Source organism: Aulostomus chinensis, chromosome 5 (assembly GCF_037954235.1).
Source record: "Aulostomus chinensis isolate RoL2024-O1b breed Wild chromosome 5, RoL_Achi_v1.0, whole genome shotgun sequence".
In the NCBI taxonomy this organism is placed as follows: Eukaryota; Metazoa; Chordata; class Actinopteri; order Syngnathiformes; family Aulostomidae; genus Aulostomus; species Aulostomus chinensis.
The window spans coordinates 19533699-19655594 of record NC_141324.1 but is presented as its reverse complement, the minus strand read 5'-3'; the positions used below and the strand labels follow the sequence as shown (position 1 = coordinate 19655594).

Below are 121896 nucleotides of genomic sequence, written 5' to 3'. Positions count from 1 at the left end.
TGCCAAAGACTGAAGACCTTGGGCATCATCTTTACTGACTTTCTCCCACTTCAGGGTTTGTCACTGACACAAATGTATTGTGAATGCTGCATGTGCACCACTGTTACTGCATAAGCGTGTCACACACACAAGGTCCTCATGTCTGTGTTTGTTCAAGATCTTACCTACTGTGACTGAAATCCTTGAAATACAAATAACCCGTCACATGACGTAGGTGACTCACACCTTTTATGTAACACAGCCGTGAGAACCTGTTCATCGCCACTGTTATCAATGGCAAAGCAAAATTTAGCATTTGATTAACCGACCCAAGATTGTGGCGATACCAGAGAACTGACAGGAACAGATAAGTGGTATGGAAAATGGATGGACGGCTGTAAAGCTGCATGTTGTAGCACAAAATGGCCAGAGGGGTGAGGCATTGCACACACAAGTTGGAGAGGCAGTGGGAGTCTGGTGTCACATGGTCGGATAAATATAGTTTATCAGGCTCGGGTGTGAGTCCAACCTGATCCCGTTTATTCAGTTGTGCGTGGAGAGAATCTTCCTCTGGGGTAGCCCAAAGAGTCAGGGAGAGAGTGGAAAAACAAATATAATACATTTTAAACTGTTGGTTAAACGTGCAACCCAGCATTTGATGGAAAAAAATATTTTGTTATGGATGATGGGGCTACCTTTTAACAAATGGTTTAAGGTATGTCTTTATTCATGGATATATTTGTTATCTCGACATTACTGAGCTGTAATAACCCACAAATTATTTGCCAGATTCTCCACGACTACTTTGTCTCTTAACTTGATAAGATTCGAGGTTAAGTACATAGAAGCATTTAATTTGATTTACAACTCAAGATGATCTTGTCATTTATTTCCAACATTTACAACTCCTTGCACGGGTTTATTACTTAGAAAAGTCATCCAAATGTCATATCAATTGTAGTATCCACATAATAGCAATGCAACTGTTACATGTTTTATCATAGTACTCAAAGTACTTGAAAGAGGAACCTGAACAGTTTAATCAGGCCTCAATCTTTAATCTGAAGCTAAAATTGTGAATCTAATGAACACACTTACCAGAGGCCACGTTTAACAAACAAACAAACAAAGTAACAAACAAACAAAGCATGACTGTAAGTATAGATTATTCAAATGAAACCTAAATCTTATGCTTTTCTGCTGCAACCAGTTTGTTAGCAGAAGCTATTGTACGTATTACATCGTCCCAAAGCAACAAGAGTTTTCCTACTATTTCCCAAATCAGAAAGAGAATTATTACAAATTTCTTCCATATTTCATTTGTATTTATTCTTATCGTATACATTTCATTTTTCCATCCATCCATCCATTTTCTTCTGCTTATCCTGTTAAGGGTCACGGGGAAACGGCAGCCTATCCCAGCGGCTTTCGGGCGAGAGGTGGGGTTCACCCTGGACGGGTACATTTCATTTTGATTTATTCTCATCTATTCAGTTCTGCTGGCATCCTTTATCAGGAGACTTGTTTGACAGCTTTCCAAACCCCCCCAAAAAAAGAGTGAACTACTTTTCTTTTCTTCTTTGCAGTGAGAGGCCCTCAATGTTGAGCATTTTAAATGCATGTCATTTACTAAGACTTACAATATTTCGACTGTGTGAATAAATGAATACGTAAATAAACTTTAGAGGTTGAGATGTTGTTGTTTTTTCTATTTTTATTTAATATCATTCAAAACATTTTTCACTATTCATGGGCACTGATGGACACCGACAATCACAAATGTGACCTTTGACCTACAGAGCTGGAGCGACTTTTCTGATTGCTTCCATGGCCGCTTTACTAAACCACTGAGCGTACTCAGTGACTCATCAGTTCTTCATCATCCTCTTCAAATTGCATTTAGACAGACAGAACCAAGGCGTATTGCTGATAGGGATCGACTGATTATCGGGTCGGATGGCGTAGATATTTGTCATTTTTTTAATATTATTGTTATATTTTTTGAACCACCAGCTAGTTTGAAAAAAAAACACTTTGATTTAGAAATTGTATTTCTTAAAACAGATAAATGAAAGCCTGACAGGAAGTCCACACACTTATGTTACACTTACAAAAATCGATCTTTTTATTATTTCTATAGGCCAGTAGGGTGGTTAGCACTGATGCATCACTGCAAGGAGGTTCTGGGTTCAAATGCATCAGCCTGTCTGTGTGGAGTGTGCGTGTTCTCCTCGTGTCCGCGTGGGTTCTCTCACACGCCACGAATATGGCTAATTAGGTTAATTGGAGACTCTAGATTGTCATAGATGTGAGTGGTGAGGGACTGGAGACCTGTCCAGGCTGTACACGCCTCTGTTGACAGCTGGGATAGGCTCCAGCCCCCCACCCCAGCCCTGAAAACAGGATGAGCGGTTGACGATGGAAGGATGGATGACTTCAATATGTTCACAGTCGACAGCTGATAACTCTTCATAAAGAGGCTTTCCTTGTGTTGGGGTGTGTTTGCTTTGTATTTGGGCCTGGAAATATGAACATTCACTGCAGCTGGCAGACTTAATAATAATAATGGGTCGTTCTAATTGCTGCCCTCCACTGGTTACTTGTAGCTCTCCACCTACAGACTCAATCCATGAATGGGGTCAAGGGGCAAGTGGGTGATTAATAAGTAGGTTAATGTTTTTAGTGCATTATCACTCCATAATCAATGAAGAAAAATGAATATGCTATCACCAGTCCTAGTGCTGATTATTGCTTTACCTCGAGATGTAGAACTAAGCTCGTTTTCTTTCGGTAAAGAAACATTAACTCGTGATCTCGAGATAACGACATCAGCAAGCCGTTGGCCGTTCTCGGCTTCGCTAAGATTCACCATCACCATCACTTCAGTGGCAGACGCATTAAATATAACATGTGTTGTGGATTTATTAATGGAATTTGTTTTTGATTTTAAAGACAAAAGCTTTCTATTCCTCCTGTCTCGAGTGTTTACAGGTGGCCGTGCTGGCTTCAGCTCACAACACACAGCGTTTACATGCAGGTGTGTTACCTGTGTCTCTCACAGGAAACAGTTCCTGCCTCCTGGGGCTTCGCTGCCACGATTCACCGGCAGCCGCTCACGGTTTCATACGACGGGAAAGACAATGAAATAGTTTTCCTGGCTGAGTGCGACCGAGCGAGATCCTCGGTCTGTCGGTGCAGCTGACGGACGCACGGAGGAAGGACGAGCTTCCTGATAATCAAGAGGTGCGTCTTATTTCCATTCCCGTGAATGACTGCACACGGCTTCCACAGCCGGGGCTGGGGGCATTGACGCATTGTGGAGTCGACAGGGGGTAGCACTGCAACCCCTCCTTCTCTACACAACGGAGGCATCTATCGGCGAAACCGCGATGGCCGTGGTGCAGCTCGACACGGAGGACCATCAACCGGAGAACGGCTTCGTGTCCCCCGAAACCACATCGCAGGGGCTGCTGACACGCATCGACGGTGCCGTGCTGCCATTTCTCGGGGGATTTGGGAAGTACCAGAGACAGCTGATCGTGCTGACATGGATCCCGGCGTTATTTATTGGATTCAGTCAATACTCTGACAATTTCCTCCTTGCCCAGCCGAACAACACATGTATCCAGCCTCTGGGAAACCTCACCAACGTGACATCGAGTGATTCCCCTTTATCACTTAGTCCTAAAAACACGAGTGAGCGGCAGATGTATTCTAATGGAAGTTACAGCAACCACAATGCCACGACCAACACGCAGTGCAGGTGCAACGAGTGGACATTTGAGCTGCACACGGGACTTGTGCAGAATGTGGTTACCAAGGTAAGCTGAGTGTTGAGGCTGTCATCATCACAGGGTGTTCTGCTCTGTGATCGCACACCCCATAACCCTTATAGGATCGATACGTTTTAGTAAGAGAGAGAGAGAGAGAGAGGGGGGGGGGGGGACAGACAGAGAGAGAATGTGAAACGTGACACTTTCAGAGTATGTGCACACTTTGTGTTATTGCATGTCTCCACAACCGTGCAACGAGTCGTGTCTTTTCTGTAGGAGTTGACAGGGACGCTGCTGATATTAAAAGCAGAGGGATAGCCTGCGTGTGAGGGTGACCGTGAGTCACCGCAAAGCTGATAGAAAGTGTGACCTATAACAGAGAGGCGGGTACTGCCAGGGCTGGTGGAATTTGCCGGTTGCCCTAATGGACATAATAGACATGGAGCCTTTGATTTGGAGCAAAGGTCATTAGTGCACTCTAGAATAATGCAACCCCATCCCTGGCTAAACATCACCCGCCCTATCATTGCCTTAACCAAACACTGTACTCTCAGCCTTGGCAATTTCCGTGTGTGTGTCTCTCTCATTAGTGATGTCTTCACTCATATTTGTGCGTTATTGTAGTTCCTTAATGTTTACATGCCTTACAGGGGAGACAGTGACACCCGGTCTCTGTTAGGGCCTAACTGGAGTAGGGTTTTTTTTTTTTTTTTTGATGATGCTGGTGCCAGGACAAGGGAGTTTAAAACAAAAGAAAGAAGCTAAAATAATCAATATAATCATTGATATTCTTTTTGTTAGGATCCTCAAATATAGCATCAAAAACTAATAACAAATAAATGTAAAAGAGATATCTAACACTTAAAAATAAATGACAGGTCAGTGTAATAACTGAATGGAATTTTATGATTGTAAATTGTCTCTAATAGCATCTTTTTCGACATGTTTTACTCACATTGGGCAAAAGAGCTGTCAATTAATTAATTAACAAAATAGCATTTGAATGTTTCAAAATACATATAAATTCAAACATATTTGAATATTAATTTAAGCGCAATACGTTTATTATTTCAGTCTACATGCGAGTGATATTACATCTTTAATTAAATATTTACTAAATAAGTACACGACCTGCACACCACAGTACAAAAAAAAAAATCCAAACAAAAACTCTGAAACAATTGTAAAAACTTTGACCGTTGAGGACCGCCATCTTTAGCCCTCTTTATACTCCGCCTCTTTGACTGAGAAATAAAAACTTGATTAAACACTTTTGGCACTGAATTCAATCGAATGTATGATTTTTATTACAATTTGAATGTATATTTGAACTTCGGCGAGTCGTTGGCAGCCGTATCGGACACCGTCTCTTCCGATACCTTTATCGGCCACAGCGATAAATCAGGAGTAGAATCATCACCTCCCCTCTCCCAGTCATCAGCTCCACAGCTTTGAAACGAACTGATAGGATGATGGAATTAACCCGTCACTGTAGACACACCTGTATTTATCATTATGGGCTGGAGAGACTTGGGTGGGGGGTTTGGGTGGGATCAATAGGGATTTAAGTTCAACAGTCAGTTTCGGCTTTAAAAAAAAAAAGCCTCCAAAGTTGATTCTGATCACCTGACGGAGAATAGCCAGCTCCACATCAATCAGCTGAGTGGTTCGCTGTGAGGAGATTTGCAGGCGTGCCGTAATCAAAAGACTCATTTGATGTGAAGCCAGGCTTTGAAGCCTCTCAGTGCTGCTGGAGGGTTGAGGCACCCTGATGCCAGCAGCCCATAAACTGGGCTGACGATTCAGTTGTGATATGATTCCAATACTAGAAGGAATAATTATTATGGTGTTATTAATTATATTTCGAAGCAAAATGAAGTGATAACGGTGTGATATTGGAAGGTCTTCGTGTATAAACTATGGTCTTTTCTTAAGCCTGTAGAACATGATTGGCCGGCTGGGATTGACCCATCAGCTACGATAGCGAAACCTCTGACAGGTTCAAGTATAATACAACAATCAACTCCCCTTCGTGAGCATTAGAATGTTCCGTTTTAACTGAAGTTGACGGAGAGTTCTGTGAATGATTTCAGCTGTTGTGCTGGCAGCTGATCCTAACCACCTTGAGTCTTATAAATGGGACGGAGGAAGTATTGGATGCTTCTATCAGTAAAAGTCAATACAGATCAACAGCACCACAATCTGCTGCTGTACAAGGCCTTGTGCATATGGAAATTGTGATAAATATTCAATTAACTGTTCAGCCAGCTGTGTGTGTTTAAAGTGAGTCATGAACCGACACGCACCTTCCTCCTTTGGTCTGGACTTGATAGTGTAAAACCTCCTGGACTTTAAATCTGAGCCACTCTCCAGCTTTGGTTCAACTTAAGGAGGTGGTCTAGGTCTGGGTCACAATGAAGCATGGATTTGGTTCGTTCTAGAGACGGAGTATCAGACCAGAGATACAGGAATTCCATCCATGCATCCATCCATCCATCCATCCATCCATCCATCCATCCATCCATTTTCTATTCAGCTTATCCGTTAAGGATTTCGTGTGTGTGTGTGTGTGTGTGGGGGGGGGGGGGGGGGGGGACTGGAGCCGATCCCAGCTGACATTGGATGAGAGGCAGGGTTCACCCTGGATGGGTCGCCAGGCCATCGCAGGGCCATCAGGAGCAATTAGGGGCTCAGTACCTTGCTCAAGGACACTTGGACATGGTCACCAGGGGAAGTGAGGATCGAACCAGCGACCCTTCGGTTACTACACGGCCACTGTACCTCTGAGCCATGCCACCCCTTTATACAGGAATTAAGGGCCTTTTAAGTGATTCACAGATCGGATATCAGAATGATAGCGCCGATCCGTGATCTCATCCAGATTCCATACCATAGTTCACTGGACCATGAACCTGTCAAAACACGTGACACATCACTGATTCATAAATTCATATCATTCAAATATACACCTGGGGGAGATTTGCAAATTGAAAGCATTTGAGTTTTTTTTTTTTTTGCGCTTTTAAATACTGTGTAGTTTGTTCCAGGCTAATATTCTAACATAAAACAAAATATCTATATAACTGGCATACCATCAACATCAACAATAATAACATAATTAGCGTTATTGTATTAGAAAAACAAGCTCTGGTAGTAGAGTATCATTATAGGTAGATTTGTATCAGAATGAGATTTGGAATGAAATATTTGGAATTGGATCAGAAACAGAAAAAAAATGTGGATCAAAGCAACTCTAGATCAAAGACGGGAAGAATTTTTCTGATGTTTTTCTTTGATGGTTCAAAGTTTTGGACCATTTACAGGAAGTTGCAGTCGGTATAATATTAATAATGATATGATCGCAAGAACGTGAATTTGGAGTTTAAATTTGTCCTGACAGCAAGTTACCATCATGCTAGCTACAAGTTATCAGACACCCATCCACAATCCAACTGACTGTGAGTGCAGGGAGAACTGGCCCATGTAGATGGTGACGGCAGCACCTTTGACATGTAAAGTTCTTGGTCTACTTGCATAACTGCAATGTAAAACCCAATCTAATCTGGATCAAGTGTATACAGGGTCACAAACTTGATTCAGAGCTTGGTGCAGACCTTCAGTGATTTCACGGAGGGGCTTGCATGTAGGAGAGCCTTCTAAATTCTTCCAAGCTGCAGCTGAATGAAGTCACACTGCAGAGGTCAGGGAAGTGGAATGGGTGGATCCATATGCTATGACACACACTTGAAGTATCTCTCTACTCTCATGGGTTGAAAGATCTTTTCCAGTCAAAAGGCGAAAAACATAGTGGCTTTCCTCTGATGCTGGTGCAACCTGTAGATACTCATATTTGTGTTGTCTTTGCACACATACCAAGAATGTCATGTTGACACTACCACCACTTCATCAGTGACTGGTTGGAGCAGTTGGTAAAAGTGTCTGATGGTGCGTGCTCATGTTCCCTGACCTATGAGGTTCACTTTCATGCAAGGTCACCTCTGGGAGAAGAGGATTTGGGTGGCAGGCAGATCAAAATGGAGACAAATTAATGTGGATTTGCTTTTCTTTACTGACAGCCTGCCTCCTAATCTTTCAAAAGTCCCTTTTCCCTTCTACGACACAGACAAGAGAACATGACTGTACAGCAGGAAGTGCTGACTTGGCATTTCTCTGTGTTTGGATTGCATAGGCATAACTGCACATGACCACATTCAACTGAGTGCCAACCCTCTAAGCCCATGTGACTCAGATCCTTATGATCACACGCATACAACGAGATCTCACGGCATCGCAAACAGAGAGAAGTCTTTTACTGAGGCAGAGTTAAGTGTAGGTGGTGGTGGTGAAGGTAAATGAGTCAAAGCTCTCCTCAGGGTCCATCTTAATTAGACTGAGCTGTAGAAATGACAATGTATCATCACTCAGAGGCTCATCAACCTCCTGTCTCAGCTCCCATTCAGATAGACAACGCTGCCTCAAATAGTGGCCTGAGAAAGAACCGATTAACCTCTCAGCTAATCCCCCACGAGAGCGAGGGTCTTGTGTGTGAGAGGCAGGTTGTACGGTATGGAAGTGATAAGGAAGATATGTTATGTGAAAGCATATTGGTGGGTACACCCAGAGCCAGTATCACTGAGCTGTAGGCTGCACACCCATAGATCTGTAAGACGACATTAAATGAACACCCATGCAGGCCTCTCAGCACTGTGTCCCCTCATTCTGTTTACCCAGCTGGCTCTACAGACCCTGGATCAGTGTGAGACACTTAGAAGGTGTCAGCTGTTGAAAGGCAATGACCCCAGTGCAGCAGCACACAATGAACGCCGCTCACAGTGTCGGCCTGGAAAAAAGACGCTGGTGTGTGCAAAAGATAAAACTCATCGTGTTTGCAGCAGGAGTGTTTTGTGTGTGTGCGCGTGTGTGTGTGTGTTGTAGGTTTGTTTCAGATAAGTTTTGCAACAGGGAGGGGTGTGTGTGTGTGTATATGTGTTTTTGCTATGATCTTGTCATGTAAAGTTGTTTTAGAATTGTGTGATGGAATGAAGGGAGTGGTAAACTGATGACATATTTCATATGTCTTAGGTGAGTGGTTGTGTCCCTCACACACAACAAAAGATGGCAATTGATAATAGACTGGTGCACAAGGATTTCTCCATCTGTCACCTTTGGTTTCCATAAACTACAACAAAGACAAAGAACAATCTGAAGCCAGTATAATGCTTAGGCTCCATCTGCAATGCCAGATATCTCGGTATTTTTATTTTTCTCTACGACAAAACCACACAATCCCCCTCACCTACGCTCTCCACCTAGGATTCCAAACCCATGGGTGAGGCAGCGGTGCTAAAACTTGCACTTGGAAGCAGAGAGAGTGGGATAACCACGGTGATAGTCTGTTGCTAGGCAGTAACTATGCAGCAGTCTCACCACTGCTTTTAAGCAGCTCTATCCCTCATGCGTTAGCTCTTTATCCTCTTTCTCTGCACTTCTCTTCATCCCTCTTTATTTCCTATTCCTACATTTTTATCGTGATTTTTTTCTCCTCATTTTCTTCATTTATCCCTCATCTTATGCTTTTTCTCCCTCCTCTCCTCCCCGCCTGCAATATCATTGAATCTCCCCACCCACCACTCATGTAGTTCACGGGGTGCAGAAATGTGCAGCTGTAGTGTAGAGTGTCTTCATCTGAGCCAATGGGACCTGGTGATGTAGACTGGTCACTGCTGTCCAGCAGACACCCCGGGGACATTAACTGATTTGTGCCTCTCTCTCTCTCTTTCTCTCTCTCTCCCTCTCCCTCTCCCTGACTTCTATTCATTATTCCCAAATCAGCAAGACAATAGCGAGGCAGCGAGGGATGGAAGGTGCATAGCAGGCAAGAAGCATGATTTGACTTAGGGAGATTGTTGAGATTTTTTTCTGCTGCAGCTGAGAACACGGCCATATTTTCCCACTTGTGCCGTTAGCTGTGTGTATTCCCATTAAGGATTGGCCAGGAGAGGAACCTAGTAAATAATACATGCAGGTTGGCAAATGCTTTTAAATAAACCACTATAATCATATGTCCACAATCAAACAACTATGTTCTACATCTTTGGCTACACGCGTCAACGGCAGTTGCTGTGATGGTGCTTTATTGGTCATCGGTTGGTCTTTTCTGCACAGTCATCAAAGCAGGTCATTCAACTGTACAGCAATTCCATGTAACGATACGCACACAGAGTTTTATTACACTTTACGAGCGGGTTTGTCACAGCTGCAGAGGAGGGCAGCTTCAGGTTTTTATATATCCTCGTTCTAGAAGCGATTATGCAACAGTAACTTGTTTGCCTACCCTATGTCTTGCACTCTGCTGACATTGATACTGAAACCGTGAATGAGTGGCATTCCGGGATCATGTGATGACTGCGTGGCTCTGTGTAATCCTTGGACGTTCCATTCTGAGCAGGTCACTGTGGAAGAGGTTATGAGAGGTGAAAACCCTCTCAAGAAAAAGAAAATAGAACATGTAAGAACAAACCTCTCTTGGCTTCAGTGCAGGGTAGAGCTATACTAGGGGTGTTCCTGAACCTGGTTCATCGAGTCACACATTGCACATTGATCCATATTATGATTCAGTACAGATAATTGTAGATCATCACATGACTTTCATTTTTTCCCTGCACCAAACAAAAGAGCTGAACAAAACCAGTAAATGACAAATTGTAAAACTTAGCTACTTCCATTTGGAATCCCTCTCAGTCCGATCACCCCAGGTACCATATTTATTGAAGTGACTGATGTCGAGACATCCTGTGGCTGCCATGTTTGTTTACATCTTGAAACCTCACCACACCGATGTCAGAAACCCCAAGGAGACCAAAGCTGGCTTCACGGCAGCCTTTCTCAGATGATCTTTGACCTCGCGAGAAACTGTCAGGAACCCCTCGGTCGCGTATCTGCTTCGTCTCCACTCTCTCTCCCCTCCTCCTTCATTCTTGGACAATCCATCCTTGTGGACTATGGCCAACCGGCAGAAGCTAACATAGCTAACGAAGGTCACATGTCGTTCTTCACTACTTATGACACTGGTGTGACATTTCCCAGACTCTTTGGGAGCATTATTGAAGACTCACTTGAGTCTCACTTAATCAGAAAAATAACAGGCAGTGGGATGTTCTCCAGTCTGGGGAGCATCAGCTCAGCTACACACTACAAGTAAACTGGGTAGCTGGTGCCCCTCAGCCCCACCCCCACCTATACCAGTTATGCACGTCGACCTGCATAACAGACATTCCTGTGATGATCTAAAAAGCCACTGCAACACTTCGACTAGGAGATCGTGCTGTTGAGTCAGGCTCTTTCAAATGAATCATCAAATCTATGACTGTAGAGGGTCACCCCAGCACGGTTCCTCTGTGTTTACACTGATAAACCTTGGTGCACACATGGGCTAGAGTTGACGTTGCTCTACCCGCTATGGCCACCAAACAACTGTCTGCTTCTTCTATTTGACATTAAGTAGCTGAGAATTTTATGATGGCAAAATACTCCAAATATCCAAGGCCCATCTGAAATGTTTTTGTGTGACCATGTCAGGATGATCTATTGTAATATGATTTACATGTGATGCAACACAGGGGTTGTTCTACTTTTAAGACCTGAGGCAACATTTGCATATTTGTGCCTTCCAGATCAGAATGTACAGCTGGGCATACATACATAGAGGCCAATGGTCAAAGCTTTTTAAAGGAGTTTATTTCATATTTCTATCGGCTACAGCGGCTTAGAGACATGAGTGCTTTGTTTGAAATAAAACTGAAATTGGTACATTTAGTTTTCTATTTGATCCAGGTCACTTTCACGTGTGCACATTTGCTTCGGGGTGTGTTCGAGTAGAACCAGAAGTGGACTCACACAGGTTAGTCAGAAAAGGGCTGTAGGAGAAAAGCTAAAGTCTTTGGTCCAGATGTCTAGCAAGTAGCAAACATTTCTACGCAAGTCAGTCCTCCTTCTATTTTATTTACATCTGAACAAATGCCAACATGCAGAAAGCTCATTATTTTCTGCATGTTGGTTCACTTCCTTCAACTGGGTCAGATCAAGGTCGGACTGAGCTCTCGTTGTGTTTGAGCAGCTCTAGGTTTCACTTGGAAGCGGACCGAGAGAGACTGGAAGAGGTGGTGCCGTTTTGGTTGATTCAGAATACGATCACTGCTTTGAAAAAAAACCCAACAACCCTCAAATAAACCGTGCCATTAAATCGGGTTAAGAAAGCGCCCTCAGTGGATGTTGACAAGTCTTTAAGAAAACCCTCAGCATGTAGGAGCCTGTTCATAAAACAATGTATTTTCTGCATTTTAGATCTAAATGGGTTAAGTCATCAGCTGATTTTCAAACGGATCCTTGCCGTAATCACTGCTTGCTTGTGCTGTGCATATTTGTCACAATTTGACACAATTGGTGTGTTTGAATAGGGCAATAAAAAAGTAGACTCCCACTCCCTTGTTTCCAAAGTGGAAATTAATGTCAGAAAGTGGAATAATTAAATTCGTCATCATCTACAACGGATTGATACATTTGGTGATAAGAGGTAGTAAATTCATATCATCATTTGGCATTTTCTGTGAGTTTTCCTACTGTCCTCCTGTTTAGCATCTTTAAGCTCATTGTTTTGGTTCCATGCCACCACTCTCATAACTCTCATAATAATACTTAGCTCTGGCTGCACACCCCCCCTCCTTTCAAAATACACCCCTCTCATATTTCAGTAGTATTTGTTTAGAGTGGTAGTAGTGCCCTGTTTATTGAACAGATCCAAATTTTGACTGACAGGGAATCGATAAAAGTCTGTTAAAAAATACCATTGATCATTTTACTCTACGCGTATTGGTATGCTGCATACATTTCTTGGATGTAATGGCTGTGTTTATTTGTCTCTACAGTGGAGTCTGGTGTGTGACTCTGCATGGAAAGTCCACATTGCAAAATTCTCTCTCTTGGTGGGATCCATCTTCGGATACCTGGTGTTTGGAATCCTTGCAGACTGGTAAGATGTTTGTTGATAGTTGAGCGGGATAAAAAGCTGTTTCTCATTGCCTTTAAGCAAATATATATCTATGTATATTACCTCATTTTGTAGGTTTGGCCGCCACCCAGTGCTGATCATATCGGTGCTGTTCATGCTGGTGTTTGGTCTCACTGTGGCCTTCTCCGTGAACGTCCCCATGTTCAGCACCCTGCGCTTCTTTGAAGGCTTCTGCCTGGCAGGGATCATCCTGTCCCTCTACGTTCTCAGTAAGTGCTCTCAGGTTGAAATATGCAGGGCACGTCCACAGCTGCTGTAGCAGATCCCCTCTGTGGCGTGATACACAAACTATGAGGCAGATTTTTTTTACCAAACTGGGGGGTGGGGGAGGGGTAATATTTGCCAAAGTGAAGATTACTCATAGCGCCACCTGGTGACAACAGGAAATGATTTTACACTTGGATGTTCTCCTCCTTGCTAGTCACCAAGCTCCATATCACATTTGGTCAGAAACACCCTCAGACCTTGTCATTGCTTACTGTGAAGATCGTGACTTTTGATTAAATGGCATTACCGTGGTGAGGGGGCCATGTTGGATATTTCACCCTTGAACAGGAAGCTGTTGGAACTGGAATCCACAGGTCGAGATTTGCTCCAAAGTGCAACATTAGTTTGCTCCTTCATGCAAAATCCAAAGATTATCAGGTTCCTCCTCCCTCTTATAACGGAAAGCCCAACAGTCTGGATGTTTTTGCTGCTTGTGTTTAGTTTCGGCTCCTCTTGGCTGAGGTGTGATGCCATCTTGAACTTTCAAAAAGATTGGCCTTCGGTCTCCTACAGATGAAACAAAAGTATGATTCATAGGTTAGAATCGGGTGTGTTGGCTGAATGTGAGTACACATACAAGGAATTTGACTTCCTGTCTTGTTTCATTGCATGAACAAGCATGTTATACATAGTAGGTAAATGTTAAAAGACCAAAAGAAAATCCCTTACTAGTTGATGATTTCTTTAGCATGTAAATAGGGAACACCCTTGTTCTTGTTTGCAAGGTTGAGCTTGATTGCGCTTGTGCTTTAGCAGGGTAATAAAGGTGTGAAGTGTGATTTAAGCATATTTGTGCTAACAGTACCTTTGCTGCATGTTCACTGATAATTTAACACAGGCAAGTTCAACTGAAACTATACATCTCTTGTATCGTTTGCATTTTCAAGCAGTATGTTTCACCTCAACACAAGAAAAGGCTCTGAAAAGTTGGACTCGTTGCAAAGAGCTCTGGCAAGTGTTGCAAAGGTTTGGCTCAGCACCTGGAGGGAACGCTTCCTCAAAGCAAATAGGACAGAGCGTGCACATTAGCCCCGGTGCCAAGTTCCAACTACACAACCTGCTGACATTACACAACTGGACGTCACAAGTCTTTATTAAGGCGTTGAGGTATTAACTCTAATTGGGATGCTGTTGTTTACACAAGCGTCCAGTTCACAATATGGAGCCTCTTTCAAAAGGGTTCCGTCTTCACAGCTGCTGCCCTTTAGCAGTACAGCAGTGTGGGTCTGTTGTTGCAAAAGGACACACCTGAAAAACAGGTCTGATTTTTGCATACAGTATGAGCCCTGTCACAGATTCCCCCTCACGTCCCTCACCTCACACTGTCGTATGTTCTCCTGGCTGAATCTCATCACTAGCTGATTAATTTTTCGCCAGATATCAGAGAAGTATCGTGGTGTGGTTCAAAACAGGAAGCCATAAACTGATGAGTGATGTCAGGGTGGCAGCCACAGTATATAGTATGTATGTTCCATTTATATGTATCAAAATGTATCTTCTGAGAAGACACGTCTTATACAGTATCCAGTTCTTATACAGTAACTGCAAAAATAGGCTGCAGTGTTTTTAATGAATCCCCTCTGTTGGTTATGGTATGAATCATCTGTGAACGGTGCACTGCATCTAAAGAAAGAGGCCCTTAGTTCCAGTTTCTTTGAAGCTTCGGGGGGCAACTGTCGCTGACCAATGAGGGAGGAAGGATGGGTGAGATGATGAGGGAAGAAGCCCTCAGTGTCCTTGTCATTTTAATTTCCTCTCTGCTCTGCGTACCTTTGAACAGCTTCCCCAAGCTTCCTAAACAGAAGGACCGTTAAGTCCGTTCAAGGGACAAAGGGGAGAAGGTCAGCCAGGAGAAAGCAAAAGGGTGCAGTTAAACTGTACTTTATCAAATTGAAATGAGCTCAGCGTCCATTGTTTCCACGTCAGCCAAGAGTTAATGGTTCAGTAGCTCTGTGGATGGTGGTGGTGGTGGTGGTGGTGGTGAGGGGGGCTGCACAGTAGAATTTTCAGGTCAACATTCAATAAATGGGCTTGTTATGACTTTTTTTCCCAGCTCTCTGATGATATAAACAAAGATAGCAGTATAAATTTAAATTCTGAAGCAATAAATTGTGAAGGATTAAAAAAAGGAAGCAATATTTCAATTGGCGTTATTATTTCATCAGGGTGCATTCCAAGTAAACTACATTTGTGTCTGCAGAGTTCAATACTATGTCAAGGACAATTTATTTTTCTTTGTAAGTTATGTTACTATTCTTGCTGTAGTTTTAACCAATCTTATTTCCTACTTCTCAAGTGTTCCTGTCTAGACTGCATCTCCTCCTTTCTCACTTCTGACCTGATCTTTATTCTTTGCGAATGCAATTTTGCAATACAGCAACTGTTATTATTGTGTTTCTGCTGCATCTGTTGCAGGTTTATAGGCCTACTTTTCTTTTCCTAGTTACCTTATTAAAGCTAATTCAACACCTTACTCGAAATATTCAAGTACCTCAGGAACGACTTCAAGTGGTAGAAATTGCCCAAGAATATCGACTGACCTCGACCCAGACATTTCTGTTGCATCATACAAATGTGAGGCCTTGGCCAACCCTGCGTGTGTGTCACACACTCTTTAGCTTACAAGAGTTTGCCTTGAATGATGAGTTGCAATGATGGAATGTTTCATTTCATGACAAATTGGAGACTCAAAGTGGAGAGTTGTCACCAGAGAACAGTTATGTTTTTGTTTTTTTGGCGTCACGCCGAGAGAGAACACGTAGTTGTTCTGAGCTCATGAATATATGATTTACTTCCTGTATGACTTCTAGAATGCAGAAGGAGCCAGCCACTTATATTAGCTTCAAGCTAGCAGTGACTGACAGCTTACAACAGCAAAACTGTCAGTTTACAAACTCTGCAGTGCATCATCTGATATGGTCCCTTTTATCCAGCGGTTAACTGACATTTCTGGGTACCTTTGCTGCAGATGTTGCTTCATTAGCTGTGTCTGGCTCCTCCTACATTCTGAAGTCACAAAGATGTTATGTAGGAGTGTAAAGCATGTTCATGAGCTTAAGACACCTATGTGGGAGTAGTTGAAAGGCGCAAAAAACTTTTTGAGTGAAGCGTTACTTTGAAATATACATTTAACTGAAGTCAAAAGCAAGATGTTGCCAGTTTGTCATCAATATGACTCATAATATATGTGAACACAATTCACAAGAGTAAAAGTGATCAGGCAGCTCCAGACAAGTCATCCAATCAGACTAAAGTACTTCCTTCTTGCAGTTACAAATGGATTCCCACTTCATTTCCACACTTATTGTTGACAATAATCAAACGAATCCCATTATGCAACTTCATTGTCTTCTCTGAACAACCACGTCCTTGTGAAGAACCCTGCTGCAGTACTACACTACACTGGCTTTAGCTGGACAGTTGTTTGTTTGAGCTTTGCATATTTGTAAAGCTGATGTATTTTCATACTGCTGCCCGTATTTCAGCTCACGTGTGTCCTGTGTCACATGATATTTACCCCGCAGCCAGCCAGTATTGACAAAACTCCACCAGTGGTCCGAGAGCAGGAACACAGTCATCCAATAACACATTACCTGCCAGGATCAATCCTCTTACTTTGAGGAATTCTGTGTGGTGGATTTAATGCATGATAATTGGCTGTACGTGTAGAATTTAGCAAAGACTGATGTCCGTTCTTGTCTCGACGCTATGGTGGTCATGTGACATTACTAAACTAATGCCTTTCTCCTGTGACTTTTGCTTACCAAGAAAAACCCACGTTGTGGCAGTGCAACATTTAGTGTTTGCGGATCAATTTATGCTCACTGATTTGGACTTTAATTTAAATATAAACCCAGAATATGATGCTTTTCTACATGGCGTTCCAGCCAGTCTAGCTGAGGTAATGCACTAATTTAAAAAGTGTAAACCTCATGGACATTAACCCATTGTGCCCCGGTGTCAAAGAGCAGCTTTATGGAAATGGGTGAACCTTTTTTTCAAGGGTTCAGAGCAATTTGCACACAGCTATTATCCGTTCCGCCACAATGACCTGTCGGACTCAGGCCCACCGCGGGCCAACATGGCTGATCTGATGTGACACTTATACAGCTCCTGACGCTAACTGCCACACAAAGACAGAAATAAGGGAGGAAAAGGAGAATGAAACGGAAATGGAGAAAGGAGAGAGATGGGGAACGGCAACTAGCCTGAGGACAGGAACATAAAGACCGAGAGGAGACTTGATGAAGGAAACGTGTTTTGTACACCGCATTCTATATGTTAAAACTGCTGCATCTCTTTACTGCAATGATGTACAGGGATCAGCCAAAACATTAGAACCACTGAGAGGTTTGAGTATAAAACAACAGTCCTGTAATAAGTCGCCCTTTCATGAGGATTGTAATGTTCAGGTAATCAGTCTGAGATGTGTTAATTATTTCGCAGGCAGTCATTGGTGGTATTTGTTGCACCGCACTGGTTTATACTGGGATTCCTCAGTTCATGTTCATGGGATGAGCTAACTATTCATACTGCTATCATTAAAACTCATTAGAGTTTATGAGCACCAGAAAATACAGCCTCCAAAATGACCATTAAAACAGACACACGAAGAACAGGACATGGCTGATCCATGAGCAGTATAGTAGCTGCAAAAAGAACAGCTAAAACAGTAAAACCAACAGCTATAGAAGGTCATCTGCTGCTATTTATACTTGGTCTGTGTGTGTGTGTGTGTGTGTGTGTGTGTGTGTGTGTGTGTGTGTGTGTGTGTGTGTGTGTGTGTGTGTGTGTTCTAGCCATTTTAGCATGGAAGCACCAAGCGGGCCTAGCGATGCTAACAGTGCAGTACCTACAGCTCAGCTTTTTTTTTTAACGGTAAACACACTCCCAGTCTCCCATCTACACACTCAGCACACAAAGCTGAGTCATGCTAGCCGTGTATTTGTGTGAGAATTTTGAGATTAGCTCAAGATGAGTGGATTGTGTTCTGGGGCAGTGGGCCAAGCTTGCTCTTTGTGTACACATCTTCCATCTTGTTCTATCATCAGTTATTTGTGGCCTCCTTCTCTGGGAGGGATAAATATGTGCAGCAAATATCATATGGAGCGACATTATAAAGGTGCACAAATAAACAGAAAAAATATCCTGTGAATCAAAAAATGGATTAGAAATTGTAACAAGTTGATTCGTCGGGACGATGATGATCTCTGGTTTCCTCAAAGCTTGCATTTTTGATTTGACATGTGTGTATAATTACTTAATAATGGATAGCAGGCGTGTGTTCTTAAGAAAAGCACTCTTTCACTTTTCATGTCTGAGTTAGAGGTAACATGTCTATACATGGTTTGTGTGTGTGTGTGGGGGTGTGTGTGTGTGGGTGTGTGGGTGTGTGGAAGAGAGAGAGGCTTTGTTGTGCAGACAGGTGACGTTTAGAGCTCGTGATTCTGCCTTTAGTCGAGGGTCATTAAAACAAATGACTTTTCTGTCAGTGTCAAATGCTCATGACAGCTCTGTGTGGAATAATCTAGACAGGGAACAAAACTCCCCCGATATTCTCCACACTCCCCACCTTAATTTTTTCCTTAACCATACTATTTGATATATTTATATAAATTATTTAAATGATTTGATTGCATTTGTCACATTTTTTTTCCTTTTTTTTAGATGAAGGTCACCCCCTCCTCTCAAAAGAACACATTTGGATCTTTGACCTTCACTTTAGTCTGTATCATATTTTTTTACAACCGGTAATGTCCTCAAATGTACCATGAAGATTAAATGTATCAACAGATGTTTACAATCAGGATTTAGTCAGGATTTTTCCAGATAAACGGGAGGACGGTGGCATTCGGCACATAAATAATGTTTGTAGTCACCACAGCCCCACTAAAACACTTTGTAAAGTTGCAGTGGATGGACTTGTCATCGAGTAGTTAAATAAATGGTTAAAGGAGCGTGCCAGCTTTTGGGGAATATGCTTATTGCCATCATTTTTAGTGCTGATAAGCAGGTTGATACCCCTCTACGTGTTTTACAGAGCTCAGTCCCCCTACCGTACTGCGGACTGCTAGTTAGCAAATTCTCTGCATGATAAGAATGTTTCACATTGTCAATTTCAATATAGCGTTTTTCATTCCTGCACAAGAGGCACCTCAGAAAGCATTTGTGGGAGTATTTTGTATTTGTTAGTCTGACAGGCGGTAAGTTTCTTTGCTTGCCTCAGGAAAGTCCTGTCTTGTCTTAATCTCACAGTGTGTGCCTCTGATATGGACGTTTATCTGTCGGGCCTGATTGCTCAGATCTGGACTCTGAGTAGCTTTTCTTTCCCTTCATATGGCGATGCACCCTAGGGTACAGGGTTGGGAATCATTCACAGGTACCTGGAATTCATAGCTTTTAGATGTATTTTTTTTAGTTTGGACAGGTTTTTTTCCCTAAAAGTAGATGGGTTGCTGTGGCCATTTTTTAAATTCAGCATCCCAAATATTGCATAAAGCATTGTTTATGTGAGTTTTTAAATTGCGTAACCACATTTAAGACTGCTACGCATTTCCTCTGACTGTGGGGCTTGAAGACATTAGAGGGATAATATCTCATGCTTCTTTACTTTGTCACCAGATGTGCTCTCTGGTGCAAAAAAAAAAACCAACAACCAAAAAACCCCAAAACGTGGCATTCAGCATGAATTGTCACCCGGCGTATTTCACACCCCTGCAATGGCATCAGAAGGACTAACTGAGGAGACAGTTTATTCATTCCAAATGTGTTAAAAAAAACTAAAAAAAAACCTGAAGACAAAAACTGAGAGGTAAGCTTGGACCAAGACTTTGAATCAGGATACAAATGCTAAAGAAGGCTATTTTCAATGATACATAGGTTGACCTGTTCTCATCTTTCCCCACTATCTGCTCTAGCTGTGATAAATAGGTTAAGGTGAACACATTTCTCTCTGAGGAGGGTTAAAGTTCCTTTGTCCTGCTTGCTCAGCGAACTTCTTCCCCTAACACGCAGACATAAACTCCATGCTACGTCTGTGTTCCTTTCTATAGCCCAACTTCCCTCTTTCAAGCAGACTGGATAAGCTAATGGTCACGTTGTAATTGACCCTGTGGGAGTCATTTTTCAACCCTTGTTGTTTGTGAAAGACAGTCCATGACATAACCTCGAGCTATCTCACGCCACAAATTCCTGAGTGAAGTTCAGTCATCGGCTGAATCAGCGTGGGCAACATTTGCTGTTGTCTTTTGTGGAGTGTAAAAAAAAAGAAAGAAATGAATGCTGTTTCTGTTCTTGGGTCAGGGCTGATGCATCTGTTCTGTTTGGACAATCCGGGATTGTCTCTTGCTGTTTTGTGTCAGAGTGTAAGTCTTTTTTCCCATTTGGTGCCTCCTGGTGAGCTTGTTTTTGTGCTGATTTTGCTGTGTGTGTGTGCGTGCGTGCGTGTGTGAGAGAAAGAGAGCGAGAGAGAGGAGTGAGGTGGAGGTTGGAACATATGTTTACATGTAAACATCATCGAAAGACAATACTTAGTGGTGTTTTACTTGTGTTTTAATTGCAGAGATTCTTGGCATACAGATGCAAAGTGCATGTGGCTAGTTGGAACTAGTTGACAGTCTACATCGGAGACTAATCGATGAGTAGGACCTTCTTCATAGTCATAGTCTTGTCAAGTAGGGGGAAGCCCTGGGATATTTGTATGCTGATGCAGTCACACTATATCAAATCAAAGGAGAGTGAAAAACATGAAGTGATAACCTGTCTGAGTTCTTTTACAGTTATTGGCCACAACATTCCAGGCCAGAATCTCAATGACCGACCATTAGCAAGGTCTCCTTTTCTTTGGCCTTTAAAGGTACAGTTGATTAGATCAAGACATCCATCCATCCGTTTTCTATACTGCTTATCCCTTAAGGGTTGCAGAGTTCACCAGTCCATCAGGAGCCATTAGGGGTTCAGTGTCTTGCTCAAGGACACTTGGGCATGGTCACGGGGGGAAGTGAGGATTGAACCAGCGACCCTTTGGTTGCTAGACGGCCACGCTACCTCTGAGCCATGCATCCCCTAGATCATGACAGCACAGCATGTTTCAATCTCAAGATCATCATTTTACTAATGCACTATGAAACCAAGAGGTTGTTCACCCCAACTGTGAAAAACAAGGAAATGCTAACTTCCCCAGCAGGTTGATGTTTACCAGCTGATTTATAGTCCAGCATTCAATGATGTGCATTTCCCTTTTTAAAAAAAAAAAAAAAATTCCAAAGTTCCCTTAAAATTTACAGTTACAAGGAAAAAAGTCTTCTTTGCACAGATAAATATTCACAGACTTTGCCTTTCACCTGATTGCTCGTCTCATCTGAAAATGAGCCAGAACTCAAGGTTACGGCGCAAGTGATTCACTCGAGGAACAGAGAATTATTACGAGACACGCCGGGCGACCCGCTGTAGTTTTGCTTTCACACACACAAAAAAAGCTCTTCAATCTGTAGTGGTCTCTCACTAATACCAAGGTTCACTGGGTTCTGATCAGGGAAATGCTCTTTGCTGACGATGCTGCGCCGGCCTGTCAATCTCACTAAGCAACACGCATCAGCAGCTTCGCACATGGCTTCACTGATGGTGGTCAACATCAATGATAACAGCTTTTAAAGTGTTCTAGTCACCTATTTTGGTTCGGCTATACTGTAAATGAACTACTGGACAAAAGCGAGAAAAAAAAGATTACTCAATAAAGAGCTCTCGGGGTCAGTTTTAGAATCATTTCCTATTTTTCTTAACTCAAGTGTACACCAGTGAGAGCTCTTGGAAAGACATTTTTGACGCGGCGCTTATCACGACCATCAAAACATCCTATGAGGGGATTATTTATCTGTCGGCGAGGTTCTTTGTAGAGTTCATGTTAGGGAGCATTGAAGCTGTTCTCCCAGCTGAAAAATAATTATCACTTGATACAGAAGTGAGTCAAAAAATTACCCTGACTCAGAGGTCCAACTACAAACCACAAGGAATTCAAAGCAACGGTTCAGGTAAAAGACATGAGGGGAGGAGGGTACAGCACAAATGGCAATTCAGCTGATTTCATCTCTGATGCCTGCAGGATGGCCTGAAGCTTCAGATAAGGACCGTAGGCGCTGCAGTTATCTTGGCAAACATCTGTGCCAAAAACCTCCATTTCTTTCCACAATAGAGAAATGTCACAGAGTCTTGGTTTGATAAGATAAACCTGACAGGACCAGAGGCCAGGATCAGGCTGTGAAACCTTGGCACGAGGACCTCATACGACCAGTAAAAGGTGGTGACAATATCCTGTGGGTACAGGATGTAGCCGCACTGAGTGCCTGCATTGGTCAACCAATGTGTTATACTGTAAAACAATGGGCCTCCTTGACTGAGCTGTATTTGACAGAAGGCTAGTGAGCTACTGTGTACCACAGGGGTGTGATTTATTTTCTTGTTTTGCCAGTCAGCAAAACAAGCCAAAGCTTCTTTTGGGATTATTGTCATTGTTAATTGGCTGTAGGCTATTGTTGGTGACGTCATTATTACACAGGGTACAGTATGTGTCTGTCTGTAAGCAGCATTACACGAAACTACCCGCAGCATTTTCAGGAAACTCTTTGGAGGGGTGAAACACAGGCCAATGGAAGAATCCATTACATTTAGGGCAGATCTGGACATAAATATTACCAAGACCTTGACGGAGGTCTCGTTTATTAATGTGTTTGTTCCACTGGCTTTGTCACCTCGGAGACCTTGTGGTGGCATCTTTTGTACATTTCTTGTATGTGACAGATTAGTTAGAGGGAGATTTATGTCAGTTGGGCAGAGCTTGAAGCAGGGCATTGTGGGAATGCTGATCTAGTGGGTTGTGGAAGATTAGGGTCAACAAGTGTAAGGAGCTCAGCCCTCTGGTTTTCACAACCTCTCTGCTCCTCATTCCACTGTTATATTACATGTTTTTTTTTATTTTGTTTTCAACTAGCCTTACCATGATCGCAGTAAGTCAGACTATCTTACCTAGATTATGTGGTTGTACTGCATACACTTTAATCTGCGTCAATTTGGCCTCTGCATTCTGTGCATGTTTCGTGGGGCCGCTGTGCTGTGTAACCAAGAAGTCGAACAACGTAGTCAAGGTTATTGAGGTTGCTGGGGTGAAAACAACAAATTTCTTTCCAAACACGGAGACAATCTTCAAGCTCTGTCAGCTTCAGCGATTTTATCCTCAACAGCTTTTAAATTTAAATCTGATGTGACGTGAAAATCAAATCCAGAGGGAAGTCCGATTGCCACAAGCTGCATCAGAGAATACCGCCACCTAGAGGCCGACACACTTCTGTCAATAAATCACTTCTTGAAAACTATATCTCTAGCATAACTACAACTGTGCATGCAAGCACACTTTTCCGCCACGTCTGTGGTTTTGTCGGGGCCTTTTTTGGCAGTAGCTCACCACAATTTCAGAAACCCATTTACACATAGATGAAGAATTCAAATCCCATGCAGCTGATAACCAGTGAACCGTTACTTTTCTCCCAGCAGCATACAGAGACTCAAGTTGAGTTGGTTCAAACTCAGCAGGTCTCGCAGCCATCGCCCTGCTCTCCACTCATTGGCTTTGTCACTCCAGCTGTGATAGTGTCTGAGAACAGAGAGCATTATTCATGTCCTCAGGAGGGGGCAAGTCCTAATTGAAATTCCGGTCTTTTTCACTGGAATGAAGCGAGCCCCCTGATACCCACTGTATTATGCTTGCCCTGTCACCTTGAAAGGTCAGTTTGGAAATAGCGCACATTCCTGAGCAGCAGAAAAGACTTTTCAGGGTGGGTGGGTTCACGTAAAACAAAAATGTTTGAATGACGCCTGACAAATGATTGTGGCAGAATGAGAATAGCTGCATTACAGTGGCGTTCACTCTCTACGGCTGGATGTGGAGCTTTACACTGCAGTAACTAAAGGGCTTGCCTGTCTGCAGTTGCTGCCAGCCAGTGTGGAGTGCATGCTAATGACCGGGTGAATGAATCAGTGCCATTCTGATAGAGGAGAAATGAGAACAAGGAACCTCTTTCTAGGGGGCTTCACTCTCACAGCAGCCTACTGTCTTAAAGTGTGAGTACTGTCCCTGCAACTGTGAAAATATCTAATACCCTCAAGGTGTACATGTGCTGCTCTGAAAGTGAAGTAAAACCAAACGTGACATCCTCCAACAACAGATAGTCCACTCATAGTGATAGTAGAGCAGAAATACTCCCAGAAGACTGGAGGGAACTGGACAATTAACTGTTGATCTCAGTGATTCCTACAATAGCTGTGACACATTTACTTTGTCTCTTTTTTGGGGGGGTTTAAATATGGCGGCCAGAAAACGTTTATTTTCATAATTCAGTGCTAGATCAGTAAACCCTGGTGTGTCTGTGGTTTAGGGTTAGGTTTCTGTGGTTTAGAGAAACGTCTGTGTTACATCAGAAGAACAATGTCAGACTCATGACTCTTGTTTCAGACATGTTGTCTTGTTTTAAAGTCGGACATTTACTGTCAGAAGATTAGTGCTACAATCAAATGCTCTTCCCACTGACATATTCCTGGCGACATGTCGGTAACAAATGCCATCATTCCCCTGCACTCATGCAACACATGACGTTTGATGACTTCAGCCTTTGCAGGAAACCTACTAACACACACACTCTTTCTCACCTTTGCCAGGGATTGAGCTGTGCCTGCCAGGATGGCGTTTTTCCATGACCATGGTGGCCAGTTTTGTGGTGTTGGGTGGTCAGCTGCTGATGCCAGGTGTGGCATACCTTTGCCGTGACTGGCAGGTCCTCCAGGCCGTCATCATCTGCCCCCTGCTGCTGATGCTGTCGTACATCTGGTGAGGAACACACACAAGCGTTCATTGGAAGATTTGAACCGACACATCATCTGAAAAGACTATTTTGCCTTTCATGTAGTCACAAACAGACCTCTTAACTTTACAGAGATGTTTTTCCCTGCTCATCTCTTCATTGTGACTCCAGAATGCAGAAGGAGCCATCCAGTGCATTTAGCTTGAAGCTACTCACCCTTGTGGCTTACAACCGAGACACTGCCTGAAAAAACATCTGTATACAAACTCTTGACTGTCAACCTGCAAACTTTGGTTTGTTTTTATTTCAAAATCAAATTATTTGTTGATTACTGATCATACGGCTCGGTAAAGAAGACGTGGATCATTCGGGATAATGTGCTGGGGAGTTTGTAAAAGGATGTTTTGGGACAGTTTTACTGTTGTTAGCCACCAATAGCATCAAGCTAAATATGCGTGGCTGGCTCTTTCTGCCAGGGAGTAATAAAGATGTCATGCAGAAGGAAAAACACGTCTTTGTTAATTCAAGATACATATTTGTGGGCATTTGAAAGGCAAAAATACACATTTTTGGGTGTATCGTCTTAAGTGTTTAATTTTCAGTGCTGCAGTTTGCAGCGCCAATATGTTTCACTCCATTTAGTGATTTTATAGGCAATTTCAAATCAAGCAAAGCTGGAGCTGTTTTTGCAGATGTATGTGTTTTTACCACTGATACAGTTGGAAATTCTCCAGCAGTGAAATCTCAAGCTCAAGACTGTAAACGTTTTTCATTAAAACTCGATTCTTCTGACCTCTGCTGTGACTTAAGTCTCTTTTCCTCAACCTGGAGCAGTAAATACTCATGTGTTTGCAGCGCTAACAGCACTGCTGATATTTACAAAGTCAGCAGAAGAAATCCAGTTAAATAGATTGTGTCTCAGAGTCTCTGGCACTCTTCCAAGGCATTCCTGACGAACAAAGGAGGTTTACAGTGAAAATAGAAAAAAGACTAATCTGATCAAATATCTAATATTGTGAAATAATGCACTTTAATAAGTGAAGGACGGAGAGCTGAGTGATGGGGATTTCCACCGCAGGAGGAGGATGCTGTAGTGCAGAGGTCAGGCATACAGCTGCAGAGTCAGTGTTACGTGTGAGAGAAGGAAAACATGAACTGAGTGGAAAAAGACTTGAGCACACATGAAAATTGCATTTAAGGCAATAAAAAAAGCAGAAAGCAAAGATTAAATAGAGATTGCTTAAATAAATAGTTTGCATGGTAGAGATCAAGTGGATTGTGAAACTGACTTTGCTCTCATACATAACTGGACACTGGAGCTCAGTGAAGAGGTGTGTGTGACATATGTAATATCTCCACTGAAAACACACACCCCTGAGATACACTGTGATCCATTAGCAAACCTGCACAGGAGTTGTTTTTTTTCTTTTTTTTAGGGACATTTTCCTGATGAAGCCAGGCAGAGTTTACGGGCAGAAACTGCTGACTGTACAACTGTAGAAAAACAGCTGATAGAGAAGCATGCGGTGTAAAGTTTGCTGATTTGTAGAAAGAACTGAGCAAGATGACACGAGCCTGCGCTTTTGTTTTCTACTTGCGTTGACAACTAACTGGCCAAGTGTAGAGTGTGCTTTGGGTGGTTTTCTTCAGATAAACAAATATCTGCAAGCAGATTCCTCACTAGTGACCACAGGAATGTGTGACACACGGCAAGAGTTAAATGCGTTTAGCTAAGAGCTACTAGCCAGTGGTCGCAAACAACAACAAAAAAACTGCAGAAAAACATCTGTTTATATGCAGCTGAGTTTCAACCCCCAAAACCCTTTGACAAAAGAAAACCTAACCCCTCCTCATTTTCATTATAGTTTCATTTCTGGATGTCTGTAAAGCAAAATTAGCCAGCTTTTGAGCCAACAGACAGTCAGACATTGAGCCATCCTGCGCTATATTGCTATTTTATACCACATACATGAAAACTCTCTTTCTTGACTCTTTTTTTTTTTTATGTCTAACTCGGTAGTCAGCCCCCCCCCCCCCACACACACACACACCTCTACATTTTGCATGCTGGTTAGCAAAAGCAAGATGGAAGATTGTAATCTGATAAGTCCGTCAGTCATTTATAAGGTAGATTCAATTATGATTCATTTTTCATGTCTCATTAATGGTGTATATTTAAACCCCCCTCCCCCTTTTTTTTGTTTTTTGTTGTCAGGATCTTCCCCGAGTCACTGCGTTGGCTGCTGGCTACTCAGCAGTACTGCCGCTCCAAGTGGATCATGGGGCACATAGCAAAGAAAAACCGTGTGAACATGGAGCTGGACACCGACAACATCCTCACAGGTAACCTACACACTTGCCATTTACTCCACCGCAGTGATTCCTCTTCAAAGTATATTCTCCTTTTTTGAAAGCCTGACTTTGATGTCCTCAGCTGTGCTGTCCTGAATCAGGCAGATTGACAAGATATATCCTTTTCCTGCCCGGTAACCATAGTAACAGGACACTCCAGAGGTAGCAGTGGGTGTTGAACGTAATATTATGGCACTCTAGGACTTCATTAATTTCATTACAGTTCGGGTGGGTGGACATGAGTTGACAATGGACAGCAGATGGATGAGTGGGTAAGACCTTTGACCCCTGAGTTAACTGTTAGTATTTGCTCCCAGACGGGGAGGTGACGAGCAGTCGTGCTGTTTTCTAAGGTTACAGCAGATTGTGTTTACATCTAATAGTGCTGTTGGCTGAAGGTGTCACATTGTTAGTCTGACATTTCTTACCGTAGCTCTCAATATTTGGTAGAGGCACTTACACTTGAAGGGAAAATGCTGTGTGTAGTTGAGGGCTTTTTTTTTTTTTCCTTGTGTTTCTGTTTAGATGAGCATTTTGAAGTATCACATTGGAAAAAGTCAATGGAAATGTCAAATTCAACATATGTATCCCTCCTAAAGGTGTTTTTTTCTTTTTACCTTTTTCCAAAGAGTAAAAGTACTAGCTCATGGGATCACCTTTTTTTTTTTTTTTTTTAAAGAAGGTCTGATGTGAGTGAGCTCTAACTTTCAGCTTCCGGTATCTTCCTGGATTTTCCCAAACTTGTCTTCAAACTACATGCAGTATGTCTGATACTGGCTGGCATGAAAGAACAACCGCAAGTAATCCTCCAGACATATGTCCAGTTTTCACTGGTGTATGGGCAAGAATCTCTGGAATCTCTCTCCCAATTAGCTTTTGCCTCACATTCACTTGACAACAAAACAGAAACACAACTATTTTATATGAATTGATCTTATTTTTATAGTTATTGCTGGTTACGTACCTTCTTCTACCGTGTGGTAGTAATTCCCTACAATTGATTATGTTTTGCCTTCAATGTGTTACTGTATATTTATAACTGACAGTTAAGACTAGGAGGGCAGCCTATTTTGACGCTGAGGCATGACGGACGTGTGCAACGCCTCATGGTTATAAAGTCAGCTGAGTGCCACGCGGATCTTGGTGCCGATACTCCTGCTCAGATGTTTGTGGCTCAGCTCAGATGATCAGTGGAAAGCCTGAGAGATAATGGCGTCAGATCAACTTGAGGCACTGGTGTGGAATGCTGTCACACGCCTGAGTCAACAGGAACACAGACACTACCACAAAGTGGAGGTGTGTTTCTGTGGCAACCCATAGCCTGATACCAAAACATCCACTGCATGCTATTTCCCATTCCCTCAGCTGCTCATGGGTGTTGGCTTCTCCAAAACTGCTCTGGCTTGTGTCATTACCTGTGTGACAAAGCAACGGGAGGTTCGCCCTGCGACAGTAAACATACTGCGGCTATAATCGATACTTTTATAGTACTAACATATGCAGTTGCAGTGTGTGAGAGGTGCTGATCACAGCCATGAGCCCACAGTGAATCGTAACCACCTCCTCAGCTCGTCTCGGCTTGGTTGGTAGCGAGTTTCAGCTTGTTGTTTGGAGCCGCTCGGCCTGCAATGTTGGCTTCAGTCCTTCTGGACTCATCCTGTTATATTCAGAGAAGAAGAGGGAGGACACAGCTGTACACTAAAAACAGACACAGTGAACCACTCGCTGCTGAACGTAGTAAAGTATTTAGACGAGAAACAGCTAGTACCCCGAATAAAAGGAGAAAAGCAGAAGTGAATACTGAGTTATATTTACCATACGGGCATGACCTCGGAAAACATAAATTGCAACGGAAAGATCATTCAAATGTGAAATTCCGAGTCGGCAGTTCATGTGGGGTCAGCCAAGCTTGAGTTTGCTCACCTGACATCAGAGCAAATATGGCAGCGTGCTGAGAAGTTCAGCAGAAATAGTTACATTTCCATTCAGTTGATTCTAAAACATTCACAGCTTTCCTGTGTAGATGCAGGGTAATGCATTTTGATCAGAGGTGGGAAAATACCTCAGCGGAACTTCTAACCTGCAGCAAAGCACACCGTTGGCCATATTTTCGAGGCACTATCAATCGGGCTCAGATCCCAGATTCACTATGGCAACAGGTCAAAAAAATTCAGAGCCTCCATTTTATTCGATTTTATTAAATAATATCCTCACGTTCTTCATATGTGGGTGCTTTACGTTTGTCTTTGATTAAGAGCCTGAGTAGGTAAAAAGGACAAATAATGACTGCTACTTGCAAAAAAGGCATGCAGAGATTTGATTCTGAGCACCAGGCGCTGTGTTAGAATGCAGAGAAATGAGTGATGCACATAAAAGCAGTGACTTTAAATCGATTTTGAGAAACAAAGAGAAGCTGAACGAGGAGCTTTATTCTGACCGTCCTCTTCTCATTAATGTCCTCTGATGGGAGCGTTCATCTGCACGGATTGCATGAGGTAATGAAAGCGTCCCTGTAAGGTGAGACGGACAGAAACCTCGGCTTTGTTGAAGAGAATCTGCTAGTGCAGGTTAAGTTCACACTTTCCGTTACCGTGGTAACAGAGTTTACATTACCCAAACCTCTCTGAAACTTTCCTTTCACCCAAATGTAGAATATCACATGATGTTAAAAACTGGCGGCTGATTCGAACGTGAGCAAGCTGAGAGTAAGAGGTTCACACAATTGAACAGAAAGATTGAAACTGCATTTGGAAAGTATGTTGTGTATTTTTGGAGGTATTTTTAAACTGAGTTAGTTTAAAAATATCCGTATTTCTTGTGTCCACGGGAATCGGGCCACATTCAGGTTTACGCATGATTTCTTGTCATCATTTTCACTCTTTCGTTTTATTGAATGTCTTGTTGAAATGTAAATAAAGATATCAGTGATTATTGGCAGAATTGTTTAGTTGAGTACAGAACAAACAAAAAGGAAAATGAATCGAACTGAAAATTGGCAGCTTTTACTCTTTACGAAAACATAAAATCTCCGTGTTAAGGTTCTTCAAAAGGGCGGGGGCAACAATTTATCATCACCTAGGCTCTTCTATACAGGACATTAGCGTATATTCTTCAATGAGCAAAAAACAATACAAAACACGCTTTTGGATTTTTTTACACTGAGAGAGAAAAATGGCCATTTTCTGTATATATAATGAGAACAGAGTCAAATTGAATAACTTGATATCCTTCTTTCTCTCTAATGTCATTCTCACTCTCATGCTCACGCCTGGGCTGCTCTCTAAAGTTCGCTTGGTCTGTTTGTCGGCAGAACTGCAGCGAGCTCTTCAGAAGAAACCAAAAAAGACCTGCATAGTGAAAATGGTCCGGACGAGGAACCTGTGGAAGAACATCGTTGTTCTCTGCGTCAACTCGTAAGTGTTGGTCGCTTGAGAAATGAGACCATCTTTTGATGTTTTCAAGGTGCAAACGTCTGGGAGGATCTGAAACAGTCTGTGTGTGTGTGTGTGTGTGTGTGTGTGTGTGTGTGTGTGTGTGTGTGTGTGTGTGTGTGTGTGAGAGAGCGTGCCCGATGAGGCAATGTCAGTCAGACGCAGTCGAGACGCTCAATTGCGTCAACGCTGCTTTTGTCTTGACAGTCTATTCCTCCATTTTTGAGCCACTCTGCCTTCTCTTCCCCCGCGGCTTCTCCTGTTGGAGACTTGGCTATGGCAGGGAGACGGTTTTAACTCTGCTTCAGCGTATGTGCCCCTGACTCCCTAAGTCAGCATGAATTTTACATGAGCTGTGTCCTTATGAAACATTAGACAAACAGGAGAGAGGATGTGAGAGTGCCTTGCCTTTTTTTGTATGCTCATGGGGTGTGTTTATGTCAACAAATGCCGTTTTTTTGAATTGTCCCTCTTCTCTTCCCATCTAATCCCAGAGTTTTAGCAGTGATCATTTGAGCAGCTATTTTTACCTCCGCCAAGGAGACAATATATCAGATGTCCGTCAGCAGCGTGACACAAACACAACGAGGATGACTTCTGCCAGCCTTGGTGGAGGGGTGTAGTTTGGGTGCAGAGGGAAACCATTACATGTTAGGGAGGATCAGTTGAACATAGCCACAAATACATTTGTATGTTGGCTTTCACTTCATACAGGAGGTTTACACTCTCCAGGTGAGTTCTACTTTAATTTAGTCCCAGTCTCAGTCCCCAGGAGGTGCGTGTCAGACCATGACATGGATTAGATACGGAAATTTAAACCTGACTTAAGTTTTCATCCTATTTACTCACCCTCGTACTCTTTTATTAAGTCCAGTAGTTCTAGATGACAAAACTTGAGCGTTCTGATCTTATTTGAGAAGAAAACTGCAATAATTATCGTTAGTTCTGTTAGTTTATTTTGTTTTAGTCAACTAAAATAATTGACATTTAAGTCTGACCTTGATTTTTCTTAGCTGAGTCTTGCCCACGTCTCTGCTGAGTCATTTGAACTTCGTTTATCTTAATCTCGTTTGAAAATGAACAGGCGACAACCATTTTTGTTCTAGTTTTAATTGACGACATTAACATTTTTTAAAATTGGGTGGTTGTGTTTCTTCTGTTCTAGCATGAACCCTATTATCCTCACACATGCTGTGTGTGCGTGTGTGTGTGTGTGTGTGTGTGTGTGTGTGTGTGTGTGTGTGTGTGTGTGTTCTTGACCCAGGCTGACAGGTTATGGGATCCACCACTGTTTTGCCCGCAGCATGATGGACCCTGAAGCCCAGGAAACAACAATGTTCCATAACTTCTATGCAGACTATTACACCATGGCAGGCATCGCCGTGGCATCCTGCATGGCGCTGTGCCCGGCGGTGGGTCTGATGGGACGGCGCGGGGGCCTGCTCATGTTCATGATCATAACTGCATTGGCCTCATTGCTGCAACTGGGCCTGCTCAACCGTGAGTACTTAGTGGACAAACATCCACTTATATGTGAAATTCTAGTCACTCTGGAAGGTTAATACCACCACAGATGCAGATGAATACATCACCTTTACTCCATTTCCTGGTGTGTGTGTGTGTGGGGGGGGGGGGGGGGGGGTGAGTGTGTGTGTGTGTGTGTGTGTGAGAGAGAGAGAGAGAGAGAACGAGAGAGAGAAAGACGAGGCACGGATTCCTCTTACTGTAGATGTTGGTTTTAAAAATGAGGAATTAAAGGAAATGGCTGTTAGTGTGTATTTTCATTGTCAACAGACTTCCAGAAAAGTGAATCAACTCACAGATTTGTTCACCAGAAAGTTTCATCCCTGAACGGACCGACCGCTGATTAATGACTACTGCAGTTTATGATGTCTTTTAACAACAGCAACTGATCAACACAAGGCTTTATTATTACCTTCCCATTGCGAATGTTTTATTTATATGATATAAACTTGACTTGCATGACTTCTTCTCTCAATATATTATTGATTAGCTGGTATCAAATATCGATAGTTTTATTAAAACAGCTGATGTTTTATTGATTCACATATTTGATGAGATCATTGAGTGTGAATTGAGGAGGTATGTAGCTACAGACTGAGGCGTTATCAAGGACAACCGGCCCAATTTATGGTTGTGAGGAGTTTGCAGACATAAATCAGAATCTTTCTCGCTGGATCGCAACTTTGCTGATTTCCAGTCGTAAATAATAATCGATAATAATCGGGATGACTACGTCAGGACTTTCTGAACGGAACCACAGCAGCCAATGAGAGAGCAGTAACAGAGCGGCTGACAGTGTTGCCGAGCAATGATTAACATTTTAGCTGCTGCTGTTGCAAGGTATTAAAACTGACGTTTAAAACTCAGCCACAACATTTTCTACATCCAGACTCGTTTGTCCACTTACTTCTGTTTTGTCTCGCTGCTAAGCGTCGCTGTGGAAACCTGTTGCACCGCGTCCATCTCTGTTTTGTTCACACCTGCCCCCCCGTGAGATCTAAATAAGTCTTCAATGATGCAATGTGTTGTTTGATCTCCGTTGCCAAATTCTGTTGAACACAACTGAGTTAATAAATAAGTCGTCGTTTCTCCTTCAGAAGTCATAAAAAGGGATCAACAGTTTGTGGAATACAGCAGAATCACGATTGTGCGATTGCATTGTTAATGCTCGCAAAGTACTGTGATATTTCAACATATCGTAAACAGTTCTCTGATTCCCTGTTGAAATTCAAGTGATGTTGAAAAGGAAAATAATCACACTTGTAGATTTTCAGATAAGATTGATAAAACTGTCTACTAACCAACTGGGTAGAATTCATTGTTAAGGTTTATAATGCTGGTGGAAGGAAGTGGGATTTCAAAGTAACTGATGACATTATTGGCTTCAGGCTTTCTTAAAGATGAAAGTCATCTGATAAGCGTCTCCGGCGTTGGTTATCGTGACCCTGGGAGCCGTGTCACCTGGCAGGTTCAGCCTCGCCGGTTCAGATTGGAGTTGAATCTGATGTAGGAGAAGTGCGCCAAAGATCAGTTTAATTCGTTTAGACCATGATTGCGTTTAGCAAATCACAATAAGGACAGTTAACATGTCCGTAGTGATATCGACCGTCTCGATCACTGTCTTCTACCCTTTGTGACACTAAACGCCAGGCTGAGGGAGGGCCGGTTCTAATGGAGTAGTCAAACACGATCACAAAGTACCGTCGTGGTCAATGTGTAGCTTTAGATGATCAAACCGCTACGCTCGCCGGTTTATTCAGTTACAAATGAGCTGGACTTAATGTTTCACCTGAGTCAACACATCAAGGTTGGACTCATTTCATGCTCCCCTTTGAAGTGTGCACCGTAACAGATAAGCTTTACTCAACGTGCGTGCGTGTTTTGTCTGAAGGTTTTGTGTGATGGTTTCACTAATACTTATCTTTTTCCTCTCCTGCAGTGCTTGGGAAGTACAGTGTCCATCTGAACATAGGTAGGACCACCCTGTTAATGTCTGTGGGGACGGTTTTTGAGACCTTTGAGAAAAACCCTCAATCGACTTGAGCCCTGCCAGATATTTACATTCTAAAAATAAACTGAAAAACGATCAAAAACTTCGTTCCAGTGACTTGTGTAAGAAGTGGCTCGACTATTTCCATTCATTTGCAGCATTCATTTAACATTGCGAGTTAGAGAGTTTGGGAACACTTTACATTCAGGGTACATTATTAAATCCTGCTTAATGAACTGTTGGTTGTGCTTAGTTAACACATTATTGTTGATGTAATGTGTGGTAATATCACATTTTTATTGAGGTTTTATTACCAATATGAAGGGTTGAGTGTTACTTAAGCGATAAATGTCCCCCTCCTTACAATTAGGGCAACCAAGACTTGTGCTTAAAATAATGCTTATTCGGCACTCTTATATATTATTACACATTAACTAACTGTTATTAATCTGTTATTGAAGTTTTTGGAGTACTTGGTGATCTTTAATGATCTTCAATAGACACAGCATATTTACAGATCTGTAAATATCCGAGTGACTGAGATCTTTCTATGAATGAATTTCTAGTTTTTTTTACTTAAACCAGACCCGAGCCTCTTCATTCATCGCATTCAAATCCTTCTGTCTGTATTCGTATTGAGGACCTCATCTATTCCCAGCAGCGCGCGTGTGTTTGTTTGTTTGTTTGTTTGTTTGTTTGTTTGTTTGTTGAGTGAAATCTGACTCACCTGTATCCTGTTTTGTCTGCAGAAAGCGCAGGTACGCTGAACAAGAACTTCTCCATCGCCTTCTCCATCATCGGCATGTTCTCCTCCCATGCAGTCAGCAACTTGAGCATCTTCTTCTGTGCTGAGATCACCCCCACCGTCATCAGGTAAACCTGCCGCAACCTTCACCCGACGGAGGAGACAGTACACAAAATGTACTTTTCCACTTCAGACTAATAAAATGGCTTTTTCTTACGCGTGACACATGCTTTGCCACCAGGTGATTCGTCAGTGATGTGTGTGTATATTTGTGTAATTTCAGTTTTTACCTAATTGATAAAGTTTTGTCAGGAAGTTATGAAACAAAAAAAAGCCATCCGGCTGCAAGAAATGCAGGTTATGTAGTTGAAATGCTCTTTCTTTTCCCTGTTAAAATGTTTCAGTTTCCTGCTCACCTTAAAATTAAAAATACAAGTGCTGGAGATGCAAGGTTGCTGTGAAGGACAATTCTCATCCCCACGCGTGGATTAGCTGCTCCGCCTCCTGTTTAAAGGAAATGACAGAGTGGTTGGAGACAATAGAATCTCAGTGCTCAGTGTCAAATGTAATCCACATCTTGTACAAATTAGCAATACCCTGTGAGAATACATGACACAGCACTGGGTGTTCATTATCTGGGGTTATGTAAGGGGTGTTGGTCTGCCTAAAAGTGCTTGAGAGGCGCCATCTGGTGGTTGAAGGGGAGCATTGGGGAAGACAGGGAACGCACGTGTACAGGAGGAAGCCTGGTGCTTCTGCGGCGCTCGGCTGTTTAAACGGCAGCAGGACGTCAGCAGAGGCATCACTGAATGTGGTGAACTTGTTTACAGGAGGTTTCTAGATGCATGCGGTCATGGCTGAATGTGAGTGGGTTAAACTATGTTCTATCTGTCCATAGGGGTGGAGGTGTGGGGCTGGTCCTGGCGAGTGCCGGCTTTGGCATGCTGACAGCGCCCATCATGGAGCTCCACAATCAGAAGGGCTATTTCCTTCATCACATTATTTTCGCATGCTGCACTCTTATATGCATCATTTGCATTCTCTTGCTACCTGAGACACGCTACCAGCCCCTCCCCGAGACCCTGGCTGATGGAGAAACCTACACCCGTAAACCTCTCCTTCCCCCGAGGAAGCCTGGAGAGCAGCGCCTCCTGCTAGCCCAGTCTGAGAGCAGCAGGGACTACACCAGGGTGCATGACACGCCACTACACGAAGCAGCCGCCACAGCCGTGTCCACCATGGACTCCACCGCCTCCTCAGCTGTGGATTTGACCGCCATAGATATGGCTGCTCCCAAGCCTGAGCCAAAAGACCCAAATGGCCACTCAGTTTCCTCCTTACCCATGACCCCCATGACAGCCCTGGGTAAAGATGGCGTCATAAATGCCAGTAAAGAACATCTGCTGTCTTCCACTCCTTTACACAAACCTCCGTGTGTCACAGACCCACTTTTAGCGAACACTGAGAACCCTCCTTCAGTAGTGCTGGCTTCTGTTGAAGCACTGACACATTCTGTTTTTTCAGAGATGAATGACACTGATCCGTCTTCTATAAATGATTTAGCAGCTGAAACTAAACTCCCACCTTCGTTGGACTCCTCCACTCCCCCCGTGCCTCCAACTGTGCCTGCCTCATCATTGATCTGCACCACGCCCATCATCGAGCCGCTGCCCAGCTCCACCTTAGAATCCCCAAACCAGCTGGGTAATGACATCGATCACGCCGCCACGAAATCTGACCCAGCTTTGCTAGAGGCTTCTCATGACCCTTTAGCAGAATCCCGCTCCCCATCTTTGCATGACAGTCTCCCTCCATCGCCCGCACCTTCTCCTGTTCCTATGGGAGACAACGACATTTCCACTGACCCCCCATCCCTTATTAGCGAAAACGCCAACATTCCCATCCACTTAGAAGTAGTAGATGAACCTTCCACTGGAGACTCTCTCACCCCCCTTGTCATAGACTCCCAACCACAACCATTAGACCCTACCTCACCCTGTGTTAATGCCTTTTCTCTTCCTCCCCCTACTCCCCCGAGCCTACTCATGGTTTCCCCTTCACCCCCTCCTGCTCCACCCATTGACACAAGCCTTACTCTTTTAACGGACTCTATCCCAGATACTTTCAACACCACCATTCTCCCCGTCACAGACATTATACAGCCTGCAGGGGATTCATCTGCTCCCCTCGCTGCAGACTCAATTCAGGATTCTGATTCAGGCCCTACAGAAGAAGCCCCCCCCTCTGTAATGGACCACACTGTTTCCTCCCCCATAGACTCTGGCGTCCTCTCCATCAGGGACAGTGCTAGCACAGATACAGTGGCGTCATCTTGATCCAACGTTTGCAGTCCAGAAGCTTTACGGTTGGCCACATGAATAATCAGAGGAGGGGGTGGGGGTGGGGGGGCATGTACTGTCCTGCTCGGACTTCAGGCACTTAATGAAGACTGTCCCAACCTGGAGTTGAGTGGGCATGTCTTACAGAGCTGCTGTGTGTTTCTCGATGTCCCGCCCCTTCCTGCATCTAGCTAACAACTAACGCCACACAAGCAGGAGCGTGCCAGAGGCTGGTTCATGACAATGTGACAGTGTCTTCTGCCCGTCTTTTTTTTTTGAATGTCACTGGAAATCACCAGCCTATTAACGACTTTGATGTGAATGAATGGAAAAACACTGTCTTTGGTTTTAAAGAGACTTGAAATCTATGACCCACAATCACATGAGACATGTTCACCAAGACTGGTGACAAATGAAATAATGATTTAAAAAAAAAAATTATAAAAAAAAAACAACAACTCGTATTTCTGCTCGACAGAATGTCCGTCTAACGTACTTGTTAAGAAATCTCGCCTTAAGTTTAGGGAGGAAGAAAAAAGGTTTAAATGTTACATAGTTGCCATTACAAAAGTACAAAATCAAAAATTGGAGGGATTTTTTAAAAAGTAAAACACCAGAAACTGACCAAAATGAAATGTTAAACTAGTGCCAAAAATGAAATATGGCCTCATTGACCGGGGGGGGGGCAAACTGTTTGTTGTTGCCCCCCCCCCCCCACAACAGCTGTTAGGCCATTTGATGAAATTGAACCGAGAGAGATGACTAAATTAAATATCATTCAACATTTGTGTTCAATGTTGCGATTATAAGAGAAATAAGTGACCCATATTGTTGGTCTGAAAAACAGTTTTATTTTTCCAAATGTTTCAGTCAATGAAATGTACCATGGTATGAACATGCTTTCTTTCTTTCTTTTTATTTTTTTTGTAAATGTGATATTGTAAGCAAATGCATTATTGGTTGTTAAGTTTGATTTGTTTATTATGGTTTTTGTCATTGTTTTTTTTTTTTTTAATTCCAAGTATTATTTTGAAAAATCTCTCATGGCGTGCCCTTATTGTACAAAGCCAGATTTCATCCTTGCAGTATTTGTTGCACCTCGGTGTGGTGGCACCTTATTCTTTGTAGTGGGGGGGACGAAGCATTAAAAATGAAAGTGTCTGCAAAACAAATGAGAAACCTTAAAAAAAAAAGAAAGACACAGGATTTGAAAAGAAACCCTTGAATGGCGAAATGTTTGATTGCCAATGATTATGGCGTTGCTAATCGTTAGCGTGTTCTCCAAATCACCAACAGGAATTAGCGTTTTTGGATGTCACTGTGTTCATCACATTACACGTGCAATGTAATAAAATACCCAACTGGATTGGACCTAAATCATCAAGTGGATAATGAGGAACATCACCAAATAATTGAAGGACTTTAGTTTTTGCAACACACAAAGAAGACTTGTGTGGAATTTGTTGTTTTTTTTTCGGCTAAGCGACAAAAAAACAAAAAAAAAACTTTGAAAGTCTATTTCAACTGAATGTTTCTCTTTTTCCAATACATTCGTAAACACAGCTAAACTTACAAAGTTGCAATACTTCCATTTTAACAGGTCAAATTTTCTCTTTTTTTTCTTTCTAATTTAGAGATCTTGACAAATTAAATGACATCAAAAAGACTTCTCTTCCAAAGTCTGTGTCCATCTGTGGATTATACTTGACTGGAATGTGTGTCGTTCTAATAGTTGTGAGAAATATGTGTAATCGCTGAAATACCACTGTTTACAACAATCCTCATCAACAGAATGCTACATAGTAACAACAACAATAATAATAATAATAATAATAATAATAATGATAATAATACCGTACTGTAAAACCTTAGAGCCAACTGAATGATGTCATGTCATTTCAAACGTGGTACAACTTTCTCACCGTATATCATATTACAAGGAATCTGTCCAGGAAGTTATCAGTGATTTGTGGTATTCTGGACACCATGATGAGTCATAAACTTGTGGTACTTTTTATGAAGAACCTTATGGGTACTCTGAAATTCAGTTTATCCAGGCCAAATGTGCACTGGCAAATTGCTAAACATATATATATATATTTATATATATATATATATATGTATATATATATAATTTTTTTTCAAAATTTCTGAACCTGCTTGTGGTTGTTTTTCCTGTGAAATGACGTCTTCAAATGCAGCTTGAAACAAAGTATGACAGCTCTATTTTTAGATTGATTCAGGGGTGATGTTTGAATAGTTGATCGAGCAACAATTCACGTGAGTATCTAAAAGTCTTGCATACATATATGACATGCTGCTAAGCCTCAAAGCACAATGCCCTGCAATCATGTGATGTCATAAGTGATGGAGGTCAGTGGGATGTCTTGAACCGTAGCAAAAGGGAACATGGAGTGGGGTTTTAAACATGATCCAGAAAATACTTGTAACGCAAGGACTTTTGCAGTAGATCCACTTGTGATCTACTTTGTTGAACAGGGTTGGTACTGGACATTCTGCAGTAGAGAGTCGGTGGACTGCAGTGGTGATTCGCTTCACTGATTCCTCGTTATTCGTGTATCGGTGTCTCTGTCTCAGTGTGCGTATTGCAGAAATTGAATTGTGTATCGCCAAAAAAACCCAACAAAAACAACACAACAACCCCGCCTCCCATACATCAACAATGACACACAGCACAAAACAACAAAACAACCATACTGAAGATCTGTTGCTTCCACTTTCACAAGTTTCATGCAGCTGTTTTCACCCTGCTGACTGGAGCCATTACGTCTTCGTTAATAAGCAATTGGTAAAACTTAGTTTGGAGCACAAATCAACAAAAGCAATCCAAAGCGATGTGAGCACCAGCGAAAGAAATAGGAGCATGACGATGGATCAGAGTGAGTAAATCAGGCCGTAAACGCAAGCGAACGAATCAATGACATGAAGGATCACAGCTGGAGTGATCAAGTCTGAGACACCGAGTCCCCAGTGTTCAGGTTTTGCTTCCTTCAACCAGTGACTCTGAATCTCTCCGAGGGAGATTTGAATGAATGTAAAATGTAAACATGGATTGTACCATTTATAATTACTGATTTCTTTTTATTTTTTTGTTTTTGTTTTAACATGCATAATGCACTTGTATATAAGCCATACCTGTTGTTAAAATAAACCACTATTTATTGAACAACTACAGATAGTTGAGTCCGTCATTTTGTCCATAGTTTTCCTCTGAATCTGCACCAGCAGCAACTGGCAGTTTCACACCAGCTCAGGAATTACATTTCTCTTTATGTTGCAGACAATTCTCCCATAATGTCAGCTTCCCTGTTTGTATATTGTTCAGTTTAACCACAGGATCATGGATTTACATTGGAAAGATTTTTTTTTGAGTGAATATTTGAATGAAAAAAAATTGCAAAATGATTTTTCCCAACAGTCTCCAAGTTATATGACCCAGGGACTCCAAATTCTTCTTGCATCTTTTTGTCTCTTATATGAATATTTTATTGTGAAAGGCATTGGTTATTTATTAGCTTCCAGGTCATGAGACTACACAACTCCCAAGTTTGTACCACCTTTTCGTACCACACAGATGTGTAGAACACACCTGTTTTTACCGCCTCATATTCTATGAACATATTTTCATGCAAGATTCCTTTTTCATGTGCTACAAAATTCAGTGTTTTTGTTTTCCTGATAGCTTCCATGTCACGTGACATGGATCCGCACCAGATGCTAGTCCTAGGTGATGGACGCAGATCTTGGGAGTTTGCATCCTATATTTTATAAGAATAATTTAATGCAGAATGCATTTTTCATACACTATAAAATGTATTGCTTTTTCACACAGCTTCCGTGTCATGTGACCCGAGTGTTCAAATCAGTACCAACAACTAGGCTGTACAAAGAAGACACACCTCGTTTTATTGCGTCGTTGTTCCTCCGAAATATTACACTTAGATGTATGAATGCGAGAGCTGCTGCACAGAAGACGAACTGCTCGCTAAGAAAACATCAGGAGATGTGAAGAAGCTCATTGTACGGTTGTGTCCTCTTCACCGTGAGACACAGATGTCCGGCGGCGGCTGCCTGCAGCAGGTTGACCCGCCCCTGGCTGTTCCATTCTCTCATCACAAGAACGTTTCTAACAGAAACACGAGCATCTCTGATGAGAGCTGGCTAGAACCTCTCTCGTCTAGAACATGTTCACCTTGCATTCAATCATGGAGGCAGCGTTGAAAAGCTTGTTTACTGGCAGGGAAATGAATTATCTGGACTTTGAGGAAACAAAATCTGTCCAGCAACAACAACTATATAAAAAAAGGCAGCGTTTCTCCCTGCATGGGACCGGGTGATGTCAGGCTGTACAGGAGGATGATGCAGCATGATCCTCCGGTCCACTGCATCAAACCGGCGCGCTCCTATTGGCTGAGAGGGATACTGGGATGCTGCGCTGTGTCACGTCACCTTATCAGCAGCACATTTATCCGTCTCGCCGGCTCAACACCCGCCTTAGAAATGAAAGTGCTGATTTTGAGAAACACACACGCAAGAGACTGAGGACGCCGGTGAAGTCAAAACAGCAGCACGCATCCGCAGCGCACCATGAGGGAGATCGTTCACATCCAGGCTGGCCAGTGCGGGAATCAGATCGGGGCGAAGGTATTTGGATTCTTTTATTGAAGAAGGACGGACAATGAATGTCAAAACAACAGTTATCATTTCAATGCGTGAGGTCACAAGTGTCTTTATAAAAAGAACGAGAGATTCTAATCGGTGTCGCTTCCGTCAAGTTTAAAAGAAGGAGAAAAAAACAGAAGAAAAAGTTAGAGATTGTTTTTACAGGAGCAGGGTGCGGTTCGGTCCGGCTCCGAGGCTGCGGTGGCGAGGGCCCGGCTGCTGCGTGTCATTGTGTCACCACCAAGTCGATGCGCAAAGGCCTGACAGCAAAAAGCGACAGGCCGCAGCTCGTCTCGTCCTATTTCGTAAGGATCTGAACTCTGTAACTTAAACCTGTTTGTCCCCTTTTAGTTCTGGGAGGTGATAAGTGATGAACATGGCATTGATCCCACTGGTAGTTACCAAGGTGACAGTGACTTGCAGCTGGAGAGGATAAACGTCTACTACAATGAGGCATCAGGTAAAAAAAACAAAGAACAAAATAACCTAATCTCTATGTTTAGTCAGACGCTGCATGTTTGCATTTTTTCTGTAATCCGGTTCCTCACAACCTTGCATGACCCGATACTGCTCAAGCCTCATTTGAATGTCACACTGTGTCCTTTGAAGGGGAAAGTAGGTCCCACCGTGCAGGGAAAATTAGGACAGTGAACCTGCTGAAATATCTCCCTCCCTCTCTCTCGTCTCCCTTCTCCCTCCCTCTCTCTCTTTTCTCTCTCTCTCTCTCTGTAGGGAGTACAGGTATCTGCAGTCTCTGTATAGCCCCCCCCCCCCATGTGTCTAACAGTATAGCATGTTATGTTGAAGGTCACTCCAGTTGCATCCGGCGGTAACAGAGGCTCAGTGCAGATCACAGCTAAATAACCCGCCTGCACAGTAGAGCCGCCGCCGCCACCATCGTGTTCCCTCGCAGCACAATTGATTGATCCCCTCCACTTTGCATGCACACTGGCATAAGTTTCACACACTGGTTCACTAACGCATGTGCATCGCGTGAGAGAAAGTGACGCTCAGTTAAGGTTTTTTTGGTGTGTGTGTGTGTGTGTGGGGGGGGGTTAACACTTGATTGTGTAGAGCTCAGCAGTTTGACAACTGGAGGGGAAGCAGTGCAGCACACTGCAGCAATTTGCTTGGAAGTAGTTGAACAGACGGTGGAGTGCAGCAAGAAACATACAAGAGGAAGTAGGCAGTCTTTAAATATTGAGACAGGATCAGCTTGTAAATGTAAATAAGAGAGAAACACTTGACTCTGACTTTGACTTCATAGTTTACTGAGACAGCAAGTATCGTACTCCACCCCTCCATCTAGTTCCTCTCTGTATCCCTCTATCCTCTTTTTAATCTCAAGGGAGCAAATTCGTCCCCCGTGCCATTCTGGTGGACCTGGAGCCAGGAACCATGGATTCCGTTCGCTCCGGTCCGTTCGGACAGCTCTTCAGACCTGACAACTTTGTCTTTGGTGAGTGTATAATAAATCATGATGTCGCCCCGCATCCTGAACCGATCGGACCTATAGTATGTCGGAGTCAGCAGCTGCTGTCGTACTCTGTAAAGCTGTGCTCGGTTTCACCTGAACAAAAGCCTCTGCAGCATCAGTGGTGCATTATCCCCGTGCAGCCGTGTCAGCGTGAGACAGCTCTCTCCTGGCGGTCAGCAGAAAAGAAATCCACAAGGATGCAACTGAGGATGCTGTCACATGATGACTTAACGTTTCTCCTCACCAGGAAATGCAAACACAAAAGAGGTCCTGAAAGAATGACTTAGCAAAAACCATCATGCTGCTGTCATTCATGAATGAATACTTAAGTGCATTTATGTGCCTGTTTCTAAAATTACATTCTCATGTAGAGGAAAATTTCTTGATGAGTCAGTCCTTTATAAAAGTGATATGGATCATTAAAAGTCTGACAGATGTAAAAGGTCCAAAACTTGCTCAGTATAGGACTTATTAATGCTTATAATGGATCTATAAAGCATCTATTAATCGTTTATAGAGCATATTTGTCCGCTGTGTCCCATCTTTGAACATAACCTGCAGGTCAAAGTGGAGCAGGGAATAATTGGGCCAAGGGTCACTACACGGAGGGCGCGGAGCTGGTGGACTCGGTACTGGACGTGGTGAGGAAGGAGTCGGAGAACTGCGACTGCCTCCAGGGCTTTCAGCTGACCCACTCACTGGGAGGAGGAACAGGTTCAGGAATGGGCACGTTGCTGATCAGCAAGATCCGAGAAGAATACCCAGACCGGATCATGAACACCTTCAGCGTCATGCCGTCTCCTAAAGTGTCGGACACGGTGGTGGAGCCCTACAACGCCACCCTCTCTGTCCACCAGCTAGTGGAGAACACAGACGAGACCTTTAGCATTGACAATGAGGCACTGTACGACATCTGCTTCCGTACCCTGAAGCTGACCACACCTACGTACGGAGACCTCAACCATCTGGTATCAGCCACCATGAGCGGGGTGACCACCTGTCTTCGCTTTCCTGGCCAACTGAACGCTGACCTCCGTAAGCTGGCTGTCAATATGGTTCCCTTCCCCCGCTTGCATTTCTTCATGCCGGGGTTTGCGCCCCTCACCAGCAGGGGCAGCCAGCAATACCGCGCTCTCTCTGTGCCAGAACTCACTCAGCAAATGTTCGATGCTAAGAACATGATGGCGGCCTGTGACCCTCGTCATGGCCGCTACCTCACTGTAGCAGCCATCTTCCGTGGCCGCATGTCCATGAAGGAAGTGGACGAGCAGATGCTGAGCGTGCAGAACAAGAACAGCAGCTATTTCGTTGAGTGGATTCCCAACAATGTCAAGACCGCCGTTTGTGACATCCCACCACGGGGTCTCAAGATGTCCGCCACCTTCATTGGTAACAGCACGGCCATCCAGGAGCTCTTCAGAAGGATCTCAGAGCAGTTCACGGCTATGTTCCGCCGCAAGGCCTTCCTCCACTGGTACACAGGAGAGGGGATGGATGAGATGGAGTTCACCGAGGCTGAGAGCAACATGAACGACCTGGTGTCGGAGTACCAGCAGTATCAGGACGCCACCGCGGACGAGATGGGCGAATATGAAGAGGACGAAATAGAGGATGAGGAAGATGTCCGCCATGACGTTCGCCACTGACAAACACTGACTTGCTGAGTGAACTAGTCCTTCAAAATACTTGTTGTCCAACAACGCGTTTCCAAAATAGGAAGTAATGCAAATACCACATATTGCAGTATGCACATCATGTTGATATATAGCCGAAAATCCTAATGCATTTAGATATGGCACATACTGACAAAGATCGTGAGTGGTGTGTTAGAACGTTACTATACTCTATAAATATCAGAGTCATGCTTTGCCAGTGTCTCGAGTGTCTTGTCAAAAATAATAAATGCAGTTTTGTAACCTTCACCGTCTCAAGTCTCAAATAAAAGATGCAGTTCTGTGAAAACTCATTGTGATTCTTTTCAGAGAGTGAGAGTTTATTCTTATGAGTTTAGTAATTACTTGGAATACTCTCTGTTTTTGAACATATTTCTTATTGTTGACAAAGCTAATTGATCCGACCGACACGTTTCAGATTTGCAGTCAAAGGGACTTTTGTGCATTTTGTTAATCCCAGATAAACTTTCCTGCTGCCATGCACCCAAAAACGTTTGCTCCAACTTGAGTAGCTTTTGTGAAAGCGAACATCTCTCAGAGGGCGGCATGGCTCAGAGGTGACCGTTTAGCAACTGAGAGGTCGCTGGTTCGGTCCTCACTTCCCCCGATGATCAAGTGGAAGAATCCTTGAGCAAGATACTGAACCCCTAATTGCTCCTGAGGGCCCTGTGACGGATTGGTGACCCGTCCAGGGTGAACCCCGCCTCTCACCCAATGTCAGCAGGGATATAGGCCCCGACCCTTAACAGATAAGCAGTAGAAAATGGATGCAGCCGCTCTCAGCTTAGAGGGGTGAGCTAAGGCTGGTTTTTTGCTGATTGATGGTAACATAACTGAACACTGACGTCCTCATCTAACATGACGCAGTATTTTTAACATGACAAACACCTGATTTCAGACACATTTCGCAAGAGGCACGTGACTTGAATTCTGCGGCGGTGGTTTACATCATCCTTGACTGATTGTGACAATCTGCAGAAAGGCATCGCATCGTCACACACCCAAGCCAACAGGAAGGAGTGGTCCTGTGAATAAAAAAAGGTCTGCAGAATGTTCAGAGGAGTTCAAAACTCAATCAATAATCACTTATGATCCGTGCATAGCAAAAATTTTCTTAACACATACCACAACAATGACATGATGACACTCGCTGCTAATATCTCACGCTTAGGCCACAAACTGTCTGTTAGAGTTGCATGTTTGAAAAATTTTGCACTTCTTGCCACACCCAAGTTTGCTGAAGCAGGAATTTTCCATCTGACAGCTGATGGAAAACATCTGCATTTACATGAACAAGGGCACAAAAGAGAGGAAAAAGATGAAATGATGATGATGATGATGATGAGGGAGCATTTTTTTTTCCCTAGTAAGAAAGAGGGACATGGCTTATCGTTTTCGGAGTAAACTTTTCTGATCACTCTCCTGTGCTGGAAACAAAAAGGGAGCAAAGAAAGTGTATCAGATATCTCAGACAAGCTCTCACTTGTTATGACCCAGTTTGTGCTGCAGTGAATGGATGACACAATGCAGTACATTTCTGAATAATTATTAATATGTGGGGTGTTTGTGTCAGGAGTGCTACTGGTGTGTGTGTGTGTGTGTGTGTGTGTGTGTGTGTGTGTGTGTGTGTGTGTGTGTGTGTGGTGGAAAACAAGGCAGATGGATAACTAAGGCTGGATTCACACCAAATCAAGCACTGCGGTCAAGATGCCAGTTATCATTATCAAGGTGCCTGTACAAGAGAAGTGCAACCTCCGGACGCCTGATGTCACACTGAGACGTCGAGTCACATAAGTGGGAGATCAGACCGGCGACACCCAAAGAACGGAGCCCTGCTTGCTATTAAGCACTGTAGCATTCTGTTGCTCCTCAGGCAACACGGGAGGAAGAGAGAGATCAACGGCATGATAACCTTACCTGAGTCATACAACTGCGCCCTGAGGAAGCTCTCCATAGGCCTCATTGACCTAGAAACATGCCAGGCCCTCAGGTTATAATACTCAGCAGTCGTCACAGAAGCTAACAAATCTAGGAGAGAAGATTTGCAGAAATGAACGTGACTGAACTCATAGCAATGTGTCTCGTCTATCAGGTCAAGTCCTTTCAAAGTGGTACATTCCAACTGCCTTACAGGTAACAAGCAGAATCTTCTCTCAGTGACCCTTAACCATACTTCTTCCCGTCAACACATGACCAGAGCGTCCGGGACAGGGGTCAGAAAAGTCGTGTTGATTTTTACCCTCGAATGAAAGTATGCTTCAGAAAAACGGGTCTCAGCCCTGCTCACAAAACGAACAGGAATGGACTGTGTGGCTCTTTGTAAATGACTCATAGTGGGAACAAAACAAGGAGGTAAACCTGATATTCTGCTCACTGTCGTTTTTGCCAAACTTGACACTATCTTGTTATCAGCGGTAAAGAAACCAGTTGTAGTCATTGTCTACTTTTAAGAAGCTTAGGGCAAATTTCTTCGGGGAAACTTTTCTTGATTAAGTTGGTTTTAACTGACAAGGAAAAGAAAAGAAAGAGAAAACTGGTGTTGAGGGAAATTGTCTGTTTTGTCCTCTGGAAAGTCGATTTAGACTGACAGCTCTGACTTCACCCACCCACGTTACAAATTTACCGTAAACATTCAATACAAATTTTTAAAAAGGAGAAAGAAATGGAACAGAAACAATCAGGTCTTTGCTTCTTTAGGCTCAGGCCCTAATATTATTATTTTGTGATGAAAGGAGGATAAGCATCATGTTGAATCTGTAAAAATACTCTTTGTAGTTTGGACAGCGTCCTGTAGTAAAGTTTGGTGAGGTCACACATGTTGTGGTGCCAGTGTACATACTTTACAGCAATGTACATCCCAGAGGGGTATTTTTACCTTCAAGTACTCACATGTAGGTGCCTTGAGCTCACGGAGATATTTTCCCATGAGCTCAAGAGCAGGTTTTGCATATTTAACTTGAAGTTGATGGGATCTGATAACTTAGGACAGCAAAACTGTTCACAATTGTAACTTTACCGACTCTCACTGAGGATATGGCTGATATGATAGATGATATAAGAAGGTAGGATTGGACCAGATGATGTGCTTGAGAGTAAAAGGGAGTTTTAAATGGATATTTTTGGACAGTCAGACTGCCGTAGCTGTTGTTATCCATTTGCTGCCATTAGCTTCAAGTGAATAGCAGCAAATGGCTAACATGAAACCAGAAAAGAGCCAATGCAACAGATTATCTTTCAACTTTATTATGATGGGTGGTGTAAAACTAAAAAAAAAAACAACAAAGTCCACACACATTATCATATCAAATGCTTCTGCTTTAGCAATAAAAGGACTTTATGTAATATCAGCGATACACACATGGAATATGACGCCTGTTCAGACTGCAGGTAAATCTGATTTGTCTCTCTAATTCCATATTTTTTGGTCTTCACTGTCAGTTTCAACTGATCAGTCCTGCTGCATCCAGACATCACCTACCTATCTACACGAACCTCAAACTCTGGCTTCTAAATTTTCTTTGTCACTGCATTCAACACAATGGAACACAACAAGCCAGCAGACAGCAGGTCTTAGAATTATTTAGCTCAACGCAGCGCCGTGGAATCGTGACAGCTGTGTTGAAACGTGTTTTCGTTAGGTGAGTAATCCTCAAAAAAAAACCACCTTATTTTACAGACACCTGTAGAAATCTGATGGGAGTGGCATTACAAATCCCTCCTGATGTGGTTTGGATCGAGTAAGTGAAAATTCCATGTTCTTTTCTTTTTTCTTTTTTTGTGGTCCAGGCTGTAAAGTCAATCTGGACAGAACACAAATCAGATATGTCCTGGCAGACGAAACAAGGACTTGTTGAAAAGTCAAACGGCACTAACCTGACAACAACTTCACCAGATAGCAAGACTTGGCAAGCAAAACCTTGATTCCACTTCACGTCATCATGACACAGAATCAACACACACACACACACACACACACACACACACACACACACACACAAACACACCCTTACATGCACTGAAAACAATAAATGTGGGAAAATAAACTTTTGTAAAAAATAGTATCATCATGCCATTGTGTACATTAGTAGCTCTACCACTCTCTTGGAATTAACTTATTTAAAAACACCACACCTATTCTTTAGGAATACTACACAAGTGCAACAACAAGACTCTTTGATTTTTCTGGACTGTAACACCCATATTGGCTACTAACAGGAGTCTAATCTCTTGGTAGGCTAAATCATTTAAACACAGCAGAGATTATGTTTCAAAAGGTGCTTCCCTCTGTTGAACAGTACATCTTTATCTACAGTTTTTGCAATCCAAGAGTGTCCACCCGAGTAGCAGTTCATGATTATTTGCAGCATAACTAAACTCACTAAGAAGGTCACAAAGTCAGTATATGGCATGGCTACTGTTAAAATACTGCAAAGTGCAACACAAGCATTTTTTTAGGATAATCCAACACATTTAGTTTTCTAACTGGATCATTGCAACATTAAACTTTCAATAGAAACTTGGTTCCAACTGTGTCCTCCAAATTATTGTGTACTTTTCAAGACTTGCAGTGTAATTATAGTCATTTTCAGTGGAAGGTTTGACGAGTACACGGAGTACGAGTCTTGAGCATTTCAACTTTGACAATAACCCTACACCACACTATCCAGACGACCAACGAAGACTTTTAATTTCCCTCTTTCAAATGCCATTGTTTAAATGTCCTGCTTTCGCATCATATTCTACAGACTGAAGAAAACATGTCTACTTGATACAAATCCCCACAAAAATCACACTGTAAATTGCAAAAATATAAATTGGTTGTTTGGTGAAAAAGAATAAAGATGCAAAAAAAAAAACAACAACCCCCAAACCATTCCCTCGCGTATCACAATTGCAATGTTAGTTAAAATTATCACAATAGATTTTTTTTTTTTTTTTATGTACAGCCCTATTATAATGGATTTGGATTGTGTGAAACCAGGTTGGTGATACATCTAAATCCAGCTGCAACATGAGAAGTGCTTCCTACTCTAGCCGGCCAGGTTTGGATCTCTGATCTCTCCTTGACTGTCATATCGCGGTTCCTCTAATGAACATTTACTTACTCCTGCCTACACCAGCCCAGCTCTCTGTGTGTAATCTGTTCTTTCCTGTTTCGCTGAAGTTATTAGGTCAGATGCTCAGAATGTTGAAGCAAGTATTGTAGGTCTGACAGGTTTAGTAGTGTTTGGCTGTCTGCTCCTTCCCTGGAGCCATACTACACTTGCACCTGAAATAAATACGGTGCGTTTACTACTGTCATAGGCTGCCTAAGAGCTAAAAAAAAAGGGAAGTCACACTTCACTTTGTGGCAGAGTTGTAACAACAGAGGTCATATAATGCCTGTTAAAAATTTGTTGTTTGGTCCCAAAGTGCACAATTACTGAGAAGTGTACATGTTCAGCTAATTTTGACAGAACTACCTCCTTGCAGTTTGCATAAAGGAGGCATTTTTGGTGTCGACAGGCAACAAAGACTTGATAGTATGGAAGTCCGATGCCCACTGTGATTATGGAGGTGATGCCACTTGAGTGCGAGCAGTTGGGTTCTCACGAGGACATACAGTATTGTGCTTTTGATCACGTCAATCAGAAGTTTTATCAAGTACTATTTAACAACATGTCTTGTATAAACATATCTTTTTATATTCTGGAGTACATTCCAATTTACTGCTTTTAGTGGCTTTGTTAAAAAAGGGAGTGCTTTAAGCTCTGGAACTCAATCAAATTTTTCTCTCTGTGACTGAGACTTTCTTCTGTTGCACAACCACTCTCTGGGTCCCGTGTAACTTGGGTGTGGCTGTCAGGGCAAAGTCCTCATGTGATCCAGTAGAGCCCAGTGAAAGACTCCCCTGGATACTTTGACCTTTGACCTCCATGCGCTGCTCTGTGGATCCCTGTCCTGACTGAACAAAAGCCTGTGCTACCTGTGCACCTTGGCCCCCACCTGAAACCCCATTCTCCATCACCAACACTTGTCTAGACATAGGGAGGGTTCCTTGTGAGACACCTTGTATTACCTGCCCAGTTGTGCCAATTGCCCCAGTTGCTAACCCTCCACCCATCCCTACTTGCCCTTCCACTAGTAACATACCCTGAGAACCCTGGAGGCTGCCGACTTGCACCAGACCTTGACTTAACCCCACATGACCCACTTGACCCACTGCCTGCTGGGCGCCCCCTGCAACAAGCACCATTTGGGGTTTGGACTCAACTACATACATGGGTGTGGCAGCGTAGTACATAGCAGGCTGTTGGACTAGCAGTGTTGAAGTGGGAACCACAATATTGTCTTGCATGTGCACCTTAGAAAGAGTAGCCGATCCCCCAGTAACTTGCCCTTCCTGAATCATGGTGGACAATCCAGACGTTACATTGGAGGTGCTAACATTGACGTGGTCCCTTTCCTTAACTGTTTCAGAGTGAGTATGGATATGTGTGTGGGTGGAGGGTATGACAGGAGGCACAGGCTTCGGTGGACTGACAGAAACCCCCGCAGTGGCTGACTCTGCTACCAAGGTGGAACCCTGACAAACCTCAGCCAGGGTTTTGAATTTAGGTCCAAGGTCATTGAGGAATGCCAGATCATCATCATTCTCAAGAAGGCTGCAGCAGCCCACAGAACCCGCCAAGGACCCTTGCCCCTCGTAGTCATAGACCAGAAGACCATCCTTCTGCTGGGACTGCAATGCAGCATGATCGGATTTCTGCAAAGAAATAGAACCACGATCCAGTCAATGACGCTGATGCAGTACAAAGCAGCTTTACTCCTCTTTTCATAATGGATCAGGAAAACTTTTTGTAAAATATGCAGCACTCTGAGACCAATATGTCAAGACACTCACACTTGCGTAGTATCCCCCCAAGAACTGTTCCGATAGAGCCATCCCATCAAAGGCCCCAGCCCCATACTGGGAGAAGGCATGCTCCTGTCCAAGCATCATCCCTGAGTCCATGTAGTCCATCTTCATTTCTCCACTGTTCTGGTTATATTGGTTGTACAGGTGCATGTTCTCAGCTGTCAAGGTGGAGCTGTTAAAAGCACCAAGTGTTGCTCCACCTGCTGCCCCTCCCCCTTCAGCCAGTCCTGAGAGGTAATCCTTCCCTCCAGCAGTGTTTAATTTACTGACATCAACCTCAACTGGAGCATGTAGGAGAGGGACTTCCTGTGAAGGAACAGAAACAAAAAAACAAAACAAAAAATTATTAAAAAAAAAAAAAAAATAAAAAAAAAAATATATATATATATATATATATATATATATATATACACACACACATATATATGTATACACACACGTATATATATATATATACATATATATGTATACACACACACGTATATCTATCTATCTATCTATCTCTCTCTCTCTCTCTCTCTCTCTCTCTCTCTCTCTCTATATATATATATATATATATATATATATATAAAATAGAACATTATATGAGTTTTTAAAAATCTAATCTAATTTTTTAACTCATCTAATATTGGCTGCCATGGTCTGAGCCAAGAATCAAGGTATGGGAGTGCAGCGCTTTTACTTTTGAACATTAACGCTTGTATATCAATGTAAACACCACATTGAAGCGGGTACCTTGTCCTCTCCCTGTCCCTCGGTGTGATAGGCGATCAGCTGCTGTTTGGTATCAAATGGAATGGGTTTGAAATCTCCCATAGCACCTCCACACAGGCAGAACAGCAGCAGAAGAGGCACCACTGGAGGACAAATGCACGCTTGTTTACATAATCAAAAATTGACAGGGTTTCAATAAATCTTTCATGCAATAATTATGTCATAGTGAACTAGATTAAAGAATAACATATGCTGAAGTCATGATCTGCTGTGACCCACCCTGTGTGTATCAGAAGCTTTCTCTAAGCAGGCAACAACATGTCAGATTAGGCAAACCTTCTACGGGAAGGTTAATCATTCTTATCTAAATCAAGAACCAGGAAGAGAGGAAAAAACAAACAGTGAGTCAACTTACAAAGAAGCAGCAACAGTCCCAGAAGCAAAAGCAGAATGCCTGCTGCTCCAAAACCTGCAGTCTTTGTCCTACGAGAGTCACAGGCTTTTGTGTTTTCATCGCAGTTGCACACGGTGACGTCTATCATCTCAACATCGTCACAAGAGTGTCCTTGCTGGTCCTCAACCTTTACGAATATTTGGTATGAGCCAGGCCACAAGTTTGCGTTGTCTCGCAGAATGGCTGTGGTATCTGGAGGAAAATACCACCCACATTTTAGTAGACAGCAGCAGAGTGTAAAGATGCAGCTATTAACATTACTGTGGGAACCATTTGACATGAGGTTTGTAGTGATTGAAACCAGTACACAAAACAAAAACTGTAGTCCTTGACATTGTCACACTAAGAATATTTCATTTAGTTTGGAGACCCTTTTCACAGGGTCAACACTGGAGCAACTGATAAAAGAAATTATGATCCCATTTATGTTGGCCAGCAAAAATTCATTAACAAAGTCGGTGGTTAACTTCAGCTTCATCTGTTTCAACACTTTGTTTTCTTACTAAAATACTTGAGCAAAGTGGCTAAATGAGACGCAAGACATTGTTGCTGACATTAAACATCATGATGGTGAAGTGAAAAGAAACGCAAAGCTAGTTCTGCTGGTGTTTAAATCCCACATTCGTGATGTAACTTTAGCACGTTAGCAATCAGAAACACAAGAATGTACCAATATAAATAAAAAAAGACCAAAGGGAAAATATTATTTTCAAAACAAAGTGAACCTGGTTCATAGTTTTTTTTTGTGTGAAAATTGCTCATTTGTCTTCTTACCTGGTTAGCTTAGCCTAACTTAACAGAGCACAAAGCTGAGAAACATGAAGAAGCTGGTTCCCTTATTGTTAAATCCAATCATTTATTATACCTTCTAACAATTCAGGAAATTATGTTACAATTTCGGCTTACACTCGCTACTTTTTCCAGTCTTTGTGCTATGCTAGGCTAATTAGCTTGCGGTGGTAGCGTCATATTTACCACAAGAGACACAAAGGAGATTATTTCATCTAACTTGTGAAAAAAAACCTGTGCACCAAAATGACAAATTATTCCTGCAACATTCATCTTAAAGAGACAGAGGGATATGCCTTTGATATGTTAATGCTCAGTCTCACCATTAAAAGGCTCCACAGACCACTTCCCCTTGCCTTCATCTGAAATCACCTCAAACTGAAATGGTGCTGAATTAGGGACCTCGTCTTCGTCCACAGCTGTGACGAAGAGCACGTTTTGCTCCAGGCACATGGTGTGACTTGTCATGGTCAGTTTGGGACAGTGATCATTAAAGTCCTCCACCTGAATGGCTATGGTCCCTGTGGCTGTTTTGGAGGGAGTCTCTGAAATCCAATCACAATACAGATTAACCTGTTGCGCCGATGTGCTGATGGAGAGCATTGCTCATGATAACACCACTCACCGTTGCTGATGCATATAATTTCGGCATAATATGTTCCATTGATCAAGAACTTAGACTCTCGGTCAGGCAGTTTATTCAGCCTGATATCTGCTGTTTTTTCATCAATAATCAGCCAGTTGTCATTATCACGGATTTTAGCGTATCTGAAAGGACAAAGAAAAAAAAAAAACATGTTAGCTGTGTTGAATTTAACCATGCAGATTCATGAAGAGATTTGTAAAGGCAGAAACATAGCTGTACCTTACGTTGGTGGCGGTCAGTAGTGTGTCACTGTCAAAGGCGGCGTAGTTGGTAATGATGTCTCTTAAAGAAATGGACTTGTGGTCCTCAGAGAGGGACACCACTTTGACAGTTGGTTGGAAACGGGGGCCTTCCTTCTGATTGACTACATTGATTTTGACGGGGTAGGCCCTGGGGACTGAGGCACCTGTCATCGTGCTGCCAAAGTTATAGCTTGCTTTATTTCTAACAGCCAATTCCAAATTGAGTGTTTTGATTTCCTCGTAGTCCAGTGGCTGCAAAAGGCAAGGATGTATCAGGATATGCAGGCAAAATTAGATTTGCACTTTTTGATTTTTTTTACTCTGCATGGATATAGTCCATCAAAATGAGACTACCTTGTTAATCATGATAATCCCTTCGTTGGTCTTGGAATCGGTGGTGACGGTGAAGTAGCCCCCTTCATTCCCTGAGACGATTTCATAGACCGCCTGCCAGTTTTCAGTGTGAATCAGATCCATGTCAACCGCTTTGACCCTCATCACCTCTCTGTTGTAAGTGTTCTCCTCCACATGGCCTTCGTACTGCAAGTAGAACACACACCGACATTAGCTTTATAATTAAAGGATGAATCTAGGAGTAGTTAACGGTCACACTTACCCTGTTTTTTTCCAGATTGGGAATGTTGTCATTAATGTCCAGGATTTTGACTTCAATTTCTCCAGTTCCTGTGTTTCCTCCCGGTTGTCCATTCAAGTCAGATACTATTATCTTCAACTTATACATGTCTTTTGTCTTAAAAATTGAAGAGATAAAGTGTACAGAGTTGTTGCAGAAGCAATGCCATTTCATATCAATATGTGGTTCAATTTTCCTGTATTGCAAATACTCCAGGACAGCACGGCATACATTAATGTTTACGCCGCAAAACTGAACCTGATACTCATTCATTCACATTAAATCATTTATACTGCACAACCAACAACACTTACAGGATGTGACAATGAATCATTCCAACTGTTAAAAAAAATAAAAGTTTTTAAATAAAAACAAAAAAATACATGTCCCAAAAGCCAGCTTCCATGTCTGGGGATCAGACAGCCAAGGCCCCCGCTTTGGTCTGCTGCCCAAAGCATAAAGGACCAGACCCTTCCGGTTCCTCCTGCAGGTGGTGGGTCCACAGGGGGGGTGACTCCATATATCTATTTTAGGCTGGGCCTGGCCGGACCCCTTAGGCTAAGATCCGACCACCAGGCACTCGCCAATGGGCCCCTCCCCTGGGCCTGGCTCCAGGGTGGGGCCCCGGTGCCCCCCCGGGCTAGGTACACAGATTCCTTGCTGTCTCTTCCATGAAGGATCTTTTGAACCTGTCTTTGTCTGGCCCTTCACCTAGGACCAGTCTGCCTTGGGTGGCCTTACCAGGGGCAAAATCCCCCGACAGCATAGCTCCTAGGGTCATTAGGGCACTCTAACTCCTCCACCACGATGAGTGGTGGTTCCAGGAGGAGTGACGGTTCCAGGAGGAGCAGGAGACTGACAGGCAGATTGGGACGGCATCCGCTGTGATGCGGGTGCTACACCAGTCCGTTGTGGTGAGGAGGGAGCTTCGCCAAAAGGCGAGGCTCTCAATTTACCGGTCAATCTATGTTCCAACGCTCACCTATGGTCATGAGCTCCGGGTAATGACCGAAAGAACGGGATCGCAAATACAAGCGGCCGAATTGAGTTTCCTCTACAGGGTGGCTGGGCTCTCCCTTAGAGACAAGGTGAGAAGCTCAGTCCTTCGGGAGGGACTCAGAGTAGAGCCGCTGCTCCTTCATGTCTTGCTGAGCCTGCCCCCACGACCCAGACCAACTGGAAATGCGAAAGATGTTGATGACGAAAAAAAAACAACAACATCGATATACGCCTGTCACAGTGGAACAGGTCTTGGACCACCAAAGATTTATGGCAAATGTGGAGAAAATTGCATGGTGATAGATTTTGTTGACAGGAATCTCAGGATTGTCAAACTTAATTACATGACGAAGGTGTAGAAAATCCCGTTGTTTATTATGATTCCAAGTAAATATCTTTGGGAGCTTCTGCACCCATCGCCATCCAAGGATTGATACACGTCATTTGTGAGCTTACCGATCCTGTTTGTTTGGAAGGACGTTTTGCTCAAAACATCCTGGTAGCAACAAATATTGAGTGGTGCCTTGGAGTCATAGCAATACTGACTGATGATTCAGCGCCCACATATTGTGTAATACTGAAACTGAGCATGTGGTTTTATTACATTCCATTCAAAAAAATATTAAAAATGCAAATTATTTTCCCAGGATCATTAGGGTCAGTAAAGCGCCTCACCTCCCTGTCTAGGGTGCTTTGTCGAACCATGACCTCTCCAGTCTGAGAGTTGATGAAGAACATGCCAGCTGTGTTGCTCTCCTCTGCAATGGCGTAGTGGATCTGGGAGTGGATCGTGTTCGCTTCATCGTCGTCGGTAGCGATCACTTTCATGACCACGGTGCCTATAAATCACCACAGCCAATGATGTCATAGATGCGTTGTCAGTTAACCACTGGGAGCCGTGAACACAAAGATACTTTTGTTCACAACTCTACCTACCTGCTTTACTGGATTCATTCACAGATCCCGCTTGTTGTACTTTAATGACTGGCGGACAGTCGTTCTCATCCAAAACCTTAATTTTAAGGTCGATGTCTTTTTCTGCGTAGCTCCCGTCCACGTATTTTGCAATCCCTTTCAACTGCATAAAGAAGTAGATTTCACATTTAACCGCATTGATTTACCTCAGCTTTGGATTTGAGGCCTGATAGCTGTGAATGATCTTACATGATAAGTAGCGATCTCCTCACGGTCCAATATGGTATAGATTTTCACAAAACCAGTTGAAGGGTTGACACCAAATCTACCAACAGGAGGCTGGTCAACGCCAGGTCCTGACAGCAAATAGATGATCTTGGTATAATTCTCCTTGTCAGAACGAATCTGAAACATAAAATGGTATTATGAGGAAAATGAATGGCAGACAGTATTCAGTATTTTCTAAAAAAAAAACAAAAACAAAAAACCAAGTTCTGTGTCGCTCAAGATGAATTATCCTAATGAAAGGGTGTGACAAAGGTGTTACTGTTTTACCTTCATTCATTACTTGAAATGGCTCAGATCCTGAATCTCAGCGGAATATGAGAGTAGATATGCTTCTGAACATCAAACACAGGTGTGTGTATGCGTGTGCGTGCCTCGATTTCTGAACAAAGATGTACTGATTGTCAGTGACTTTTGGTACTGACTGATGTGGCAGCTTGCCAAAAACTCCGTAGAGACATTTTGCATTCATTCTACACTGAGGTCAAAGTAGAATTGCTTCAGTAGACGATGATGTCACTTTAAGGAGTGGAAGAGGAATGAAATCTGTGTGGTTGAGCGCATCACTTCTGTTTAATACCGCATTTGAATATTCTGCTTTCATACGAAGGAGAAAGGAAGTACACACTCTTGCAATACTCTCCAGGCCGGTGTAGTCGTGGTTCTCCTTCAGCTGTCTAGGAGCAATGATCCATTCTCTTTTCTGTCTGTGAAACAAATCTCCTTTCGCCTCCACAGGAACAAGCTGCAGGTAAACAGAGAGAGAAAAACACATCCTTGTTGCATTCATGACAAACTCATGAGAGGATGTTGTTCCTGGCTCACGCTGTACACAGTTAGCTTTAGCTTGTTTGGTATCATGAGATCAGGGGATTATTCTATTGTTTCAAGTACATTTAGCTCTTGAAAAGGATATGGAACACACGCACAAATAATGTCCACAATCATCGCATACGTTCTATGATGCATTTAAAAACTTCCACAAAACCCTGATCCACATTACAATCTCATATGCGGTAGTTTCTCTGTCTAATAGTTTCTTTGGAACGATGATCGTGAAGAGCCATACTTGCAGTTACTTTTTAAAGTCGTCATCCTCCCATCATGAGTTAATACCTCAAAATAATAACTTCATTACTCTTTCAACACACGACAACAAGCGCTCATTTCCTCTGAGGCTGTTAAACTTCAGCTGGTTCTTTTGGTACCTGTACTTTTACTGATACAAGTTCCTGAACTTGACTTCTCTCTGCACAGATTAAAATCTGAGCGAAGTAACAGGAGCGCCCTCAAACCACTAGTGCCGATGGAAGAATTATGACCATAAACTGTAGTTAAAAAAAAAAAAAAAAAATCCAGTTCCAAGCACTCAAGGTGAGTTTGAAAAGTAATCTTCACTGGGCTACAGTCATTAAACCACACCTACATGTATCAGCCTGTCTGAAGGCCCATGGAAATAAAAACCTTTTACTATTCGAGCCAACGCGATCGCCTGGACCAGGGTTTTTTTCATACAGTTTTTGGTCATAATTCCGATTGAAATGTATTTTCAAAACAGTAAATTATGCTGCACATTACAAATCTTTGGTTATAGTCTTCACTTCCTAGGCATTTTTCAAACACTCAGGTCACTTTTATATCATTACGATATAAACCAATTTATCAAAATTTGGCTTAATTTCTTCTGTGAGTTTCCACTCTGTAATTTCATGTTTCAGCAGTTTCACTAGGAAAGCACAAAATGCTGATATTTCACAACTGATCTGGCTGATACCTGCTGATGCCGATGTTGTCTGTGTGTGAAAAAGTTTATATAATATTGACATTCTGTTCGTAAGGGGAAAAAAAAATAAAAAAAATTATATATATATATATATATATATATATATATATATATATATATATATATATATATATATATATACATATAGGATGAATTTTATTTTTAAAGTATTTAGAAAATTGTCCCAATTTTTATTGTTCCTACATCATAAAAACCTACGGTGAGGAAAACTGAAGAAAAAAATTCTTTCCTTGCTGGGCTGACATTAATATCAGCTATCGGCCCACGTGAAAAGCTATCAGAGAATTTTTTTAAAAGTGACTGATGGCAGGCGTTGACGTGCCGTGATTATTGTGCATCCGTCAGTTTTAGAACATAAGAAATAAAGTTTATGTCAGTAGTGAGGTCAGACATCAAAAGACCGGTTATCGCTCGATATTCAATAGTATCCCAGCAGTTCCATGGGTGACAAGTACTGAGGCTGGCTGCCCTGCCCATGTCTCTCTCTCTCTCACACACACACACACACACACACTTCTCTGAGACCAGACTGACACATCCACGGTTGGCAGAAACCTGAAACATCTGATTTAAGATGAAAATATCTGATCAGGAAGAAGCCATTATCAATCAACTCATTAAAATCTAGCTCAAGCAGGGTCAAACACAACTCAATCAGAATTTGACCAAAATAAATGTAACAAGTGTAACAAGAAGATGTATTACCATTCGCTATCATACATTCGTACAATACAATGAATTCATAACCATTCACAACTCAACACTGTGTTGTTGAGCAAACCATATCCATTTTCTGATAAACAAAGTTCTCATCTGGAGAACACACAATTAGTTATTTCAAGATAATGGAATGGCTGACTAGTGGTCTTGAGATGACAAGTCTGGCTGTTCTTGTCTCCAGATTTTACTCTTGATAGAAGTCCAGCTCTTGGAAGGTATCAAGTAAGGAATGCGTGCTCCAGAGAAAATGGCATTTGGGGAAACACAATCATGGCTGCTCCCACCTTCCATGTCTCACACTTAAAAATATATCGTAGGTATCCCGAGATACTGCAATCATTAATTTGGGATAGTGACATAAAATATTACAATCGTAGCCCTTCTCAGCTTCCATAATTTACACTTGATGGAAACTTAATCATCTCAAGATATTGTAATAGTTAATTTACAACGTTATACCATTACAATTTCGGCCATTCTCGGCTTCCATATTTTATACTTTGTGTGAAACTTCATCCTAATGTTAATCAGCGGCTGCCTTGTTGGAGAAAATATAACACACGCAGCTGATTCGAGACTTTCTGGCCTTTTTGCGGTTGTTGCTTTCGGAGACGGTCGATAATGAACTCTCCCCGTCGCTTCCCTCCCCAGCGGACCCGAGCCACACCTGAGCCAGACCCGTTACTCTCCGCTTCACATCCGACAATCCCCGCTTGTGTTCTCCCACTCACCATGAAGTAGAACGCCAGCAGGACAAAAACCCCGCATATTAGCCGTGGAGCCATCGGCCCGAAGGACGCGAACACTTGTTAGTCCCCCCGTGGAAGTAAAATGACGAAGGCTTGACTTGTGTTTGCCGTCTATTGTGGGTCTGGTCCAAACTTTGACCTCTTCGGAGGGTAGGAAGAGCTGCGATAGGCGGTGCCTTGGGGCTGACGGCTCACAAGCCTCTGCTGATAACAGGCGGGGAGACGAGGTGTCTGTCAGCCGCTGGGCGCATAGCTGCCATAGTTGAACGCAGCTCAGTCAGAGTCTTTGCAACAAAAGAAAACAAGAAGAAGAAGAAAGATGTAAGAGGAAATGACAGCAGAATTATTCCCTCAAAAAAAAAAAAAAAAAAGTCTCCAAACTGGACAGGTGTGCTTTTAACTGCTGGAAATAATTCGTCTGTGAGGTCAATGTCAAAATGGCGACTTCTTTATTTACAAAACAAAAAAAACGAACCAGTCTCTCTTCGAACTGATGCGTTGTCAGTGTGCTGTAAAAGTTCACCCGAGCCCGTGACATTCCCACACCCCTGGTTCTGGGTTCACCAACACTCACCCCCACGGCCAGAGAGCGCATAGGCGTAGACGTGTTAAACACACAGGAAGAAAAATCAATAAAGGTGCACATCCATACTGATAGTGGTTGCCAAGAAACAGGAACATTTAATCTTTGTTGTCAAGTGTGCCTGTATGTGTGTGTGAGAGAGAGAGAAAGATAGGGAATTTATAGTCATTTTAACCGAAACACAGCTGACACTGACTCATTTGTAACTCAGTGAGTGATTGCTTTTTTTTTTTTTATTGCATGCATTCATTCTGGTTTCTCCCAAAAACAGCTAGGGGTCAAAGGTGAACGGGTCATTTCTCTGGTAAAATATGCTGCGTGACAACAACGGAAAGATATGGCACATCAGAGTGATAAAAGTCATCCTGAAGTGTGACATGAAAAACATGTGAAGTGGTCGTTTGTGTTGATAGAATGATGATGCCGCAGGCCGAGAGCGACTGGAGGCGGTGTCTGATGACCCGGGAGTGTCAAGTTGCATGCCTGGTAACTTTGAGAGCCCAAACTGCTTTTGGAGGATTTGTGTTCAGCGATCTTAAACAACGTCGCTGTCAGCGCCACAGTCCTGGAGACTGAGCCGTGACGTGCATCAGCCGAGGAAGGGGTGCAGTGAATTAGCAGGTGACAAATGCAATTGTGTTTGTACTTGATTAAACAGAGAGTTTACGCTGTAATAACTTGATTAGACACGTGTGTATTTCATTGGACGTGTTGGAAACTCATTTATAAGCACCAGGGGAGGCAAAACCATTTCCTTCAGAGGCCGAAAGTGAAAAAAGGTGTCCCGCGGGCCCAAAATTACACAAACTGGGTCGTAAAAATGCCTTTTGTCTGTGTGCCTCCCTCTTTTTTCTTACGTCAATGTTTTTTTTTTAACATCACGAAACCCCCGACATAAACAGTGATTTACAGTATAACTGTTTTTATTAGGTCAGTTTTATGAGCGTCTTTCTTTTATTGTCTTTTTGTCAAACATCTAGTGGGCCGAATGGAACCTTAAGGCAGATTATGTGTAAAGAAAATATCAAATTGATAAACATCGTCAAGATTCCTGTTGCGGCAGCGGTGCAGCGCTGCAACGGCTCAGTGTGACCACAGTCCTGTTTATACTGTGGTTTTAGGGTTTAAGGGCAGTTTGTTTTGTAAATTAAGGCGAAGAAAAACCTTCAGCAAATGACAGATTTAAGCGGAAATGTAATGAATTAATAACATAAATGGACATAGTTGACACGTTTGTGTTTTCTTGTGGCACTGTTGCAGTACTACCTCTGTGAGGGCTTTACAGTTTTGCAGTTTTCTGGTGACTTGTTTTCCTAGTATTTTCTCCTCTTTATTTACTTAAAGCACTGCACAGCGCAGCACTGAGTTACTGACTGGCTTTATTTGGTTAGAGTTAAAGCTGCAGAATTTGGTTGAATTGAGTTTCCTGTATTTTATCCATTACTGATTATGTCAATAACGCCATTCAGTAGCGATGATGGTAATGTTGAGTACTTCTCTGGAAAGGGTTTCAACTGAAACTGACCATCATCACCACTACGATTGAAGAAACTTATTGTTCGAATATTAGTCATCGTACCCTGGTTGGTACGAACACACCAGTGAGTGACGTGTCTCACCAAAACATCCATTTCTCACTGCCGCACTTCCCTGGAACTCAGCTGAAGAGAGTAGAGAGAAGGGTGGAGTCCTACACAAGGTACACGCTGGAAGTACTCCCACCTCATCCATATATCAGTGTCGAAACATCTGGAATGTTGTTTTGTTTTTTTTGTTTTTTTTTCTCAAATTTATGGTTTGAAACATTTTTTAAAAGAACTCGTTAGTTCAAGTAAACATGTGCAACTCCAGTGACAACTTACAAAACACCTTCGGCTGTTGTCTAACCGCTGCATTCACCTCTGCCCCATAATAATTTTGAGAGCGTGAGAGAGAGAGAGAGAGAGAGAGAGAGAGAGAGAGAGAGGTCACACTAGCCAGAATACCACCATCATGCACTTTCATTTTAGCTCTGTAGTCTAACAAGAGGCTATTTTGCTGAGTCTGTTTTGAATTTGCTTTCAAGCCTCCCATCCCCAGGCCATTTTATTATCTCCACGCCCATGACTCACAGCGGCACAGCCTTCCTGACATTTTTCTCACCTTTCCTGTATAGTCAGCCCCACACTGTGTGTGCGTGTGTGTGTGAGAGAATGCTCAAACACAGTCAGACTCTAAAAGTTCATGCTAAAAAGCACACAGACTGGGACGGCTCAACCCATTTATCAGTAGTTTATAAAGATAGTGAGCTGCTCACTATGGGAGCAGAGTCCCCCCCCCACGCACACATACACACCCACCAAAGCCAGGCTTCATTCAGAGCACATTCCTGTGGCGTTAACTACCCAGATCCCTCCACCAGAACACTTCGGTGGGGAGAGAGAGGCGGGGCACAGGGGTCAACCTAGACCTGGGAGAGGGTTCTCAGACGAGGTATTCTTGAATACCAAGAAGACAGAGGCACAATTGTCTCAAGGCTAAATGGAAAAGAGAAGAAGAAATGGAAACTTTCACTCAGCAGTACCAGCTAAAAAAGAAAGCAGCATCTATTGTGTTTTATTACATATAGCACAGATAAATCCTTCATGTAGGAATTTAGTGTGTGTGTGTGAAAGTTTTGTTGTTGTCTAACATTGTAAAATTACTTCCAGAGAGACTTGAACTTGCACAAAACTTGGGAAATGTTTCCCTCTGCTGGCAGGAAAAAAAGAGCAAGTTTTTAAAAGTTTGACGTGTTTAAGCGCGCAGCACGCAACGTTAGAAGGAGAGGAGAAGGTGCTCGGGTTGCAGATCTCACCGGGCGGGGCGGCTCGTTGTAGTTTGGGTGGGGCAGCAAAGGTGTGTCCGATTATTGACTCAGCGCCAGTAGCGACAGACAGACAGACCGTCACCCTCCTCGCCTGTTCAGTCTGACTGCCATGGAGGCGCAGGACTAGACCTTTTTGTTTTCTGACTTCCATCACCTGTCCCCGTTTGGACATTTCTACTCTCTCACTCGGACCGGAACGAAGTCCAGGAACGCGCAGCAAGAATGGCGAGTGTTTCAATCCTCTGCGTGATGCTGGTAAGTGCTGATAATTTCGTTGTCCGTCAGATATAAAGGAACAGTTCAGCTCTGTATCGACATATAAGAGCCTTCATCTATTTCTAACTCACTTTAAGCGATAATATACCTGTCAACCCCTCAGGTCCTGTCTCATGTCGAGTCGTGCTATCTCCCGAACTCTCTCCACCTGTTTGTACCTCAGGAGATTCAAGTCGGGCATGAGATCACCAGAGGTACTCCTTTTTGTCAAGGACTACTTGTCCTGTTCCACCAGTCACTTTACGCGTGTCAGGTTCTGCCTGTTGTTCTTAGGGCTCCGTTCACCGGTTTCCTTTCGTTTATGTCTTTCAGTTGAGGTCAGCGACTGTGACATCGACTCCTTACAAGTAACTCTGACAGACTCCGATTTTGCCGTCAGGGGAAATGGAGCAGTTGTAGCCGTAAAACCTCTCACTATGGAGGCAAAAGGGCGGACATTTTCTGTGCTGGCTCAGGACACCAGGGGGCCGCAAAGTGAGATGGTCGTTCACCTTTATAAGTCACCGCAGGTAGGACTATCGTTTATATGAAAGGGTTTATAAATAAATAAATATACATTTTTTTAAATATCTGTCTTGTTTGCACGCTACAGGACCCAAGGAAAGGTTTTCTGAAGAGATCCAAGAGGCGGTGGAGTCCTCCCCCCTTCAACATCCTAGAGAATGACAAGGGCATTTTCCCCAAGAATATTGACAAGGTAAAAGTGGCGAACGTGGAGAGGGAACCCGAGGCCAGCCTTGCCGCCCTTCCTTCCCTCCCATGTTCGTTTTCTCAGATGATTCACTCATGATGAACTAAAGGGCACTCACACCTTTGCCAAAGGCACACTTTGTGGCACTAGAACTGACTTTTAACTTTTAATTGATTAAATTAGAAGTAAAATACGTTCTTAAATCCTACACTTTTCCATTTATTTCCATGGAAAATATGTAAAGAACATTGTAAATATTTCTTTGATAAATATATTAATTATGAGGATTAATACAAAAAGAAATATGTCATTGTGTGCGGTTTGGGGAGTACATTCAGATGAAAGTCGCTGTCCTCGTTAAAAAACAATCATAACCGTCTATCATCTGGTCTTTCCCCTTGATTTTTTTTTTTTGATTGCTCTGTTGGCACATGCTGGCTATTGTGGCTTTATTGCCCTTGTCGTAATCGCTCCATTCCCCCAACAAATGAGGAAGTAATAACTTATTGATACTCGGCTGTTTGATGAACTATTCATGATATCAGGATGCTTGTTGGAAGGGCATGAATGCGTCTGGTTTCTGTTGTAGATTGTGTCCGATTCCGAAGCCAAACACAGGGTGTACTACACCATCAGCGGTCCTGGTTACAACCAGCATCCCGTGGGGGTGTTCACCCTGGACACCAACACTGGGATGTTGTCTGTGAACAAGCCTGTGGATCGCGAGGAGTTCCCACAGTTTGTAGTGAGTGTCGAAGCATCTTTGAGTACCTCGAAAAGTACTTTTTAAGTCATGCTTATGTAATTATGTTTCTGAATTGATGAGGGGTTGTTTTTGTTAACCAACTAAATGAGTTCCTGCGTACTTTTCATTGTCATTTCTGTTGAATTTACTGAAAGGTGTGTGTGTTAATGTTGGAATATGTTCATTTTTCCTCCGTAGTTAACAGCCAAAGTCTTTGACGTGATAACAAAGCAGCCCACTGACGAACCTTTGGACATCCACATAATTGTAGACGACGAGAATGACAACGCTCCGCAGTTCAAAAGCCCTCTGTCGTATTCTGTCCTCGAAAAGAGCAAACCAAGTGAGCAACATGCATTCATGCGTCATAGTCCAGATTCTTCTCCTCCTGAACAAATCAACTAGCCTGTTCAACACCACAGGGGCCGAGGTGGGCAAGGTGGAGGCTACAGACCGAGACCAGCCAGGATCCCTTCACGTTAAGATCAGATATTCTCTTTTGACTGGACTGGACCTGTTTGCCATCGATCCAGCGACGGGTGTCATCACCACAGTAACAGACACGCTGGACAGAGAGGTGTGCTCTCATCGCATCATTTTGAAGTGAAACGCCACAGATGATCATTTTCATATCGCATCTACTTTTTTCCTCCCTCTCTCAATCAGGTCAAAGACAAGTACAACGTGGTGGTGCAAATCAAAGACATGGACGGGGCAGTAAACGGCCTGTCCACCACAGGCACGGCGGTTATTACTGTGGGCGATATCAACGACAACCCGCCGACCTTCACTAAAGCATCTGTGAGAGTTTACTGTTGATTCAAATCATAGATCAAGAAAACTACAGGTTGCACTCTAAAGATACGACAGACAAACAGTGTATCTTCAACCCTGTTTGCTTGTTTCCTTTAGTATGATGCAACCATCATGGAAAATCAAAGCGACAAACTTCTCCTCCAAATTCCTGTTGAGGATAAGGATTTAGTGAACACGCCCAACTGGGTGTCTAAATTCCTCATCACTAAGGGAAATGAAAATGGATATTTCAGGATTGAGAGGGACCCAAAAACAAATGCGGGGCTTCTGTACGTTGCAAAGGTGAATGAGATGTCACACTGAAGCATTTATATTATTATTGTGAGTCATAATTTAACCTAAATTGCACTTTTTTTTCCCTCCCCAGCCTTTAGATTATGAGAAAAATAAAAACATAAATCTTGAGATTATGGCGCGTAATGAAGCTGACCTGACCGGCACAACGGCTCAGTGGCTCACCATCCCCGTGAAGGTGGCCGTTACTGATGAGGACGAAGGTCCGGAATTCACTGCTCCGTCCGTCCGCTATGTCGTCAAAGAGAACGTGAAAAACGGCACGCTGCTGGGATCCTACACAGCTCTAGATCCTGAGACCAAGAGCAGCGACGGCATCAAGTGAGAACCCTTGAATTTGTCTGGCATCAAAGTTCCCCGGATGATCGAATAACTGAGGCTCCTTTAGCAATGAGCCGGGCTTTCTTAACGTAGCTTTAGACCGCGCAGCAAGCGCGTGAAAAACAGGAACTGAGAAAACACTATCAACAATGAGGAAACAGCAGAGGCAGGGAATAAAAGAACCTGCCTCAATAGAAATACTAGAATTTAATATTTTTAACTGCATGAGACTTCTGCATGGTAAAACAGAATGAGTGGTAAAGGAATCATAAAGGTGAGGGTAAAATACCCAAATCAGTGGATACGAATTTATAAAGGAGAAGAAGACTGAACAAAACTGTTGGGAAGGATTTTGTTTGGACTGTTGACTGTGTATCTTGCATTTAGCCTTGAAGAAATGCCTTTAAACACATTTTTAATTAAAAAAAGGAAAGGAAAGGTACATTTAATCAGATCGATAATCCTTAAAGGAGATGATGTATTCAATGATCAGTCTAAAATGTGTACCAATACTAAAAAAAGAACAATCTTTTTAATGGGTCAACTCACAACTTTGGCAGACACCAAAGGAAATCGTTCACTTTTGAAAGTGTACTAAGAAGGTGTGAAGGATTTCATGTATTGAGAGTCAAACCTAAAATGATCAAGTAAAATGAAGCTTAACCAGCTCAAGGAAGCGGAGTGTTGACAAAACACCAATATTTCTGGCTGCCCTGCTCTTTTGTTCCCTCTCTCAGACACTTGATGGCAGACTTTCACTGCTGAAATCAAGAATGTCTCCCCTCTCCTCTATTTTCTCCCAGGTATTACAAGGTCTCAGACCCCGGCTCCTGGATCAATATTGACAGAAATAATGGAGAAGTGAAGGTTGCAAACACCATCGACAGAGAGTCAGAGATGGTCAAAGATGGACTCTACCCCGTCATCGTGAAAGCTGTGGATGCAAGTATGTGGGAGACTTTTACTAGACATGTAAACCGGTTCAGGTGGCTCAATTATGGTTGATTGGCTCTACGTATGATCCTTATTGTTTCCCGCTGCTCACACACTGATGGTGGAGGTTTCCGCACACGGTGCCCGACCACCGGGAACAATTAGGGGTTCAGTATCTTGCTCAAGGAGAATTTGACAATGTCTCTGGAGAAGCCTGGTGTCACACCTAAACCATATCTCCTGTTGGTTTGTATTTAACTCAGCAGAAGCACTTACAAGAAACGCCGGCACGGCTGATGTACTCTCCACTTATATTCCTGTTGTTGTCTTCTTTTAAATGATGTCCTTGAGGGTTTTGGCAATTAATCATCATCCAGTAAGAACAGACACTCATCCATGGGAAAGCGTCTGACCAATTTTTTGGCACATTTCTCTCCGACATTCCTTTTGGTTGCATTGCGACAGCCTGAGGTGATGAAGGTCGTCAACTCCACCCTCGCCAGTGTCTGTCTGTACAAACTCTGGCTTTGATTCTGGTGCACACACCTGTTGACAAAATGCGATGTGACTAGTAATTTACGATGACTCACAATTGTCCGATGGAATGAATAGCCGGCTCTAATCCCAAATGCCTGTTAGTAACTGAGATGTTCAGATCCTTGTACCCATGTGATGCCAGCTAGCCTGGCTCCCCAGTTTGTCCACAGTTTTTGTCCAGAACTTGAACGCTGAAGGAATATTTGTGCATTTCAGGTTCTAAGACGGGAACTGGCACAATCATCCTTCAGGTGGAGGACGAAAATGATAACGCGCCAAAAATCCCCACCAGCCTTTTGTTGGTGTGTGAGAAGGAAGGAGAACTGGGCTCGGTGCTGGTTGTGGCTGAAGATATGGACCAATCTCCATTCTCTGCTCCTTTTATTTTTAGTTTGCCTAGTGACCACGATGGCAAATGGTCTGTGAAGAGATACAATGGTAGGTGGTGGCCACCAAAAGTCTACTGAAACAGTGTTATTTTAAATGTTATTTATACTGAGACTATCACCAGCTGTTTAACGCCGAAAAAAAGAGCATTAAAAACTGATGATTTATCATCCGATTGACAATTAGAAAGCCTTCAGTTTGTTTTATTCTTAGTTTTCACTCAGGCATGTTGAAAATACCTTGTAAAAAGATTGGATTGTTGCATGTTTTGAAATTGTTTTGCTTTTACAGTGATATTTCACCCAAAAGATGTGTTTTGGTCTTCAGGAACTCACAATTAAGTGTCAAAAATGTTTCTTTTCACCTCTTTGTGACTCCAGAATACAGAAAGACCTAAGTATGATATTTAGCTTGAAGCTAATTGGTGCTTACCCTCACAATGCTGTCCAATAATGCTCATTACACTTTGTTTTGAACTAAAAGCGCAGATATTATAACCTCTCAGTTTAGCTTGAAGCTAAATATGCATAACCAGCAGTTTCTGCATTCTTGAGTCACACAGTTTTTTTTTGTTTTTTGCTTCTTTTTTTTTAGTTCAAGACACATATTTGTGAGTACCTGAAAGGCGAAATACAATTTGTAGGTGAAGCATTCCATCAAGTGGCTCTTGTTTTGGGTTGCTGTTCTATCTGTGTAGAGGCTGTAATAATTTCCACCTTCCTCGTCAGACACGGCAGCGACGTTACAGCACGTCAAAGATCTTCCCACGGGAACATACGACGTTCCCCTGTATGTATCCGATCTGCAGGGCTTCGGGAAAAAACAAACAGCAAAAGTGAGGATCTGCGAGTGTCGGAATGGACAATGCTTGAACAAGCCACTGTCCATATCTTTGGGGCCCATGGCTCTGCTGGCTATGCTGTTGCCTCTGGCCCTCCTGCTGCTGCTCTGTGAGTTCCTCTCTGCCACACTCCCCAGCACATTCTTGTAAACTACAAGAAGCATAGAAAGTCGCTCAGTTGTATATTATCAACTGCTAGCTGAGCACTGAGCAGGAATTACTGGGTAAAAATTATAGTGTGTGTAATATCTGCCTTAAAAAAAAAAAGTTTCACGCTTCTCACTGCTTATTTGTTTTGGCGGTTTGACGAATGTTGTATTTCTTTTAAGTTCTGCATCTTGAGATAGAAAACACATGAGCAATGCTTAGAAAACAGGCTGCCAATTAACAGGTAAAGCAGATGCGCAAAATCCAGGTCTTTGGATATTTCTTTAAAACAATGTGTGACCCCAGCTTACTTCATGATGTTGACTTTTTTTTGTTGCAAAAAAAGAGCTAACTGCGTGCGTTTGTAATTTCTTTTTATATGATTGTACAGTGCAATGTGCTGTGGGAGTTTGCAGCACATTGTGTGTTTTTTTTTTTCTTATTTTGCATCTCAGGGCCACCGTACCAGCTACATATGGATCATTGTTTATGATTCTGTCCCCGTGATGTGTCTAACACACTTGCTTTCCTCTTGCAGGCCTATTGCTTGCATTCTTTTGTGTGACAAGGAGAGAGAAGATAGAAGTGGAGGATACAGGAGACAGCGGAGGAATCCTGCTCACATCAAACACTGAAGCCCCAGGGGAAGAAGTGGTGAGGACAAAATAATTAAACCCTTGCCAGTGCTTGTGTTCTTTCATTTTCATCTTCCTCATTTTACTTTTGTGTACTTGTTTTGCTCACCAGGATTCAAGTCTCATTATTGTCCCAACGTCCTGTGTTGACCAACCAGTGAAGGGCTCAGTGAAGGGTTCTGTGGTGAATGCAGGATGGATGGGGAACAAGAGCGGCAGCACTCTCGGGGTCCAAGACATACAGGACAGCGCCATGTATAATTCCGCCTTTGTAACAACCGACACCAAAGAGTACAACAGCCAGTTCAATGCAGGTCATCTTCTGGGCAGCGGTATGACCTTTGACAACAGAAACCTCATGCAGGGCTCCTCTTTCCTTCACACCTGGCAAACAAATGGCCGCTATCTACACCAGGTAATTTGTCATATTTAATATATATTCATCAGCGTCTCTGAGTGAAAAAAAAAGAGCTCAATATGAGTGGAGCAGAATTGAATGTGTCCAGACACATGTCCCTTTCCCTTCTCTGAGGTTTAATAACTTCATTGTTATCTGGAAGAGCTTAGCTAACTCTCCTGTGTAATATAATCTTGTTTGCTAAGCCCTGATAGTATCCTCAGCAAACTTTAATATTTTTCTAACTTCTTGGGGAGAAATAAGATTTCTATAACGTTTTCAGGTAAGTTTGTTTGTTAGCTGTGTAATATCTGCTTGCCACTCATATCCTGTGCAGCCTTGTAATAAACAGTGTAGTATCTCCTCTTCCATCTAGCAGGCGTTCCCCTCTCTGGAAAAATAACACACTTCCTCTCCCTTCCACTCGCAGAAATTGGCCTTTCTGGGAACCGAGGAAGACGGACGGTACGCTGATGACATCATCCATTCTTACGGATTTGAGGGGGTGGGCTCTGCAGCTGGCTCTGTAGGGTGCTGCAGTGACTATGATGACAATGATACCCTGGACTTCCTAAACACACTTGGACCAAAGTTCAAAACTCTAGCTGGCGTCTGCACAAAGACATGAACAATGGTGCTGAAAATACTGGTGTTTAATGTTGATTGCACAGGATACGGATTGCGGCTGTGGATCCTTGGTGTGCCCCTGAACATGAATGAAACAAGAAAAAAGCCATTGAAGTGGCATGTGCTTGTCTGATGTTTTACCTTTTTTTAATGCTCTTTTGGTAAGTCTCTAGCACTGAAACTATGCAGACACAGTCATATTGTTTGTTATTCGCTTTCTTGGTTATCAGGCTAACAGTAGTTGATGCATTGCGATGTGCAGCGAGGGTCTGCAGGTGTTTGATATATTAGTAACAACTTCAGGTATTTCGGGTATTACTAATTGGCTGTGTTCATTGTAAAGATTAATTTTTTTAAGTGTTATGTGGTTGGTTTTTACGTTTTTTTTTTCCAGTTTATAAAATTTGCACCTGGAATTTAAAATGGTTTTTGAGTGAGTGAAAGTTAAAGTGGAAATGCGCTAAAAACAGACTGACTTATCAAGTCTTGACTCCACAAACAACAACTGCATGGGTGGGAATGTGGATGAGTGCATGTGTGTGGGTGTGCGTGCGCTAAGTCACGGTCACAGAAGTTTGGCAGGCTCATGTAGGTATGGTCCCCATCTCTAGTGTTGTGACGCCGCTTCTTTAAATATCATTAAATGGTGCGCAGGAAGTGTGTAGAAAAAGTGAGTGTGAGTGTGTGTGTGTGTTAATACCAGGTGTAAATGTAATCAGGTGAAATTACACGCGGAGTGAATCTATGCATTACAAAATTTTAAATTTCCTCTTTAGGAGTTTGGATATTTTTCAAACCAACGTGGAAGACAACAGCAGTAAAAGATGACACAAACATGCATTTCAGATGGGTTAAAATTAGATGTTCTCACCAAACACTGGATGACTTTCACTGTTTTTTTTTTCTCTGTAATCATACAGTAATCTGTGCACACACACACACATTCCAGTGGTTGTTGATTGGGCGGGGTTTCAGCCCTCAATGACACTGAGGTTACTGCAACATTCTGACAGTAATCCTGTGAAAGTCAGCACAAGGGCGTGAACGCTCGCAGTCAGCTACTTGCCAACACTGCCTACAACTGTCTGAATACAAGACTGACCAGATAATAGTGTGAGTTCAGAAAATGAAAATATCACCGAAGCTAAAAGAATGTCAGATTGAATCTGCTAAAGTCAAGTATGTTGCTCTGGGTGGATTTGAACTTCTGGTATAGAAGTGGTTTAATAGGAATCTGGTGTAATTTATTGGAGATTAAACCGTCTACATGCTATATGCTCAAGTGCTACAACACACTGAAAGCTTTACTTGCATCCTGTGTTACATACTTTTTTATATGAATTTGTAAAAATAATAAAAGGCTCTACTGCATAGATACTGCTGTGACTCTGGTCTGCTCCCTCTGTGTGTGTGTGTGTACTCTGTGTAAATGATTAACTGGGTGTGGCGCCCTGAGCTGGAACAGTGAAAAGGGCGTGATGGGACACCTCCGACCTCCCAGCCAGTATGTAACCGTTCCAGCTGCTGCACATTGTGTACATGTGCTCTACCTTTAACCTCCAAGTTTCACCATAAAAATCCATATTATTTTTTAATTTAACTAGATATTTCTAATTCAAGTAAAAGAGAAATCCACCATAGTGTGCAATTCAAATCCTTTAATTCATTATTAATAACATTGAAAAAGGGAAGATTTCTATACAGATAACAAGGGTAGCTACATTATGCACTAACCGTTATAAATAAATGATACTGTATAAAAAATGTATTGAAAACTGAATTGAAATTCCCCACAAATAAAAGACACTTGTGCCGATAATGGATGATTAATTAATAAGTTATATTAAAAAAGTACCGGTGCAAATAAACAATTCACCAACCATTGTATAGAGGACGTGCACATCAGATGTTAATGTGATGAAATCCAAATCTGAAGCTGGAAATGTAATTATAGGGCCAAGAAAGGACCATCTGTCACAAGATGGTGGAGATGAGTATCAGAGATGACAGCAGAGAGGGAGAAGAAGAAAAAGGGGGAGGGAATTAAGTCTCGGAATGAAACCGGTCTCTCGCTACGATCAAACAGTGGAATCTAGTGGAAAAAAAAATACAACACTATCATCTGCAGAGATTACAATGGGACTGTCACAATAATGGGAGGATCTGAACACGATGTAGACATCAAGTGGGTTTTTGCTCTAAATCCCACTGGGGCCAATTAAAAGAGTTCTGAAAAGTCACTTAGCGTAAAATAATGAAAATGAGCAGTTAACCTAAATACCTAAAGATAATACTCCAAGCTCTAATTTACAAATATACCATTTTTTAAAATTAGAATCCTCTGCAGGATTTGTGTATTCATCTGTAAAGAAGAGCCACTTGTTTTTTTTTTGGGAAACACCTTTATTATCACGACTGCGGGACGGATAAATAAATGTGTCTGACTAATGAACTGCTCGCAGCGATGACCAAGAGTTAAGACCTAGGAGTGAATGAATGCTACTTGTCACAAATCACTCGTCATAAAGCTTATTTATAGAATCCACTCAACGGGTGTGAGAAGTATCATGTACGTTCTAACTGAAAACCACGTGGAGGAGAGTTTGATGATGATGATGATGATGATGATGATGATGACCATGATGAGGGTGTTGGGGTATTTTTCTACTGAAAAGATGATTCATTTGACCTTCTGCTACGCTGAATTGCACTTTTACACATTTTCCGAGAGGTCGAATGCAAGCTGTGGTATGTCCTATGGGGATAGCATGACCAAAACAACAACAACAAAAAAAAAGACTTTTGCAGCAATTAAAAACAACAGCAAACATTGAACATTGAGGTAATTTTTTGTGAAATGTACGTCAGTGGCACTGATAAGCGCAAATAATTCAATCGTCAACTTTGTGTCCGTTCTTATCAGAGCTGCTTGAGCCATCACTTCCTCTCACTTCTGTAAAGATGCAATTAATTCTAAAGCAGGAGCGTGAAATTAATTTATTGCTTGTAATTAGATTTCGGCATACTGTGAAAACAATCTCTTCAGATAGGATGTTACCCCCCCCCCCCCCCCACACACTTCACCAGAGAGTCTGAGGACACTTGGCTCTGTCTGAGTTCAATGAGGATGGGTGCCTTCGGCTGCGAAGGGCTGCAAGGAACACAGAAACTTTTTAACCCCCCCCCCCCCCCCCCGTTGACTTTGGCCTCAGGATTTATTGTTTTAAATGACATCTGCGAGATATTTTAGTTGCTTTCAATTCACACGACAAAGTAAGATCTTCATGGCATGACTTGGGAAAAGACCATAACTGGGTCATACACACACACACACACACACACACACACACACACACACACACACACACACACACACACACACACACACACACACATATGTATTTGTGTATGTGTGTGTGTGTGTGTGTATGTGTGTGTGTAATCGAGGGTTAGTTTGCAATAATTTTCTTGCTGAATCTGCATGCAACAGGCCGCATTCCAATTATTTTTGATGCACCCATGAAAGAAGTGATAATATTTTGCATCTCATGATTTCAAAGGATTCACATGACACTTAAAATGTGTGATTGATTTGCTCTTGAAGGGCTGTCACACATATGAGCCGTTATGACTCTCAACACCACTAGGTGGCACACTTGGCTCTCGTCTGAGTGCAGCCCGGGCTGCACGTGGACCTGGCTCCCAAGATATGAATATTTACAGTAGATTTCAGTCGAGACACTTCCTCTGTCAGTCGTGTAACCAAACACCTGAAATCACTTCAATTAAGCTGTGAAGTCACGACGCAACGGCTCCGAGTGAAGTGATGTGACAAGTTGAGGCAGGAGCTTTGATGTGGCAGATGTTGTACTGTTACTGCATGCTCTTAGTCCCTTTCGCTGATATCTTCTGTCACTTACCGAATAAGACGGGGCTCCTTTTGGCATGTGCAGGCTACTTCACTTCCGTATGGCTCCGTTGAGGCAGCAGCTGCTGCTGCTGCTGCTGTTGACCACCACCTCTGTGGATCAATGAAACAAAAGAGCAAGGAATTACTACCAGCAACGGTGGATTCTATGACGACATCGCATGTTCTTTGGTGCAAAAATTGAACTTAAATCCCAATCGATGCACAAGTTCAGGAATTTGAAGACTTTTTCCATCAACATGGTGCAAGAGAATGGCAGCAGGAGCTTCACTGGTACATTCCTCAAACCCCCAGTGCTCATAGATGAGTTTGATGTTGGAACTTCATCAGCCTGATGAAGGCACAATGATTCTAACCCACTGAATTAAAAAGCCTTTTAAATTTTTCAAACCTCCTTGAGTACCTGGATCTGGATTATTTATGCCATGTTTGATCGTAAATGAACCTGATGCCAGTGTCGCTTCAAATGATTTTTACGTGAGGGGAACAGTGTTGCAGGTATTAGATTTGCACTCACTTATTCGGCTGTCAAAACCAAAACAACCCTCATGGTGAGGACTTTATTATGCTAACAGCACAACAAGAATACATTTTATTTATGGCGCGCTTTTCTAACCAATGAAAGATGCCTTACATCGGTTACAAAGATCAAAATAATCCTCTGTGTATGACAGCTCATGACGTATCGTTACAAATCTCTCCTTGAAAACTAGAGGAGACCGGACTGAACTATCATCTTGTTATAGGTGTATTAGCGTTAAACATTTGCATGCATCATTTCCATTTGCTTATATATGAACCCTGATTGTTCCGGGGTTTGCATTTTCACAGGAAGAACTTCTTATAAACTTATTATTTTAAATTTTTGGTTTAATGTTGTTTAGTTTTATGATGGCTGGGATTAAGTGTGGTAAATGTCCTTTATTGAATCAGCATTACACAAAACAAGAAGCAGAAAAAAATCAAGTGTTTTCTGGTTTCCATTTCCATTTTCTTCCACTTATTCTGTTAAAGGTCGGGGGGGCTGGAGCCTATCCCAGCAGCCTTCAGATGAGAGGCAGGGTTCACCCTGGACAGGTCACCAGTCCATCTCAGGGTCAACACATACAGACAGACAACCATTCACACTCACAGTCACACCTACAGTCAATTTAGAGTATCAATCAGCCTCGTCCCCTCTTGATGTCTTTGGACTGTGGGAGGAAGCTGGAGTACCAGAGAGAACCCACACAGGAACAGGGAGAACATGGAGACTCCACACAGAAAGATCCTGTGCTCCAGCCGGGGTTCGAACCCGGAACCTTCTTGCTGTGAGGCCACAGTGCTGACCACTGCACCACCGTGCCGCCGATGTTGTGGTTTCATCTCTCCATTTAAGTCATGACTGCATCATAGAATGAAATCCAATAGTTTCAAATCTATACCGCCCACCTCTAATGTGTATAAAATGTGTTTTTTCAATTAAATCTACAATAATTCACAGTTGAACACCATCATACAGTCTAAATATGTTGGCAATTTACTTCCTGCCTACTTGGCATTTGGCAGACACTGACAGTAGTTCCAGAACAATGATCATTTTACAGCTGTATGGACGTTGGTTTCTTTTTCTACCACAGACACTCAATAAGATCCAGCTCTGCCTTCACAAAGACACCTTGTTTGGTTTCTTGACGCCATCACAGACGTATGAATTTGACGACATTATGATTATTGAGCTTGTAGTTTGCAGTCAACTGGACTGTAGCACTGTCTACTGAGTTGTGGTGTTGCAACAATTATTCTTAATACGGGTTGATCCATCCAACTCTTTTTTTAGATCATGATTCGTTTTTTAGGCTATAAAAAAGGAAGAAAATGTTGTTCATGCTCATCACAATTTCCTAAACAACCTGAAGTGACAAACTGCTTCAAATAGTCAAAAATCCAAAAGCAGCAAATTCTGAAATTTAAGAGTTAAGAACCAGAAAATTTGGGAAAATTTGCTTTAACCAAAGACTAAAGTGATTTATTGAAAATGAAAACAGCCGTTGGTTAATTTTCTTTCAATCAAATGATCAATTAATTACTGCCGGTGCCTCGAACACTTTAGTCGTCCGATCCATACACACGAGAAACACATTTCAATAGAAAGCACGGCAGCACAGGACCAGGAGTCACAACAACCTCCACAATAAACATCAAGAAGAATTACTAGCTCTGAGACAGAGTCAACATGTCATTGGATCTTAAAGTCAAGTCCCCTCCGAAAAAGAACGTCCTTCCTCTCTCTGGATTATGAGACGATTTCATGATCGAACAGAAGCCATAGATGGTGACACATAAGAATATCTTCGCTAAAGTAACATTACATTTACCACAGATATTTTTTTTTCGTGTGTGTTGATGTCTGTTCTGTCTTAATGACAAGAGACACTGGAAAGAAGCAAACAGAAGGAGATGAAAGCTTTTCATCTTCCTCCTCCTAATGAGAAAGTAACATGGAGGATGATGCTGCTGCCGCCTTCATCAAATGTGTGTCTCACCATCAAGTGTTGGCCACAGTAACAGCGGGCGATGGAAAAAGCATCCGAGTCATTAATGTATCCAGGAAACTGGCTGAGGTTGGACACTTCTTTGGTTCTTTGGTTCATCTCCAGAGTCACACCTCTGAACTACATCAAATAGTGTGTGTGTGTTTGTGTGTGTGTGTGTGTGTGTGTGTGTGTGTTCGCTTCTATTAAACAGAACTATCAGGAGTGCAATAACAAGAGGTCAGGGTGCAAGTCCTGTTCATTAGAGTCAATCCAGCTGAGGTTTACACTAAAGATCAAACCCTTAGGTTAGGTGGTGCATGTGGCTTTGAATAATCCTTGAAGACAACAAACTTGAGGTTTTAAACTTGAGTGTGTGTCAAAGTACAGGACAGCATGCAATTTTTAACAAAAAAAAAAGAAAAAAGCTGTTGACAAAAAGATTATAGGCATCCCCCCCCCCAGCAATCTCAGAAGGGCGTCGTTGATGTCAAAAAGTCTTCAGAGAAGAAAGAACATTTGTTACCAGCAGCTGTGTGACTAAGAGCCTCAGTGTGGTTGCCTGTCAAAGGCGGTCAAGTATTAGCACAGAGGCTTTTCTACATTCATCTGGCAGAAATGGAAGAAAGTATTTTCCTTTAACAAAAATGAATCAGTGGAATCTTATTGTCATGCCCCCCCTTAGATAACAGCTGAGGGAACAAAAATCAACAGAGTTGGACAGAGTAGAAAGAACAAGATAGACAGACTGGAGGGCGGGAGGCAATTTTCACATGTTGTGAGTTGATTTTGCGGACATTAACTCGGCGTCTTACCCTGCCTCTCAGCGTGTTACCCCTGTTGTGAAGATCTATACGGCTGATCAGACCACCCCCTGTGTGAGCCTGCTGCGTTTGCTTCCCTGGCAGCACTCTTGGCTGTGTGCACAGAGAGATTTCATCAGGTGACAAAATACAGACTCACACAGGGGTTATGCCCTGATAGCCACAATTAGAGGAGAATTTAATTGGCCAACTGCGCATTTGACTTCAGGGAATGTTTCCTGATTCAGTCGGAGCTAAAGTTTGATTTGGATGTAACAAAACAACGTGTATTATATTGTGGCTTTAGTCTGTCTGCACTTTTAAATATACATCTGAACTCATGCTGCGCCTAAACATTTGTCTGTCTTTAACGTTTTCAGAACAGGCGTGATTTTCTGCATTTTTTTTGCAGCCATCAAAGGTGTTTGTGAGAGTTGATCGACCGCCTCTCCAAGGAAAGCACTTTATGACGATCAAAGCAACACATATAATGATGCAGAGTGGAGACGTGGTGGCGGATTACAGTCCTGACTGCAAAACAAAGGAGCAGCTACAGTGAATGAAAGCTTTTTACTGATACCATTTGTTCATTCACACTCATACCTGTAGCCTTGCAGGTCCAATGACAGTTAATCAATGCAGCTGCTATCATACCTGGGCCATATTGTGCCCCTCTCCTTATTTAATGTTTTCATCTTGATGTTGTATTTACTAGCATTAGCATATAGCATATTTAAGCCCCTTGTCATAAATGAGTTTCTCTTTCTAAAGCGTTTCAATGAAGCCCCTTGTGATGCGTTAAGGGGCATCAACTCTGTGCAGCTCTTTGAATCACAACACTCCAAAGGTAGCCAGCTCACATCAGTATGACTGGGTTTTCTTATTTCCAAGTTTTTTGCGTGATTAGGCCCATCAGAGACCCCAACACACACACACACACACACACACACACACACACACACACACACACACACACACACAGAAAGAGGCCGTTTTTCAAAATATGACTGCTTGCATTAAGCTGGACACTACATTTTACATGTTTTTTTAAGTATTAGTTGAGGCATTGAAGACAAAAATGGAAGCATATCATGCATGACACATGTTGTTCATCAAGAGAGACTGACAAGGCAGGGGAAGATGCCCCCCCCCCCCACAAAAAATGGTGATTAATGTCCTTCAATACAAACATTTACACAAATAGAATAATTAAAACAACAGAATCAGTGTGCAAAGCTTCTGCGCTTAATAATTTTGATCTAATGAGGGATTTAAAAAAAAAATCCAAAAATACAGACTCAGTGGGCAAAGGCCTTAACCCCTTTAAATTAAATTAGACACACATTTTAGGAGAAGATAATTTTCTGCTGCATTATATCCTGCAACCATGAAAAAAAGGAGCATCCAGTAAGGGGCCCCAGTGGGACAAAAATATATTCGCAAAAAAAAAAAAAAAAAAACCAGCACAAATTGCATGAGTAAGGGTGCGCATAAGAATACAACTTCATTATCTCTGAGTCAATGTATCCATGGTGGGTGCAAAAAAAAATCCAATAGTGCACAGCAGCAAATCTCTTACTAAGCCCTGCTACCACTTTGTTGTTTATACCAAAGAGTGGAGAAGTTAAACCACACAGAATCTCTTTACATGCTGATCCTTCTCATGTTCTAAGACTGACTTCTAAAGGCATTTTTTTTTATACATCCACCTACACTGACTCTAAGGGAATACAATTTATTGATTTGCTGTCAGACTTGGATCAACACTGTTCTGTCGGGAGACTCGCTAGCTAACAACACCGCCGGTGGACGGGCGAGCAAAGCACCAACGATAATGTGAACGGTGGCGAACAGAGGGGTTGACCCCATATCTCATTCTGCTGACCCAAAAGAAGTGGGATCACATAAATGTGATGCTCCATTGAGTTCACTCGGATTGCTTTCCCAAACTATTGGCAGCCATGTGACAGATGCTAGCGTAGACCTGATTTAACTGTCTGTGAATCAGATAATCGATACATAAAAATGACTCGCAGCAGCTTGCTCTTCTTTAATACATCTATCACGTGTGCCGTTCTTAAATGTGTAACATCCGCCCCTGAAATTAATGGGCTTTACTTGGAAAACTGATTTAATTAAAACATAAAATCAATTCTACTTCCAGAGAATTTAAAAAACATGCGTCTACACCATCTTTTCTGGATTTATTTTTTTGTTTTGTTTTCTCCAGCTACACGAAATGCCAGATCATCAGAGAAACGATATCATCTCTATTGGCATTTTTGAGAACTTTTTTTTTTTTTGGTATTTAAAAAAACCATGACAAACAGAAAAGGTTAGCCGGGGAGTTGGGTGTGTTTTTGGCCATTGCCAAGTCTTTGAGTAAAAAAAAAAAAAAGAAAAAGAAAAAGAAAAAGACAAACGTAATAATCCAAATATTGTCGATGTGGACAATGGAAAGATAAAAATCATTGATATTCAGGTCGTCACAGCTGTGTGGTAAACAGCTCCTCTCCTGCATTTATGTGCTGTTATCTGTTCTGAAGCACAGCTGAAATGAACAAGAACAAGCTCAGCTGAACACAACCTCAGTACTTCCCTGCTGTCACACTGCTGGGTCATTTTTTCACATCTGCTTACGACACACCCAGCGACTACAGAAACTTCACATGCATCACCTCACAGTGGCTTCAGTCTGGAGCTTGTAGACTGGTTCAGGATCAGTGCCTATCCCCAAGGTTAAAACTAAATACGGGGAAGATTCCTTGAACCAGTACTATGCCCAAATTTGGAGATATTTCCTTCAAGATCAAAAGTGCTTTCAAATCTAAACTTAAGACCTATTTTTTTTGCTGTCACTTTTAATTCATTCTCTGGTTGCAATGATTTGCACTTTTTTATGCAGTTTATTGACTATTTTGATCTCTTGTTTTTGTTCCATTCTGTTCTGCGATCTGTGAAACACGTTGAGTCGCCACAATCAGAAATTAATGTGCCTCGCCTTCCCCCCGCTAGCAAAATTTTATCATGCTAAGTCTTTCCCTTTTAATAAAAACCTTAATTTTGCCACTCTACCCAGCGAAACCCTCCTCTTCTGCTTTTCTCATCAACTGCCACCCCGACGTCCCAGGAATCACTCCATCTATTGTGAGTGGCAGGTAAAGGAATGATGGAAGAGGGGAAATCGATTCAAGTACATTTGGCAGTCTTTCCTCTCCTCTGACCTTTCATCCTCTCCAGCGAGAGGTCAAATCAAAGCTCCATCATCAGCGATTCTAACACTGTGCAATGAATTGTTTCATGCTTTGGAAACCCAACTCAATAGTATGGAATATGTCTAGACAATGCCTAACTAGACCTGAACCGGAAAAGTAAAGATGTTGATACAAGGTAGTAAAAGAGGGTTCTGTTATTTACAGAAATACAACAATCAGATCATCTAATTTTTTGTGTGTTGTCTGTCACATAATAGTAAATCGCCATGGTAACATTATGAACGTTGTACCGGAGCATTTATTCAAATGCAATATTGACTCATTTAATATGTGCATGCAATTGACTTGCATTGACTGAAGGACACCCCCCATCACACACACACACACACACACACACACACACACACACACACACACACACACACACACACACACACACACACACACACACACACACACACACACACACACACACACCCCACCCATCCTCCAGACCCAGGTTCTGAGATAGTGACCAAACCCTGTAGAGGTTGACCTTTGAAGGGTTACTGTCCAGCGTCGTGAGTCCCTGGTAGGTGGAATGAATGTATAACCTGGAGCCTGTGATTAATTACGAAAAGGGCCAACAGCAAATTGCCGCCATGGATGACAGCTTGTGTGATAGCATTTCTTATCAGTGACCTCCATCACCTCCCTCCATAACTCACACAGCCCAGATTTACACCGTCTTTCATGGAAAAGCTATTTAATGAAGCCAGCGTTGTCAAATGATAGAGTTCTTGAGAGAACCTGCAATCTACATAAATATATGTGTGTGTGTGTGTGTGTGTATATATTTATATATATGCGCATATCAAATTAAACATTATTAAGGCTGAAATGAATAAAAGGAATGTGGTGTCACAGACCTGTTTAGACCTACAGTCTTTATTTTCTCATTCAGTAGTTTCTTCACAGGAAATGCAACATTTCAAGTTATATTTCAACTAAAAAGGGAAACACATAATACATACAAGAGACATGTCTAAATCCTGATCCGTGAACATGATGCCTGATCCTGATCTGCCTAATCTGTCGCAAGCACGCACGTTGCCAGCGTAGGATATCACCAAACTACACCGTATGCTACTTTTTGGATGAAGACACCCATTGTAGCGGACTTTACGTCCTGCGATTTCATTGTGACGTTGTTTTGGTCTATTAAATATTTAGTAAAAGCTTCTGTATCACTAAAATTCAAGTGGAAAGTCTTCCAAGGGTTAATTACAAACAGTCTTACTTGCAAGCAGTTTATTTCTGTGGCAAAACATTTTCCGTTAATAGCCTGAGGAGTGTAATAGCCAAGGTTGTTGCAAACAGACAAAAGGTACTGCAAACCTCCGCTGCTTTTGGCCTTCCAGTGAGATACAAGTGTGTTCAGAAATGTTTTAAATCCTTTTACTCTTTTAATTCAGTGGGATGTTTTAAATCCTTTCACGCTTTTAATTCAATGGGATGTTCCAGTGCACTTAATAAGTTAAGTATAAACTTGACAATCAGAGTTGCTCATATTACAAAAAAACCTTCATTATTAATTATTTTATAATGTCTCACTATCAATATGTAGAGTCCTTAATGTAAACTTACATCCGATTCCAGGAAAAGGTAAATGGTTATTGATTATTAATTATTATTGTTAACCATTATTATTAATGGTTGATTAGGGTAGCTTGTCAGGCCCCTCTTTGAGTCTCTGTGGAATGTGTTTTTTTGGGGGGTGGCGGGGTGGAAATCCCTTGGCGACAGCAGCAACAGCAGCAGCAGACCCGGAGTGACTCAGTCCATACAGGCAGCAAGTAGCCACAACAATAGAGAACAGGGCAGATGAAGGTTGCATGTAATTACACCTACCCCCCGGCTTAATTAGGTCACCCTTAAGTGAGTATTGTCTGTTCAGTGTGTGTGTGTGTGTGTGTGTGCGTGTGCGCGCGCGTGTGCGCGCGCGTGTGTGTCCATGAGTCACTGTGTGTGAGAACAGTATCTCCCAACAGACCGGGGGGGAGGTTCATGTCCATGAGAATATGCAGTAGGTTGCTGATAAGCGCTTCTCTGCTCAGCTATGAGCACGTTGAGCAAAACACACTTATGCAATTAGTGTTTTCATGCATATTCCTGGTTATATGTCAAATCCAATTCCTCGTTTATTTATGAGACAACACATTAGTTGTGATTCTGGATTAAGCAGGTTTTGTGTCCTTCACAGGCATGTTTTGGACTTCCAAATGCCAAAATGACTCTAGAAACCATTTTTCTCTGATGAAAGCCGAACGAACATCTGCTAATGTCTGACTTTTTTCTGCAATGGGAATGGGATTACTTGGCTGTCAATCACAGGTCATATGATGCCCCCCCCCCCCCCCCCCCCCCAGGAGACATACAGCTAGCTCTGATCGGCGCTGACGCAAAACAAGGCTAACAGAACATTGAATAACTACTCCATGCTGCTTTCTACTGTGCTGTTTGCGTATTGTGTTTTCATTAAATGTGACACACTAGAGATAATCAAAACAATTTACAACAGGGGTATGTTAATAACAGTTCCTTAATGCTTAGTTACATATAAGTGTGCTAAATAACCATTATTCAAGCATAATTAACCATTAATTAATGCACTGTGTGACCCTCAATTTAAACTGGACATTAACAATTCACCCTAAACCCCTCAACCTCCCCCAGATTTTCCATCCATCTTTGCTGTGACCCATAAAGTTAACATGAACACCACCAGTGCATGATCACTACTAGACTGGTAACTACGCTTAACTAATTCATTAACCATTATTCATGCACCATTATCTTAAAGTGTACCATAAGATTAAAAAAAAACAACAAAAGATGAAGCAGGCAGCTTGTCTTCTTGCAACAGGGTCAACGGGCATTTATTAGCTGTCTGCACACCAGTATGTGCAGTGGAGCCATTTTAGCTTGCGGCTGCTGAGCCACATTGTGATGCAGTGTTGTGGATGGGCCTTTATCATCGTGTCACTAATAATGGAAGATGAAAGCTTATCATCATATTGTTTTTTTTTCCTCCTGCGTGACTCAAATTGAACATTCTGCATAAGCCGGTACGTTCCGATAAAAGTTGACAAGCTACAACCTCCCTGTTTCAAACGCAATCCACATTCACTCATTTACACACAAAAATGGTGATTGACATATAATTGACAAATTCTGCAGCTTTGGCAACATTTATGCATCGGATGTGATGATCACTACAGGTTTGTAATGTTACAGGGTTGCATTTAAGTCTTTTCACATTGAGCAGACTGGTCATTCACACGAGCCTAGTTGTGATTCACTGGTATCGACTGTGTTCAGATACTGTCAACACAAAGGAATGGTCGGGGCTACTCATTTAATCATACTGAAATTATTCCAAGGTGACATTACCGCCTTGCATTCCACATGTTATGCTGTTTTTTTCTTCCACTGGTTCCATTTTTCATTGTCATTTTAAACTGTCAACCTTTAGTCCTGGTCTCTCTCTCTCTCGCTCTCTTCCAGTGCCCTTGATCTAAGTACCTACTGCTTCTGTCTGAGAACACCATTATTACCATGCGCGGCTGTTTGCTGGAGAAAAAAAAAAGAGAGAAAAGCTAATGATGTTGGCTTGCACTCAGAGCTAATTAGAATTCTATAAATATGGTGGAGGTAGGTGGCGTGATGGATGTAGTGTGTCAGAAGTCCGGTGAGCAGGGAGGTGCACGGAGATGTCCAGACGATCAATACTGGCATACTGAATGCATAACACTGCATATGCACTTAATGAACCAACAGTTTTATCTGTTAATTACACGCCAGGACACACCTTCGCATTCCTCACGCTGTGCTAAACCTTCCTGGCTGTCCAGATAATGGCTGGCTATTTCACACAACAAATTTGCGAACGGCTGGAACATTCTTCTATTTTTACCCACTCACTTTATCTCTCCGCATCCTGCCCGGTGCTTTCATTTACCGCAGGTAATTCTTCATGCAACAAATTCTACACTGCATTGCTAAAATGGTAATGCATTTTCTTCTTTTGTCCTGTTGACCGCCATAGCATTTGCGTTTACATTCTGCAAACATTTGTATCTGTGTGAATCCCGGCTCTTTCTTGGTACATTGGGATAATTGTGCTGGCAGGCGGAGGAACTGTGGGTTAATTGGCTGAACAGGCAATGTTGGTAAATCAAGAACTCTCATGTTGAAGCCCACATAGAAATTATCTGAAGCAAGCAAACTCTGCTGGGAGGTTGTTTTACACACACACACACACACACACACACACACACACACACACATACTGTATATATATATATATATATATATATATATATGCATCTAAAGTAAGACAGATACAAATATTTGAATGTCATGTCTTTGCACATCTAATCTTACAATTAGATGACTGATGATGGTTAAAGTCTCTATTTATCAGAACTTATTACACCATGATAATTCCTCCACACAGCAAACTTCCTGCCATTCCAGCTTACGGCTTTCAAAAATCCTGTTGAGTAAGCTGTGGCATAATCCCTTATTACAGGATGAATTCTTAGGCGATGGTGAATTATTTTGAGGGTTAAGCTTTGAATATTATCTCGAACAAAGTAGTTTGTTGTGGGGTGAAGTGGTAATGTTAGACGTAGACAGTTATACTATTTACTGCAGAATAGAAAGAACAAATGGTTGACAGAGTCATACAAAACTGATCTTTTTTCTGGTTAATAAAAAAAAATATTATTTTATTTATCAAATGAGGATTTATTTATTTTTTTATGTTTATTTTAGTTTTTGTTAGAAGTAAGGTCATCATTTGATCCCTATAGCACAAATATGATTAGAGATGGGGTTCTTTTTTGTTGTGTTTTGTTTTTTTCTCCAGACGTGCTCTCCATGAATATCTGTGGTGTCTTCAGTACGGTCGTGGAATGAAATGAAACTAGAATGAAAAGTTTGAAACGGTTTACGTTCATTTTTAATTTGCCTATGTTTCCATCCACACCAGATTAGAAATATTCGGCCATATTGGCCCGGTGAAAGTTGGCAGGGTAGCCACATGAGGAAAGAGTTCAGCAGTCCAAGTTCATTTTTATATTAATGCAGTGAAGCTCAATGCAGAAGTTTACCGTAATGTAGAGAAATAGAAATAAATAAGCCAACCCTAGATAAACAATTATAAGAAATATGCAAAGAGGAAAAACCTTGCATCTTGACCCTCAGCTATGTCATTAACATGCACAGGCTGCAGTCAGCAAGTTACTGTGTGTGTCGTCTCTCCGTATGTCCTGAGCCACGTTAACCTTCCATCATATACAGGCGGTACAGAACCAATAACAAGAAGAAAAATATTCAAGCGCAACATCTTTATCCACAAGAAATACAAGTCATTCTTAAAAATATCCCTGTAAATAAAGGGCTTTGATTTAAATTCATATTAAATTGCCTGTTTTGCAGGATTTCTAATGTATAAACAGAGCCCTCAATTGCTCGGGAAAACTGTCTAAACAGGCTACAGGTTGTATTCTTCACCACAACTTATCAACTGGTTTTATTCAGGTCTGCCATCATGTCCACATGCTGGCTGGTTAGTCTGGCATGCACAACAGAGAATACCTCATTCATGCAATACCTGGCTATTAGCTCCCAGTATTGGATGACGAGAGATTGTCTCTCATAAAGCCGTCCTCCAATGCCTCAGGGCGCCGTAAAGCATCGTGGCGTTGCTCAGGGTTTGTGCAACAGACCCCATTATCTCATCTCCCCTGTTTTGCTCTGACTCAGCAAGACATGGCTGTGCACCTTGATGGGTGTTTTGTTGCACCAACCCCCTCAGAGTGATTGACCCGTAGCTTGTTTTGGCTTTCAAGCACCACAAACTTGTAATTGTTTAATGTTGAAATTATTGATATTTGGTTAAATGGTCGGTTAATCTGTATATCCTTAATGGTGCTCCATACCTTTGAACACACCGTTAGATGGAGGAAGAAAGGGAGAGCTGATGCACGTGCGAGAGCGAGGGTGAGAGAGGGTGTGTGTGTGTGTGTGTGTGTGTGTGTGTGTGTGTGTGTGTGTGTGTGTGTGTGTGTGTGTTTATGCGTGTGTGTGTGTGTGTGTGTGTGTGTATGATTGGAAATATCCAGATCGTACTCAAGTAAAAGTCCACATTCAAGAGGATGTTTGTGTTCTCCAATCCTTGGGCGAGATCACATTTCTAACCGCATTAAAAATGCATCTTTATCACATTTTACGGAATTTTCTTTGTTGTGTTTTTCTCCAAAATAACTTGTAACTGCTGGGTTACATTGGGTTGATAAACCAAGCAGAGTGGAGATAAAATATAATGTAAATACATGGACATTGTGCTTCAGTATGACACTTAAGCAAAAGCTTGTTTGTGACCCTGCACCACTGTGTGAATGTCACCAACCATTTTTATCTGATTAAAGTCAGCACATTAACCTTGTTATAGCTTTATTTGACCTTATGTGTGCTGCATACAGCACAAACAATGAAAAACATCTCAGTACTGACTAATTTACACACACACACACACACACACACACACACACACACACACACACACACACACACGACTACATGAGGTCTGGAAGAGTTCAGGTTGATTAAGCGGCTAGAGTCCAAGCAGAGCTGAGGGTGAGCAGGACAGTCAGTCAGCTACGTGCTTGGAGGAGGCGGCTGGCGAGAAGTTACTGCACTTCTTTCAACACACCCTATCTGCCTCGTCTCTGGCTTCCTTTATCAGAGGAGTATCTCAACAGCTGCCAAGATTCCCTCATGTATGAGAGCACACAGTGATGTTCAGCAGAATCCTAATTATACACTATATATAATTGGGACATTTTTCATTAATCATTGTGTCTTAGCTGATATGCTGGGATGGACTCATCCCCTGTAATTCTCCATAGCGATCAGCAGATAGATTCAATGAGTTAATGAGCAAATGGATGTTGTTTTGTTCAAAGAGCTTATTTGTGATTTCACCTGACTAAAATGCATTTCGTTCCACGCTGGCTCCCATTGAAGTCGTTTTCTGAGATGGAATCGCTAAAGAGACTCATACAATAACCACTCACAGCGTTTCACGTGACTGGGTGCAGTGTGATACTGGTCAGCCAGTGAAAACTGAGAGGGGACAAAGCTGAGCAGCTGCAATATAAACTATAATAAATCTATAAACATATCCCATACAATATGAATCAACTATGACCGGCTCAAAAGACCTCACATCTGGCTTTCGCACCGGGGCCAGAGGCAAACCTCAACATGATCCACGACGTGAATAAACATCTTAGCTGCAGTGGAGCGCCACCATCAGAAACACCCCTTGACAAGAATGTCGCTGTTTAACAACTGTCTCAAAACTGCTGCAATTTACACTTTTCTCCTACGGTGTTTGAATATGCCATAATCCATTTGAGGAGGAAACCGAAAAGTAATGTCGGTGGTGCTCCTTGCTAGCAGCAACTGCTGGCTTTAGCGGACCACTGGTGTTTTTTTTCTGATTTTGTTGTAGATCCATCCATCGTCATCTTCCGCTTATTCCTACACATTAAGGGTCGTGGGGGGGGGTGGAGCCTATCCCAGCGTCAACGGGCGAGAGGCGGGGTTCACCCTGGACAGGTCGCCAGTCCATTGCAGGGCCAACACACAGAGACAGACAACCATTCACACTCACAGTCACACCTACGGTCAATTTAGAGTATCAATCAGCCTCGTCCCCTCTTGATGTCTTTGGACTGTGGGAGGAAGCTGGAGTACCAGAGAGAACCCTCACAGAAACAGGGAGAACATGGAGACTCCACACAGAAAGATCCCGTGCCCGAGCCGGGACTCAAATCCGGAACCTTCTTGCTGTGAGGCGACAGTGCTGACCACTGCACCACCGTGCAGCCCTTGTTGTAGATCATTTCCTTATATTTCATTAAAAACTGCTGTCCCAAAGTGGAGATTTGTTACCACAGAACAGTCTGTTTTGTATTTATCGCTCTCTTTCAGAGAGAGAGAGAGAGAGAGAGAGAGAGAGAGAGAGAATACAAATGTGTCACCAGTCTTTAGTTGATTTTATGTCAAACTTTTCCAAAATCCAGTTGCGAGAACACAAAAGACATCTCATCCTTGAAGAAACCCCTCCTAAGTCATAACATTGTTGTGCTTATAGAGCTCTTATTCCCGTGAGGCTTTTCAAAACAGCTTCAGTAGCAACATTAATTCTATCCGCTAACTTCGCTAACCGCTGCGGTGCTGCCATAGTTGTTGAGTCTCTCCCATGCTGAGTTGACAGCATCGTTATGTTCAAGGATGCTGATTAGATGACTGGGATTCCAACCAGGACAAACAATCTGGCTTTTCAAAACCCTGCATCACTTTTTAAGTTTCAGAATTGAGGGGCTTGGGCCAGGCTATGATTGAGTGGTTTTTTTTAAAGTATGAAGCACAATAGATGTTCAGGTTTTCAGCATTTCTTTAAAAAGGGAAAGAGCAAAAAAAAAAAAAAAAAAAAAAAAAAAAGGAACATTTTCTTTTTTGGTGAAGTGCGGACCCAAGGGCACCATGGTCAAAAAGCAAGTTGTTGAAATGTTTGCTGAAAATTGAAATTCAACTCAAAAAAGGAGCTTTGAGTTTGTGACGACCCTGTTTTTCTTAGTAGTCGGCTTATATCAAACAGGAATATTCCATTTAATTGTGTTATATATCAAGTATCCCTTTATTTAAGAAAAGTTTGCTTAGGGTTTATAACTTCCTCTGAGACTTCACAGCAACCGTCTTACACACCCACACACACACACACACACACACACACACACACACACACACACACACACAGCAGTGTAACCTCTAGGCCATTAGGTTTGCCCCTTGAAGCAGACGAAAGCTCTCACAACTCTCTTCCCATAAGTACTGCTGGTGTTTATTTTTAACTGGGGCAGCTGTGTCCCGTCCTCTCTTCTGCTGTCTTTGGCAGTTCTGACATGTTCAGATAGATGGAGGAGGCAAAGCAAACATTCCTCTGTTTGTCCCCCCCCCTGAAAAAAACAGGTCTGTGTGCCTGGTTCTGTTGATGGTGGTGCAGCCGGGTATTTACAATAGGGGGATTTAAGGAATGGTTGCGACCTGATCCTTCGCCATAAGGAAACAGTATGGTCGACGTCGCAGAGCAACGGGTGACAAACCCGTGCCGTAATATGGCAGCGGACGTGAAGCTAAAGAAAGAGCGGGGGACGGTTCACATGCATGTTGGATGTATGTTGCAATGTTGCCAGTGAATGTAAATGAGGAGTTGTGGCCAGCCTGAACCAGCTTGCAGGCTTTGCCTCATTACATGACTAAACATTATTTCCAAACAGCGGGTGAGGGGGCGGGGGGTTTGTTCTTTTGGGGGTGGGGGTGGGGGGGTTGTTCTATTTTGCTGTACTTGCACAAGTTCATGTAGGCTAGAGGTAAACTGGTTCATAAGATGCCTTTAGACCCAGCCTACGGCCAATGGCAGACACCATTCATTCAGACATAACCGCACATTCCACCAACGCACTCCTTCCATTGTATCTTTCGTCCTCCAAGGAAATTAGTTGAAATAGAGAATGTATTAAAAAAAAAAACACTTGAGACAAAATTAATATTCACTGTATGGACACACGATGTGTAGGAGAGGTTTTGTGAATTCTCCGTTTCAGAAATAAACGTGAAGTTGGGGGGATGTTGGGGGGACGTGAAGCTGTCTGATGATCCAACACGAGTTTGTAGCATACGGTCCCTGGGTAGCAGAATGCAACCGACACGTGTATGTTGTGGATGAAAGGCACACACGGGGTAGAGCTGAGAAGAAGAGGATAGAAGAGGGATTCACAGTGATACGGGCGCATCATCAGTATGGCAGATACGAACATGTTGGTATCCCTCTGACGACTGATGTTCATATTGGCCCAGTTCTGCACGTTTCTTCATCTCTGATTACTATCCGTCGTTCATGATGAGGAAACAACGCCGTAATTGGACGGAATTGAAGAGAAAGAGAATCATAAAGATATTATATGACACAAGAAATTTGTCATGAATTACAATAGGTTTCTCTTTCTCTTTAATTTTATCCAATTGTATCCTAAATGAAAACCACCACAGCAAATAGATTGTTTTTTCCAAACGGTGTGGAAATAAAGAAAAACAGTTTTTATCATTCAAATGGTTTACACGTGGTTTACAGTGTTTACATATATAAATGTAGTTTTAAACAGATTGTGCATCCCAATAATTTGTCTGAAGGATCTTCCAAACATGTGGTATATAAAAGTAGTACGCTTCAACCAATAATAGCCAGGTGATAGGAACACACCAACTTTTTGATAAATGCTGTCATTATTGATCATATTTAGACTGAGAAGCTTCACGTGTCACTGCGTACATTACGGAGATCAAGAAACCGCTCGCTGGCTGAGCTGCAAAGTTAGCTGGTTAGCTTAGCTGCAATGCTAGCAGGTTAGCTTAGCTGAAACGAATGTTAGCGTTAACAAAGTAGAGAAAGCTGTCTCAAAAATCATCAAATAAACATCAAAATTGTGTTGAATATCTGATGTTAAAACATTGAAAATCAAGAGAATGACTTCTGTATTATAATTTGAATCAACAAAACATCAGACTGCCTCAAAGAGTGACTGCTGCGACTGATCATGGCTGACTTTCTTAGAGAGGAGGGGGAGGATTCCTGCTGGACAGGATGGGAGGCTGAGGGAGGCAAAGTAGTTCTGAGTTTGTATTTGATAAAATAACGTCTTGTTATTTTCAAGTTGTTTTTTTTTTCTTCTTCACAACAGTTCCAGTTCTGTTAATGAGGGCAAAGACTCTTTTTGGAGAAATATTTATTTTCTGATTTTTAAGATGACTTTCTCTACTGCAAGCTGCAAATAGAAAATAGACATGTCTCCCAAAATGTTGTGAGGGAACCTTTAACCTTGGACACTTTGGAGATCATGTCACCGCTTCATTCGTCCATCCTTTTTCTGTCATAATCAACACTGAAATGATTAAGTTGTGGCCAAAAATGCTTTGTTGCTGACCTCAACAATCTAATTCTGAGATTGAAAGAAATTCTTTTCAGAGACTGGATGTGAAATCACACTAAAACCTAAACTGAATCAGTCGCAGTGAACACCAAACTTTAGAAACTACGTTTCTAAAGGAGTTCCTGAGATTCACCAGAACAGGATGGACAGACAGATGGACGCGTGCACAGATTGACGAACGCCCCAAAATGCCTCCAGCTACATCTGCAGGCTCCACTCACTAATTTGTTGAAATGTTGTTCATTTTACAACAGGAAGGATTAAATGCTGGCTGGGAGATTCTAACATTCAGGCAGCGGTCGTGGATTTTTCCAGAGAAATATTCCTGCTGTGCAAAGCCACTTTACCTGTCCAGAGCAGCGAGGCATGATGATTGGTGCTTTTACAATTGTAGTTCCATTATCAAGAAACAGCTTTGACACCAACTGTCTTGACATTATTGTCCAGCCTCACCACGAATCCTGCTCAGAATGGTGGTCAGTAGAGTTGATAATGGATCCAGCAGGCGACCTGCAGGAATAAGACAGCCACAGGCAATTAGGAGAGGTGCCAAATAAGGCTTACTGCACTCCATTATGTGTGAGTACGGTCCAAATTAAAATCTAATTTAAGGTGGCACTAAGATAAAAAAGTGTGTTTCATTTCTTCAATTTGCACAACTATTCCATTCCATTAGACATGTAATTTCTGCTCATCAGATACTGGGGGAGATTGGTGCCCCGGAGGACAGCTTTTTTCATTTTAAATAATTAGTCCTGGAGAACGAGGATGAGCAAGCAAGCGTGCATGTGTGCATTTCTCTACATGCGGGCAAGGCCAGGAAAATAGAGAGCCGAGAGATAAACATTATAAACAGTGACTGTTATTTAATGAGAGGGATTCAAAGGAGAGATTCCAGCGTTTGAAATTATTGACATAGGACAAAAACAAAGAACAACAAAAAAAAAATCACCTGACAAGTGATTCCATTTTTCTCGAGCTGACCAGTTAATTAAACAATACAAAAACCAATTATTTCCTCGGGTTATTTCCTCTCCTCTCAAGAGCTCGTCCTCCCGTACGTGGGACCCTTCAGCAGCACGTTATAATCTCTCACAGGTGAGCAAGATGTCAAAGCATCAGATGATGCATTCAGTCTATTAAATGGCAATCATCAGCTGTTATCTTCGCCATGATAACCATTAAGACATCACCTATCGGTAGAACAGACGGGGCTTAATATGCACCATGCTTATATTAATAGACAGATATGATCATTTATTTTGTTATTGCTGGATTCACCAACACAAGTATGCTGCATTCTGAAAAAAACGGTGTTGAAAAGTGAGATGAATGTGTCAACACTACGGTTAAGATCTGATTAGTGGTTTTAAAGACGTGTGAGGCTGGAAATAAACGTCAATCATGGTTTTGTTTTAAAGACGACAACAACTCAAATAAACTCGGGGTGGGAAACAGGAACCAGCAGCTGTCTCCTGTGGTAAAGTCTGGTGTTTTCTTCAACCATCCACCAACCCAAACTGTTATTAGACAGCGACAGTACAAGTATAGCTGTTGTCCCTAAATAGACGTTACCATAATACAACTATAATCGTAAGATTTGAAGGAGTGTAATCGTGAATGTCATATATAGGCGCATTATACAAAGGCACTCTCATTTCCTCCTTTATTCAAGTCATAATACAACGGCCACTAGAGGGCACTTGTCCCTTGAATGTACTGTAAATATAAAGCTTTCCTTCAGACCAGAAACACCTGCTAACATGTGGATTTTGTTTTTAGTGGTTTTTATCATCAATCATTCCAGGGTCAAATGGTTGTGTAAAAGCCATATATGTGTGTGTGTGTGTGTGTGTGTGTGTGTGTGTGTGTGGTGGAGGGGGGGGGGGTGTAATGTGCTCCCAGGCCACTAGAGGGGACTAGAGGTTCAGGGTCAAGGCCGAGGCCGAGGACATGTGATTTAGACCCGTGCCAGTTATCACAGAAGTGGGCGACGCTGAAGAACACTTTTCTGACTGCGCCGTAACGTACTTGTGAGGTCGATACTCAACCTGAGTGAATGTCGTCACGTGCAGCTGACTCCCAGCGTGATGCTAACACCTGTTAGCTGGCAACAGAATGGAGCAAACAAAACATCCCTGCCCACCCTCTATTTCTGTGCGACACATGATGAATTAGTAAAAAAAAAAAAAATGCCCCACTTCCTTAGATCTGGGCTCCCATTGACAAATGATACTGAGTATTTAATGGACCGAAAACATTCCTTTCGAGGCACGCAGATCTGTGGTGATCCTGTGACTCGATACAAGTTTATTGGAGTTTAGTCCTGCTGGGATGACTTGACTGCTGCTGACTCACTCTTTTTTAGACTGAGTCACACCATTTGGATGACCAAGCTTCTCCCCATTTACCTGAATTACAGCAGCTGTTCAGGAAGGGGGGCCAGTGAGTGATGGTGAGCTGATTTTCCTCTTTGTACTAAACCCAACAGCCCAGACTGTGATTGAGCTTTTTCCTCTGTTCGAGGTTTCATCAGGCTTTGTGAGTCACGGTCTAAATAAGCTAGCTTAAAACTACAGTACATGTAATTGTATGCGCAGGAACTATTTTTCAGAGAATGAACATAACCACAAAAGGTTTATTTGAAACAGAAAGATGAGTAGATGCTCATCATCAGAGCGCTTGTACTGCAAACAGTGTGATCCAAGAAACGAGGGCACCTCTGTGGAGCGGCGCGGGAAGATGTGGCTGCTGCACAAACACGTGCAACAAGATCAGACGGATACGGGTGTTTTATGAGGGGACATTAGTAGAAATAATCACAGAATATTGTTGTTATTGTGGCAGCGACATGTTATCAATAATGATGCCAATTACTTCATAAAACGTTTCCAACAAAGAGAGAGGAAGACAGCAAAGAGGCAAGATGAGATAAAGAGTCAAGATAAAGATGAAAAAAAATACTTAAGACCTAGAGTGTCAATGTAAATCAATGCGATAAAATGATAAGAACAATAAAAAGATGACATAAATACTGTAAAAAATGATAAGAAAGACGTACAACTACTAGAACCAAGGTGACCAAGCTTTGGGCTCTCTTTTAGTTTATTACATGTTTGAATGTGGAGGTTTTAAGGCACTATGACGGTGAAATCTACTGGCTGGAGGCTTTAAGTTTCCAGGAATCTATTTAAACTTGGTAGATTTCGATAGTCAGAGTTCAAAGGTCAAGGTCAAGGTCACCATCACCTCGGATTAACGCTACATCTCTTAGAGTATTTCTCCAACGATTGTACACTTGGACTCAAGAATGAGCCGGAAAGTGTTTGGAGGTGAAAGGTTGAGACACATAGTCAATGTATACATGACCATGAGGCAGTATTATGAGACTGCCAATAATATCAGTGTTTCTACACTTTTTATCAAGTTTATCACTTTTTCTTTTATTGTTGAGTAGAAACTTGAGTTAACTTTGAGAGGAAGAAGGTTTCTGTAGTTGTTGTAAAATTACAAAAGGAAGTGGGGACGCGTGTTTGTGCATCAACATCTTCGTCCGCTACAACACCGGCATGCTTAGCCAACCTTGTGGTAACGCCATGCTACAGGATCACTTGACACAAAAGGCCATATTCTTCCACGCAGAAGCTTCAGATACAAACTGAGGCAACACAATTAAAAAGGGCCCCCGGTGAACAAGGTCCTCACACACACTCTTTTATTCGAAATACAAAGAGCAACATCTTACATTCCCAGACATTTTTCACTTGAAGGTGCTATTTGTTGTTTGCCAAGGTCAAACACACAGCTTAGCGAGATGGGATGAAAGTCAGCACTTAGGAAAAAGTGATGGGTATAGGTTTTTTTTTCCTTCTATTCATCTTTATGATTTCTTTCTCAAAGGGGGTGCCACATCTACTATAGGTGCAGCGGTAACTGTCATACCTATTGGCCCTGGTCGAGTTCAGCCAGCAACCTCCATCAGAAATGACGTGGCGTGTGGCATCCTTTCAACAGAGAAGAGATGCACAAGTAGGGCACGAAACTTAAGAGGTTCAGGCTACATCTCCCGTGTTTCCAGTCCCCACTGAGCAGGCACCTGGATCGAGTTTAGCGATAAGGACACCCATTCAGCGTGCTCTCCACTTGGGGAGCGTAGGAGTGGTGTGCTAGCTGGGATTGATGCGCCAGGAGAAAAAAAAGAAGCCGTCTGTTGCTGTAGCATTAAGGAAAGTAGAGAGAGGGATTGCTAGCCAAGGAGAACACACACACACACACACACACACAAACACACACACACACAAACACACACACACACACACACACACACACACACACACACACACACACACACACCACACACCACACACCCTGTCAACCAAGGCCACTGCCAGTTTGATTAAACTACATGCATCCACCCGAGAGGCTAAAAGTGGGGCTTTGCACGGTGGAGTGGGTCAAGGGTGTACACTGCTGCCTTTTACCATCACTTTTCCCTGCAGGTTTGTGCCAGAAAAACAGACACGCAGGTATATAGGCACAAGTGGTGAGATTTTCAAGTGTGATTCTGTGTGAGCGCACCAGCTGGTCTGTGAATGTTTCAGACCCACTGTGCTGCTGATGGATCTCGGCTCAGCTGTCTTACTAGCTTTATCTAACACGCCACACCTGCACAACCAGATAGTCTTCAGAATCTGTCTCTTTCTCACCCACGTTAAAGAGTGCTCCCTGTTGGATCTGGTATGATGCTGAACCAGGCTGGGAGGCCTGACCCAGATTTGGCATCACATACACAGCAGCAAGCAGTATCAGCTCTCTCTCTCTCTGTTTCTTCATCCCGCCCCCCTCTTCTTAAAAAAAAAAAAAAAAAAAAAAAGGCTTTAGCCACACAAAAAAAGATCTTCAGGGCAATGAGAAGTTTGCAGAGATTAAGAGCCATCTGAATAAAAATATGCTATCATAATCGCAATAGTGAAGTAGTAGAAATATTGCTCCACTTTTTCTGCAAATTTGTTTTTATAGTGTATAATTATGGTAATCATTAGTAATGTTCTGGAAAACCTTTGGGATAATAATTTACATAAGTGGCATTGCTTTAAAGAGTTTAAAGTCTCCTAGGTAAAAATTAGCGGTTCTGTGTGTTGCTCTCTAAATGCAATAAATAGCCACGTTATTATTTTATGTATATTTATTTATTTTTCCCAACCACTTCAGTAGGTTTTCTATCATTTTAAATATGAAACATACAAAATCTCTTTAAGTGTCCCGTTGGGTGTGTGAGCAAAAATAAATGAATAAATAAATAAAAGTGCCACCTTTGGGATTGTGAGTTCTCTCAGAGATATTCCTGTCAAGTTCTGCCGCGTTCATCAACGACCTTCCCTGGAATTGCACATCAGAACCTGTTTGTCCTTGAGATCAATTCCACAAAGAAAGAAGGAAGAAAACACTGTGAAGCATCAGTAAATTCAAGCGGGGGGCCCCTTTCCGAATGAGAAATGCTGTGGGTAAGAACAGGCTCATTTATCAGCATTAAATCAAATAAGAGATAGAGAGGAGTGGCGGTACTGGAGGATGTGGGGGGGTGGGCAGAGAACACATCCGAAGGACAGAGGCATTTAAAACAGACGTCACTAGATAAAGATTTCCTTTTCAAGTGTAGAGCGCTTGCCTCGTCTGATTCTTCAAAAAGAAAAGACAAGGGAACAAAATGACTCAAATCATGTTAAATGTGCTACGCTAAAGTACGACGGTGGCATACATCTTCAAGTTCCTCCCTGCTCTTGTAATTTCATCAAATTGCCTACATTTGGAAAATGTGATTACATTCCAGCAATCAAAATGGCAACAAGAATTTATCATGTCACGCTAACAAAGATTTATTGCTGTCTTATAGATATAAACACAAACGTGTGATTATTGCCTCCCTCAGTCAAACATACATGTCTGCACACACACACACACACACACACACACACACACACACACACACACACACACACACACAATTGTGTGTGCACACATTACTCCTCCACCATAGTGGTGGAGGGAGAGTGGCTGTGACAGATTTGTCAGTAGGCGGTGGGCATGGTTGAGCTGATGTAGTGTGCGTGGATGTGATTTAGTGCACACTGAAGATTTAATGGGACACGACGCTGGTGGAATAAAATTCTGTGCATCTACTTAAAGTCAACATCAAATTACAGAGCTACATGGCAAATTTGTGTCGGTTCCTTACATCTAGTCATGAGTTCTAAAGTAAACTTTCTTTGATTTTTTTTTTATTATCGATCCCACAACATTGTGAACTTTTTCCAGCTAGTGCTGGGTGTTGCTAGAACCTAGAAGTAAATTAGCATTGTTGTTTTCACTTAAATGCCTGAACTAAGAGCCGCGGTCAACACAAGCATGAGATATTTTCACGTTCTGTCCGCTTCGATACAATATATCAGTAAATACCGTGTTTGTGAATGTCAAAAGGTTTAAAATGGCGGCTGCTACCAAGTGGATCAACAATACAACACAGGCCCTCACACTGAAATTAGAAGAACGGTAAAGCGAGTTGTGTTGCTGAAGGGATGCGTCTGGGGTTTGTTAGCATAAAGCTATTGTCAGGGGGTTTTAGCTAATAATGTCTTTGTGATTACTCTTAGGATTTTAATTTTTTAAGGTCATTTCTTCAAAATGGGCCAAACCAAGTTTTCTGGCTTTACTTTTGAATACTGATTGTAAAGGAATATATCAAATTATTGGGGGTTAAAGAACATCAGCATACAACTTGAACTCTGCCCATCAAGGAAGGACAATAAATAAGTAAAATTCCAACACAAAGATCTGCCAGAATTGAAGTTACAAGGATTCTTAAACCAGTAGCATGGTGTAAAGCTTTCTCTGAGTAAAGGTCAACTCTGTCCTTTGAGCCTCTGATGCTCTCACCTCCAGCTGGGGTTCCCGACACAGCACGTCACGCTTTATTCTGGAGCTCAATAGGACAATCATTTTTCAACCCTGCCGTGCACCTTGTTGAGGAGCATAGAGAATAAATCACTGTAGCTCACCCTAGAGAAAAGAGAAGGCTTTTGACAAGTTCAAGATGCTCTGCAGGTCACGTCCAGAGAGAGAGAGGGAGAGTCAGGGGTCAGAGTCTCACTGAGGGGTGAGAAGGTCAATCCTGAGCAGGTAGCCTCTGCTGGTATGCCCTCTGTCCACTGAGCCAACACACAATCATGTGGAAGAAGTGTGTCATCTCAGGCGGCAGCGCACAGGATATGATATCATAACGGACTGACTCGGGGAAATGACACGCTGTCATTTCTGAAGAACAAGTACAGAGTCAGCTACCTATGTGAGAACAAAATACCAATTCAGCCTATTTACTCACGTTAAAGCGAAGGAGTGGATGTTCTTGTGGTAAAAAAATGTAGCGCCTTTTTAGGTTTTTTTGGGGGGGTTTTGTTTTCTGCATTATAACCATTAAATGTAAATCTCTGAGGGGTGGAAGGAAGAAACAAACACTCACCTTGACAAAAGACAGCATTTTCATTTCATTCAGGCTTTACATTGTTTCTATTCACTGATTTGAGCTTGGAGCACATAAACTGTATCCATCCATTTTCTACTGCTTTTCCTGTTAAGGGCTGGGGGGTGGAGCCTATCCCAGCAGGTTTGGGGCGAGAGGCGGGGTTCACCCTGGACAGGTCACCAGTCCATCACAGGACCAACACATAGAGACAGACAACCATTCACACTCACAGTCACACCTACGGTCAATTTAGAGTATCAATCAGCCTCGTCCCCTCTTGATGTCTTTGGACTGTGGGAGGAAGCTGGAGTACCAGAGAGAACCCACACAGACACATGTCTTTTAAGTCATATTTTTATGTCCGTTGCACCAAACAAACCTGTTTTTAAACACAGAAGTAGAATAAAGTGCAGATGTTTACATTTAAAAGTCCAGCACAAAGCAAACAAATTACCAAAAAATTACAGGTACCTGAAAAATCTGTTCAAGTCCAAAAGCACTTTGTGACAAAGTCACATTCAACTTTTTTTGTTTGACTTGTAACTCTTAAGAAAAGAAATTAAATCACAGCACAGTTCACCTAACTACAGCCTGAAGATCCCAACGACAAAAAAGCTCAAGGAATTATGATGCGATTAATATTTTACACCTGTAATTTTTCTGTGAGTAAAAAGCATTTCAACAACTACGCAGCTTGTTGTTTACATCTGGAATAAATATACCTCAGCATATTCATAATTAAACTGTTTAGAAAAGTCCTACTGCAAGTGAAGTGATAAGAAAATGCAGAGGGAACGTTGGAGTAGAGAGAGAGAGAGAGAGAGAGAGAGAGAGCACATGGAGTCTTGGACTATATCGACGATGGTGATGTTTATGTTGCTGCATTCAGATTATTCAAATGAAACTGATGAACAGCGATAGTGAGCAAAGAAGGATCGTCACAGCCTTATTTTTTTTTTTTTGGAGGGGGGGGGGGGGGTTGAAAAATCTGGTGGATTTAGTGCTTCCAGTTGCATTCAGACAATAGCATCAAAGCTTTCACAGCTAACAGCACATTTTTCCCAGATAGTCCGACGATAGCGATTAGCAAAGCTGGAGTCTCTTTACATTTGTAGTCTGGACATTTTTAGCCACAATACAGCTGCAGTAAAAAAACCCACAAAAAACAAAAAACAGTGCTGGAGACTCACTCGCCATTAAAGCAAAAAGAGAGAATGCTTCTTCAGCCAAATAACTTCTTTCAATAACAAGGCTGTAATGACAGTGTTTGAAAACTAATTCCCAGAGACATGAAACTTCCTCCTTGCTTAATACCCGGATTAACGCTTTGAAACACTGCATTTTTTTTTCTTATCAGCATGAAACAGTAGGGGTTAATTATAGGCCATAGCCAGTAAAACAACAACAAGAAAAAAAAAAAAAAAAAAACAAGAAAAAAACAGTGTCGTGAATCAATATCAGTTATATTTTTAGATGGAAAATAAATGGAGCTTTATGGGTGTCACGAAAGGTGGAAGCTTAATTCATTCTAAAACACAAATGTGTGTGTGAATGTATGTCTCTGAATTCATTTCAAAGAGTCTTTGAGGCGACCTATGATGGTTATTTATTACATCTGAATCTCTTTTCAGAAGGTTTTTTTTGTGTAGATTTTGGTGTTTTAAGAATCTGAAGAACGTAATTTGGTCATTCTTCTACACGACCTTTGACCTACCGTGTCTCTGCTATTCCCTGTCCTGATTTAGGATCTCTCTTTTAATTCTACGCACACGTGGTGTGCTCCTGCTAATGCATTCCGACTTCAGGAAAGGACTTTTTGATTAGCAGCGACCTAATTAATCCATGATCAATGTGTTATTTTGCTGTGTCTGAACCTGCCAAGCCAACTCAATACCACCTCTGACCATGAAATCATTAAAAGGATGCCAATGCAGTAAAAAAAACAAAAACAAACTTGAAAGCCGGTCACATTCCTATCACCTGATCCTGTGGATAATGTGCAGCACACGTAGGAATTATAGCGAAAACACAAGGTCCGTCTTTTTCTATTGATTTTTTTTTCTCCCTCGCTACACGAGAACGGAACAAATGGAACAGATTCTTTCTGGTTGTTTCCGTAGTAAACATGATTTTGTTTCTCTTTTACCTGTCATCATTTACACCCACACGTTTGCACCCACGCTTGGAATGACCAAGGGGATTTGTACAATTCCAAGTAATGAAAACCATAACAATAAATCATTTAATTTGACAGTCTGCTTTTCTTGCTGCATTGCAGTGGAACTATTAAACTCTGAAGTGCAAGTCTTTCCTGTTGCCTTTATTTTGTAGTTCAGGCACACCTTTCTACAGTACCAGCTGATTGGTGCACCAGGGAACCGGTGGGATGCATCTCTGTCTTTCTTTTTTTTTTCTTGACCTAAATTTTTTTTTTTTTGTAGAGGTGGAAATGACAAATTAATTAGCTGACTGGAGCTGTTTCATCCAGCACTTCAAAGATTTGTAAATCACTCTGTAGTCTGTTCAAATTACTTCCTGCCACTCCGCTCCACCTTCGTATGTACATCAGTGTGGGACGTGTCAGGGAGTGCAGGTCAGTGGGGTAATTGTGCTTGTTTAATGGCAGGAGATATGATGTGAACATATCTATTAAAGAGGAGATGTCTCTCTCTTTCCAGCCCTCTCTGTCTCTCGTCCTCTCCGCGGCCTGCAAGGCCAAGAGGAGGTCGCGCAAATCTCAAATGCTCAACGTCCTCTTCGCTCTGAAAGAACCCCTCCTCACTTCTGTTTTTCACTCTCTCCTCTTTCTACCCAACGTGCGTGCTTATGTTGTCTTCTCCTCTTTTTTTGTGGTTTCTCTTCTAACCCTCTGTTGTGTTTACTTTTCTGCATTCCTCAAAGTGCTTCTCCCGGGTGGAGAGGAGGTCATGTGACATCTGAAGTTGCTCTGTGATAGGATCCATCGAATCTTCAAATCACTGGAAAGTTGTGTCACCAATTGTTGTAGATTTTGTGACTTTAGATGTACGTCTATGAGGGCTCCCTCCATCCTCAGTATCATTTCTCGGGCTGTTTTTCCACTCTAAAATGAGGGTCTAAGGTAAGAAGGTATGATGTAAAGCAGTTGCAGGGGATTCAGATTTTGAGCTGTATTCTGTTAACAAAACCTGATTTGATTTGACTAAACCGGGTAGGTAGGACAAAGAACAACAAAGTTATTTAGCTCTTGGTGGCTACTGTACATCTATGTCTCAAAAGTGGTGTAGCAGAACGCGTTAAGCTACAGCAACTTACAAAAACGTCCTCTTTCCCTCGGATAAAAATAAACCAGCGAACACCTGCTAACATCTGGCTTGCTTTTTGCAATGGAAACAGCTTTAATCAGTATTAACTGCTGGATCAAATGACCTGGCAGTAGACAGTAAAAGTTATTAAGACAAATCCTGTGTGAAAGCAATAATTCTGATCTCAAATCAAATGCTACAATGAGCGGAGCTCACCAATATACATGGAGGAATGAAATGTCCTCACGTCCACCAGTCACGTCTCTCAGGTTTTGTCATCTTGGTCATGAAGTTAATCCAAATCAAATCAATGCTCCAATCAATTAAAAACAAACAAACAAACAAACAAACAAAAAGCAGCCAAATATACAACAGAGACACCGTCACTGTCCTCCATGCTGCTTTACTACTACTAACAAAGATTGTATATGAATCGAAGATCCTACGCTCCGGTGTTGTTTTGAAATCTTTCACATTTTCTAATGTGGTGACACAATTGTAACATCGAGCCTGATGCACCCCCCCCCCCCCCCCCCAATAAAGGCCCCAACATCATGCTGACAACACATGACAGGAAACTTCCTAGCTGAATGAACTGGCAAATATTTAGGATAACGATGAAAAACTAACTGCGACTGGTGACAGCTAGCATACAACATTTCTGTGTGCCACTGATGATTGGTCATTAAACACAAGCAAACACATACACACACACACACACACACACACACACACACACACACACACACATCAACATTGTTAGGCTGAATAGTGAAAGTGAGAGGCAATTCAGTCACATTCTTCACCTAGAATTGGCAGTGACGTGAGGAAAAAGGTTCTACGATGTCTCTCGGAACACCAGAGTTTTCACCAGCTAATGTTTGCATGTGTGTGGCCTGCATTTAGCTTTAATTGCCATTTCGATTCCCATCTGATCTTTACTAAAACAAAAGCAGGGGCTGCAATTGAATAGATCTTTTTCAGTTTAACGCCTCTTTCCTCGTAGACCCCTGAAGCACTAATGCACAAAAATCCCCAGGGGTGCTTCTGGTCGCAGGGTTTCTGACACGCTGGAGGCCTGTCAATTAAACAACTCGCAGTCAATCCCTTCTTTTAGCTTTTGTTGACAGCCAACATCTATATGCATGCTTTCTTCTTCTATACCGCTACACCGGAGGAGCAGCCAGGGAAGAGCCAAAAAAACCAAACGTTAACCTACCATAACCTTAAAGTCTTTTTTATTGCCTGAGAAGTTAATCTACCATTGTGACGCTTTTACCACCCCGATGTCTTATTCTGCTTATTCTCTGAAATGTATAAATGATGAATTAAATGCCATGAGACTGAATGTGAACATCAAATGTGATCAAACTGCAATCAAGTGAAAAACCTTGCAGTGACACAGAGAGATGAGGAGAGACCTGCATTTGTAGTAGGTTTTATATTATTCAGATCAGACTGCTTAATAGGAGCAGAGCATATGTGGGTATCAAACGTAGGAACACCGTATCCCACTAAACCATCAATATTTCATCGAGCAGTCCTCCACAGAAGAAAAATGGCTTTGTGATGTTCTCATTGTTGCATAACATTCAAATATTTCTCTTTGGAAGCAACAACAACAACAACAGCAACAAAAAAGTGTGCCAACTTTGCTTTGATTAAGAAAAAAAAAGTTGGCATGGGCGCATAATTTGAAAATTTCTTTAAAATTTCAACAAAAAAAAAAACAAAACAACCCCATGTACCCAGCAGGAAGTAAACTGCAGAACAAGACTGGAAAAATTCCAGAAATATCGATGCACTCGTGACCTCGGAGTGGAAAGGCTCAGTCAGCCATCCAAACCCTCCTCAGTCCAATAACACACGCAGCTCAGCGTGGCAAAGCTAATAACATACACATTGATAATGACTTCTCACTGAGGAACAGAGGCCCACAACATGTTTTCCACAATAGCTACACCATCCAATTATCTACAGATGTTAACGTCACAGAATGCTGGTTCACCACATCTGTTAGTTGGTGGGAGATCTCATTATAACGAACCGCTTTTAAAAGCTCAACATCAAGCACCGCTTGACACATTTTACGGCATCATGTTGAACATTTACAACAAGCATTCCTGACTGCTGTAAAAGTTTGCCTGTCGGACTCGATGACTTTCAACAGTTAGTAAAATTTTCCTCCTCGTGGTAAATTGCGGTTGACTTCCCGAGACAACATTTCTTCGCCTCAGTCTCAGATAGAACCCGTGTCTCTTTGCATATTTAATCCCGATTCATAAAAACACGGATAAAACCTGAAATAAAACATGTGCCCAATAATAATGACAGCACCCATCCATGTATATAGTGAGTAGTGATTTATTTTGTCATCTCTAAACAGTCCAAACTGAAAAGGTAATAAAAGGACATTGGTATCGATCAGATCAGCAGCAGCAATTCTCTCAAAGCTGACAACTTTGAACTCAAAAAGTTATGCATCAGTCAATAAAAATGTATTTTTTGTCAACTATGTAAAGATATTAAAAATAGTCTGACTGATCGATGAACGTATGGCTCGAACGTCCTTTGAATGTCATTTCAAATACACGATACGAAACGAAACCTTAGGCTGCCTTAGATCATGAGTTGAATATCAGCGAATAACAAGTCACAAAAAAACATATTCTGGTTGACACCTTGGGGCTGAAAGGTAAATGCAGCAAAAAATGTAAGTAGAACGAGTGCATAAATGTCGCATGCAGTGTACTTGCTAAGAGCTGAAGCTGGCCGTAAATGGAAGGTGCAGGCGGTTCGCCGTCCTGCTGCAGCCCACAGAGAGTAGACCATGATTACAGAAAGAATACATTTTGTAGGTTGGTTCAAAGGAAGAATGGTTAGCTGTAGGTGTCATGAATATTTTTCTTCAGTGTTGTAAAAAAAAAAAAAAAAAGGCAGAATGGTGCTACAACTGATATTTAGAAAAAATATCTTTTAGTGTAAAGAATGTCTGATTGGAAGAGTCTCCGCCTCAAGTTCCTCCTTGAACTGGAGGATGAGGGAGGGTTTGTCTCCTGGGGAACATAGAGCGCAGCGGCTCCTTTAAAATATACCTCTAAACCAAATTACTGAAATTGCAAAACAGATATTTCTGAACGTCAAGGACACAGTTGGACATGCGATTCCATGCAATGTCAAGTGGAGGTCCCATGCTGATAACATAATTGGCTCCTTTTATGGCATAAAAAAAACAACACATTTCTCCCTGAGAGAAAAATGAAGATATTCAAAAGGAAAACTTTGATGATATACGTGTGTGCAAACATTTGGGACACGGTACAGTGTTTTTGAAGTGTAATTACAGTGCAGCAATGAGAAAAATGACTCAAGAAAAGTTCATTCAGTCACACTTGAATGGCAGATGATAAAAGTTCCCAAAGTGCAGGTCGGACCTCAGACAAGCTGCACTTTATGGTCCTATTTTCAGCTCAAAGTGACGCCCCCTCAGGTTCACAGTATAAATCACAGGTGAGTCGGAGGTCTGTGATGAATTTACATACTCTGTTTGCCGGTCGAGCCCCCTATAAAGATCTTGTACACATGGAGGCTGCGAAAACATGACCTTTAAAAGCTGCTTTGTTGAGCAATCCATTCCTGCACACACTGCAGTACCCAGCCTCCATGTCCCCCATAGAATTAGGTTGATTGAGCGTGGACTAAATTGGATCAACCATATCTTGCATGCAGGAGTCCAGGGCCCGCTAAATCGCTTGGACTAGGAGGCAGCCAAATACTTGGCTGTTTAGTTGGCGGGACAGTTTCCAATCCATTGCCAGGGAGAGTTAAAGACTCTCGGGTCTGTGTGACTGACAGTCGTATTACCGGTTTGCAGTTTGGCTGCAGATCATACACGAAAACACACTTTAAACCAAGCACAAATGTACCAAACACAATTCTGGTTCTTTCAATGTATTTTTGATATGCCTGCATAAGAATCCCAATAAAAAAGTTAACAGGATCAACAAAACTCACCAAAACTAACTTCGCCAAAAGAGTACAAATGGGAGGTGGAGCCTCTTTTTGAATCAAGTCTGACTATACTGACCTTAACTGATGAGACTGATCATTTTTCTGCTGACGGCTTCATTTTGTATCTTCCTAAACTTTGTTTTTGTCTCAGAACAGCGTGCAACATGGCCGACATCATAGTTGGCATGAAATTAGAACTTGCCCAATTCTTCAAGATCTCTCAGATGGCCGAGATGACCTCTGCATCTGGCACTCGGTCACAGTCACGTGGGATGTTGTCAATACCGCCACTCTTTGGTGAAAATATGCATTGCAGCACTTATTTTATTTGCTGCAAACCAGTTGATAGCAACACCTAATTCGCATTTTGAGCATGTTTTGGTGACGGTTAAATTTAACCGCGGCTGATCTGCAGCAACACATAACACATATTTGTCTCACGAGAAGCACGAGTTGAATTCGGTGTGAGCTCCTGCAGTTTAAGAAATGATTCATCTCATTAGTTTTGGACACCTGCGGGGCAAAGTGAAGACGGACAGAGGTGGTTGTATCAAAGGCTCTCAGACTAACCACCCTCAAGAGTCGCATCAGATGAAAGAGCCACATTTACAATCTTAGTTAGTGCCATGCTAACTGCTGTCTGAGCCAATAAAAAGACGCTTTTGCCTTCTCTAAATGTAACTGCTGTTAGTATCAATCAGGTTTCAGTGGGGAAGGCCATTTGAGAGAAAATGAAGCTCAAATCAGCTATGCAAAATAAAACTGATGTGAAATATTAACATTTATGGCTGCTCTTCTCAGTTCTGTTACTTTTCTCACACTCCTTTCCCAAGTGTGCCCCGGTAACGCACACTGGGCGCGGGTTGGGCAGACAGTTGCACAGCTGGGGGCTAATGCAGGGAGGGGTGGCTGATGATCCGGGCTGCAGATGGAGATGTGCCATGGGAGATTAATCCCCGGCATAGTCAGAGCGCTCCTGAGATTTTAATTATGCCCCCCAAAAAAAGGAGAGAAACAAGACAAAAGTGCGGGAATGCAGTTATGTTCATAATTTATACGCAACAACAGATCAGTGCTTTGTATTTCAGCCGAGGGACTGTCACGTAGAAGCCGCACGGGATTTCAATCAGACCCGTCCTCATTGTGAGCGTTGAGGGAATAATGGTGATATTCGGTAAATGAGTGAGGGAGAGGCAGGAGAGAGGAGAATGGGAGGAAGTGATTTAGTGCATGGAGAAGTAATGACTGCAGGTTTACTGACAATGTGACCACTGTCTTGTTTTACCTCCCGCTAGGTGGGCCGCCCTTGCTGAAATTACAAAGATTAAACACCGTCATTTGTCACGACATGTATGTTTCATCTATTTGTTCCATTTTGGCATAAATAGGCCTTCATGTTTTTTTGTATGTTCCTGTACCAGTGAAGTTCACATTTGGCTGATGTCATCGTCTTAAACACCAGTGCAACCAGATTCCGAGCACAACACATATGGAGATTGCAACCATGTTCAATGCTATTACATAGTACATATGCAACGTTATGGAGACAAATCATCATTTTTATATTTACCCTTTTTGGCCTGGAGGTGATATAAATGACTACTGTGTTAAAGATGAAGCATATATTATACATACTGTCAATCAGAACAGTCACAGTAATTACTTGACACAAAGTATTTATTCATAATTAACAAAAAGTTACATAACTAGAATATTTATCAAGACTCGAGAGAGTCAACTACTGTATAACATACGTCGCAACACACACAGGAAAGAGGATGAGACCGAGGTGTTGTGTCTGTAAACATCCATCCATCCATCCATCCATTTCTTTTCCGCTTATCCTGTTAAGGGTCATGGGGGGTGGAGCCTCTCCCAGCAGCCTTCAGGCGAGAGGCGGGGTTCACCCTGGACAGGTCACCAGTCCATCACAGGACCAACACATAGAGACAGACAACCATTCACACTCACAGTCACACCTACGGTCAATTTAGAGTATCAATCAGCCTCGTCCCCTCTTGATGTCTTTGGACTGTGGGAGGAAGCTGGAGTACCAGAGAGAACCCACACAGGAACAGGGAGAACATGCAGACTCCACACAGAAAGACCCTGTGATGGAGCCGGGACTCGGACCCGGAACTTTCTTGGTGTGAGGTGACAGTGCTGACCACTGCACCACCGTGCTGCCCTCTCCAGTAATCATACAGGAGTGAATTAGCTTGGCTGACAACTACGACACTCTCTGTCTCCAGCTCTCACACAACAACCATAGCATTTAAGCATTGCTGCTTTTACTTTGAAGCCAAGATTACTGCAACAGGGGTGATTTTTGTAGGAAATTAATCCAGGATCATGCAGCAACAATGCAGGCAAACAACTAAAATAAGTAAAAGAAAAAATCAAGTTTCCTCATTAACTGCTGGACTGCAGAGAGGAATCAGTTGCCTCTCACATGCATCCCTAATGACTGCCGCGTAAAATTTTGAGCATATTGATTCATTGAGTCAATACCATTTACTAGAGAAGACAAGTAATGACATTTAATAAATGTTACCCTGTATATATATAGTGCATAAAAGGATTTGCATTTTTAAAATATGCGTAAATTCCCAGTCATTGTTTCTATTACATGCTGTCTGATTTGATTGAATCAAAATTAATGCAAAAATCTTTTGAATTTAGCATCAGTATGAAGAGCTGGTCATCCACTTACAACTCCATGAAGGAAAAAAGCATAAATAAGTGCTATTTTTACTCAAGTGACATGCTTTCAAGTACAAATGAGTTCTTTTTCTTCCTGCTAAAAAGAAAATAAAATATCCCTCAGACTGCAGCTTACAGAAGTTATTTGTGAAGCTATTTGATCCTATTTAATAGAATCTATTTGGTCAATTACCAAAAACATGTATCTTTATTGTGTTAAAATACCATCAAATTTAGTCAATAAACATCGGAGATATGCCTCATTGTTCAATATGTGGGGCTGATTGTTTAACTGTCTTCTGCATGATTTATTCCAAAGGGCATTCATGGTAAAAATGGGGTAATGGACTTAAGACAAACAGAGAAATAATGAGATGAAAACAAATCAATAAATAAGAAAAGGGCATGAAATTAACACGTCGAGGGAGGATTACAGAGTCAAACTTTACACATGCGGTGGATGAAGACAACCAGGAGCTGCTACACGCTCTCCTGTGTCACGTGCAGAAGACACACAGGCGCACACACACACACACACAACCACACACACACACACACACACACACACACACACACACACACACACACAAGAAAAAGTTGGTTTGAATGCCTGAATTGTGCAGTTACTCATCCCTGCCTGATGGGGGCCACCACCGTTGTCCACACCAGGAAGGGTGAGACATACACAGCACCATCACATGAGACACCGTAAGAGTGACTCATTCTTCTGTCGTCCTCTAAACAAAGGAGATAAGTGTTACTCATCCTCAGCCGGTATTCATCACCAAATCCTGCTCATCACCCCTGGTTTCTGAGGGTGGCCCACCAAGGTTAAGAAGCTGCCAAAAAGGGCAAAACATTTTTTTTTACACTTTTTTGTTGTTGTTTTGTTTTGCTTTTTAGTACTCAGATAGGTGTCTTGAGCTCAGGAAGAGTGTTTCTTTTTCTTTTCCTCCTGTATCATTTCTTTATATCTCTAATATACAGACACGCATATTTAGCGTGAAGCTAATGGCTACTGCACAGCTAATAACGGCAACAAACGACTGCAAAAATGTCCATTTATCAACTCTTTAAGTGCATCTTCTCAAATGATTGTATCAATAATCCACACACATTTGAACTATAAAAACCCCAACAATACACAACCTTTCCTGTTCGTAGCACAGTGTGTGACTTGCTGGTCTGTTAATATGGGACAATTGCTTTTAATGAGCTGGTTATATTTGTTTCTACTTCAGTCAAATTGTTTTTGGATGGCTGAGCATACAGCTGGATTAAGAAAATGTGGATTTCACTGAAAAATGTGCTTGAGAGTTTAAAAATGACATTAGCCATCAGTCTCCGTTAGCTCAAGCTTAATATGCATGGCTGGTTATTTTTATACCATGAAGGAAGCAAATGTCTTTGTCATCAAGACACCTATTTGAAAGTAGTAGAGAAGCAAAAAACACTTTTTTGGTGAAGTGTTTCTTTAGTTCCAAATGATCAAGTATCAAACCTTACGGTGACGGGAAGTGTAATATTTTCTCATCTGATGAAATGCAGCTAACATGAGTTGAACGTACAGCTGCTACTCACTTCCACTACAGTTCATTCCAGCTTGTTAGCGTGAGTGAAACAATGACAGCAGCTGAGGAAGCGCGCACACGTGAAAAAGGAGGCTGAACTTCTAATTAAAGTTTTAATGAACATAATGTGATGCTCTGGTCTACCAAGAATAAAAAAAAATAATAAAATATTTTTGACAGCTAGCTATTTTGCAGGAAGCACTAAAGGCAATAGAGCTGGAAGTCTCTGTCCCTGTTGCTTTGACGAAGCTGTTAGTGTGACCGACCGCGATGATAAAAAAAAAAAGGAGCAGAGGACTGTGACTGGTTAAAGTGAGGCTCCAGAATTTAAAGAGGATAGGATCAGGAGTAAAGCGATTGGTCCGAGAGATAAGATTGGATAGAATGAGGAGTTTGCAGTTCAGGCAGACAGAAGTGATGGAGTGCTGTGCTGTGTATGATGGGGCAGGATATATCACCTGCCCCGGCTTCACTCTCCTTAGGGAAAACCATTACTGTGATTGATTCCTTCTTGGTATTGGTTCTCTTGTTTTCCTGTTTCGAAAGGGTGGGCGGAGATTGGTTTGGAGGTGGTAAACAAAGACACAGTCACTGCTTAAATACATTAGAAGCTGAAAACCGCAGCACTGTAAAAGATGCATTAGCCACAAAGGCAGGAATGAGACTCTGACGACGTCTCCTTTTAATCTTCATCTGCGCTGTCATCATCGTCACAACTCCCATCATCATTACCATCAAAGTCATTTCAGTTCATTTTGAAACAGCAGCGAAACACATTTATTCTGTTTTTTTTGCTTTGTTTTTTTTTCGCAAATCTTTCCCCATTGTGTTTTATTCCTTACAACTTGAAAACATTTCTTCTCGTGACAGTGAGGGATAAAATTTCCCAGTGTTGGTGTGTCTCAAAGATAACAGTACAGCACTGACTTGTGCCAAAGCAAGAGCCTTAAAGCCTTAAAGGCAGGGAATTGTGAGTGAGTGTAAGTCAAGGCCAGCATCCTCTTCAGCTGAAAGGAAAAGACAAACAAAGCATTCCTGCTAACTCTTAAGAGCCTGCGTGCACAATATATTTTTCATTGTTCCCAGCGAGGAGTGAACGTATGCAGCCGTCATAGGAAGTTACTGCACTCATCATCTTTTTGTGAGCACTCCACCATTTTTTTTGTGCAGCCACTACAAGTGCTTTTAGTTTAAAGTCTTAAGAATTGGACACTGTTGCTCACCAGACAGATGGAACAGAAGGCTCCAGGGATGAGGGATTTTATAAGTCAGCATCGCTGTGGGTTCCCCTGACAAAAAGCCAATCTGAATTTTATGTTTTATTTTGGATTATTGCTGGAAATCAACTGTGTGACCAAAAAAATAAATAAAAAAAATCAAAATTCCACATTTTGCTCGGACATGTTATCATGAATCAACATCACTGTCGCAACCTTTGACTTCAACAACACCAAGACAAAGCTTCACACGTCTTTCTTCAGCGTTATTAGCCGTGAGTTAGCAACTGCCGTTCTTTTGCTTTGAAGACACAAAAAAGTGTCAAAATTCACAGTTGTGGGATTTAGAAAATGTTTTTGATATTGGAAAACAACAAAAGTTATGTGAACCACTGACTTTATTTCAGACTTTTAGCAAACATCCATCAAAAAAAACTCCCTTGACCTCGAAACGATGGCCCTGGAAGTTCAACAACTTATTTCTGGTTTTATGACTCATAAAAATATGTAGACAAAAATCCTCTGTTTGATGCTTACAGTAAAAACAAAACAAAACATTCAAACTGGCAATGTTAGTTATTCCAAGAATTTGCTCTGAGATAGTCGTCATAGAAGCATGGGAGGCCGGATGAAATGCTTTAGAAAAATAATAAAATAATAAAATCCTTCAGATAAATGTTTCCTTGAGTTAAAAACACTAATTTTTCACCGTCACGAAACAGTGACAAGCACTGTTGAGGAAACAAACTCAACTATATTTTCTCTGAAAGAGCAGCTGCAAGAATCCCTCTCTATAAACTAAATTTTACAACTGCAAGTTCAGCTGCGAGCTGCTAGCAGCTTAGCAGTTGCCATTCTCAATTTATAGCTCAAGCTGGGTTGCGTCAGATGGGGTCTAACGCGCGGTGCCTCTTTTGAATCGGCTGCGCAGGAATGCATCTGGTTCACTCTTTGTGTTTTACATGATGAAGAAAGATTTATATACGACAGGCTCGACCAACTCAAAACAGTTCTCCAGATCTGCGCAGAAGCACACGTGGAGGTTTGGAGTGTTCACTCATGGATGCCCAGTTTTCGCTGTTGAATTGTTTGGAGGTGAGAATGCTAAATTGGTCAGAAAAGTTGAATAGTTTCTTCTCCTCCCTGTCTGCTTTCCTGCCTCATGGTGTGGACAAGGAGCTGATAGAGTTGTATTATATATTTGAGAGATAAACTTCTGTGGAGAGAAATAAGCTGAAAATAGGTCAGATAAGAATGGAATGCTACTTGTCTCGCTACGCTGTAAAAATCAGCTGCTCCAGCATTTATCCTGGAACTGCAAAGGTTTGGCCCATAATTTCCAACCCCGTTGCCAGAGAAATGCATCGAAGGCAAAGGAAGCAAAACAAAGCATTTGATCGGGTCGTTAACAGTTCAGTAAACTTGTGTTTTGGTGCTAATCATCTCAAAAGATAAAGATAGCATTTAGATATGAAAAAAATAAATAAAGAGTGATCAACTTTACTTGTGTACAAGGGACGTTGAAGGGACATTGATGGTTGTACGACTCTGGAACTGTTATTTAGGAGGAATTTGAAAACCCTGAATATTATCCATCCATCCATCCATCCATCCATCCGTTTTCTACTGCTTATCCTGTTAAGGGTCATGGGGGGTGGAGCCTATCCCAGCAGCCTTCAGGCTGAGAGGCAGGGTTCACCCTGGACAGGTCACCAGTCCATCACAGGACCAACACATAGAGACAGACAACCATTCACACTCACAGTCACACCTACAGTCAATTTAGAGTATCAATCAGCCTCGTCCCCTCTTGATGTCTTTGGACTGTGGGAGGAAGCTGGAGTACCAGAGAGAACCCACACAGGAACAGGAGAACATGGAGACTCCACACAGAAAGATCCTGTGATGGAGCCGGGACTTGAACCTGGAACCTTCTTGCTGTGAGGCAACAGTGCTGACCACTGCACCACTGTGCCACCCCAAAATGTTATCAATTCATCGAACTGCAGACACGGTCCATTTGGGCCATTTTTAACCCTACAGAGATACACTACACACACATGTCATTTACACAACAAAGTCGCCTCCAAAACATAGGGTGCCATTAGGGCCTGTTTCTGAGCCGCAAAATTCATTTTGATGTTCGTCTTTTTTTCTTGACAAACATTATCCTGCTTTTCTTCTTAAAGGTGCAAAATAATGCCATTTGAACTTTCATACAAAGCTTTATAGACAATATTCAATAGCCAGAACAGTCCACTGATGCCCACCAGCTGTGCAGTGTGAGTGCTGACGTCGTAATGTGATGACCCATACAACGTGAGCTGGATTTAAACAGCAGCTTTACAGGGCTAAATGGTGAACTCTGTTTTTATTCTCAGAAATTTTGCTCTAGAGCAGCGGTTCCAAAACTTTTTGGCCTGCACCCACTTCTGTATCCCAACCGGGCTGATGCAAAAAAACCACAAACGCAACAATGCCGCAAAGAGTGCCTAGAAGATAACTTCTTCTTCTCATTAAGAGGAGGTGCATTTTGAATAGCCTGCACTTATTTATCACTGAAAATGTTAGCTTTTGATTTTAAATTTTACAAAGGAAATGTTTATTTCCGCGTCTTTATTGTGTGGGAGAATCCCACTTAAAAAAAACACTACAAACCGCCATCGCATTTTCATCTCGCGCACCCCCGAGTGGCAGCTCGCGCACCCACTCATTCACAAAATGTCTATATGCAATTTGTTTAAAAAACTAACTTTTTTTTTGTCCAGCTCTTTGTTTACCCTTACAGAAAGGAAGCAAAGCCTTATGGGTATTTGTAATTGCTTGCTCCTGACATCCATAGTGTGGTGTATGTCTTGTAATATTAAAGTCTTTGCAAGCCTTGATGATTGACAGTTACAGAAGTAAACAATAGATGTCAGGAATGAGGAGGCTTTGTTTCCTGTCTGCTGGAATCAACTGAGCGCTGAAAACATATAAGAACACATTAATGCATAAGAATCAGGCCCATTATCTCTAGATTGAGCTTGTTTTGCTAAGACTCCAAAGACATTGTGATTCTCCAACTGGTAGGATGGGATTTTTCACAATCAAGTTAATTATAAAATATCTCCGTTACATAATCATTTTTTTGTGGACTCTATAAAGGAACAAAAACATGTTAGTCATTTCCTGTGAGATGAGCAAATGTACTGTATGTGGTATGTATATGGAACGTGATGTCATGGTACTCTGTTAAAACAATGCATTACTGCAACCCTGCAGACAAGAATTGGATTTGTAAAATAAAATCAGAGATTAATAGTGAACGCTGCATTTTCTCTTAAATGCTTCATACCTCACAGATGTCTTTGAGTAAGCGCTTCTTGCATGAGGCCTGTTGTCTCTCTCCTTGATGAGAGATTTTCGCCGCTTATGTGTACCACTGTTTTCACATTCTTTCATCACAGCGTGTGGATTTCAGCAGGCCTCTCTGCTTTATTTTTCTTGTATAAAAACACAAGCTCGCTGTTTATCTGTACCATCGGCATCTGGCACTTATTACAGGGATGGGAGCGCAAGCTTGGATTATTAGGATTACTGGTGGATTGATAGAAGGACAGGATTCATTGCGAGGTTAATAATAGCAAAGTCTCCTTTTACCCGCATAGCAGTATATAGGCAGGCCTGCGGGCTCTCCCTACATTACAAACGTCTGAGTCGACCCCCACTTTTGGAATACAGCCCATGAGAAAAATCCCTCCAGCAATCTCCCGTGGAGCTGCTTCACTACCTACGCACAAACAAGCACGGTATCATGCATGCAACTACAGATGCGAACAAAATACAGGTGTGTGCCTTTTCAAGCTGCTATTTCTTTTTAAAAAAAAAAGACATTGGTGGAACACGGTTAGTATCTTGCTGTCTGTCAGCGTGTTTGTCTCTTTATCCACCGTAGTGCGTGTGTTAATTGTGTGTATACATATTGTATTTGTTACTCCTAAAGGCAGATATAAAAGGACCGTTAATCCAGAGTGACAGAGGAATAAACACAATCCCTAATCTCACTGATCCCTCACAAAATCATTCAATTATACTCCACCGTGAGTATGGCACCGTGCATGCAGGGAGAGGCAGACAAGGTACAAAAAAACCCAGCCCTCTCTCATTGGAGGAAGGCAGAGTGAGGAGCAAGTCAATGAAACATGGTAATGAAATACCACACAAGCAGACTAGTTGTCAGCTCTTTACAAAAGAGGGCTGCTTTATGAAAACATGGCGGTGCGAGCATATGCTAGCAGCAGCACTAATGACTGGAGAGGAATGTAGTGACTGTTGTCAGGGGTGAGGAAAGGAGATTTGGGGAAACACACATGCATGCAGCCCCAAGCAGGCCACTTTAACAGCCTGATACCTCACTATCATGCAGGGGAACCTGTAGTTTTTTTTGTTTTCCTTCCCCTGCAGCTTGTGCATGGAGGGCAGAGGCGCTCTGATATCAGCGTGACAGCTACAGGGTTGCTGCTGCCTGCTCATTGATTTCAGGGTTGTGTTTTTATCCTGTTCATTAGAGCTTTCTAAGCGGTTGGAGCACTTGTAGGTTTGTGACATTTCAGCTCGTCACATCAAAGGCTTCGGCAGGGAGGGATGCATGAAGCAGCTGGGGGTGTGAGGCCAAGTTTGAAATTGGCATTAAAAAAAAGAAAAGAAAAGAAGGATGAATAAGCATGTGTACACACTGTTTTGCTCACTTTTCTCTATTTCCCCTAAAACCAAAACGAAGCGCAGTTGCAGTCATTGAACTGGCAATGACCTTTTAAAAACAGGAACCTGTCCTGCCTCTGGACATGGCAGGAGGGGTTTTGTTTCTTTCTTCTGTTTTTTTACCAAGTGTAAAGCAAATGTTAGTTTTAGAAGCTGGTTTGATCAGGCCAGTGTCGGGTGTGGAAGGTGGAGGAGCTCTAGGTTGATGTATGGCACCAGATGCCCGCTGCCAGATGTTATAGAGGCTGACATGAAGGTCTGGCAGGAGGCTGGTTTTCAGGGCTGGCTGTGAACTAATTAACCTACTCCTGCCTCGCTTTCACAGAAGGTCACTGGGAATATGAGAATGTCTGTGAATGCGCATATGAGGTGTGGAAATGTATATTTTGATCATATCTATTGTGTCTGCATTCATGTCCAAATATGGCTCAGTGTCAGTGCTCGATTGTACAAGCGTATGCCTCTTTGTGGGAGTATATAATGGGATTGGCCAAAGAGCATGTCTGCCAGTGAGAGGATAAATTGAAACAAGATGTGCTGGCCCCCTTGTTTCTTTGAAGGTGTTCCACATCATACCTCTGATTCTGTGGAGGGTAGGAGTACTACCATAAAAGGACACTCTATTTACCTTAACCTGCCAGCGTCTGCTTGCCAGATGTTCCAGAGAAAAGTTTTTCTTTCATCTCCTCACACAAACCTTATTTTTATATTTACTGCAAGTTTGTTACTCTACATTTTTGCACTGACGGGAAAGACTTTTGCTGGAGGGAGGACGGGCTAAATTTGAACATTGTTTAATTTGCCTTAGAAAGCTTGCCGAGATTGAAGGATTTGGGTGGAGAGGCGCACAGGGTTCACTGGTTTCTCCTCCAGCCACCCTGCGCCGATGAAGAAACTGATACCACAGAGACAAGAACTGGGACCTATAAACATGGTCTCTATTAAAGTCCTCAGCTTAGGAGAACTCGCCTCCACAAGTCAGAGTTTCTATCAAAGTCACTGTTATTTTAACACGTGTTGCCATCAGATTACTTACTGCTGATGCCTACTAATAGCTATTCGTTAGTCATTTTCTTTTTGTCGACAGCTTTGGACTTCTTATACAAGGAATGCAGAAGTGAAAGGAAACAAAGTGACATACTTCCTGAATTTAAATCTTGGTTTCGCATCAGAGAGAAAAATAGCGATAGAAATACATTAACGCAGCATCTCCTCAGCCAATGTGGAGTAGATTAGCATAGCGTTCTGTGTCAGCAGTGTTTTTCCCTTCTAAAAAAGTGGCGAGCTGCCACCTTTTTTCTTTGTATAACATTTCACGGAGTTGACTGTTATTCTATGTTGCAAGACTTGGGTTACTAATGTCATAACAAGGGGAATTACATTCTTGATTCAATATTTTTGATGCCTTCAGACTGAAAACATGTGGTTCAAAGAACTGCAGCCTCAATAATTTCCATATTGTTTAAAGAAAACACAGGCATTTCCAGTAGATACAGAGCAAAGTTGTTTGTTAGGATGGTAATTCTCTGTATTTGATTTAAAAACTACAGCAAATAGTAAAATATCCAAACTGTTTTATGTAAAAACACAACTAACAAAGACAACTTGACATTCTGAAAGAGTTCAGACTCAGAAAATGTCCTCCTTTTTTAATGTAATTATGAGAAACACTTTTCATGGAACAGTTTTAATTTAATTATTTACTATAATTTCTTAACCTTGAGCTTAGAAGTATTTTGATTTGAAAGATTCATTGAAATGCAGTGGCAGTTGAGCCCAGTAATTACAAGGTCCTCAAAGAGAGAGAGAGAGAGAGAGAGAGAGAGAGAGAGAGAGAGAGAGAGAGAGAGAGAGGAAGAGAGAAAACTTTGAGAAAAGTCATTCTCACTGTTTCACCATCGTCAACTCATTCAAAAGCACCAATGGAATAAATAATTTTGATGAATGAAGGTTGAATTTAAATGGAACAGCAGTTGTGACAGCAGGGAGCTGAGGCCCACGGAGACCAGCTGACCCCCAGTTAGCTTAACGGGATGAATGGTAGTGAATGGGAAATGTTAGCATGACTTCATCTTGCCCACCCAGCTTCCAAAAAATTGTCGATCCCCCTTTATATACTCTGGTTCTTGATTTGAAGGGAAGTATCTTTCCTCGTCATCAACAAACATTTTGTTTTGTTGAACGAAGTTTTATTGTGTGTCGCATCAAATCACTCTGCCCGTTCAGGGAAGTAGCTGCGGCTACGGCTATCTCGCTTCCAAAATGTCACTGTCTTGCAATCTTTTATTTTCATTTCATAACAAATGTTAAAAACACAGACCATTTTGGATAAAAGTGTATTTGATGACCTTTAACACAGGTCTGCTAACGCTTCCCATTCATTACAATTCATTGCTCTAAGCTAACTAGCGGTCAGCTGGTCTCTGAGGGTCTCAGCTCCCTCCTGCACTCACAGAGGAGAGGCATGTATCTATCGAGCGTGTTTCCCCCAAAGTTGGCGTGTTCCTTTAAAATTGTGATGGAGCCTGATATCCCTCATACCATAGCCATATCAAACCCAATTTATGATATCATTTATGACTGGCATGTTTACATTCCCTGTGATACAACTTCAATGTATGTATATATTCATGTATTAGCTCTCTGTACAGCTCTCAACAGAGTCGCTGGGGAGGATGTAAGCATGCAATCCACTGATAACAGCCTCACTATTCACTCTCTATCAGACAGAATAAAGTTACTGCAAAATGTCAGCAGAGATTTCAATACAGGGTGGATTTTCCTTGTGAGGAAGATGAAGAAATGTGTTAAGTAACTGCAAATGTTTAGCATTAATGAGTCTACAAAATTTTTCATCGGCTCATCCTCTTTTATTTTCCTTCGAGGGAGTAAGGGAGGTGTTGTGAGGAAAACAACTGACTCCGTTATTACTGACTGACTGCTTTATATTAAAACTACTCAAAAAAGAAACAGCGCGTTTGCTTTTTCCAGAACTCCAGGACCACTGGTACTAAACTCCACTTGCTGTTACTATGGTAACTACAGGTATTGAAATCAAAGGTAACTAAACAAAAACAAAAACAAAACCTAAAGTATTCTGAGTTTAATAGGGTTTTTTTTTCTGTGTACTGTATGGAGTACTGATAGTGATAACCTTGAGAATGAAAAAGAAAGTCAGTCAGCCTTTGTATGTGTTATAGTCCTCATT

The 121896-nt window shown here is 42.1% G+C and overlaps 4 protein-coding genes and 1 long non-coding RNA gene across 6 annotated transcripts in view; 3 read left to right on the top strand and 2 right to left on the bottom strand.

Moving 5' to 3' along the window:
* Positions 1–511: 511 nt before the first annotated feature.
* slc22a23a (solute carrier family 22 member 23a) lies at positions 512–40527 on the top strand. 2 transcript variants are annotated; one of them, XM_086203748.1, is made up of 12 exons: positions 512–694; positions 1373–1438; positions 3041–3800; positions 12677–12780; positions 12874–13028; positions 24793–24961; positions 27151–27278; positions 30598–30700; positions 31983–32218; positions 34182–34214; positions 34982–35105; positions 35876–40527. In XM_086203748.1, the coding sequence occupies exons 3-12, from the start codon at positions 3369–3371 to the stop codon at positions 37311–37313; spliced, it is 2922 nt and encodes a 973-aa protein (XP_086059874.1). In that variant the 5' UTR covers positions 512–694; positions 1373–1438; positions 3041–3368; the 3' UTR covers positions 37314–40527. The 2 variants fall into 2 exon arrangements, with proteins under 2 accessions (XP_086059874.1, XP_086059875.1); XM_086203749.1 differs by lacking the exons at positions 512–694; positions 1373–1438 and having other exon boundaries at positions 2701–3800.
* A 1256-nt stretch (positions 40528–41783) lies between these two features.
* Positions 41784–45432, top strand: LOC147261628 (tubulin beta-2A chain). Its single transcript, XM_086203747.1, has 4 exons — positions 41784–41981; positions 42351–42459; positions 43348–43458; positions 44038–45432. Exons 1-4 carry the CDS (start codon positions 41925–41927, stop codon positions 45120–45122), a joined length of 1362 nt encoding a protein of 453 aa, XP_086059873.1. The 5' UTR covers positions 41784–41924; the 3' UTR covers positions 45123–45432.
* A 2938-nt stretch (positions 45433–48370) lies between these two features.
* LOC147261627 (desmoglein-2-like protein) lies at positions 48371–61254 on the bottom strand. The gene is made up of 14 exons (XM_086203746.1): positions 60981–61254; positions 58354–58470; positions 57690–57845; positions 57462–57603; positions 57201–57364; positions 55509–55643; positions 55247–55432; positions 54870–55144; positions 54630–54772; positions 54328–54549; positions 53177–53407; positions 52783–52904; positions 52033–52353; positions 48371–51894 (listed from the first exon to the last, which is right to left on the bottom strand). The coding sequence occupies exons 1-14, from the start codon at positions 61032–61034 to the stop codon at positions 50911–50913; spliced, it is 3252 nt and encodes a 1083-aa protein (XP_086059872.1). The 5' UTR covers positions 61035–61254; the 3' UTR covers positions 48371–50910.
* Positions 61255–64461: 3207 nt separating this feature from the next.
* dsc2l (desmocollin 2 like) lies at positions 64462–73451 on the top strand. Its single transcript, XM_086203745.1, has 16 exons — positions 64462–64684; positions 64809–64899; positions 65018–65214; positions 65298–65402; positions 65986–66141; positions 66340–66484; positions 66564–66718; positions 66808–66942; positions 67054–67239; positions 67325–67572; positions 68376–68518; positions 69259–69480; positions 70158–70379; positions 70956–71071; positions 71165–71467; positions 71880–73451. Exons 1-16 carry the CDS (start codon positions 64652–64654, stop codon positions 72075–72077), a joined length of 2655 nt encoding a protein of 884 aa, XP_086059871.1. The 5' UTR covers positions 64462–64651; the 3' UTR covers positions 72078–73451.
* A 20581-nt stretch (positions 73452–94032) lies between these two features.
* Positions 94033–121896, bottom strand: part of LOC147261623 (uncharacterized) — a 204869-nt gene continuing 177005 nt past the window's right edge. The window contains exon 4 of the long non-coding RNA XR_015116118.1: positions 94033–94150. This is a non-coding gene — a long non-coding RNA (uncharacterized LOC147261623). The remainder of the gene's footprint in view (positions 94151–121896) is intronic.

Excerpts from the sequence above, each read along its gene's own strand:
- slc22a23a (XM_086203748.1), top strand. The coding sequence starts at position 3,369 with ATGGCCGTGGTGCAGCTCGACACGGAGGACCATCAACCGGAGAACGGC. Across the intron at positions 3,801-12,676 it reads TGCAGAATGTGGTTACCAAG|TGGAGTCTGGTGTGTGACTC; the intron begins GTAAGCTGAGTG and ends TTGTCTCTACAG. Across the intron at positions 13,029-24,792 it reads CCTGTCCCTCTACGTTCTCA|GGATTGAGCTGTGCCTGCCA; the intron begins GTAAGTGCTCTC and ends CACCTTTGCCAG.
- LOC147261628 (XM_086203747.1), top strand. The coding sequence starts at position 41,925 with ATGAGGGAGATCGTTCACATCCAGGCTGGCCAGTGCGGGAATCAGATC. Across the intron at positions 41,982-42,350 it reads GGAATCAGATCGGGGCGAAG|TTCTGGGAGGTGATAAGTGA; the intron begins GTATTTGGATTC and ends GTCCCCTTTTAG. Across the intron at positions 42,460-43,347 it reads CTACTACAATGAGGCATCAG|GGAGCAAATTCGTCCCCCGT; the intron begins GTAAAAAAAACA and ends TTTAATCTCAAG.
- LOC147261627 (XM_086203746.1), bottom strand. The coding sequence starts at position 61,034 with ATGGCTCCACGGCTAATATGCGGGGTTTTTGTCCTGCTGGCGTTCTAC. Across the intron at positions 57,846-58,353 it reads GCCTGGAGAGTATTGCAAGA|ATTCGTTCTGACAAGGAGAA; the intron begins GTGTGTACTTCC and ends TTTATGTTTCAG. Across the intron at positions 55,145-55,246 it reads GGATTATCATGATTAACAAG|CCACTGGACTACGAGGAAAT; the intron begins GTAGTCTCATTT and ends TGCCTTTTGCAG.
- dsc2l (XM_086203745.1), top strand. The coding sequence starts at position 64,652 with ATGGCGAGTGTTTCAATCCTCTGCGTGATGCTG. Across the intron at positions 65,215-65,297 it reads ACCTTTATAAGTCACCGCAG|GACCCAAGGAAAGGTTTTCT; the intron begins GTAGGACTATCG and ends TGCACGCTACAG. Across the intron at positions 67,240-67,324 it reads GGCTTCTGTACGTTGCAAAG|CCTTTAGATTATGAGAAAAA; the intron begins GTGAATGAGATG and ends TTCCCTCCCCAG.